Below are 144,179 nucleotides of genomic sequence, written 5' to 3' on the forward strand. Positions count from 1 at the left end.
TTTCCAACACTCCTCAGGCATCCCTCATGTGAATACGATCAGTAAAAAAAACATACATTGATATTAGAAGATTGCAACTTCCTTTGCACCTTAAACGCAACACTCTCTTTTGCCCAACACTCCACATCCAACCAATTTACACTTCCTAATGCGAGGCTGCTCCAAGTCTTGACAGAGTCACCCTGGAAAATGCACACAGTCATTTATCTTCATTCTGTATTGTCAGGAAAGTGGAAAAAAAAGAATCCATTCTCTTATAGGTAAATCTCACCTCATATTCTGCAATCAGGCAAAATGAGCATCTCCCACAATTTTGTGACCCTTCAGCAAAGTACTTTGTTAGTTTAGCTTTGTTAATTTAGAATCAACACTTGGAGAACCGAGGCAGTGAATTCATAACCGGTTTGAGATTTCAATCCAGGACTCTCAAAAACTGGACCAGAATCTTGTTTTTTAATTATCACGAATTAATTGTATTACTAATTAATGAAGGGACGCGGTGGCGCTGCGGGTTAAACCGCTGAGCTGTCGATCGGAAGGTCGGCGGTTCGAAACCGCGCGGCGGGGTGAGCTCCCGCTGCTCGTCCCAGCTCCTGCACACCAAGCAGTTCGAAAACATGCAAATGTGAGTAGATTAATTGGTACCGCTTCGGCGGGAAGGTAACGGCGTTCCGTGAGTCATGCTGGCCACATGACCCGGAAGTGTCTATGACAACGCCGGCTCCAAGGCTTTGAAACGGAGATGAGCACCGCCCCCTAGAGTCGGACACGACTGGACTTTACGTCAAGGGAAACCTTTACCTTTACCTTAATTAATGAATAATGAGCAGCCTCTGTGGCATAGAGTGGTAGGCAGCAGTATTGCAACCGAAATTCTCCCCACGACCCAAGTTCAATCCCAGCGGAAGCTGGATTCTCTCTCAGGTAGCCGGCTCAGGTCAACTCAGCCTTCCATCCTTCTGAGGTCGGTAAAATGAGCACCCAGCATGCTGGGGAAGGTGACGACTGGGGAAGGCAATGGCGAACCACCTTGCTATAGTCTGCCAAGAAAATGTTACGAAAGTGGCATCCCCCCAAAGGGTCAGACATGACTCAGTGGTTGCACAGGGGACCTTTCACCTTTCACACAATTAATGAATAGGAAAATTTGTCTTTCCCTATAAGACACCAGCTCTCAAGAATTATTAGTGGCAGAATGTTGCAAAATGGGACAAAGAATCATAAAGAATCAGGAACATTGGTCTGAGGGACAGTAAGAGCCAAGCCTATTAAAAGGATGTTCTTTTAATCTACAGATAGTCCTTGTTTAGTGACCACAATGGGGACCAGCAATTTGGTCATTAAGCAGTCACTAAGTGAAACGGTGACTGTGCTTATGATCTTACTTCAGCTTTCCTTTGCTTTACAAACCTGTGAAGGTTGTAAATGTGAGGATTGGTTGCAAAGTTACTTTTTCTTCACTATCATGACTACGAATGGTCGCTGTACGTGGCAGTCACTAAAGAAGGACTACCTGTAGTTACAACATGTGCACAAGGACTGTTTTGCCTATGAAAATGACCATGTAGGAAAAACTGCCTTCCAGAAGATGATGAAAGTGGTCAGAAAAAAATAATCTTAAAGTGTATCAGGCAGTTATAAAATGTTTCTAGCTGCATTGTTCCACTAGAACTAAAAATATTTGATTAGGATCAATTCAAAGCTACAAAATAGTTAGCAAGTTATAGGTTAAATACTATATTAAGCAACCAAGAGTACATAAATCACTTGGATTTTTTAATATTTTATATGTATATTTATTGATATTATTCTGATTTTACTGTATTTTATACTGTTTTATTGTGAACCGCCCAGGGTCCCCTGAGTGGGGGAGATGGGCAGTAATAAAAACATGACAAACAAACAAATAAATAAATAAATAAAATTGATGAGCAAGTTTCAGGGTTTTACAGAAAAGCCCCTATGTGGGCCACGGTGCAATTTCAGAAACATAGAACATATAATTTTTCAATTAAAGAAGAAACTTTTCTTTCATTACTTTCATTAGTCATATGATTCTATGTAGGCAAACAGCCAAAATGACTAGCTTGACTGGGTACTTCAAAAATAAAGCTAAGGCCATTTGCTGGGTTACACATTTCCATTTCTTTTGCAAACAGCATATATCCTTCTACACAATCATACAAATCATTACCCCTGAAACCAATCAACCAGAGGCATTAAAGAAGTATAGGAGAATCATGAATTCTCTTCACCTCCAGGCTTTTACTATCTTTTCTGGTTTTCCAGGAAAAGTATAACTGCCTAGACCATCTCTGTGGGAAGAACAAGCCTCTAAGCTAAGGGGAATAGAAGAAACAAAGAAAAAAATGGAAATTACTCACAAGTCATTAAACTATTTCCCCCCCAATGATTATGGATAATAGAAATCATCTAATTGTTTCTGAACTTTGATTATGTTTCTTGTAGGGGTCCTCTGGAACAGGTCATTTTAATTCTTAGCATAATGAATCTCCTCTTTGAATTTGAATTAATTTTCGCAATTCAGCAATGCAACATTGCTATAATATTCTTCCTCACCCCAATTTTTAATTTTAAAAAACAAAATTCTCTAGCCATGAAATGTTAATTATTATACTGACTTAGTTCTGCTTTGTAATGCTGGCGACTTCTGGGGGAGGTATGGCGAACTGAAGATAGCTCTGTGAAAGCAGAGTTGACATCTGCAGCAAAGAACCAAGGAACCAGTGAGTAGACCAGTACCTTGGAACCTCTCTGGCTAAGGAAAGGACAGGAGATTGCCTACATGTGCTCTGGACAGCTGCTCCCCACAAGGAGACCACAGGACAGTGGCCTTCCATGGGTTTGAGTGCCAGGAGATGACGGGATTAGCCATCTTGCTCAAAACAGTGGCAGAGACTTTTAAAGGACACTAAGTATGCAAACCTCACTTTCTAATCACTTTCAGAAATTGCTCATTAACTACTTCTAAGCTATTAGAAACCTTCAGAACAACAAGTCTGAAAATGCCGGGTGAGTTTGCCTTCAATCCTGAATAAAAGAAAAAATTAATCATAAGCTTAAGAATTTAAAGAACCTGAAATAAACATCCAGATAAAATTGGAATATTGAAACTTTTACAATAAGATTGTGGAATTAATTGTAAAGTACAAACAAAACCGGACTCTAGAGGGGACAAGATTTTAGGTAAAGGATATATTACTATTTTAGTATCTTGGTTGTTAACTCTGTAATTTTATATGTTGATGCTTTTAAAAGGATAATTTTATTGTAAACCACCCACAATCCCCCTTTTTGGGGGGAGATGGGCAGTGATAGAAATTTGAATAATAAATAAATAAATATACAGGCCTGCAAGATGGTTATGACGATAAAAATACTGAAGGAGACTTTTGAAGAATGGAATCAGAAAAGAGTAGCCACAATATCAACAATGGCAGTAATGATGTCTGCTTCTATGGATCGACTATATCCAAAAGATGTTATTGAAGAAATGACAGATATAGAACAAATTTTATCTGCTCTGTAATACCAAGAATTACACAATTCTACTTGATTAATATACAGGTAGTCCTCACTTAAAAAACAGAGAGCCAGTTTGGTCTAGTGGTTAAGGTTCTGGGCTAGAAACCAGGAGTCTGTGAGTTCTAGTCCCGCCTTAGGCGTGAAAGCCAGCTGGGTGACCTTGGGCCAGTCACTTTCTCTCAGCCCAACTCAGTGCAACTCAGACTAGCCTCCTTGTGGTGCACCCCAGGCAACATGACTTGTCACGGCTAAATAGTCTACGCATCTGGCTGCTGGACCTCACAAGGATTTCCCAGCAAGAAAAAAGCAGCATGAACACCGAACTGCTATGCCATACAATTAAAAAAAAAACACTTAAAAACCATTCGTTTAGTGACAGTTCGGACTTAAGACAGTACTGAAAAAGCTGACTTATGACCAGTCCTCACACTTGCAACCATCACAGAGTCCCCACCGTCACATGATCATGATTTGGGCGCTTGGTAACCGGTTTGCATTTATGACTGTCATAGCATCACATGGTCACGTAATCACCATTTTTTACCTTCCCAGACAGCTTCTGACAAGCAAAATCAGTGGGGAACCATGAGATTCGTTTAACAACCAGTTGGTTCATTTAATGCCCATGGTGATTCACTTAACAACTCCCACAAAAAAGGTCATAAAATGGGGTCAGATTCACTTAATGACCACTTTGCTTAGCAACTGAAATTCCAGTCCCAATTGTGATTGTAAAATGAGGACTACCTGTATCAGGCCTACATTTCTTCAGTTTGCTTGTAGCGGCACTGAAGAAACGTGCCAACATCTTTCTTCAATGGAGTGAAAACATCACACATCACATATGCAGTTATCTTTTTTTCCTTAAATTATTCCTCTGCAGCACTGATACCCCTTTTGTCACAAGGCTATATATTCTTTTCTTATTTATACAACCTATATGCTGAATATATATTAAGAGAAATTTGGAAGAAAATAAGCCTGTTTGTAAAATTGGAGGAAGAAACATCAATAACCTGCACTGTGCTGATGACACTGCTTTGATAACTGAAAATACAAACGACCTGAAAGTTCTGGTAACAAAAGCCAAGGAGCACAGGGAAAAAATGGGACTTAAATTAAATATAAAGAACCAATGACATTAACCTTAGAATTAAGAATGAAGATATTGAAATAGTATATAGCTGCTGCCTTTTAGGATGTTGTGATGTGTCTATATCTGCAAAAATCAGAACAGTGCAATAATGGTATTCCCTGTGACACTCTATGGAAGTGCAAGTTGGACTTTGAAGGAACAGGATACAAAGAGTATTGATGCTTTTGAACTCTGGTGTTGGAGAAGACTCCTGAGAATACTGTGGACAGCCAAGAAAACAAATAAATGAACCATTGAAAAAAAACAAACAGAGTTCTCACTTGAGGCACAAATGATCAGACTCAAATTATTCTACTTTGGACACATTATGCAAACGTCTAGCTCTCTGGAGAAGGCTCTAATGCTTGGGACAGATCATTGTGGAGAAAATCTATCTATGTGGTTGCTAAGAGTTAACATCAACTTGATGGCACATCAGAACATCAGAAGTTCTTTTAAGAATGGTGAGAGATCCAACTTCGTCCACTATCTTCTGCACTTCCTGAAACTTCTGGAGTCTAAACTACATCTAAGGCAGATGGAACATTATCAGAGTATCAGTAATTACTGACAGATTATTGCTTTGCAAGGAAGATCACAGGTGACACTCTCCAACTAACACTAATGGACAAGCACTCCTTAAAAGTCACCAAGACCTCTAAGAACAGTTCCACACCAATGCCATTCCACTCTCTAATAGCTTCAAAGTAATCAAAGCTGACCATTTTCATCTGGGCTGAGGGATGCTGAGATTCCCTGAGATCCTGCAAGGAAGACCAAGAACCAATCAATGCTCACCTCCAGTTGATCAATAAGACAATTAAAAAATCAATAAGACAATTAAAAAAGATCATTCTGCCTCTTAAGTTACAGCATTTAAGATTATTAAAATTTACAGCATTTAAATTACAGATTACACAGCAACAGAAGTCCCCTTGCCCCCACTCCATACAAAAAGAAAATATAATACATTATCAGCTCCTCTCTTTTAATTCATGTTATGCATATATGTCTACTCATTTACAAAAAGCCTAAATTGTTGCTATGAGGAAAAGCATTCTGACTGCAGATCTGTCTTTCCTCCTATATTTAAAAGCTTCTTGCAAGCTATGTTGGTCTTTTTTGCAACCAGGTGCTTCTACAACCATGGTTGTAGCCTGCTATGGGGACCAGTATGGGAGAAATGGGGAGATGCAGTCTAAATAATGTCTAAGGACAGGCACTTAGAATAGGACACTGAAGATCAGAGCCAGGAGATGGTGAGGCGATGGAAAACCTGCCCACAAACTGCAGCAGTGCAAAATGAAAGATCGGCTTTTCTCTGATTTCAGGTAACTCATTCATAACCAGAATGGTGGGGAAGGCTCAACTCTTGAACATGGATGTTGTCATGGGAACAGTGGGGAGCTGATTCTTCAGAGAAGTATCTGATGTTCGTATCTGCCCTAAATTATCCCTCCCCAGGGAGTACAATTTCTTTCAGAAGTGGCTGATTACCATCTAACTGAACTAGCAAACCATTTTTAGCTTGAACTCAGATCCTGGTTGAGTGTTTCCACCACTTCAAACAATGGTATTGTTTCTTTAAGGCATTTGTGTGTAATTGTGACTTGGTAACCACAAGACTTTAAATTAATATCCTGGGTTTTTGCCAGCTGTGTTCACAGCTTACCTGTTCTTATTTGTTTATGGCTTTCAGACCCTGACAATAAGCATTTCTTTTTAGATTTGTATGTTTCAGGACCTGTTTATGTTTCAGTAAGCAATGTGCATCACATGCTGTTGGAAGTTAATTTGCATACTTCCTTCCCAGGACTAAAAATGCTGAGAACTTTATTTTCCATTTGTATTTGGCTGTAATGAAGGAGGAAACTGTTTTTAAAAATAGACAAGTAGCTATCTTGTTATGTCTTGTGGCCTACATGATACTGAAGGGACTTTTTTGAGGTTCAGGCAGTTGTGTACTTTGTGGCATTATATTTGAGTGTTACTACTTTGGAATATATGCAAATTCATGGAAACATTATAGAAGAATTTGTAGTGGAATTCCAAATTCAAGTTAGCAACTATGAATTTTTGAGTAGATTTATATTTAGCCTTTTGTCCAGTAGCTCAGAGCAGCGTACACAAGGCTCTGAAGTAGGTTACGCTGAAAATGGCTGGCCCAAAGTCACCATGAGCTTCTATGGTTGAAAATGGACTTGAACTTGAATGTTGCTGGTCCTAGTCCAATACTGTCATCTCTACAGTATGCTGGCTGTCATATATAGCATTTACTGATGATACATTAAGGGATAAAACAGTATTCAGCCTGAATATTCTAATTTTTGAAGGTGTCTGATCTCCATCTAGAATAAAGTTGATATATGCCATGTAGCTGAAGTTACAAGAACTTCAGTGACCATTGCAATTTCAATAGTGCTTTGCAAAGAGTTGCGTGCACTAAAAAGGAACATGCAAGGGTTTCTTTAAGGGTGTCAAAGTCTGATGAAATTACAATTTAATGCACTCCATGTGGTGTCAAGGGACAACCACCTGTTTAAATCTTTACCACAAGAATTATTAGCTTTATATTCAGTTTTTTTATCTCGGATTTGAAGGACCTCAAATCATAACTAATCCAGTGATACTTTCTTGTGATACATTCCTATCAACATTTTTTTAAAATCAGACAGTCCTTCTGATTTTAACAGGACTTTCCAATAAGAATATTCAGAAAAATATTGACAACAGCCAATTATTGTCAATTGAAACCAACATTCCCTGCTGAGATGCAACTGACCATTTTCTACAGTGTTTTTGATTGGTAACTTGAGCCTCTGATGCTCTGATTGTTCACGGTGTTTAAAATTTTGAAACATTAAGCATGGCCACAAATGTGCTTATCAGGAATAATCTTCATAATGTATTGTCATTATTTTGATAATTGTACTACATCAGGAGCTCAGTTGATTTGAGAATTATTCTATGGCATATTTAGTAAAATGGTTTGTTCTAGCCTGCTGTTAAAATTGTTCATTGTGTCTTGCTTCGCAAACAAAAAGCAATTTTCTCACAATGAATAATTTCCCACGTTGCTTCTCCCCAGGTGCGGGGAAAAAAACCCCTCCAAACTATCCTAGTTCCTTCTGCATTTTAATTCTAGTTCTGAACTAGCTCAGAAGCATGGAGAACTATTTTTCTTTTCATGTTCAGTTTACAAATATTTATGCTGCCCAGTGGTGGAATTTTTAAAAAGCTATCTTATTTGGAAAAAAAAGGCTGAATATATTGCTTCATGTTTTCATGACTAAATGTATTTACATTTTATGGACTGTATATAAAGATTTCCATGTGAGGTACAGGTCAGTCCCAGGCCAAATTTTTTGGAGGAAAGGTAGGAAAAGAAACCAAGAGAAAAAAAGTGTCAGGCAGTATATCTGCTCAAGTCACTTAATTCAGTGCAAAAGTTTACTTCTTTTTGTAAAGAGAAACATTTCCATTAGATTTATGTTTTAGAATTTAAGACTGTAAAGAAATACTTCTTCACAAAATGTGGAATACACTGCAGCAGATGTGGTGTTGCCCGAGATTTTAGATGGCTTAAAAAAGGGACTAGACAAATTCCTAACGGTCAGTTCTATCACTGGCTATTGACCCTGATGATTGGGTACAGTCTCCAGCCATGGGAACAGTTCACCTCTACATAAGAGGTTCATGGGTACAGCAAGGGAAACAAGGACCACCTTGATCTCCTATTTGTGGACTGATGGGCCAGTGTGTGAGACAATACTGGCTAGATGGGCCTAGGCCTGATTCTCATGCTCTCATAAACATTGTACGTGAAGATGAGCAGGGCCAGAGACAAACATAGTTATGGTTACCTGCTTTTTCCTTCTCTTATTCAATCTCCTTTCTTGCACCCTGTGACAATTAAGTTATTGCTTACAGGTTTATGCAAGGATTGAGTCTGTTCTGAAGCAAATATAGTGATTTTTGTACATTCCTTCCACTGAGGTGGGTGGTTGACCAATGCTTGTGTAGCAACAAAGCCACTAAAAGTGGTTTTAAAACATACTAGCTGGGGAATTCTGGGAGTTGAAGTCCACACATCTCCAAGGTGCCAAGTTTGAAAAACACTGTTCTAGAATATACAGAAGGAAAATGTGGTAATATAGAAGCAATCAGTAAAAAGAAACGGAGGTGGATGCTTTAGCCTGCCTTTGCATAAAACAAGAGACTGGAATCACTTGGTGAGGAATGTTTCCTTCCTTCCTGCAGGCCACATTTGAAGGGAATCACAAATTTGTAAGGCTGAGGTAGCCTTCCTTGGGATTTTGAAGGGGTATGAATAAAGTGCAGCCCTGGCTAGTCACAGAATCTGTTTATCAGATCAAAACTTACCAGACAGTGAACTGGCACCTCTAACCCTGGTGGGAACATTGTGTCGCCCATGGAGATTTGAAAAATAGTAATTTTTTTAAAAGGTTATGGTGCTAGAGCAGTGTCAACCTTGGCAACTTGAAGAGATGTGGAGTAGAAGTCCACACCTCTTCAAGTTGCCATGGTTGTGAGACAGTGTGTTAGAGGTTGGCAATCTGCAGCATGCCAGTGATTTATTTTTATTAAAAGAATCTTTAAAACAATTCAGCCAAGACAGTGAACCTGGTACTTGCCAAGGGAATGCTGCTTACTGTTCTTCACGGCTTGTTGTCCAGTCAAAAGCTGGGATTCGGTTAGCAGAAAAGAGCGCAAACAGAATGAAGCAGAGACAGCCCAGCACCTGGAATACAACAGTTTCCAGTAGTTTCCAAGCCTTTTAAGAATAACCAGGCTCTGGGTCACATGACCAGGAAGAGGTGGGCTTAAGGTTCCTGAGCTTCTGAAGACTTTGTAACATTCCATCAGGTTGGAAAGAGAAAGGAGATGGGACAGTGAGCCAAGTGGGGCTTCCGAAATTCTTTCCAAACCCTTGATCAGCAGTGGCTTTCTTCTGTAATGTGTTGGGAGTGCATTTCATGGTTGGATTGTATGTTTCTCCTTTCTCCCAAGGCTGCACCGTCCCTGCGTTTCTCTTCTCCCCTCGTTGCTACAGTGACCCTATGTCCTTTATTATAAAGGATAGTTCTTTCAGAAAGCTGTCCTTTATATTTATTTTTCAAAACCTCACTTCTGTCTTTAATTTTGGTCATTTAATTTTTACCTTACAAATGGTAACACTTGATGCACGGTCTTTCACATTCATGGAAAAATAAGGAAATTGAGTGGTCATTTTAAAAGAAATTCACATACGCTGTTTGATTTTAGATATTTTTATTAGAATATGTGTTTTTGTAGTTTTTCTTGGTTTTGCTCTTGAATTTTCCTCCGTAAAGCAGTTAAACATAATTTTTTTAATGAACCTCTCAGATTTGCCCCTTTTCCAGGTTTGCCTTTACTTTTTCCAAGTAAATATGGTCACCGCACTCACTGTACTCCACATGGGTGCATTTCTGCTCTCTCCATGTGTTGCATCTGTTTATCTGTAGGTGTGCACCTTCTCCCCAGGGCATAATCAGGATGTGTGGCTACGTGTTGCCCCTGTGTGTTTCTGCTCTTCCATCATGTTACATCTCTGTATTGTGCGCGTGGACTGGGAAACACAGCTGTATATGGTAACAGCTCCATCTTGGGCCACATGACCAGGAGGAAGGCAGCTTACAAATGGAGCTGTTATCAAGGGCTGGAAGATGCCATTTTCTACAGGCTGTCCACATTGAGAGTTCAGGAGAAATTTTTTTCTGAAATGTTTTGCTCTGCAACTCTAAGCCACACCTATCCCATTTTCAAACTTGTTTTTCCTTTGCCAGCTTCTCGTGACACATCCATTTTGATTTCATTCTGCCTGTTTTCACAAAGTCATCTCACTGATGGAAGGACAAAGTCCAGAACCTCTTTACATAATTTCTTACCAAATTTCCATTGGATGAAAAGGAATAAAATAAAGCATTAGCACTGTTGTGTCATCTCTTACATGGATTCGAATGGAAGACTTCTAACAGTGCAGTGACAAACATACATCTGGACTTCCAGTTCAAGAAACAGAGATGAAGAGAAGTGCTCCTATTCATACAAGTAAGTTTTAAACCACTGCCTATACAAAAGCACTGCAAAGTGGTTAGCAAAATACAAAGTTTAAAAAAAGTCAAAAACAATCAGAGGGGAAACACTAAAGCAATGCCAGACCAATTAATCAACATTCATAAAGAGGTCTTCAACTGACAGTGAAAAGATGTTAACAGTGGCCACCTCCCATGCTTAGGACAGAGAGCAATCTAGAACATAGGCACCACTAGAAAAAGTTGGGCTTATGGTTCTCCACAAGCAAGGCTGGACCGTTACAGACTGTATCTGTAGTGAGGAAGTGGTCAGGTAACTTGGTCTGAATTGTCTAGTGCCTTATCCATCATAAGCAGAATTTTGAACCACCAAACCCCTTTCCATGCTGAGGTGTGGTCCGTGGCTCTTCAGAAACAGGCCTTTTCAGGGGTGAGCCCAACGCTGCAATACCCACTCAGTGAAATGGTTGTTGTTGTCTTTTCAGCACCAAAGTTGTTCTCTCTCCCAGGATTTCAATCAATGAATATATAGATTTTGAAATGTAATGCTGTTTAGAAGTGTATTTGGGTCATTGTTTTTATTATGTTCTTTTAGTTCTGCATGCATTAATTGCTTTAGCATTTCATTGTGCGCCTTAAGTATGTAAGCTACCATGGGAAAAACTGGCTTGGAGGGGCAGCATATATAACAACTGGCTGAGCAGGTGCAACGTGTACATGGCTGGAATATCCACTTGGTGGCTGCATTCGCCACCAAGTAGCTCCACAGAAAGCACATTTCAATAATTTAAGCACCAACATTTTAAGTTTATGGACAAATGTAATTACGTTGTCCCCGTGCCAGAAAAGGCAGCAGTGCATATTCTGAAGAGTCATCAAACACATGGAAAAAGAATCTGGATTTGCCATTGTTTTTCCCACAGATCTTTTCTCCAGATTGGAAAAGTTGTTTTGGACCCAGACCTTTGAATCTAAGATCAAGTAGCTCAGCATGAACCCAGACCATTTACTTGAAGGGCAGGCCCATAGGTATAAACATGATTACGCATAAACTTAAGACAGTGCAACAACATTGGGATAAAAGATAAAATCTTTTTGTTTTATTTGACTTTCCATGTTGGATGTAAATTCAAGATGTTAATTATATTCCAAGTGAACCCAAACATTTGATACAGCTAGATAATTTGTATATGCAATCTTTAGGCTTTTTAATCTTCCATTTCTCATTTGCTAAGGATTGTAATAATTGGCCCAGGCCCTACAATCCAACCTCTCTTAATAAATACACCATTGTGCCATGGCAGCACACTGTCAGGGATGGCCTTCTCTATATTGTGGCGGCCATTTTTTTTAGTCCTCCTCATTCTATAAAGATGGGAAGCTGTACGTCTTGTCTTGACCTTTTTCTTTCCCCTGTTCTGGGTGGCTGCTAGAAAGAGTGAAAACCAAAAGAGCCATAGAGACAAATCTTTGTCTTGATCTTTGGAAGGCTGTATGTCAGTTAAGGCCAGGCTGATGTAAGAGGGTTAGTGTAACCTATCCATTACTGCGTCTGTTTAGGAATCAATCTAATCTCCAGGGGATATTAACTTCTGTCAATGACACAATTATCCAACTGCCCCAGTGAAGTGCATCATTGGAAGAGGGCAAGTCTGCCCTTTCCCCCTTAATTAGTGATAAAAATACATTGCCTGTGCTCTGCCTTTCTGCTGCCTGTGTTTTTAATTTACCTGCAATGTAAAATTTTATGTCTGTGCAAAGCATTCTAAAAGGCACTTTGTAAAGTTCAATGACTTGAGAAAAACATCTCTTCTTGAATGCAGAGGCAACCAATCCCCTGCAAGGCTCATCCTGGCTGCCTCAGCAGGTCTGTGCACACACAGCCACTTAAGTGTTCTCAGTCCCGGTGGGAGTGTATTCTGCCTATGCACGTGGACGTACAAAACCCCAAAGGAGCCCATCTGAGTTCTCCAGATATGGCTACTTCAACAAGGGATGTGCTTCGTGAAGCACCTCTTCACACATTTGCAATGTAACAGTCCATGATTTAAAAAGTCCATTCAGAGTAACAAAGCAAAAGAACTGTGAGAAATATTTTCCCTCTACTTCTGGATTATAAGCAAGTTAGTAAATGTAGGTTTTGATCCTTTCTTAGGAGAATTCTTAGTATCAACAAACAACAGTAAGAGAGTCTAAGCAACAGGCACGGTTTTTACTTTGAATGCTATTACAAAACGCTTCCCTGGCGAGTATGTAAAAACAACTGTTTCTGTAGTGGGGTAAACAAAATCAATGACAAATAGTTCACGTTCAGTTATGTGGTGTTTTTTAATTTAAGCAATGACTACCTTAAGCTATACATGGATTAGCTCATCTTCTCCATCATTATGCCCAACAAAACAATAAAACATTGTTCTTGAAAATTATTCTGAACTTTTAAAAATAGCTGAATTTACAAATTAACGTCCTGAACAGTTGGATAAATTATACATCTCTCTCACTCAATCTGCACGTGCTACAGCATTTTTAAAATTCCCTCAGGAACCCAGTTAAGAGAGTCTCTCTTTATAACCCACATATTTACACAGCATTTGTTGACACCGTTGGTACAATTCTTTCAGGTATCTTTCAAGGTTCACAGACATACTTAAAACGCACTTAGCAGCATTATCAAATTAGATTAAAAGAAAGGAAATCTTGTTTGTTTTTAAATAAAGTAGAACATGAGATTAGAAGCACTCTATATGAAAAAAAAAAGATTCAGGTGTTTCTCTGTGAATACTGTGGTAGGCAAAAGCCCTAATAAAATGTTAATTCAACAGCATTTTAGTTTTTAGTCCCGAGCACAGAATAGACTGAGCTGCACTGCTTTGGTCAATAAAAGTATAGGGTTAAGTGACATTCCTTGTTAGCAGAATATAGGGTGCTTCCAGGGTTTTACTGTGCAATTATCCTGCCTCAATGATGCCGTTTTACCAAGATGAAATCCAGACACTAGATTCACAGATTTTGAATTTCCAATCTTTCCATATTTTCTCATGATGACTGCCATCTTTTTCTTTTAATGGAAAAAAAAGCTAAGAAAGATTGATTAGTTGCATGATATCTTTTGATTTGTAATGTCAGGAGCCCTCAGTCTGGAAACAGCAACAGTCAAGGGCAGTAATCTCTCCCACTTTATTGACACTCCAGTCTTAATATTTCATACAGCAGCAAAATTCAAGTAAACTTTTTAGGACCCCTCCAGTTCTCTTCTATTAAAGGCCTTGGAAATGAGATTAAAATATACCAGTATATTTTGGATAACTGAAGTTTCATTCCGCAGAAGGGTCACTGTGAGGTACATAGGGCAGCTTCATATTCTAGATTACAGTTCTCAGACCATTCAAGATCACACATGTCCAGTTCAATATGCAAAGTCTTATTTATGCACACAAATGAAGCCATTATATGTGAGAACAAGCATTCACACACACCCACACACAGACATATATAAAACCAACAAACAAACGTTTTGAATGCAGTACATAAGGCAGCTCTTAAGGGCAGCAGTTTTTAGCAGAATACAAACGCCTAACAGTAGAACAATTAACAGTTCTTTCAGGTGCTACCATTTGCTTATAAACGCAGAGCAACTTCAGTGAGAGCAAAGTTTATCACCAGAGCTTGAGAAGTCTAGCAGTGCAAACTCCTATTTAGTTACTGGCAATATCTTCACTTGTATCACCTGGATCAGAGATCTGTCCATCTAGACTGCTGGGAACTTTCCAGATTTTCACAGTTCGATCACTGTAAAACATTTTTAAGTGCGTGAAAAAGAAATAATTAAATGGTCAATTAAATTAATCTGATCATTGATTGAAAGAGATTACTGTTATTTATAAAATAAATACCCATGCAGCATTAAAAAGTCTTTTCCACTGGAATAATTTGCCTTAAGGAGGTGGTTTTTAAAAGGGAAGGGACCATATATGTTATTCACTGGCAATTTCACCACAAATCTGTAGAACCTGTAGCACGCTGAGTAGTATTATGCAGAGAGGGCATGCTGCAGACCCCTGTCAGTAAGAGAATTGTGTCTGGTGGGGTCCAGGAGGCGGGCCTTCCCTGCAGTAGCTCCCGCCCTCTGGAACGTCTTACCCCCATCGCTCCTGCCCTTCCGGAGGAACCTGAACACGTGGGGCAGGGAGGGGAGTAGTTATGCTTGGGGATGGCTAGTGCCCTCAAATGCTCCTCCAATGCAAGGAATTGGATCATAGCCATCTGGACTTTATTTTTAGCCATATTTATTAGTTATAGTTGTATTTTATATAGAGTATTTTTATATATTGTTATTTTATGGTACAGTATGTTTATTGTTTTAGGGACGCGGTGGCGCTGCGGGTTAAACCGCTGAGCTGTCGATCGGAAGGTCGGCGGTTTGAAACCGCGCGGCGGGGTGAGCTCCCGTTGCTTGTCCCAGCTTCTGCACACCAAGCAGTTCGAAAACATGCAAACGTGAGTAGATTAATTGGTACCGCTTCGGCGGGAAGGTAACGGCGTTCCGTGAGTCATGCTGGCCACATGACCCGGAAGTGTCCTATGGACAACGCCGGCTCCAAGGCTTTGAAACGGAGATGAGCACCGCCCCCTAGAGTCGGACACGACTGGACTTTACGTCAAGGGAAACCTTTACCTTTTTATGTTTATTGTTTTACTGACCATTTTGTTGTAAACCACCCAGAGTCCCTCTACTGGGAGGAGATGGGCGGTGACAAATTAGATAAATAAAATAAATAAAAATAAAATTATGACGGAGGCTTATCTAATTACAAAACTATCAGTTTAGTCTAGCCCTCCCCAAAGGGAAACCCCTTAGATGTGATGGGACTCCTTGCAGGATTTTCAGACAGTATGGCCAAGTAATATTTTCTTACACAAAAAATGAACCCCAAAACTGGCAATGCAGCAGTCATGGGTCATCCATCAGTCCCTGAAACTACACACGCAGCACCCCCAATAAATTAAAACATTAACAAAATTTTGAGACTGTCAAATTTTGCAAGATTTCAGTGGTATAGCAGCTTTGCCCTGTGAAATTTTAGAGGATATATTTAGGGGAGAGCAGCATTCTAAGAGGTTGCTGACCCCAAAAGAGCTTACAATCCATAAATATGATGAATGAGAAACATCCATAGTAACCTTCAAATGCAAGTGAACTCCAGCTCCCATTAACTTTAGCCAGCATGGCCAAAGCTCCTTGAGGGCACACACTGCAAGCCTCTGTTTAAACCAGTGTTTCTCAACCTTGGCAGCTTGAAGATGTGTGGACTTCAACTCCCAGAATTCCCCAGCCAGCATGACTGGCTGGGGAATTCTGGGAGTTGGAAGTCCACACATCTTCAAGCTGCCAAGGTTGAGAAACACTGGTTTAAACGAACAGAATAAGTGCAACTAAATACCTTTATTAGGACCAATTAAATATAAACTTTAAAGTACATCAAATTTTTCTGAAAAAAATAATTTGGGTAAACCCAAAAGCTCGCTTGGAGATGTGATTAAAAAAGTAATAGCAGTAGCCCTTCTTTATCTTGGCAAGTGTCAATTTATAAATGGGCACAGATGGGAGTTAATAGCGTTTGGCCTCCATGGTTTATATTCCAAATGTATGGGAGAATTAACTTATATTAGGGGCCATCAGATACGCAGACCATTAAAACTCTTTTTCTTTTTTGTATTTAATCAAAAGCTGTAAGGCCCATTCTGAATAAGTAGGTTTATATTTTGCATAACTATTTGTATTGTCATTTCACAGAGGAGTGTATACAGGCATTCTTCACTTAATGACCATTTGTTTAGTGATAATTCAGACTTACAATGGTGCTGAAAAAACCAACTTACAACCAGTGCTCACACTTACAACCACTGCAGTGTCCCTGCGGTCACGTGATCACAATTTGGGCACTTGGCAACTGGTTCTCATTTATGACCGTCACAGCATCCCGTGGTCACGTGATCGCCATTTTCAACTTTCCCAGTTGGCTTCTGGCAAGCAAAATCAATGGGGAACCGTGTGATTCACTTAACAACCACATGGTTCGCTTAATGACTATGGTGATTCACTTAATGACTGCTGCAAAAAGGTGATTCACTTAATGACTTGGGTCAGATTCACTTAATGGCCAGTTCGCTTAGCAACCAAAATGCCGGTCTCAATTGTGGTCATTAAGCGAGGACTACTTGTATAATCAGGAATCTTGGGCAATTTATTTATGTTTATGATTCTAATTATTTGTTAAAATATATTTAGTAAAGAAGGTAAGTGCTTCAAGTGAATGAGAATGCCCTAAATTAATTCCAGAAATAAAGTGTAAGTTCAGAACATAAAAATAACTCACTCAGATGCAGTAAAAATCTGGCTGGAATTGGAGCAGATGGCATTAATGGGACTATCATGTCCTTTTAGTTCACCGATTGGTGCAAAAGTGTCTCCACTCCAGAGCTTCAGAATGCCTCCTCGGCAGCCGCTTAGTAGCACAGAGGAATCAGGAACGACACCAAGAGCGCAAACCCAATCCTTATGAGCATTAGGAACTTGCTGAAAAGAAATCACAAGTTCAGGCAGAAAAATGGCCACATCTAAAATTAGGGATAGACAAAACTCTTTCAGAAAATATCAGCTGGAACATAACTAGGTGTATAAAGCAAAATAATGTGCAGGCTATTAGCTGTTTCAAGAGTTTTCACTTTTTCAAATAGCAATCCCCCCAAATGGAGTATTGTACCCAAGTAACCTGTGAGAGATTGTGAAGAGGCTGAGAAAGAAACAGGAGGAGCTCAAGAGGCAAACAGTCAACAGAGGGGACAGTTCATCAATGACTTATCTAGAACATGGCAGCTCAGTCAAGATTGCAGGAAATCCAAGAAGAGATTCAAAACTTTAAAAAGACTCTTCCTTTTTTTTTTGGTGCCTTCGAGTCAGTGTTGACTCCTGGCAATGGCCTGGACAAGTCCCTGCAATTTTCTTGGCAGGCTTTTCAGAAGTGGTTTGCCATTGCCTGCTTCGAGGGCAGAGAGAGTGACTGGCCCAAGGCCCCCAGCTGGCTTCATGCCTAAGGTGGGACTAGAACTCACGGTCTCCTGGTTTCTAGCCCGTTGCCTTAACCACTACACCAACCTGGCTCTCCTGCCTTATCAGTAATAAAAGAGGGCTAGAGTTTCCTACCACAGTTTCCAAGGTTCTGTACCTTATTCCTATTTCTTGCATTAAAACCTCCTATTGAAGTCTGTGTTATTCTTGCTCCCTTGACTGTGCCCTATTGTAAGTGGCTCAAATATCCTTTAACAAATCTGTGGTTTGTTTTCTTCAGAGTATTCCAAATATTAATACAAGCAGGAGGTGTCTGTGTATATTATCCGGGTTTGTCTTGAATTTCTAGTCTCTGTTCTGTAAAAATAAAAATCATATACTATATATTTTCTGTAATTCTGAGGATCAGTTAAGAAAGCCATTGGGAATCTTTCAGAATTCTAGAAGGAATGTGAAGGTTATAGAAAAGTGCATGAATGTAATTTATAAAATCTGAATAATGAATATTGCCTATATATTAGTCTAGATGGTCATTTCTCCATGAGTTTAGCATGTTTTAACATCTTTGGTTGTGAAAATGCAGATTTTGAATATTTGAAAAAAAAAATGATTTTGACAACAGTTCATTAATATCCTAATGCCTTCTGTTGTTTTAACATTACCTGAATTAGGTCTTTTTGGGCCAAGTCCCATTTTTTAATTCCATTATCTCTGGATCCACTGAAAAGGTGGTCACCCATAATAGTAAGTGCTTCAATGCCATCATAATGAGGAGGTTCAAAGTTATGTGTCGGGCTCACAGTCCCAAGAGCCCCTTCGGTTATATCAAACATCTGGAATGGGATAATACACTTTTATATCTGCAGAACTGCTTTGGCTAGCAATTAACCAATCATGGATGAGGAACTGCACCCATTATTCTTAATGAACACACAACAGTCCTACAACAATCCCCTGAAACTTTGGGATGGTGACTTAGTAGAAATGATTTTAAATCTTTGTGAGTTCAAAACAACACGGGCAGTCAGTAATCACAAATGCATAATTCATTTGTTTTATTTATATTCTCTTTGCATCTCAAAACGAAATTGTTTTTCGAAGTCTCGTTACTAAAATTACCTCACTACCATTGTATCTCCAGGAATGGACTTCAGATTATCACGTAAAACAAAACAAGGTGGTCTTCAGTTTTCCTAGAACTACCAATCACAGCCTTATGTGGGAGACTCTTAAAGAATACTTAGTCCAGGAATTTCTTTGGAACACAACGGAATTGAACTCTTAATCTTTCAACACAAAATTCCATTTTTAGTTAAATCTACACTTTTTTTCATTTGAGCAGTGTTGTTGTTACCATATTAAGCCTATTAGGAGTTTTAAAAAAAACTGCTCTACTTAAATTCATTGAAATATTCCAGTAGAAGATTAAAACATGGTTTGCTGTTGCTTGTCCATGTACTAATTATGCAATATATCAGGGGTAACATTTTAAGATATTTCCAAATAGCAGCAATTATTGGGTTTTGAGTTGTGATCTTATACACATTTACCAGTGCATAAGATCATTAATTTATGGGGCTTTACATCTGAGTATGTGGAGAGAAAAGATTGTTTCCATTAAAAACTGGTAACACCAAACTACTTATTTTATTCTCCAACAACAAAACAAAATCCATGAAAAGTGGCCAGCAGGAGTGGAATATTGAGAGTCCATCAGCCCAGGAGGGTCCTCTGGAGGGACCCAGGAAGAGAACCTCTTCTGCCATAGAAGCCACCCTGTGGAACATCATCCCACCCCCCACCCCAAATCCAGAGATAAGATTGGCCCTGATCCTGCTGGCTTTTCACAAGGCTCTGAAGACATAGTTTTGCCAAGGGACATGGGAATCCGGCAGTGTGGTAGAGCCGGTGCAGTGGCAGTACTGATTGTTTTGATGAATGGGATTACCTCAGCTGTGAGTTTTATGTATTTTATGATGGTGTTTTTTAAATATGCTTTTGTATTTTTTTCTTGTTTTTAAATTGTTGTATTGTTCTTTTTCGTTCTTTTTATACCACCTAGAGTCAGATATATGAGATGGGTGGCTATATAAATTTGAAGAAAGAATGAATGAATGAATGAATGAATCTGCCTGAAGACCTTTCAATGCAAATAGGGAATTCCTATTTTCATACATAAATGTACTCAGAAAATGGCAGCCTGACAAGCCTTTCAACCGTAAAAAACAGATTAATAATGCACTCCACTGAATTCCATGAAACTGATTTTTAAGTAGTTGCATACGAGACTGAAATATGTCTCCAAATTTTGTACGGAGAGAAACAGAGAGAAAGTTCATTCTTGAAGCCTACTTTAATATGACTGTTTAAAAGATGCATGAGAGGTTTACCTTTATATAATGGTCCTTTGAGCCAGTAATTATGAGATCTTGTCCATTGGAAATACGATCTACTGTGAGGCACATAACTGGGCCCAAGTGACCAGTTAGCTTTCCTGTAGACTGAAATCTAGAAGAATAGCAAAAGGTAGAACTTTTGAGATGTACCTAAAAGAACTTGGTAATTTCAAAACCAAACAAACCACCTCAACTAATTCTTTTTCAAAACTGTGCTGATATTAGGTCTGTGCAAATCATCTAACAAGTGAAACATCCCTCTGGACCTACTTGTTGAAGATGTGAGTCAGCCACTGCTGTACATCTCTCTGTCTGCTTTGAGGAGACCCTGGCCTTCCCCTGAGTGTGTATCTGCAGGCACTGAAGTTATTTCCACAAGAATAGCTGGTAAAGCTTTTAGTATGTTTACTCAGAGATCAGCAGATAGCACCCCCATATGGGGAAGCAGTGCTTCACATTGAATTTGTTTTAATAAAAGTAAAGTTGGTGGACTCAGCCTGCACCTCTGCAGATATTTTTTAATATCATTATGGAGGAACAGTGGCTTTGGCAGAAAGATCTGGAGTGCTACTCATATATACAGTGACCATACGTCCTTTATTATAAAGGATAGTTCTTTATTTCAGAAAGCTGTCCTTTAGATTTATTTTTCAAAAACTCACTTCTGTCCTTAATTTTGGTCATTTAATTTTTACTGTACAAATGGTACCTCTTAATGCACGGTCTTTTGCATTCATGTTGAAAATATGGAAACTGAATTGTCTTTTTAAAATAAATGTACATATACCGTTTGATTTTAGATATTTTTATTAGAATATGCATTTTTGCAAAAATTTTCTTGGTTTTGCTCTTGAATATTCCTTTGTGAAGCAAAGTTATAAACATAAGGAATTAAAAAATTTTATCCTTATGAAACTCTTTCAGGTTTGTCCTTTATTTTTTCCAAGAAAATATGGTCACCGTACTCATAAAGCATTTGCAATTCCACACTTTTGCCATGGGAAGAAATGAGGATATATCAGCTTTCCCGCTACAAATATATAATGAAAAGGGACTCAAAGCTGTCACTGACTAGTCCTTGCTAGTTTCCAAACTGGAGAAATCTAGTGCCAAGTCTGGTGCCAAATTCGTTTTGGCACCAGGAAACACAGTGCCCTAGCATGCTCAGTAAATAATTTGGAAAGATTACCTCTTCAAGTCCCACATTCTGACCACATTTCCTGCAGCTGCATAGAGAAAAGTGCCCGTTGGATTTAAGGCAATCTGATTTATCTGGTTCTCGCCAGCTGGAATTGTAACTGTTCTATTGGAATTTGCAGAACAAGCATCCCCTGGCATCACCTGGCCTGAAGATCTTCATTTTCCAAAGGAAAAGAACAAAATGAAACAAGATTAGATTAGATTAGATTAGATTAGATAAAAAAAGGAATGCGATAATTTCATCTGTCCCTTGCTGAATGTAATAGGATGATGGACATTGTGTACCTCGTTTTAAATGGAAAGCTGTGAAACTACTTACTTACTTACTTAACTTACTTACTTACTTACTTACTTACTTAACACATTTATATAGCCACTCATCTCACTAAATGTGACTCTGGGTGGTATACAACCAATAGTTAAAACGATATCACAACTATTAAAACACTTGTAAAAAATAAATACAAGCAAGATAAATAAAAAAAGATTGTGGGAAAACACTTATCTAAACAAAATACAACCATCATACCATGGGATCCCCAAAGTTGCTGGAAGAACCACATTTTCAGAGCCTTCCGAAAGGCTAATAGTCCCCCTCACCTGGGGGCGGGGGATGATGTTCCAGAGGGCGGGAGCCACAGCAGAAAAGGCATGCTGTCTGGATCCCATCAGATAAAGCCTTTTAGCAGACAGGACCTGCAACATACCCCTCTTGCTGGACCTGATGGGATGGGTAGATGTAATCTGGAAGAGGCAGTCCCACAAATAACTTGGACATATGCCATTGAAAATGTTTGCTTTGGGGTTCAATTCAAGGTGCTGCTTTAAGGCATGAGGCCAAGTTATCTGACAGACTGCCTCTCCCTGACTACATCTACCTGCCCCATCAGGACCGACAGGAGGGGCATGTTAGATTCCGTCTGCTCAAGACTTCCAGCTGGTGGGACCCAGGAGATGAGCCTTTTCTGCTGCAGCCCCCACCCTTTGGAACATCATTCCCCTGAAGGTGAGATTAGCCCCAACCGTATTGTCATTCCAGAAATCTCTTAAAAAAATTTTTTTTTCTTTTTCCCAGCAGGCTTGGGGATCCCATGATAATAGGTGTATGTGAGATTTTGGTGCATTCTCCCCTGATCTTATTTCTACTTTTTGTTAATGTTTCAATGGTTATTTAAGATTTGCTTTGTTTTATTGTATGCTGCCCAGAGTCGTGCCAGTGAGAGGGGCAGCTATATAAATTTGATAAATAAATAAATATGAAAAATTATTTATGTTTATCACACAACTTGCCAACAATTAAGTATTCTGATCAGGTGCCAACAGATGGTGAGCTGTTCAGGAGAATTCAAATGTCCCCATCTGATTGATATGTATCTACTGGTACTGTGAACTGATTCTCTCTTCCCTTTGAGGAAGAAGAGCCTTACTCCATGATGTGTGATGCCCTGGTATCTCTCTGGTTAAAAAGATGAGAAATACTTTAGACAGAAGAAAACCCACCTGCCCTGGCTTTGATAAGGCTTATAAAGTGTACCTCGATTCACAGTCTGATGCATTATAAGGAAAATCAGGAGGGGAATTACAGGCTTCTCTTTCTACAGCATAGATCAACTCATCCCCTTTGTTTACAGTGTTTAACTTAGAGCTCCTCAACAGCAGAAGCGCACAGTTTCCTTGTCTCTTTTCTCATACTGCATCACGTGGGCCTTATTTTTCTTTAGAACGCATATCTTACAAGTAATTTTTCAATTTGTATATTTATTTTTCAAATTTCTATCACCGCCCATCTCTCCCGAAAAGGAGACTCTTTATAAATAAATAAATAAAACAAATAAAATAAATTTTTCAATTTGCCAGCTCAGTAAGCTCTACACAAAAGTTAAAGAAAACAAAGTAGCTGCTTTTGAGCCTGGATATTCTGCATGATTATAATTGTCTCAGCACTTACTGCAAAATCTATTAATAATGTTATAAGATTACATTTTTGCTTTTTAGAGTTCCAACTTACGTTAGTGTTCGGATACATCTAGCAGAGTCTCGGATGTCCCACACCTTAATATAAGATGTTGAGACTGTGAACACCAAACTAGTATAATTACAGTATTTTACAGATACAACATTGTTGGGATGGCCACTCAGAGACATGATTTCCTGTCCAGTAACCAAATTCCATACTTTACAAGTCCGATCTAAAAAGAAAAAAATTACAACAAATAAAAAATGCCACATTATTCTGCACAATACAGGCATTCATTCCTTCGATTTATTTGTTGTTTCATAATGAATTGCTATTTTGACAAATTACATAAATACAGATTAAAAAGTACAAATCAATTATCTATTATCTTTAAAAGTTACTCAAAAAGTCAACTAACACTAGCAAAGGCACAAACACATTGACAGCAAAAATTCTATACAGGAAACATTAAAATACAAACCAGACAATAGTATTTTCAATTAAAAAAACAGAAAGAGTTTTAAAAAATCTTTGGCTCTATGTCAAAAGGAGAATTTAAGTGTAACATCCTCCATCCACTGTATTTTACAGCAACTGAAGCTTCTGGGTTATTTCAAAGGCAATTCCACTTGCACCACACTGCAATAACCTAACAGTAAGTCATCAGGCATGGAATACAGACCCTCTTTGCTGGAGTATCACTCTAAACTAAAAAGAGTATCCTATAGAAGAAGCACTCAATTGTACCAGGTAACAAAAATAAATGCCTGTAAGCATCTGTTAGGGGAAATGCAACCCTTCCAGCAAAACACGTGCCCTAGGGATTACATCCCAAGCTATTCTACCAGAAGGAATTACAGATTGTGGCTAGCTCTCAAGAGAGATCGAGGCTGAATGCAGAAGTTAGAAAACTGCAAAGTAGGGGAGATAGGAACCCAGAACCTCCTTCTCAAGAATGGGAATCAGTCAACAAACACACGCTCTTATTGCCCATGACCTGGACATTCTCCAACTATTAATCTGGGTCCATATGATTATTTATAATGAGCATTTCCACCTCTCTGGCAGTAAATGGGATGAAACATTACAAACAATTTGGCCAAGCCAAGTGCAAGTTTCAATAATCAATGTATACTGGCTCCATTTCAGAGCGCATAACAGCTCTGGAGAACTTTAACAATTTTACTTTCTTGATAACTATAATTTTACTGTAAACTGCCCAGAGTCGCTCTTTGAGTGAGATGGGTGGTGACAAAAACATATAGTGGTTAAGGCAACCAGCTAGAAACCAGGAGTCTGTGAATTCTAGTCCTGCCTTAGGCATGAAAGCCGGCTGGGTGACCTTGGGCCAGTCACTCTCCCTCAGCCCAACCCACCTCACGGGGTGGTTGTTGTGGGGAAAATAGGAGGAGGAAAGAGTATTAGGTATGTTCGCTGCCTTGAGTTATTTATAAAAATAATAAAGGCGGGATAGAAAATAAATAAATTAAAAATTAAAAATGCAGTCAAATGAAAAGGTTAATTCATTGACAAAATACTTCTGATGTTAATGGAGATAAAAAGGATTGTGAGTGACTTCTTAAAATTGGCAAATTAGATCTGCACAACAGAAGCCTGGGAATCTGAACTGCAAGATGATTCTTTTTCAAGCTCTACAGGAATAGCATAACTAGGAAATATAAAGCACCCCAGCTAAATGAGGTACCTGCTGTCAGTAGTGGTTTTATATCTATCTATCTATCTATCTATCTATCTATCTATCTATCTATCTATCTATCTATCTATCTATCTATCTACCTACCTATCTACCTATCTATCTACCTATCTATCTATCTATCTATCTATCTATCTATCTATCTAATTTATCACCACCCATCTCCCCCCCAAAGGAGGGACTCTGGGCAGTTTACAACAAAAGCAAAGTTTAAAATTCAATACCATTATAAATACAATAAATATGAATATAAATAGACAATAAAAATATAAAATGTGATAAAATCCAGATGGCTAAAGATTGTATCTCGGTCCGTGAGTATAAACGGCCATTCTAGGGCGCTAGCTATCCCAAGGAATGACTATTCCCCTTCCTACTCCAGGCATGCTGGCAGAACCAGGTTTTTAATTTTTTACGGAAGTCCAGGAGAGAGAGGGCTTGTCTCACCCTCCAGGGGGAGAATGTTCCAGAGGGTGGGAGCTACTGCAGATAAGACCCGTTTCCTGGACCCCGCCATATGGAATTCTCTTACAGATGGGGTCTGTAACATGCCCTCCCTGCATGACTGGGTGGGACAGGTCGATGTGATGGGGATGAGACGCTCCCTCAGGTAGCCTGGCCCCAAGCCATGTAGGGCTTTAAAGGTGATAACCAACACCTTGAATTGGACCTGGAAGCAAACTGGAAGCCAGTGCAGCTCACATAGCAAAGTTGTTACATGTGCCGACCTTGGGGCACCTAAAATTGCCCACACAGCTGCGTTCTGAACCATTGTAGCTTCCAGATATTCTTCAAGGGTAGCCCCATGTAGAGCGCATTACAGTAGTCTATATGGGAGATGACCAGGGCATATATGTTGGTTTATCAGTATTCTGTGATTTACAACACTCATTGTGCCCTACCATGTTTATTTTAGAAGTGCTAACTGCAGTCAAGAAACCATCTTTTATCTTTATATATTGTATATGTTTAACATTATGTGGTGGTGGGATTTTGTTATTTGTTCTTATGCTGTACACCACCCAGAGTCATGTTGTTTAAGTTGGGCAGCCTTATAAATCTAATAAATAAATAAATATTTTCTAATGAAGTAAATTTAATTAAGGCTGCTAGATCCTCACACCCATCAACCTTGAGATTAAAAACAATCTTTTCTTCTTTTCTCACTTGGCTTAACATCCAAACAAATCAAGAGGGATGCAACATTGGAAAGCTTGTTAATTATTTCGGGATAGTTTATTTGGTAATTGGACTTCCCTTCCATTGTCTGGCTTCTTTTTTAGTAGCTATCTTTTTTAATGAACTGTGAAGCTGGGTGGGGGTACAGGGTGGGGATGTGGACAGCGAAGAAAATTAGGAGTGAAGTAGGAAGTTAAATAGCAAAGAAATGAAGAAAAGTAGACAGAAACTGTTTTTGTGGTAGAGCTTCTTCCTGTATGACAAATGTAACAGAGTGATACAAAGCTTAAATTCAATGAGATTTCTACCAATTTGCCCCATCAAAAAACAAATCCATGATTCAAAGGGATCTGCTCTGAAGCAACAAATTCAACCAAGTGACTACGAAGTGCTTAGGTAAAGGTTTCCCTTGACATTAAGTCCAGTCGTCTCCGACTCTAGGGGGTGGTGCTCATCTCCGTTTCAAAGCCGAAGAGCCGGCGTTTGTCCGAAGACACTTCCGCGGTCATGTGGCCAGCATGACTACACGGAACGCGGTTACCTGCCCGCCGAAGCGGTACCTATTAATCTACTCACATTGGCATGTTTTCAAACTGCTAGGTTGGCAGGAGCTGGGACTAGCAACAGGAGCTCATCCCATCACGCGGATTCGAACCGCTGACCTTCCAATCGGCCAGCTCAGCAGCTCAGCGGTTTAACCCGCAGCGCCGCTGCGTCAAAGTGGTTTGCTGCTTTGATGGCTTTTCTCTAGTTATTCCATATTTATTGCATAGTGACATTGTTGTAACCATAGTTCTGGAGTTATTATAGGTAATATATGATGTGGCAGCTTTATTTCCACATACAGGAAGTTTCTAGCTCAGGCAAGCCAACCTTAGGCAAAGGGTGCAAAAGTGTGGTCACCACTGTGGCATGTGTGTGACAAAAATCTGATATATGGAAAAAATGACATGCAAGGGTTCCTGGAATAGAACACTTGTGTAATCCAGAGAATATGCAGAATGGGGAAGGCAGAAGAAGATAAAATTGGAGCCATGGGCTCTCTGACACGTAAGTTGCCAGCCAATTAATTTAATCACCTCATCAAATTCTTGGTCTTGAGTTCTTTTGGGGAGTTAAGGCTAACATTGCTTTGGGTTTCAATTACTGCTTCAAAGTCTTTAATGCAGCCAACCACAAACCTTAACTTTGATCTCTCTTGTGTTAATAGAATGTTATGCTTTTGTGCTGCTCTTTTCAACACAGCTGGGAATTCAGTTCTGTTCTCAGCACTTTGAATATGAACTCAAGGGACTCCAATATTCACTCTTGGGTCAAACTTTTAATTTCTGCACCATTATGGCCGATGTAAGTCTCTCAACAATGAGCAACTAAGTGCTAGGCTAATACATCTAGACAATGGCCCAAACATTTACCGTTTTTAAGAACAGTGGTTAACTAGGCTACAAATTGCCTATATTTAGTGCCAGATCCTTTCTCTGTGGCTTATCTATCTCTCTGACAATGTATCTCACTGTGCCAACTTGTTTCAGTTTCCTTTGCTAATTATGTCAATCACCCAGAAGATACAACCAGGTTCTGCTACTGGTGAAGGGGTACTTCCCAAGAAAAGACAAGCTGATCAGCATGCTCGTACAATGTTCCTGCCTCCCCTCCAAAACCAGGATCAGAGGCAGAAAAACTGTGCTACCCTACAAGACTAAGTCCATAGTAATTCTTTCCAAAACAGCCAGGTTTCTCCAATGTTCCTACTCTGGCCTAGTATAGCCAGTCCTCCCTTCCTTCCTAAGAGCAGCCAAGTTTGCCAAACAGCTATGCCAACTCTCTTGGCATTCCAGAAAGCCAATGATCAGTAGCAACAAAAACCCACCTCATCTACCATGCCAAGTTAATGGTCTTTCTTCAGTGTTATGCTAGGCCTGGCACCTTAGAAAAACAAATGGAAGAGAGCTTTTTACACTGTTTTTGAAAAATTTACTTTTAAGTCCAAGTAGGACACTTTGTGTATTGAATCATCTGAACCAACCTTTTTACAAGCAATTTGGAGGTTTCAGTGCTGTTAATTCCTCATCCCTGCTACTATTATTGTGAATATCTTGAAGGTGTACAGCTGACCCCTGGCAGACCTACAGTCCTCTAAATGGTCTATTATCCCTGCTACTGTCATCTTGTCCTGCCAAAAAATAAGCTAATGCTGGTACTTTGATGCTTCCCTGTTATAGTCTGCAGATTTTTTTCCCTGTCAAATCTCAAATTGGTCCAAATTGCATCAGTTTGCCCTTGAATCTTGAATTGCAAATTTATATGCCTCCTGGATTTGATTCTCAAATCTCCAATTCAAATCAAATCAATGGAGTCACACAGGCTTGAAATGTAACATGTAGGTATTTTCTAAGAACATTTTATTATCTTTTGGTAACCCCATCAATAAGCTACATACAGTAAACTCAATGGAAACCCATCAAACCTTTTGATCCAGTGAAGAGAAGATCATCAGTAGAATCAACACAAAGCACAGCCTTCGTATGACCTTCAGCAATATAGGTACACTGAATTGGAAAAGGTCGGGCACATTTTGAAGAAACTGGATTGATTATGCCTCTAAATGGGAAAAAGAACCATACAGTAGTCATTGAATCAGGTCATTTTTAACCAGATTTTACTATTCCAGCCACCTTGCCCTGCATTATTGGAAGTCTTTCATGAAGCTATAGATTAAGAAAGGAAATCTCTTGACAGAATATCTATGAATGTATGCTCTGCTGTGGCTATATAACAGGACATACACCTGCTCTTTGATCAAGTGAATTTTTCCCAACCTATGTTTGTCGGCCAAGAGAGTAGCAGTGGAAAAGTTTAGCTTGATCATGGACCAAACAGTCTTGAGCAGCACACAAATTTACAGATACTATCTTCCATCACAGTGGACATCTCAGCCACTGGTTGCAATGCTATAGGCAGTTCCAATTACTCTACTTGGCTAATTACTGTTGCTTTGTAAGGAGAGAGAGAGAAAAGGCTTTCTATGGCCAAATCAGAGTCAGTGGGATTGTACCAAACCAGGGCAATATGTTTCCTACATCCAGTCTATTTACTTATCCAAATCCACATTCTATGCTAAGGAAAATCAAATATTCCAAAAGTAGAATGGGAGAGAAAAAAAAGTATTTCCTGATGCCCTTTACCTAACCATAGCCTACATTATGTGTATGTACACACATGCTCACACATACATACACATACTTTGCCAGCTTCATTCATGATTTTATGACATTCATTGTGCACACATATACAACTCTACTAGTGGCAATGCTATTAATAAAATAACCTGCAAAGCCACTGAATTATCTTTGGATGATTTCCCAAATGATTTATGAAAGATTTTAATTTCTTCCATTGTGTTAAGTTGCTAGACAGAAGGCTCTTTAACAGAGCAAACCTGTCTCAAAGACAGAGATGATTCTTCAACTTCCTATGGCCTTACAACCACCCAAATCTGCTCTAGAAATCTACAGAACAGCAATTGAGGGAGGGAGTGCAGCAGGGAAATTTTGAGAAAAATTGCTCTATTCTCTATCAAAGAACTTTTTTCAGCAGAGAGACACCATATCTGGAGATCATCCATTGCATGATCTCATAAAAAATTAAGCATGGTTAGATTTGGTTAGTACTTGGACTGGAGATTCTGAGGAAATCCCAGGGCTCTAGACTAGAATGAAAAGCTGAAAAAAACATTTCAGAAAAAGCCAATGGCAAACCACTTCTCCACCGTCACCAAGAAAATATCATGGACTTTTCCAGGTAATCAACTTTGGCTCAAGGAAATATTTATGTTTACAAACCTCTGTAAACAAGGAGAGAACATTTAAAGCTTGGATTCAGAAAAATGGGAAAGTCTTAATGCTGTACCATAGTTCTAATCTCATAACCAACAGCAAAACATTATGCTGGAGATTATATTAAAGTAGAGCCAATTGAATGGTATATTTTCAAGATCTGAAATCTGAACTATAAAGCCAAGAAGAAGTACAGAAGTCAATATTATGTACTCTACAGACTCATTTTGAATATATCTATATCAGATCTGAAGGGCCCTTGTTATGTATTAAGATGCTAATGTATTCTATTAGTGATATGAATAATAAAAGAATATGTACATTAAATCAAAGCCTAGGAGATATGGAAAACCTTTCTACTCTTTAAATTATAGATTAGAAAAGTGAAATATAATTGAAGCATGTATAGTTTTACATCTGCTTAAGGGATGCAACTGAAATTATTCTGCCAAGAAAAAGATATAAAGTGCATATAGTTAGGAAAACCATAGGAAGAAGTTAGTGTCATGAGTACTGATGGCGAGCAGGAGGGGGCCTCTATCCAGGGGGGAAAACGCATGCGTAGTACTGAGGAATTAAGCAGCCATTCAGAGAGAGACAGATCAGACCTGCCTTAACTTTGGGGTTTATCTGTCTGGGTTTTTCCCACGCTTCTTCAGTTTGTTAGGATTTTCTGTCTTATGTAGCAGCAATAAACACTAGAGACCTATTCCTCGTCTCAGCATGATTCCTGACTGTTAGGACAGTTAGTCATAATAAACTGATATATCTATCAAGAAAAAATGAACCTGTCATTCCTAACAAATATGGTTGTTTAAATAGTTAATGAATTAGACTCTCCATATCTTTCAAATATAGGTGCTTTGTATGCAAACAAAAAATAAAAACACGTCATACAGAACTTTTTTTAAGAAAGCTAGAATGTGAAGAGTGAAAACAGGCAATAAAGACAGAATGAAGAAAACCAATAAAAGCCTTGATAGGGGAACAAAGAAGAAAGAAATAATTCAAGAAAAATCTTGTATGTTGGATAAGAAATTTCCAATAAAATGAAACAAGCTCAATTGATATTCATTCCATTCCAAAAGAGGAATTAAATGTGCCAGGACTTTGTACATATGGGCCACAGATACATAGCAGAGGCCTATGCACCAAGAGATGGACCCTCTCAGTAACAATGAACCAAGAAACTATTACAGGCAGAGAGCTCTAAATATCCAACAGTACTCTACTACCTGAAAAATATTATGTATTTTATTCTGTACATATCTAAATGAAAGCATAATTTAAATACAGGGCAGCTGAAATACAGTACATTCTTCTAAATCTTTCTTATTTGCAACATGTTGATTTACAAACTCTGTTCAACTATTTAGTTACACCCTAGTTTCATGTATGTATTGGGAATCGGTTGCGGGGGGGTTGTTCTATGCTTAAGATTTAAGAATGATACATGCTCTGTGTAATTATTGATAATTTCTATTTCAATGACACAAATTTCCCTTACAGATCTGCTGCTATTAGCATCTTTACGATTCAAGAACCGTTGTGAATATATGTGAATGTAAAATGAAAACATGTCTTTCCTACACAGTTCATTATAGACTATCACTTTCAACAAAGCAAAGTGAGAATGTCTGCCATGAGTTTATTAAAAGATTAAAAGAGAGAGAAAGAAATAAGTAAAAACAGGCACACCACCAGGGATGATTTCCAGAGAGAAATTAGTGCACATGCTGGAGATACTTTTTTTAAATCAAACAGAACAGGAATGCTTCAGAAAAAAAAATTAAAAATGATCCAAGAGACACAGAAATGCTTTGAGGAGCACAGAGTTAAAAAAAAAAAAAATCATGCAAAAAAGTTTAGTTAGTTAAGTTAGGAACTGCAAGTAAAAATATTAAGTGTAACATTAAGAGTCCAGAAGATGAAAAGGACGAAGACCAAGTACCTGTGTACCTCCGACAGAGAAGAATCACTTTCATCAGACCTACAATAAACAGTAGTAAGATTATGGAGAAAGATTACAGATATCATCAGGGTAAAGAAAGAAGAGGAAAAAAAAACAGCACTGCTACTAAAAGGAAGAAAAAACAGTCTGTAAACTATATCCAAACAGGCCTAACCAGGTTTGGTAATGTTGGGAGAATATGCAGAAAACCTATTTCTCTGGGGGGAAGAAATGGAGCTTCTATCAAAGAGACTTTGTACAAGCCATTTCCAGCTTCCTTAATAATTATTTTAAAAAAAATCTGTGGGCAGAGCGCCTTGATAAAATGACTTAATGTAACATGTAGCCTTCTGCTTTTTTGTTCATTTGTACATGCATGGAGGGGAGATCAGTTCTGGAATCATGTTCAAAATCATAATTAAATTGCCTATAAGAGGTTAACCTTTTGTGTTTTCTTCTCTTGAATCAAGACAGAATCATACAATTTCTGCACTTCATTTTGTAATCCTTTAAAAATAGCCCAATTTTAAAGAACACCACATCAGTATTCTTTTAACAGTTAAAGATACTGCATTCCTCACCACAATCAACGAGTTGAACAGTTGAAATCTGAGTAACAATCATGAAAGCTCAAAGCAGACCAACAGTTCTTATATACCATTATGTCCAATTTCAGTAATTAAAATTATAGAATTGTTACTTCTTTTAGCTAGTATAATAGGTCCAAGCATGGGCTAAAACATCTCAGTGGATTGCAAGAACTGTTAGAAACATGTACAGCAACCATAAATTGATTGCAAGGGGGGTGGAGGGAAACTTTAAATCAACACTACAGAAAGACCAGCAAAGCAGAAAAAAAAAAAGGCCTACAACACAACTGCCAAAAACTGAAAGTTAAACACAATATATTAGCACTGAAAGTGCAGCACACTTGAAATAAAGAATCTGGATCAACTCAAATTGCTACCACTTAAAAAGAAATACTGAACAAAGCAAAAAGTACTAAAGTTTCCTGTAGTCAGTATTTCCAGTTCTTTCTTTGCCCTGAAAGTGTGGTTCGGGGCAAATGAGAGTGCAAGTTGCCAGTTAATCCACTTGTGTAGGAATGCCATAATTATATGAATGCTGACACTGCACCACTCAACAGCACAGAAATTCACAGAGGTACTCCCATGCCCCTAAGACTTTGGATGAAAAACTGGCTATTCAGAGGTTACGGGGAATATGATTTTACACAGGCATTAAGGCTTCAGCAGGAAATATAGTTTATGTAATTAGGAATGTCATATTCTAAGGGTGTGGAAGCAACAAATGAATTGTATTTTCAGCTCTAGCATGAGATGGCCACAGCCAAAGCATTCTGAAGCTCTGCTGCAGGCTCATGTGCGCTTTGGGTACCATTGATGCTGTGGGGGTTTGAATCTTTACTTTGTGACTTACTTATCCTTCTGAACTGATGGGTTTCCCTGAGAAACAGTAAGACGGCTAAAAACATTCAGTTCATTACGGGGCCGGCTTGGTGGGGAAGGAGGTGGTGACAGACTAGCCTCTGAGGTTCCAGAATCTGAGCTACAAGAAAAAAATTAAACATTAAAAGCCAATTGTAAATAAAAAATAAAAATAATAAAAAGCAAATGAAATAGAGAGGTTAAAATTAACAAAGTAGGCTTTGGACTAGCCCACCGATGCCTGCTTGATTAATTTAGAAGTGTTTATTGCAAGCTCCTCTGGTAGAACATGAAGATAATAAAATATACCACCACAAGATGGCAGTATGATAACTTAAAACAAATTAAGGGCTATGGAAGAAGGAAAATGTAAATATGAGAGCTGTACAATGGAAAACGCATTGTTCCAAGATTGAGAGCCCTCAATAATAAATAATTAGTCAATATTAATGACGCTTACACACTGCTTTTAAGTGTACCACTAAGTGAGATGCAGAAGCAGGGTTACAAAGGCATCTTCTTCAACAAAGCAAAATCACTTTCAACTTTTATTTATAGGACACAATAAATAAAATCAATGTTATTTAAAGTGAAGCATCTTACTGTTTTTGTTCTTTTGACTTCGGCTTATCTACAGATTTCTCATAGCTTTTTCTCTTTGATACAGGTGAAGATTCTGGCATTTTTTTGTCTGTCGGAGATGATGCCTGTTTGGACCTGTGACAACAGAAAAAGAATACTTGGGTTGATGGTCTTCATTTGATGAAGTGAGTTTGTAGTGCATCCCCAGATTTTTAAAAATATTTTAAGTAATTGCAAGTTACAGATTTTTTCATATATTACCGTAAGCCACCCAGAATCACTTGGATAGGTAGCGTAATGCCAACTGTAAATAACTAAGTATGGGCAAACATTTTCCAAGGGAGAATGCACATGAATGGAAAAGCATACGATATCCATAAAGTATCACATCAAGATATTACTGGGACATTTGGAAGAAAGACTGCTAATAAGGGAAAAAGAAAGGAGAATGAATACATTAAAGCATACCCTTCCTGTCCTTTTGTGATTAATTCTTCCTTTCTTCCTATCTACTTATGTGACTTTCGTTTTAGAGATAAATACTATTTTTTTAATACCATGGAAGGTTTTTTGTTTAAAAAAACACTAGAAGAGTGCTTCATTTTTTACTGGCAAACCAACATAAAGGGATGGTGTAGTTTAACCCTAGTTTCCCAGGTATGCTCAAGATGAAAATACCTGCTCCCAGGTACAGTACAATGTTTCATACTGGAGGCAAGCTCCCCTTGATGCCAATGGTTTTTTTAATCCTGATATTAACTGCCACATAGGGGCAATACTTTGTTGGGAATTATGCTGAGAAAGGAAGGAGAAATTATAGTTTCACTGAACATCAGAGGGCCTTCCACTCCTACATTAGTAATGTAATTCCAGTGAATGTGCAATTGCTGCTCAAAATTTCATCTATTTTTTCATTTAACTTCTGGACACCAAATGGTGATTCAAGAAAGCTATGCCAAGTCCATTTTGATTCTAAAGCCATATAAGGGTACCCTGCCTGGACTTCAACTCCTTCCACTTAAGAAACCCCGAGTCAATGACTGGTGGCTCTTTTAATGTCAATGACTCATGGCTATTACATAAGCTTCTTCAATGACATGGGTTCCTCCTACCCAAAAGCCTGAAATTTCATGGGTTTTAAGATCTTAGCTTTGAAATCTTATTGCTGATTTTTATTTATGGAGAGTTTAGAAGTATTTAAAAGGCAAAATAGGTGGGTTAAGGGGCTTAGTTTATTAGTATTTGTTGCCCCCTCCATTTAAAAGGAGAAAATTGCACTACCAAAGATCTACTTAATTTCAGTAACTTAATCTAGGGGTTCTCCTGGAGCTGTTAGATGGGGGTTGGGGGTTGCACGTGGCCTATACGTTGTTCATGCATTAGTTAGTTATGTCTTTAAAGACATTTCAAAAGCATCCCTTTTTATAGAGAGGATATTCTCTATACAACAAAAACAAAACAGATATCCTTTACCTTTATGTAATGATTGCCTATTCCAATAAAAGGAGTCTCATCAGTAGTTACTAGAGAAAACTAATTTATTGAATGAATAGTATGCAAAGTACGAAGAAAGCTGAGAATGAGCAAAAGCGTGCCAATTACAAACTTAAAAAGCCTTGCTCCTGTTGCAAACCCTCCCCTCAGGCTAGCATAGCAACCACCCACCCCAGACGCTAGCAACTGTTAGAATCGGCCTGAGAAAGTAGCCTTGAACAGCAGAGATAACCCAAACATACATTCCAGAAGATCACAAGTCAGCACAAAGGAAATTTACCAGCGTGGCCAGGCAGGCACGCAACTGCAGATATGACATGTGAAACGTTACGAGGAATCATAAACATCGGAACGGGAACATGACATTACCAATATTGTTAACTACTGTTGGATTTAATATATCTAAATATAATAAATAAAAATAAAATATTCTTTTACTATTTTTAGATAGAGTTCAGGGTTTCTTTTTTTTAATCGTACAGCATAGCAGTTCGGTGTTCATGCTGCTTTTTCTTGCTGGGAAATCCTTGTGATGTCCAGCAGCCAGATGTGCAGACTATTCAGCCGTGACAAGTCACGTTGCCTGGGGTGCACCACAAGGAGGCTAGTCTGAGTTGCACTGAGTTGGGCTGAGAGAAAGTGACTGGCCCAAGGTCACCCAGCTGGCTTTCACGCCTAAGGCAGGACTAGAACTCACAGACTCCTGGTTTCTAGCCCAGAACCTTAACCACTGGACCAAACTGGCTCTCAGTTCAGGTTTATAGCGCATGAATCTGCTAAGAGTATCTATGCAGAAGTATTTAGTACTAGACTACTATGACAATTGCACTGGGGACATTGCGAATTCCTTTAAACGGAAAGCTGATCTCCAGATATCCTGAAGCCAAATGAAATGCGGCCAGACGTGTGTTAAGGAGCCAAGAGGAAGTCAGTCCCCTGTACAAATCTTACATGCTGACAGCCTTAGGAGGCAAAGGTGACTGCAATAGAAGGGCCTCTCTGTCCCCAGCAGAAGGTTCTTTCATGTCAGAATCCACTCCACTTTCTTGAGCTTCTGCAACAGATGCAAGAGGACTAGACACAACTGAGTCTCCTGCACTGACATCTGATGTTAAATCGCTGCTATCAGCATAAAGCAATTCCATCTGGGTTGTTGTCCTACGGCGTGCCTGAAATAGATTGGAAAAGGAAGAACAATACAGTAACACGTCCTAAATTTTCAGTCCTTACAGAATAGTCTGAAATGTAGATAGACCAGTCCCCTTGACTGCAAAATAAAATTATTCCTCATTATCTGTGCTGAAAAAGGCAGCTATTGCCTGAAGGTAACTAGTTTCATTCGTGGATTGTGGATTGCTAGTAGCATATGGGCTACACCACTGCACAGGTAAGCTTATTCTTATGTTCTTCTGTCCCCCTTGTCAAAATAGAAAGCACAAAGACAGAAGGACTGTGAATAAGAAAACTCCCTTATTTTCTTCCAGGTTCTATCAGTCAATTAAATCATAAAAAGACTAGAACAGCCTGGAAGAAAGATATGGGCGTAGAAGGGAGATTATCACTCCCCTTCTAGCATTCTGAATCTGGGCAGTTTCAAAGAGTGCAAATGAATTGGATTGGACCAATGATGACACTGCTATATAAAATGCTGCCATACTATTGACCACAGGAGGTGGCAGCAGCTAATTGATCTTGATGGAACTCAAAAAATGCTGAGCAAAGTTGAACTTGGATGTGAGTACTTGGATGTGAGAAGATCAGGAAACCCCAGAGCATAGCCTAGACTGGAAAGCCTCCTGGAAGAAGACAGTGTCAAGCCACTCCTATATTGTTCCCAAAACCCAACAAGGATGTCTCCACACAGTCATTACAAGTTTAATTCAATATGAGTTGAATTATCAAATTTACCTTTACTCATAGCTTACCTTACTTTTAGGCTTGACTTCACTACAAAGTTTCATAAGATCTGAAGATAAGGAACTGCAAACAAAATCATACGTTTAGTGGGAAGACCTCACAGAAACAAGGCACCCCTCCTCCCGCCATTCTTAGGCAGCTAGTTCTGCTAGCAGTTGCACCAACCAACCTATTTCTATCAAAGAAACTGTAGGGGTGTGTGATTATATCAATATAAACAATTTAGAAGACTTATATGGCCACCCATCTTATGTGCCACTCTGGGTGGCTCACATCAATAGCAATAAAAACATAGAAGAAACAATAAAAACCAGCATTCAAAAAACAATTCCTAGTGCCCTAAAATAACACTCCAATACATCAACAATCACAATCACTGGGCTCCAGCCTCACCCCATCCCAATGCTTGGGGGAAAAGCCCACTTTTAAAACCTCCTGGAAGGCTAAAAGGGTGGAGGCCTGTCAGGTCTCAGGGTTGACACATACATGCTCATCCTTTGATCATCATCATCCAAATGTAGTTTTCTTCACATTACTTTTTTTTGACAGGATATACAAGTGTTCAACACATGAAAGGCTCCCCCAAAGTAATGGCTGAATGAATATATATGTATTATGATTCCAGATATTGTATTTATCTACATGTTCTTCAAAAGGACTAAAACAAACAAGGAGCATGATGGGCCCTAAGAGCCTGTGGGACGGACAGGTTTATAATTTGTTTTTATCCAGATGTCTGAGAGACCCAGCTGTATCCAGACTTCATATTTATCAAGATACATACATACATACATAAAAGCAGATCCTCAAGAACTCAAACTAAACCATGTTATTCATAGTTAAAGAAAAAGTTCATTAGACACATATATGTTAACTGTCTGCAACAACAGCTTATCTCCTTTGCTTACCTCTATTTTCCTTAGAAGGAAAGTACTGAGAGAAGCTATATTGAAAATTTAACGACTATAATCTGCACTGATCTCACCTTCCTTCAGCCACAGGACTATTCAAAGGAGCATCTTCATCAGTACTGTCTTCCACATTTTCTAGAAAATTTTCAAAATCATTGTTTGTTAGCCAATTTCAAATCAACAAAAAATACATCTATTGTACGGACTTTTCAAACTAACTAAAGATTGAAGGGAGATTAATCAGTATTGCATAGTTTTAATAACACTTTTTACTTAAAATAGTATTTAATTGAACTGACCTAGTTTCCATAATACCCATAAACTGAATCCTTTACATTTAACTCAATTGTGCTTTTTAAAGATTTCTGCATCAGAAGGAACAACTTACATTTTCTCATTATCTACTATCCATACAGAGAAGAATATTGTAAAGACACCACAAAGAAAGTCCAGATCATACATAACAATGACATAGCATCCCAGCACTTATTCCACCATATACTTACTGCTCAAGGTAATTATTCTGACTTGCCTTAATAAAGCATAAATTCAGGAAATTATTACTATAACAATTTGCTTAAGAGAAACACTTGCTTGAAGTGAATGAAAGCCTAATAGGGCTCCAGTTCTACTGCTGAGTTTAAATTAACCATTAATATTAACAAAAATATTAGTAGCTAGAAGAAAACCATTTCAAGACATTGAAACACTAATTTCTGCCATCAAATATTAATTCCCATCTAGCACCAGCTGAAGCTGGTCAAAACCTTCTGAAGACCACTATGTGAATCAAGGGTCAAAAGATAACTTTAAAAACTTTAATAGTGGTGGTTGCTTTGGTTCAAATATACACGTGGATATCAAGTAGAGGTTGAAAAATATTTTGTGGTCAATGTGTTTTAATCCCAAAATGCCCATTCTGACCTCATTGGAAGCATTCAAAAGCTGGAAGAGATCTATCTGAAACCTCCATTTCACAGTTGGAATAGCCTGTTTTGAAGGAGGACCACTTCCTGTAGTTTAGAAATGGCCTGTTCCAAAATCAGAAGTAAAGTTCTAAAATTGTGCCAATGGTGCCAGCTTCAATCTCCCTTGAGAGTTAGCAAACACACTCTTTAGTTTAACCAAAAGGACAAAGACATAATATGGGGTGAAATAAAATTTGCTAGAAAGGCTCACTCTCAAGTAAGAACACACAGGCTTACTTAAAGATGTTGCAGTTTGTTGACTAAGAAAAAAAAGTATAGCTTTGTAGTAAAGGAAAGAAAATCAGCAAAAGAGCTGTTGGATACTAGCTTCTATCTTATACTTCTGAAGGGAATGTTAGTGGTATGTGCATTGTCTGTTGTAGCTCCATTCTCTCTGATGTGACGGAGGCAAATGAGGGCTAGAGAAAGGCATATGAAGTCCAATTTGATCATGTGCATAATTTCAGGGACCAAGAAACATATAATATATGTAAAACATATAACCGCCCAGAGTCCCCCGATGGGAGGAGAGGGGCGGGGACAAATTGAATAAATAAATTAATAAATTTTAAAAAAAACATCCTTGATTTAACAGACTAATGGGGGAAGGACTGTTCATTAAAACGAAATGTTAAATCTAAGATTTGACATATGCATATTCTACACACATATAAAATGGAAATGGAATTTTACTATGCTATTTTTCATATTTTATGCATATGTAGAATGGCAAATGGGATTTTATGCACACATAGAAGCACATGGTATAAACAGATCTGCTCTGTGCATCTGAAGTCTGCTAAACAAGATCCCTTTAACTGAACCTGATGACCCTGGAAGGAGAGGTCACTGTAATTCACACGACACAGGGTTAAGTATCAATGGTTACGAACCCTTCATCTTTTCCATGCAAATAGCTTGAAAGTCTGTAAACAATGGCATTTGTATGGAGGAGCATTTCACATTTGATCCTTTAAGTCAACGCAAGCAAATTGGCTGCTTTCATATGTTCTGAACCACAATACACACAACTTTTTGCCATGGGCTATTCTGACAAAGACTGATGGCAGCTGAAATCCAAAGTATCTGGAGTACAGCAGGTCGACTACCCTGCAATAGGAGTTTTGGGCCAGAAAAAAACTGATATTATTATTATTATTATTATTATTATTATTATTATTATTATTATTTGGTGCCTTCAAGTCAGTTTTTGACTCCTGGCGACTACCTGGACAAGTCCCTGCAGTTTTCTTGGCAAGATTTCAGAAGTGGTTTGCCATTACCTGCTTCCTAGGGCTAAGAAAGAGTGGCTGGCCCAAGGTCACCCAGCTGGCTTTGTGCCTAAGGCAGGGCTAGAACTCATGGTCTCTTGGCTTCTAGCCTGGTACCTTAACCACTACACAAAACTGGTTCTCTATACTGAATATAACAGCTAATATAATTCAGTTATAATGGCTAGTGACTGGGCAATAGCTTTCTAGTATTCTAGTAGGTTGAAAAAAAGCACATACTTATATGGAATTGACACCACAAATATAAGTTTCTCATTTGAACTCTAATTCATTCTTGGCATTATCAAATTCATTAACAAAATGGCATGTACCACCACTGAATATCTGTGCCAAGCTGTGCAATGCACACTTTAACACCCATCATATTTATTACAAATCATTTTAAGTTAAACATTCAATTCCCCATAAAATAGAGAAAGGAGCTACTAAAAATGTGTTAAAATTATGTTTTTAACTAAAAAAATGTTGTATGTGTTACAGTAAGGACACAACTGTGTCAGGGAGAGCCTAGTAGCAACAGCATCCAAATGAACAAAAATGTAAGCTTTTAAGTACATTCACAATGGTTGCATTCATGCCTGTTGCAGTTATCATCCAACTAGTAATTTTTGGTAACGAAAGAAACCCCTAAATAAAAACAACTCTGTAAGCATATAATAAGAAGCATATTTGCATGGGTGTCTGCAAGAGGGGAGCAAGGGGGAACAAATAAATTGTCATTTGGTTTATTTGTGTGATGAGATCATGATGCCAATGTACCTTTCCCAAATAGTACATGCAAACTTCATGGCCATTCACATTCGACAATGCGCCAGTTAGTATACACAGATAATTATTAGTATCTCATGCAGCTGTGCAGTACACAAAAAGCTATACATACTTACCCAATGGTATGCTATCTAGGTCTGTGTAAGACAACAGCAAGGAGGAAACAAAAATCAACACTCCAATCAAAACCAATAAATTAGCAGAGTGGGAAATCAAAGAGCCCTACATTACATTATAAATGGATTAAGACTATCAGAACTACCAGAATAGATGCCATAGACTACACAAAACTAGCTGTTCTGTAATTCCACTGAGAAACTAAATTTAAATACTGAGCATTTTATTTTAAATACTCCAATTTGTAGAACCTTTAATTCTGTAGATAAATTACCTGGTAATTGAGTTCATGCTGTAAGACCAATTAACTACATAATTTTTTTCCTTGCATTTCCTTGGTGCAGAACAGGTTATTTGCAACAAGAACCAAACCGCTTCGCATGCACAAACTTTGAGTCATATTTTATCATATAATTTAAGTACAGCATCTATTCATAAATCACTAATGGAAACACATTCCGTACACCATGCTTCATAAGCAAACCAAGCGGGCAGTGTGATTCCATTTTGTAGAACGTTCAAGTTACCTTGTAACGCATGGCCCAGGAGAGCATCTAGTTCAGGATTTAATTCTGCTTTCTCTTTCAACATGTGAAATAAGAGTTGGTTTTGGGTAGCACTGGTGATTTCCGTTTGCTTAAGGCGTCCTTCAAGAACTTTGATTTGTGCCTCTTTTTGAGCTGCTTGGAGACCCTGTTGAAGATGCAAAATTGCCTTATTTTACTTCCTTTGAGAAGCCAAGATAGGCAGCTACTGTACATGCACAAAGGCATACAATTTTTGTTATGTATGGGTGCTCACCTAAAAGTCAATGGTTATTTTGTAATCACTGAATACTCTGAAAAAAAAATGCTCTGCCTCTTAGTCAAACAATGGTTTCAACTGTTGTTGTTTATTCGTTCAGTCACTTCCGACTCGTGACTTCATGGACCAGCCCACGCCAGAGCTTCCTGTCAGTCGTCACCACCCCCAGCTCCCCTAATTCCAGTAAAAAACCCCTCACTCTGCTGATTACCTTATTAATGCCCATGGTAAGGAAATGGTCAAGTAAATAACGAGCCTCAGTGAGAGTGCAGGCGTTAATAACAGCTGTGACATCTAAAGTTTCTCCTTCCTCCTGTACAAACAAGAGAAAACAGCCAGAAATTCATCTGCATGCTATGTAGGGGTTACTGTATTAGACCTAAATTAAGAACTTTTGAAATTGGCACTTTATTAATTAAAAAAATTATCAGACAAAAACTTTTTGTAAAGTTGAATCTGTATTATTAAAACGACAGTTTTAATACACTAAAATTAGCCGTAATTTCAACACAAGCAATTATGTATCTTTTTTGCACAAGAGATCAGAATACACAGAATTGAATATATCATACAAAAAAATATTGAAGAACGATTTAATATCAAATAAAGGAAAATTCCAACTATGGCCTCGAAGCTCTCACAGATGAAAAATGTTCCTCAAAGAGAGATAGAAAAAAAATGTTACCAGTGCAGCAGAACTGATAGTTCTACCTGCATACAAAATATAAATCAAATCAAATATTTATTTCAGTCATTGACCAGTATAAATTACAACCAGGAAAAATTGCACCCATTTCAATACAAACGGTGAACAACAGAATGCATGAAACCAGTTTTTTTTTTCTTTACTGGATTTATATAACCACTCATGGTAAAACCAAAGTAATTAAAAATCAATTAAGGTTGGTGAAAGTGATGTGTCTTTATCCTTTTGCTAATGCTGGCAGAATGTAAGCCAAATGAGCTTCAGAAAAAACATTCCAAGGTTGGTGGCCACTGTGATGTCTTCCTCCCACATACCAGTGGACAAAAGGCCTGGCAAAGGGGGCATCTTCCACAGAGCTTGTCTTGTTAATCTAAGTTACAGGACCAGTTGATAATTGGAGATATAGCCATATATCCATATAGCCTCAGACAATCAGATCTTAAGCCCTTTAAGGCTGTAAAGGTCAACACCAATATCTTAAATTGTCTCCACCAATCCAGATGGTTCAGTTCAGTCATCAACGATCCTTGTACCTTGTGCTGGTGGCAGCTTAGACACAATATTTTCAAAGGCACTCCTACATAAAGTTAATTTCATAGGAAGTAAAAGGCCCAAAGATAATTTCATTACCTATTTAAACTTAATAGTTTAAACCTACCTTTGCTTCTTCCATTTGCATGATATTTGCTTGGCAGTCAGAAATACTGTCATTGATGTAATCTATATTGGCCATTAGTGACTCTATCTCTTCGTTGATATTATGGATGTTTTTATCTACATCTGGGCCACCCTCTTTGATTATTCTCTCCCTTCTTCTGGAAAGCTTTTCTTTCCTTTTGGTAAGTTCTTCACGTTGCTAAAATTCAAAAGTGTACATAAGAATCAGCTGGGAAATGCAACCACCCCAATATTTTATAGTGGAAAAAGAAGTATATTAAATCTATTATGTTCACTGTACTTTTGTGGGAAAGAAACAAGTGTACAGTATCTATAATGCAAAAACAGTTGGTCTTTAAACGTTTTAGCATCTGCATCATATACACATGTATATCACTTTGGAGGTAATGCAAAATTTTCACCAAAGGCAATACCATGTTTTTCACCTAATGCAAAAATGACAATTTTTAAATGCCATAACATTTAACAGGGTATCTGCAAAATGCTGTACCTTCAATAATCTATTCATATCAGTTTCCATATTAGATATAGTCATCTTCTGCATAATAATTTCCGTTAATCTCCGTTCAAGTAACTGCCATTTCATTCTTGCACTCTTGGAAGTATAAACTCTTGAAGTCATTGCTTTTCTTTGATACTTACTCCTGAAAACAATTCAGAGATGTATGGCATTCAAATGACATAGCATAACATTTAGAGCCACCAACAATAGGAGAAACACCAGCCTTAATGCTTAAAACCTTTGGCAGGGAGAGTAGTAGTACTGATTTTCAGAAAATCTAAATGTTGCTTCCAGATACGTGTTCAATACTATTGCAAACTTCTCTTGATAGCTATTTTGTTTTTAAGCATGCATGTTCGAACATTTAAATCCAATAGTTCCCAAAAGTAATGTTTCATTTATCGTCTCTGGCATCATATCCCTAGCAGAAATGTAAAATCATCAAATGTGAAACCTGGAGATGTTCAATAATGTTCAATAATTTGGAGAGACCCTTCTTAAAAACAAAAACAAAAAAACAAAAAAAAGATGTTAGGCTTTTTCCCATTTACATCTATATGTAAGCAATAAATATGCCAATTTTAGCTATTTTCTTAAAGTGTGAAAAAGATGGTCAGAACTGATGTGTGATACATGTGTATAAAAATAATTATGCGTGTGTCTATATTTAAAATAAACTATGCTGACATGTAAAAATAAATTATGAAACCTCAATAAATGTTGTGGCTTCTAATGCCTACAGTTACAATAAAAAGCCCACTCAAAAGACCACTGCTGGTTTTCACTGCACTTCTATTTCTAATTCATCTGCTATTTACAAACAGTGTTAAGGGAAGAAAATGAAGAATTTGCAGGGCATGATTTCTAACAGGGAGAAGGGTGCTCAATAAAAGGGACACATGCTCAGTAAAAAGGACACAGAAGGTCCAAGGTCCAATCTCAGGCTTCTCCCAGCAGAAACAGAACTCTTGTCTGTTATCCTGGAGAACTATTGGCCACACTGAAGACAATATGGAGTTGGAGAAGCAGCAATCCTGTTGCAGGTTCCTGCCTCCTCCATTATAATCCCCCAAATTGCCCAGAGGAGGAAGAAAATGAAATCGTAACAGATCTACCACTGTTATAATTCATCCCCATAGTTTGGGTGTCTGGGAAAGGAGTGAGAGGAATAAGGGCCCTTCGGATCCTCAGCCGGTTCAAGATTGTCTTTCAAAAAGCCCCCTTCACCTTTTCTCAATATCAGTTTCTGATGCTGGGATCAATAAGCTTCTGAGGCCGTAGCACTGGGAAGAGAAGAATCTGGGGGATTTAACTTGGAAGAGGGTCTGAGTATAGTCCCTAGAACACTGTCCAACCAGCCACAGAATTGCAGTCTAAGGTAATGTTCTTATGAAATTGTGCTGATCATCTGCCAGGCTAAACTAGTAGAGTATTTATTCATTTTAATATACACAAAATAGTATTTGTGAAGCATTACTTGGTTCCATTTGATGCAGGTAATGCTTGGACCCTCGCTATGGGTATTCTCATCTTCTGTTGGGAGACCGCTCTTGATCCATCACTGTCTACTGAGGACCCAGCTTCTTGATTTGAGTGCTCAGGTAAACTCAGCTTCCGACTCACCCTCCCAGACACTTTATCAGACATAGGTCTGGCTTGTCTGCGAAGCGCTGTAACCTAAAATAGGGAACTATTTTAATAACCGAAAAGCTTAAAAATTAGATTATATATAATAATTTGCACACAGATGGCAGAACTGAAATAGTCTGGTACCTCTTCAGTTCTGCGGCGTAGAATAACTTCCTGGTTCCTCTTTTGAGCCTCCACAAGTTTTAGCTGATGCTGTAAAGAAAAATAATCATATTAAGCCAATTCCTAAGTTTATATTGTTAGTATTATACTTAAAAGCTCAATATGTTTTAGAGTTGGGAATGTACTTTTAAGTTACTGTATCTATCAAAAACTCAATATCACAGTTACATGGAGAATTATGGATTGAGAGACCAAGAGGACAGCATGAAATGTTGGAAAAACAGCGCACATCCAGATTTACAAAGTTGGACTACCATGTTTGATAGATGAGTTGCCTATAAATTTAACAGGAAGACCAAATACATGATCAAGACTTAATGAGCTGCTCAAAAACAAGGCCTAATGATTCCTTACATGCAATATCCCCCCCCCTTTAAAAGTAAGGGAGATATTGGATATTGGATTTTCATCTTATTGTTTGCATGGCTGGCTGGGGAATTCTGGGAGTTGAAGTCCACACACCTTAAAGTTGCCACAGTTGAGAAACATTGCTCTCTAGTTTGCTGACAGGGAAAATAGTCAGTTACATTTCTGTTATACTCATTTGCTAGATCTATGTTCTACTTTAAAATCAAGTATTTCAACTCCTCCATCACTGGCCAGAGGCCTCTCCAAATGTCTGGCATATTTTTTTTTCTTACACCTTTCTGGCCTTATCAGTTATTATGGCACATTCTTTGCCTAATTCCACATAATCTCTATTTAGACAATCAAAGCATCTTCATCCTTACTCTCAAGACATAATGCATTCCAAACTAAATTCCCCACAGTTATGATACCAAATCCCAATACTTTGGCTCCATTTCAACTTAAGCTTTAAATATATTTACTTTTATCTCACATAAATGCAACAGATAGATTTTGCCAATCTACTAATCACCTCTCGTTTTCGCTGTTCTTTTTTAAGCTGTGCAATCTCTTTGTTTCTTCTAGATTCATTCATTCTTGCTTTCTCTTGTTCTTCTTTCATTTGTTTCATTAAACGAACCTGTACAAAAGTTATTTAGCCATCTTTAAAATATAAATTCTCTCTTCACGAAACACAGTGACACTCCTTTACATTAAGCCTTTTTGCTATAGGTAAACTACATATCATTCATGGCACTAGATTACCTATAATAATCTCTCTCCTGGCTATTTTTGTTCATTACCATAGGCAGGTCAATCAATTACTGAGCAGAAATCAATTCAATTACTGTTTATCACATTGTAACTTACTGAAGTGGGTGCCAAAAGCCATTGGTAGCTTCAGTTCTTATGCTAAGAGCAACACAACGTTTGCACCCAAGAAGAAATATACAAGGGGACAGTTGTGAAAACTCCCACATGTGAGTGGAGATGGAGGTTACAAACATTATTGGTAAGTGGCCATTTCTGTTTATGAACAATGGGTGTACCTGCAGTCTTGCCAAGCCATTCAACTGATTCCAAGCACCAGAAAGAAACACAAAGTATCTGGAAACACAGCTGATCATTCAGGTGGATGCACAGTATACTAGAGTTTGTGAAGTGAGGTGGGGTACCTTGGTTTTCTTCATTTCTGTCACATCCTGTTGCAATTTTTTCAGTTGCTTTTCATACTGAGACTGATTTTTAAGTAATCGTGCGTGTTCTTTCTGGGCTGCCTGAAGCCTCTGTAGTTCTTTATTCATGGACTGGAGCTTCTTCTCATATTCAGTTTTAATCTTTTTTGCTTTTTCTTCTGAGCAGGACTCCACTGAGCCTAACAACGATAATGGATTTCTCAGCCCCCTGAATTATGATCACACGCATTCTAGGCTTAAATTGTGCCACCAAGCTAAGTCGTGTCATCTTTCAGTTTTTGTTAGAAAATTATGCCCCTACATACTTTCCCTTTTGCCAGATATTTTTTACAAGGGGAGGAAAAGAAAATCTGCTTCTTCGGGGGTTTGTACATCTCGTAGCACGGTCTCCCTTCTGATGTGCCAGCTGGCTGCCACGGACGCAGGAGAAGACCACAAGAACTTTCTCCTCATCTGTCCCTAGTCTAATGCTTATCAGGGCAACATGGCCTTTAGCTGGAGCTCACGTGAAGAATCTTTACATTAGTAACCATCATTCAGCTAGCCAAATAATAGGAGCCCCACACAATGTAAGAGAAAGCACAACATTCACCACACTCTGAAAAGCAAGTCTTGATCCAATACACATTTAACAAATTTAAAGGGGCATCACATCACACCTAAGCCACAAGCGAGAAGCGGTCCACAGCTTTACCATTGCTGCTATTCACAAAGATAAATTGGATTTGAGAGAGCTGACGTTGCCACCAAAAAAGGAAAAATACCCTTTTGCAAAATCCTGGTAAAATGTTTGAGATGCACAGCAATAGTGATTGCACGAAGAACTGGCTAGAGGAAATCATGCAAGGTAGGGGGAAGGAACTGGTTTTCAGCACTGGGTGCCTTTTTAAACTATTCCAAATTTCTGCCTTCCCATGAGGACTTGGGGAGGTAATGATAGATCATATTGGGGCCAAAACCCAAATGCTGCTTGTTGTTTGTCTGTTTGTTACAGACCTGTAAGACAGAAGGGAGTTACTGGACCTCCAGCACACTATATACTAATTATGACTATAATTGTTTCGAATTATTTAGGTTGTTGGTTTTTTATTTTACTTCATGTTACCCTCCTAGAGTCACAATAGCAAGATGGGTGGCCTATAAATTGTTGAAATAATAAACAAACTTCAAGCTTTTGCCACAGGTTCAACATAATTCCTCCCTAATATGGAATGTGTCTTGTTGCTCAGATCTGCAGAAGTAGGTGGTAGTTCCTCACGATGACTGCAATAGACCGTGAATATGTTATTCCACTCCTGTAGAGGAGTGCAGAAATGGCCTTGAATTAGGTATTACATAAGCACTAACTAATCTCGGGAAAAGAGGAGGGAGTGACAAAGAAACCCAAGACTGACTCACCTCAATTCTCTCTGGTATAAGAATGGAAGGGAGTCTCTATAGCAGGCTTTCAAGGCTCTGTTAGTAACAACAAAGTCAGTTCTAGTAGTTCTTGGAATGTCTGTTTCATGACCTGGCCTCCTCAAAGATCTGACAACCCCACTGGATATTTTTATGTAGACCTATTAAATTACTGTTTTTATCAATAATAAATTTTTAAAAATTAAAGTCTCCTAATCCAATTATCTACTTTGGTTCTCATTTTGTTTAATTACTGCATAATGTTTTAAAAAAAATTCTTGGTGTACTTTATAAAAGTGAGTGACAACTGTCTTACCCAGGTTCTGAAGCACCTGATCTCTTTCAAGCTGAGTGTCTCGAATCTTATGCTGTAGCATCATTAGCTTTTCCTCATACTGCCTTTTCAAAGTCTGAAGCCTTCGTTGGCTATTCTCTAGTTCATCAATCAGCTTCTGTTTTATGGCAATTTCACATGTAATGTTTGCTAAATCTGCCTGATAATTCGCTATAATTGAGGAAATTAAAAGCAATAGAAAGATTTTAATGCATTGCGGCACTCAAAAACTTAAAACTAAGAAAGACCATTTAATACAAGTGTGTGAAATCAATCAAACTTAACATTACAGGATGAATGTAAGGTGAATATTTTTAAGCCAACTCAATATCCTCAAAGCGTTTGAATACAGCTAGTCCTTGGTTAACAACCACACATTCAGCAACCATTCGAAGTTGTGCTGGTGCTGAACGAGTGGTCAGCAAAGTTCTGGCTGTTCCAGCACCCCCGCGGTCACATGATCACAATCTGGGCATTTGACAACCAGCTCACACTTACAAAGATTGCTGCATCTTGTGGTCATGTGATCACAATTTGCGCCTTCCCTGCCGGCTTCCCACAAACAAAGTCAATGGAGAAGCTGGCAGGGAAGGTCGCAAGTTATTCGGGTATGTCTCCCCCACCCACTCACTCTCCCCCAGTCCCTCTATATTTGTACTGTGCCTCAACGGCCACCCACACCCTCCCCAAGCCTTGCTGCACTCATTTCATGCCTCCCTGGTCACTCACGCACCCGCACATGTCCTCCCCCGGGCAGAAGCCACTCCAAGCCCCACTGCACTCGCACCTCCCCTACCACCTGAGCACCCTCCCCAAGACTTGCTGCACTTGTACTGCCCCTCCCCAACCACTTGCGTACCCTCCTTGGCCACGCAGCACCCTCCCCCACCTGGCAGCAGCCACCTCAAGCCTCACAGAGCTTGCACCACGCCTCCCTGGCCACCCGCAGACAGCCTCACTCCCTCTCCCACCCAGCAGCAGCCACGTACCTGCCAGCCATTCTGCTTGCGAGCTGCCTGTGACTTGCAACTTCCTGCCAGCTTCCCCACTTGACTGGTTTCTGGAAGCCGGCAGGAAGTTGCAACAAGGTGCTCGCTTAACAACCCACGATCCTCGCTTGACGACGGCAATGGGGACTGCAGGGATTGCTGTAGCTAAGTGATGCAGTCACATGACATGGCAGTTTACAACCGCATCGCGTAGCAATGGAAATTCCAGTCCCAATTGCCGTCATAACTCGAGGATTACCTGTATTAAAAAAACAATAGAATCTAGATGAGGAAATTCCAGATTGGATAGGTGCCCCAAATTTTTTGCACATCCATATTAAACATTTCCAATATATTTATATTACCATTCTTTTCCTAGATAAAGACTATCTATATTATAGTCCTTTAAATAGGAAAAACTGATGGCATCTGCATTAAAGTCTGATTTCAGTTAACAGTTCTTTTTACTTGTTCATCACTAAATCTTATTTTTAGCATATGCTTTTAACAATAACGCTGCAATTAAAGGACATGCTTACAACTAAGAAATCTTAATCTGAGATGCATGATTTATGAATGACCTATTGCCTAAAAAACAAGCATACCATTTTAAAGCTGTATGTTCATTCTTATCAAAGTAGATTTAACTTTTATATTTGTATTATAAATCTGAAAGCCAAAAGTAAACTGAGCATTAACTTAAAAGCAGAAAAGCTACTAAAAAAAATCCTCTAACGTCTCATTTATAACCATAGAGATTTACTGATCTTGCTATGTCATCTAATCATGAGCTGCTTCATGAAACAGATATTAAATGTAGTCTCCAGACTGTCTGTCTTAATCTTAAAATACCTATTTAGGTCAAAGGAGAAAAAGGTAACAGGTTAAGCCTGTCTGTCTATCTGTCTATGTCTGCCTATCTAGCTTACCTTTTTCATCAGAGTCAGAATCGGATTCATCTGAACTTTCAACCACCTCCAGATCTTCATCTTCATCATCTTCTTCCTCCTCATCCTCATGATCGCTGGGCTCATGTCCATCTTCCTACAAGAATAAAAAAAGAACCAAAAACAGGAACTCCCCCACTGTTTATTTTTAAGCAACATTTTAATTTGATCCTAAAACAAATTATATGCACAGCCTCTAAATATTAAGCTGAATTATGAAGAAAATAATGCTTCTCACAGTCATTTATTTATATGTATTATGTCCTCTCTATTTTTGTTAAAAACATGACTACCAGACAGAAATTATATTTTCTCTGTCTGCTTTAATCAAGGTTCCCAGAAAAAACAAGTGTCATTATTAATAAATGACAAGGTCTATTACCACAATACTTACTGCTTCCAGCTCATTATTTTCTCTTTCAGAAATGCCCTTTTCATCCTTTTTCTCCTGCTCATTATCTGTGTTTTCTTCTTTAATAGCACTATGAGAATAAAAAACGGGGAACATTTAACCATAGGAAGGATAATTTGCCCTCTCTTAAGTCGGACAACTTTGCTAAACAATCAAAACCAAATGTTGCACAGGCTCCTCACAAGATAAAAAGTCATGAAGATTCAATGCCAGCCTCAACCCTGCATTCCATGCACAACATTGCATTCTGGGGATTCAGAAGGAAAATTAGGACAGTAAGCCAGAAATGAGAGATGGGACTGCACTGCCAAACATTTACCGAAATATAGACAGATTCACTAGAAAGACTGCAGAGTGAGTCTGTCTACTTCATGCCAGAGCAGTGTAAGGTAAGCTGGGTGTAAAGATGACCTAGAACCACAGAAAAAAACCCAGAAAAAAAATCCCAAAATTACATTTTTTGTACATATAATAATTATGTGCAATCATAAAGCTAGTACTTTAAAAGGCAGGAGAAAAGATGCACAGAAATCTGAAACTTCATATCCACTGCCCCCAAGGCCAACCTAATCTTTTAAGAAAGAAATTGCAATGTTGAAATAATTGAAAATCATAAAAGTAAAAGGTGCAGGGATTATAGTTACTGCAATAACATCTTAGTAAATCCCACTCTGTTAAATGAAGCTCAACTCCTAGAAATGGACTTTAGAACTGCAGCCTTAATATCCCTCAATAATGGACCTGGACTGAAAAAAAAACACAACTATATTTTAGAAAAGCTGCCCAAAATACATTCCCTGTTAAGATTTTCCTTCTACTTCTCTGAAACTGAATTAGCGTTCCTTGAAATTTGAATGACTATAATAAAGCATGATTACCCATGGATTTAAATTTCAATATATACTTGATACAGCTGTGCAAAATTTCATTTTAGTAATCTGTTTCAAAATCAGTTTGATTGAATCTCCAACTAAATAGACTTTCCATCTGAAATCATATGCCTCCAATTTGATTTGATGATTCGATAGGGCTTTTTGTGCCATGCAAAATCCTTTTTTAAAATCAGTCTCAAAAATCCATCAATCCAATCAGACATTAGATTTTAGATTTTCCAAATAGAATTGAACAGATAGACAAAATCAATTCTGCACATTTTAAGCTAAGCTACTTAACATAGCATACAGTTGGATATGAAATCTTTATCCTGTGTTTGATTGCAAAATAACTTATTAATCTAAAAGGATGACTATTTCATTTATTTCAACCTTTATCCTATTTTAACAAATAGTTCCAGCAGTTATTCTGAAATGTACTATTTTTACCAACCATTTCAAATGAACATAATTCATCTGGATTCAAGACTTTGGGATGGATAACAATTATCCTTCCCTACTCACTCTTCCTCTTTCTGGCCACTGAAACCAGATTTTGTTAAATCCTAACACAAAAATGACTAAGTTGAAGAGATAAATATGGCTTTTTAATTTTAATCAGCAGAATAAGGAAAATTATAATGAAGGTACACTATTGCTTGACCACAGTCAATTTTAAAATTAAATTACTACTAAAACCCAAGCTTTCTCAGCTAATCTTTTTGAAGAATGGAATATTCCAAATATGTCTATAATCGAATCAAGCTGGAGGCATCTGATTTCAGATGGAAAGTCTATTTGATGGAGATTCAATCAAATTGATTTTGAAACAGATTGTTAAAATGAAATTAGCATGTACAACAGTAAACTAGCTTGCAAAGTAGTCTCTATATTGGAAATCCTAATTGCAAGTTGGGGTAAGTGTCTTTGGCAATACTTGTGATATACTGGACAAGGTATGACAAAACTGACTAGTACGGTCCAGGATACCATGATCAATGATATTAAAAGCTGCTGAGACACCGAGGAGGGTCATGATGGATCTACCACCCTGAAACGGAGTCTGTTAAATGTTATCAGCAAGAACAATCAATGCTGTTTCAGTGCTATAACTGGGGCTGAATCTCAACAGAAAAAGATCCAGATAATCCGGAACTGGGGCTGTAGGCTAAACACTTTTTCAACAGCCTTCCCCAAAAAGGAAAGGTTAGAGACTGGATGAAAGTTGTCCAACGCCGCTGAGTCCAGTGATGGTCTCTTCAGGAAGGGGCTGATGACCACATTCTTCAAAGCAGGCAGCACCACCATGTCCCACAGGAGGCATTAACCATTGCATGGACCCAACCATATGTCACCTCCTAGGAGGCCTTAACCAACCATGAGGGACAAGAATCTAAAACACAGGTGGCTGAACTCACAGCTCCAAGGGCCCTGTCAAATTAATCAGGACCAACAAGTTCAGTCTCTTTCCAGATAACCAGGTGAGCCCATGCCTCAGGCAACTCCACAGGACTTATACAACTAGAATCCAAATCCAAGCAACTTTATTCAGCAGATATTTAGAATAATTCTCACAGAGGTCCTATAAATGTTCCCACGGACCTTCCTGACCTGTAAGAAGGGGATGCATGAAAGTATAACTGGTGACATGCTGGTTGTTTTCTACGAGATGGGCGGTAGAGAAATTAAATAAATAAATAAGAATATGAAATAAGAATCCATATGCTGGTAGAAGCTGCATGTTACACTCCAATGAATGGTGACAATGAAAGAACTAGGGTTTGGGGGAAAATTGTGCAACATTCTGAACAAATGCAATCCAGGGGAAAACTTATTCTGTTGGATGTCATGAATGGATGTGTAGAAAAAAAACGAATACAGAAAAATGTGATTGGGCTATTTAGAGACCCAAGATTGAATGAGAATGGGGCTTGGTAGCATCTGTCTAGAAAGAAGTATTTAAACAAAACTCTATTCATATGTACACATGTAAATGAATCAAAGAGCATGACTTGATTTGATAGCTTATGTCATGAGTAAGGATGGCGAGCAGGGGGCTCCCATCCAGACTGTCAAGCGCATGCGTAGCACTGAGGAACTGTTCAGCCATTCAAAGAGACACAGATCGGGACCGCCTTAACCCTTGGGGGTTATATGTCTGGGTTTTTCCCACGCTTCTTCAGTTTGTTAGGATTCTTGTTAAGTACTAGTAATAAATATTAGAGACCAGTTCATTGTCTCAGTGTGTTTCCTGGTAGTTAGGACAGCTTATGATGAAAGATTAAGAGAATTGGTAATAGCTACAAGCAGGATTAAGAGGCTTTGAATAGGGGAAAAACCATTATTTGATAGTGTCAACAGTAATCTTGGGAAAATTGGATATGGGAGAAAAGAATATATGTGAAAGAAACTACAGCAAAAGTAGAATGATTGCAGGATGTTAGAGTAGGAGTCCGGTATTATAAAAATTAATTAAATGAGGGTTGGTTGGGGATGTTGTATTAATTTGTTGGCGGAAAACCTGAATTATTGTAGCCAACAGGAGAAAGACTGTATGACGAATGAGTTTGGTCTGACCATTCATGTATCAAAGACCAAGGTAATTGTGTTTTACAGGGAAAAAAGAGTGAATTATTATGTTTTACACAAATAATGAAAAACTAAAGCAAATGGATTAATTTGTAAACCTTGGTAGAATGTTTACTAAAGATGGGAAAAGGGATATACCAATTTCAACACATGCAAATGCTGCTAGAACAACAGTGAATAGTATGTGATCTGTTGCAAGGAATTAATGTTTGTGGAGAGAAGAAAAATATTGTGTATAAGAATCTGCATAAGCAGTATGAAAGATCTATGCTGAGATGGTTTGGTCCGACAGAATTCTCTGCTATTGGAGATACAGAATAAACGGGAACTCAATCACAAAATATGTGAAGAAAGAGTGAATGGGTCAAGAGGAAGGAGAAGACTGAGAAAGTCATGAGCATGTGGCATTCAAATCAAATTTAAAAAATTATTTACGGTCCAAGACCTAATATGGGAGTTGATGAGGTCCTAAAAACGAGAGGTGAGAAGTTTAAAGCATAATAGGCAATGTATGAAGCAGTGTATGGATATGGGGGAAAGATGGTTTACAAGTTTTAAAAAAAAGGTACGGAAAGGTATAGTGAATGGTGCTGGTGTAAACTAGATCTAGCTATATTCCCTTTTCCTTACCTCATAGCTTAATTTTTTGGGCTATTTCTTACTCCTTGTCTCTGCTTTGTATAATATTACTCATAGATATGTATATGTAACTTGAGCGCTTAAAGATAAGGTACTATTGTTTTATTAGATTTTCACTGCAAGCTGATGTATGTTAAACACTGCAAATCTTAAAAGTTCTAAGTATGAGGAAGTGTCTTATGAAACTGCTTATTAAATATGATCATACTATATTTAACAAAGTAATGAAAACTAAAATTAGCAAGTTTGGTTCTGAAAAAGAATTATTTTTGAGAATTTAGGAATGTCAAAGAAAATGCTACTCAAAGAATTTTTTTAAATATTCTGTAATTATGAATTATACATTTGAAGCGATTTTTTATATTCAAATGTACATCACTTAAAAATTAAGATACTTTGTACCACTATTTATGGGCTCAAAATCAAAATGGCTACAATCGTTTTTAGCTTTTAAAATTTCTATCAAGAATTATAGAACTCAATTTAGAAGATTTCAGATTCTGATTTGAATTTTAGCAGATTTTTGATGCAATATTTCATGCTTCTGCAGATACATAAATCCTATTCATCATTTTATACATGCATAAATGTATAAAAAGCATAATATATGGATGTATAAAATCCACTCGCCATTTTAGTAAATAGATACCCTTGAATAGATCACCTTCATCCCCACTACTTTGTATAAATCTTGTTGTACCTAAACTGTAACAAATAATGCGGTATGGTAATTTAATGTATCCTGAATAATATTTGTTACTTTTTTCAGTTTTTCCCCCCCCCACTATACCACCAGTTAGGAAAACACAGGTCCCAGTGTCTTAAATGAGCCCAGAAGCACATTGCTAATCAACCCAACAGCTAAATCATATCGAAACTTAGTATGAAACTTAGACCTGTTATGCATGGACTTTCCAATATGCTAATTTGGAAGATAAAATCTTCTCACCAATACAGAGATGTAATCTGTGCTTTTTGCTATATTTTTTTCCCTTTTTTCTTCCAAGTTTTTATGCTTTTATACCTAGGTAACTGGCAGAAATTAATTACCACTTGAAGTCTCTGGTGGTCTCTGAGCCTTGTTGTTTTCTTGTAGACGTTTCATTGCCAAGCAGGACAAGCCATGGTATATAAACAGAGAACAAGGCCCACTCCCTTTTCGCACTGAATATGTTGCCTAGTCTGGCAATGAAACATCTGCAAGAAAACAACAAGGCTCAGAGATCACCAGGGACTCCACAGTTCAACCCTGAGCTACAAATATTCGCTTTGATTGGTAATTGCCACTTGCCACAAGTTTCTGGCCTCAAAAAGTAGCAAGCACCAATTGATCCCTGCTGTTCTACAATGGTAGAACAGGAGTAAGTTGATACAATACTGAAATTGTTCTTTGTAGGATTTCTTCCTGGTTCCCAGTTTATTACAAAAGCAACAGAAAATAAGCACAAACCACGGATGGGGCAAAAAAATTGTGACAAGATGCTTCCACCCTACAATCCAAATCCCACGATCATCTGAAGACTCTTGCCCTCAAGAGCGGACTGGTAAGGAAACAGGGGGCTGCAATGAGGGAGAGGTCACATCCTGTTGTGTGACTACAGTTCAACCTGTTCTATTCTGGATCCAAACGAATACTGTTGTATGTTGTAGTACAGAAAGTGAAGTTCTCATGTAGATTAAAAAAAATACCACTTCAGCTTAATCTAGACCAGACTGAAAATGGTTATTTGCTGAGGAAGTTAAATATTTATGAATGAGTACTTTTTAAAATTGATTTTAAGTTCAGGATTCATTTGTTGTAAATGCTCAAGAAGAAATCTGTTAAAGACAGCCAGCCACACTGCTATTATAGCATTATGTTTGTACCCTGCCCTATCTATCACTTTGAAATGGATTTTAGTTTACACCCAGCCTCCTTTAAACTGCTCTGGTTAACTTCAATCCCAGATCTATGCTCTATTTTTGGTAGGAATTTAATAACAAGGAAAGGGATTAGTCCCGGAAAAAATGAAAAAAAAATCACACGATGAAGTTCCTTTGCTAGATTTATGTTTACATGTGACCCGATCATTAGTATTCAAATGATAGCTTAATCAAAAACCTGGGAAACATTCCAACCTTCTTTCTTCTTGACTGCTTTCCTCAAGTTTCTGCAGCCTTCAAAAGCACGAGGTACAGTATTGGAAGACCAAGCCAATGAAGAACAAACCAGACAGTGAAAACGAGATCAAAAAGAAGGTGGAAAAAAAAATGACATATGAGCTTATGGATTTCAAAATATTTTTTAAAAAAGATGATTAAAAAAACCACAAATAGTAGAAAGGCAATTCATTCATTAGAAAACATGCATAGCCATGCTGGGGGTACTGGGAATTCCACTTCAACACATTAGGAGGATACCCAGCTGGGGAAGAACATCCATCCTGGGAAGATTGCCCAACACATCTAACACTGCAATGAAGAGAAGCTGCAAAGAAAAGCTTACTAAGGGTGCTGGCTCCACTGCGGAAGGATAAACCTATCAAATTCAGTTCAGCCATCTTTAATTTATTCAAGGATAAATTAATTCCAGCTCATTTCCATATAAATTTGTAGATTTTTTTTCAAAATAAAAAGTCCATTGCACTCATTTTCTGAGAGCATATTTTTACAAGTAGTTTTACCTAGGTTATGTCTTTTAATTTTACTTTGATATTCTGGTGTGTACTTTCTTGTTGGATATTTTTGCAAGTTTTTTTTTCTAATCAAAGAGCATACATTCCAATTCCTGAACTGGATCAGAAATGCAAATTGAGAAGATCAATTAATTTTCCTCCTGTTCCTAGCCTTTCTATTTGTTTTCCACAGGTCAGCAAATAATTTTAACAAGTTCTTGAGTTCTTTTTTTTTTAAATCCTCCTTATCATCAGGCTGTTTGGGCGTATCACTAAATCATGGTATACCATTTTTAGCAGTACAAGAACAACCCTATGAAGTATTTATAGAAGAAAGGTTTTAAAAGAAAAGCTGTAAACTCTTTGAAATTTATTTTCAATGATTTCTGAATGCCACGTTTCCTTTTGCTCCTGGCTTACTAAATGATAATTCATTACAACAGTATAAAAGAAACAAAAGTGTCTTATCTAGGAGAAAGTCTTCAGAAAATTTTGAGCCCCTAGCTGAAGAACAACATATTTATATATATATATATATATATATATATATATATATATATATATTCCATGTTGAAAAAACCGAGAAATTCAACTCTTTATATTTTGCAAAACTAAAATTACACTTCAGAATTCAATATGCCAATTATTCCTTGTTAGAAAGAAAAACGTCAGAAGCAAAAGAGAGAATGAAAGGAAGCGTATACATTTAATGAGGGATGCTTAAAAATGGTTGCAGAATGTGAATATGATTTATGCTGAAATATGGCACTGAAACTGTGGGCTGAGATGGAGAAGCTAATGCAATACATAGTAGGTAAAGGCAACTGCAAAATTATTTTATAATTTAAGTTAGCTGAATAAAGGGATGTGGCTATGTTTGAAGATCTTACCAAGTCCAACAAATCTTACACATTTAATATGTAAGACTGTTTTACTGAAGAAACATAAAACCCTCATTTTATATTTAAAATATTGCGTAAAGGCCTATAGTAGATAACAGCACCTAGTCCACCTCGGCTGATCTTAAAAAGCTATGAAGATTGTATGTGGTTAGGTCTTGGATGGGAAATCATCCAGAAATTCCAGAGCTGTTGGCTTGATTAGGTAATTGAAATCTGGAAAAAAGGAATGGTGAATAACTTCCATGGTGCTGTCTAAAAAACTATATGGACATGTCCCTAAAGTCACTGAGAGTCATGTTTGATTCATAGGAGACTTGATCTTTCATCACACATGATCAATGAACTAGGGAATTTCAGAAAATTTTCTCCACTACTTTCCATATTGGTATTTCCTATTATTTTGACAATTCAGACAACCTCAAAAACAGAGAGGTGAAGCAGGAAGTGATTTGAACTCAGTTACAGGGAAATTGATTGCAAGCTGCAACCTCTCTCCCTTTCATTACATTAAGAAGGAAACCTTTGCTAAAGTACCAAATGAAAACTATGATTTTTCAATTACATAATTGTAAGGTTCTTGTGCAAAGTCAAGCACAATGAAAATTACATTTACTGGAAAAGCAAGGATGACCATCTACATATAAGAACAGAGGAAAAATAACTGAGACCCTAAAGCACCATATGCCCTTGGATGCGTCCTCCAGAATTGTCCAAAACTTGCTATCAAAATTGGGAATATTAAATATATAATTGGACAGTAGGGATGCACAAAACTAAACATTCCAGGAAATACAAGACATCCCTCAGAACAACCAGACTGCATAGTGTGGTAAAAGAACAGAATATCCCCTTTTGGAAACAGCTGGTTTTATATAACAGTGCTGGATGGTAATCCTATTAAGTTATTATTACAGCTGCATTCAGCTATGGCTTCCTTTTGGCTATCTGCATATCCATGCAGAATCCCAAACAAATGCTTTGGGCTTGTTTTGTTGATAAGGAGAAGCTGGAAGTGAAGCACACTTTAGTTTCTCACAGGAAGTGTTCCCCATAGGAGAGAAGAAGGGATAGCTGCAGATGCTGGGATGGCACTGGAGGCAGTCTTAAATTACCAGAGGAACTATGGGAATGAGAATTGGGAGAGAGTTGTGTCAGAGGTGTAATGGTTGGGATCAAAGATTGTTCTAGACAGCTTTGACTACTGAAGACTTATGGTTTTAATAAATAATGGTGTGAGCTGATAAACCTGAGTTGGATTGGGCACTGCTTACTCTACTGAAGGTTTGTCAGTTTGAGGGCAAATCTGGAGGAGATTGCTGAAGAATTTTGGGGCATGGTCCAGAGAAGGGTTCTGAAGATTCAAAGAGGATGATGAATCAAGGGATGTAGTCTACACTGTGCAGATGATTCCCCAGGGAATGAAGAGGATGGAAGATTAAAGGTTTTATCTACCCAGAGATAAGTCAGGCACCAGCCTGACTGACAGAAGGAAAATTGCCATCAATATTTGCAAGCACTTTTAAAACTCTAAATTAGGAAGTAGATCGAATCTAGATATAGAGCAATGCATATATGCATTAAGCTAACATTATAGAGTGCATACATATATAGGTAGAAAACACTTAGGCTACAAAATATTAATCAGCAAAAAAAAAAACCCATTATTCTGCTGTGATTCAAAATGGAGAGAAGGTGGTGACAGACCTCAGCATCTCTACAGATAACCTTACTAACTCTTGTTAACATGTCTGGTTGTTTGAATAAAAAGGAAAAAAACTGAAATGGTGTTTTGGGTTGAGCTTCCATCAAATCCTGAAAATCCAGAGAAAGTCCTAGTCACCTTTAATTAACTATGAGTGTAAATGAAATGAAATCAAGTTTAGTGTTTGCCCTGGGCCCCCTTTTGCAAAAAGCAGCCCCTTAAACACTATTCAAAAGCTAAGCATGGCTCTCAGTTTACAAAAAAATAACATACTCTTGAAGAAGAGGTATTACGTATAATTCCTCTTGGATCCTTGATTATATATTAATTCAATATATTTTTTAAGATGGTATTGAATGGAATGGAAAAATAATACAAACTCAAAATAATATGAAATGAAGTGATACAGCAAGGCAGGCATAAGCTGAATATGAAAAAAATCAAAATATGCCACTCTCAGCATCAAAGGAAACTCTAATAACTACCAAAATCATCTTGTAAATTATAGCTGTGGTTGCACATGACACATTACTCCATGGTGTACTTAACCACTGTTAACTGAAGTAGCCCAACTGTCTGGGTTCACAGGACTGAACCATAAACTAGCCACACTGGATGGGTTCCCATGATGCACTTCACCACAAACTAGGTAATCATACTTGAGCCTAGCATCCTGTGCAAATTAAGCCTAGGCAGTGTTAATGTATTTTATCTTCCAACTTAAATTCAAAGCAGCTGTCCTGACTTAAATGTAGCTTCAAGAATGTTGTTCACAATTGTCTGATAAATAAGAAATGTGCACAAGACTCACTGTATCACTGATAGTAAAGCAAATCACTTGCTTGTTTGCAAGGTGGATGGCAGGATCCATACAGACAATTGCCCAATAAAACATATCAGCTTTCTAGTTAAGAGAACACTCTGTGCAAATGCAAAGTTTAACTGCTACCTCTTTTTCTTCTTCTTTTCCTTTTTCTTCAGTTTTTCTAAGTCTTTTTTAGCTATATCCAGGATTTCAATTGTCTCCTTATCCGAGGGAAGCATTGAGGCAGAAAATGCTGAGGGCCCACCAAAGTATGTTGACCTGGTTGAAGCTCTTGACAAATTGCGCCGAAGGTTTTCATTCACTGCTTCGCTTTCCAGTAGTTTTGCTCTTGAGAAAGAAATGTATACAGAAAACAAAGCAGCAGAAGAAAACGTCAAATATAAAACTAACAAGAACAGAACAGCATATTCAAAATTCTAAGCAATTATTTCACATAAATGTATTTGCAAAAAGTGGGTCCTAGAATTGCATGAATATGAAGACAGGCAAACAAGAGTCACATAATATGTTCATCATAAAACAGAATTTTTAACAACGCACACAGTTGTCTCTTTCATACCAAATTCTTCTGCACTGTTTAAAAAAAAAAATAGGGACAGGCCAGTATGTACACAGCCAGCACTAATGTGTTTTTAAGATTTTTTGCTCATCAGGATGGGAAAATAAGGTTGGTTTTTCCCAACTTCATGCCCTCCAGATGTGGAAGAAACCACGCTGGCTGTGTAATTTGGAATTTGTCATCTGGCACCTGGAGTGCATTGAGGATACTGTCTCAAAAATAAAAATTTAGCTACAATCTTCTAGATTCTAAGCATATATAACCAAGCCAAAATTATAACAATATCAGAGTACTACCTGAGATCCTCAATTTCCTTGATATAGTTATGAATCATATTACTGATTACTTCATTACCCTCTCCTGTAAGAAGAAGAACAAAATTCTAAGTTGGGTGTTAAATGGACACAAAGTACATATTTTTAAAGGTACTGGACTCGCACAAGGTATCACAACATTTAAATAAACCAGTCTGAAGGGTTCATGATAATACAGATGAAATACCTGAGGGGTGAATGAGAATATATTTTCTACACACGCCCATACAGACACGCATTGGAAAGGCTACTGAATGGATTTATAATTTACTCCAAGAATAACTAGATAACCATCAATTATGAGAAATTTTAAGTTTTAATCTTCTCAAATTAAGAAATGGGGCTAAATATGAAACACACTTAACCAAAGTTTGTCCCTGTTCTAAAGCCATTCTTTAATTACTCCTTTCTCAGTTCTTTCCCAGAATCCCAATGCAGATCCTTGGCATTTATTTGTCTTTCAATAAGTTTCAAGCATAAGTTTGGCATATGATCCAAGCTTTTTGACTATGCTCATTTTTTGGCCCAAGTCAAGTCATTTCTTCAAAGAATGCTCTACTTAAAAAAACCTCACTCTTTTTACCTTGATCTGATACTAAGCAAGATTTATAAAGATCTCAAGGTAATAGGTAGAATTGTTAGACATGTCCACTCATTCCTATTTGCCACTGTTTTCACTTTGAATTTTCCAAAGTCTGGAAATGGGACTTATCAGAATTTCCTAAGAATGTCAAAATATGGAAGAACCTTTTCAGTGGCATGCTTTATCTGAAATACTGGAAATTTCTTTTAAACATATTCCATTATGTTTGCAAAGAAACTAGGGAAAGAATACAGCAATCTTTGCTAATAGGATTTACAGGTCATTCTGAGGCATGGCATTTAGTTAGCTACTTAGGTTGCTAGATCAAACTGAGCAGACAAGTTTTTAAATGTGGCCATCAATACAAGACCACCGATGGTAGTTCTGCATTAATACCTTACTTATAGCAGCTCATTTTGTACAGTTGTCTGATTAATAAACACTGATTGTCAGATTCTGCCATGAAAAATTGATGTATCTGTAGTTACATAATGCAGGACTGAGACTCATCAGCAGGACAAGCAAGATGGATAAAAAAATATGCACTTAATGTTTAGAGTTAATATTTTATATTAATCCATTTAAAATGGCAAAAGGCAAATTAAATGCTAAGAAAACATAGGCATTTGAATAAGAGTTATTGAACATGTATAAGAATGAATGAATTTGTTGAATATATGAAAAAATTCCTAGTTTGTCCAAATGCTTTGTTAAGGTCTAAGTAACTTTAGTGTGAGAATGATAAAATTGTGAAATGAAGCGAACTAGTGGTATCAGTTGTGAACCCAAGCACAAATGATCACACATTAAAGAATGTCTTAGACTTGGCTTTATGTAGGAGAATTAAGAGTTTTTAGCCACTGAATGCTCCAGTTAAATTATGATCATATAAGAGCAAAGCTGAGAGGTGCTATGCTGTAATTCTGTACCTGTATCAGCCATACTCAACCTGTGTGATGAGGTAAGTGAACTACTACTCCCATGGAGTAAAGGATAAAATATCACCCATCTTCCGCAGAATCCTAGTTTTGGCTCTCCATCCCATGTTAGCTATTTACTTTAAAAACAACATTCACATAATTGCTAACTGCATGGAAAGCTAAGCTCTAATTTTCCTTTTTCTAGCAAACAACTAGCACTTCTTACAGACCTTAATTCATATTGCAATTTAAGCAATAAAAGTAGACATTACCTGCTCTGGCAAGGACCTGGTTGGCCTGATCACTTGCAAGCTGTGTGGTTCGAGCTCTCAGAGCATCTATAGTCTCTTGCATTGCCTTTATCCTGACCCGCAGATTGTTGTTCTCTGTTTGCAGCATGGCATTTTCATGAAACATGTCATTAATACTCTCCACACCTTCCTCATCAATAATTCTTTTACCCTAAATAAATATATATACACATACATATTTCTCAAACTTGCCAAGGGCTAATATTAACAAGATTTCTTCTGAAAAACAGGAAACCTGTCAATGTAGCATCTTATCTAGTTCTGAACACCAAACTATAGTTTCTTGGGAATGCAGAGAAAATTAAAATATGCTTCATACACAGGGCCGCAACTAGGGTCTGTGTCACACGGGGCAAACATGGATTCCGCGCCCATTTTGGTGCCCCCCCAGCACTCATTTTGGCGCCCCCCAGCACTCATTTTGGCGCCCCGCCAGCATGGCGCCCAGGGCACTTGCCACAGTTGCCCCCCCCCCCAGTTGCAGCCCCGTTCATATAGCTATGAAGTCTTCTATTTTACAATTAAAAAGTAGAAAAGAGATATGCTTTAAATATCCCTAGTCCTGCTCAACTCCACTGTGGTTTCTATGAAGCTAGTCAGAAAACTTCACACTCTTTTACAGATTTCTGATGTTATATAACATTAGAGAACTTCTTTGAAGGATCTCATGCCTGAAGTGTTTTGAGAAAGTATCATTTTCAAATACAGAAGTATAATTTGTAGATTTTTAGTATTAGTTATGGGACTGTCTCCTAAGAGAAATACAGGTTGCCTCCATGATGGTTTTATTTAAACAATAACTGAAGTTGTGCTTGTTCACTTGGACATTTGCAAATCAACACCTACTTCACATCATCATTTAGGCCCCTTTTAAATTACCTTTGTTTTACTTTTTTTTTTTTTTTTTGTGCCTTTGAGTCAGAGTTGACTGCTGGTGACTGCCTGGACTAGTCCCTGCAGTTTTCTTGGCAAGGTTTTTCAGAAGTAGTTTGCCATTGTCTCCTTCCTAGGGCTGAGAGAGTGTGACTGGCCCAAGGTCACCAAGCTGGCTTTGTACCTAAGGCAGGACTAGAACTCAATCTCTGGTTTCTAGCCCGGTGCCTTAACCAAACTGGCTCTCTCGTTTTACTTGCTGTATTCTTATTGCTTGCATTGCCTTATGAAGACAGCATTTTATTGATGTACAACTATATCACTTTGGGTACCATTATGAAAAAGAACAGTATAAAAATCAATAAAATAGTCATCTTAGAAGTTGTTACTATTGTAACTCTTACAAAATTCCAAAGCACTGTTCTTCTTTAAGCTCATTCGGTATATATTATACAGAAATCTCCATTGTTTTCTCACTGATCGTGTTTTGCTCAAGTACTCTTACATGACACGATATAGGCAGTCCTTGTTTAATGACAGTAATTCGGACCAGAACGTCCATCGCTAAGTGATGCGGTCATAAAATGCATCTTTCTAATACTTTCTTCCTTCCCAGACTCAGCTGATGTTCTGTTAACCGCCATCATGTTCTTTCTCCAATGTCATCTTGGTGGTTCTCTACCTCTGTGCAATTTGTAAATAGTATGTCTTTTAAAGCAATGTTTATCAAAGTACCTGTTTCACCATCAGGAATGTGTTAAGTTTGCATCTATGTTGGATGCCCAGAACTGCCTTCAAAAAGTGTGAGAGAGCTTTTGTGGCTTGCATGAGAGGTTTTGCAGCCACAGCAATTCTTAAACTTGCAATCATGTTTGAATCAGACTACATCATGCAATAAACTCATGATAAGAATTTGGAACACACCGGTAGTCCTCATTTAGCGATGAAAATTGGGATTGGCAACTTGGTCATTAAGCAAAGCGGCCACTAAGTGAAACTATGACTGTGCTTAGGAACTTACTTCAGCTTTTCTTTGCTTTACAGACCTGTGAAGGTCATTCATTCATTCATTCATTCATTTATTAATCAAATTTTGCCACCGCCCATCTCCCACCGAGAGACGGACTCTGGGCAGTTTATAATAAATCTAAAAAAGTAAAATACAATAAAGTATATGCAAGACTTGGTTGTAAAGTTATTTTTTCATCACCTCATAACTGCAAATGGTCACTAAAGGAGGCAGTCGCTAAACGAAAACCTGTATTTTTGTTTCTGCTAGCTCTGAATGTAGGTATTGTAAACTTTCTTTCCTTCATTGCAACTTGGGCCTTTTAACAGACAGGAACATGCATAAATTAGGATTATGCAGAAGTTTGGATTCAAAGATAAAAGTGCCTTGGCGGGCACTGGGTAAGCATGTAATACCTGTCTGCCGCTCTTTAGGCAACTCACTGTACCACTTGAGGTAGGAAGGGACAAACGTGGAATTTCAAAGTGTAATTATTTACATTATATTAAAGCAAAGATAATCAATTTGCTTTAAAAAGGGGGGGGGGAAACATCCCAACAAATGTTACCGTTTTATATTCCATGAGTTCCAACTGCAATCGAGTAATCTCACTTCGCAGAGCACTGATCTGCTGACTAGCCCTGTCCTGATTAACCATCACCTTATTCTTGATATTTCTTGCCCGGTTTGCATACTTTAGAGTGTTCAGCGTTTCCATGAAATCTCTGTCGGAAGGGCTTACGCATGCTATCATGACTGTTTGGCTGCAGGTAAGAAAGAATTGCTATTCATCATTTGAGGGAAAAAAAACTTTTAAAATAAGCAAGAACAGTGTTGTTTGTCAGAATTAATAAATGAAAGCTTGATTACCAGACCTTGATAGAACAGACTAAATCTTGACAGAAATCTGTATCATTTTGTAACCATGCTACCATGCAAGTAATGTAAATTACCACAACAACATATTCTCAGATTTGATGGACAATCAGGGATAACACAAACACAATTTCTCTGCAATTGGTCCATTAAATTTAGGTTTCATATATAAACAAAATGCATAAATGCATTTGCTCAACAAATGTAAAAGGTATTTGAGTGAGTGCCAAAGGCCACTTTGACTGAAAAGTGTAGAATTTCTGGATAATTTCCCCTCTCCAGAAAATTTTTATTCATTGGCATTTTAAATAGTGTTTTAAAAAGACAGAATAGTCAACCAAGATGCACACACCACAGACAGACACTCATAAAAACACAATGGCAGCTAGATCATTCAGTACTACACTTGCTCAGGTATTTCAAAGATAATATTCTTTGCAAGAAACTTCTAGCAGCAGAAGAAATGCTATCATCCTAAAATCAAGTAACAGAAGCGTGAGATGATTTTGCACATGACAACCCATAATTATTAAATTATCTCAACTGAAATGCAGACTACTAAGAGTGACAATGATGATCCATAATTAGACATGAAAATAACATTTTGTGAATTTAGTCACCGCAATAGGCCTCAAGCTCCTTTGATTTTTGCAGCTTACATTTCCTCTTGTTTTTATAATGTTAAACAAATACAATTAGGGGGAATGGTCAGAAGGGATTCCAAGGGCTGGAAAAAAGGAAGTGATGAACCCTGAGACTAGTAATGGAAAACAAGGTGTTGAAGGAGAATGAGACAGACAAATCTCAATGTCTTTCTGGTGCTACTTTAGTTTACTAGTATAATGGAATTAGACATTTGTTATCTGCACATTATCTACCTTTGTCCATCTTAAATAATAATGTTGAAAGTCATCCAGTCATCCAGTAAATCTAGGTGGCCTTCTTCATCTGGATTCCTTTCCTTCTTCAAAGGAAAAAAGCCACTTTAACCTTAAACTGAACCTAATCGTATTATTTTGTCTCAATGGGAGATGCAATCCTTTTTTTTAAAGGAAGTATTTATTTGTACAGTATTAAAAGCAGTTCTCATTTTATTTCTGCTTGCACTATATTTCTTAAAAAATAAATGGCTATTTCTTCTGTATCATTTACAAGGTCGTAAAAAAGAATTGTGCCATTTAAAGTTTTGTATTTCACTAAAGTAGAAAAAAGTTATTTAACTGCAGTTATACCAAATCCATCCATTGATCCTTATTAGTCACAGCAACAGCAAGTCAATCAAAGTTTTTTTTCATCCTCCCTTTCAAACATGATTTATTTAATGAAATACTTGCCCATACCTATTCCCTCCAAGCGAATCTTGCAATAGTCGTGTTAATTTTGAGTCTCTGTATGGTACATGAGTCACCTTCTTACTCTTATCTCCCAGGGCACTTATTACGTTGCCCAATGCCAGCTGAAAATATAAAAATCTCATTGGTGAAAAAAAATTCACAAACATACACAAGCATCAATCAAATGAAAACATCACTGCCAAAGCTCAGATACAGAGAAATGGTAATTATGTGTGTGTGAGAGCAACATGCTTTGCACAATTGTTTTTTTCTTTTTCCACTGCAGTTATTTTCACTTCCAGAGGAAAAAAAGCTTTTAAAAAATGGCTTGCCTATTTAGAACCCTTCCTCTCAAGGCCTTTGCACTGCTCCAGAACCAGACCTCTATGTTCTCACCCAATCGTGTGTTGGGCAAGTAGCTCAAGAGCTGCGTAACACAAACTGCGAGAAAAATATCTCTTTCCATGGACAACACTGAAGCTCTGCAAATTTCAGGCAGTCTATTTTTCATGGGCAGGAAGCCTTCCATCCTTCAGTCGAGGGCCTTGGTTTCAGCTGACACTGCATTCTGTTTACAGACCTTCAAAGGAGAAAGGTGGCATGACAAATGGACCAGACCCTTCACTGAAACCACTTCAAGTTTTTTGCAGTATGATCACGTAAACACCTATTGTCCTCCAAAGCAACTTTAAAACTCATCTGGGCTGTCTGGACTATTTGTAATTCCTTACATGTAGAGCCACCTAGGCAAAAGGAACAGACTTGAATTACAATAGTTTTGTTTGTTTACCCCTTATTTCTGGAAGGGGGGGCAACCAGCATGCAAAGCACCAGGGTACTTGGGTTTTTTCCAGCTACTGTCTTGTGAAATGGGGGGGGGGTATTTTTTCCTTTCTCTCTGTTTTGTATGGAGGAGAGAGGCACTAAGGGTTTTGCATCTTCCCACTTGAAAGGCAACCCTCAGCATCCTATTCCATATCACTGTTTGCAGCAGTGTTTCTCAACCGTGGCAACTTTCAGATAGGTGGATTTCAACTCCCAGAATTCCAAAGCCAGCTGTGTTGGCTGGGGAACTCTGGGAGTTGAAGTCCACCTATCTGGAAGTTGCCACAGTTGAGAAACACTTGTCTGCAGACATTGTTTTGAATTAGACTCTTCCTCTCCTTCACTGCAACCATAATTAGAACTGTTAAGAAAAGTCCTTGGTTGTAAAAACTGCCAGTGTAGGTTTCACCAAACAAGAGATTTTTCACCACAACAGAAGGATGATAGCTTGTCTTCTTTGCAGTTACTCCTTCATAGAAACTTTATTCTTAATGACTAGATAATATACATCAGAGGGTTTGCTAGCAATTCATCTTGTGTCTGTTTACACATGGAGTTAGGCGTAAGGAGATGATTATTATTATTATTTTGAATGGGGCACTAAGGAATAATTGTTTTGCTCTCCTCTTGGTGTGCTAGAGTGCGAGCACTAACTGGCTCAAGGCGTTCCCTACCACTTCTGAGTCTCAGGTCAACGGAAGACAGGATGGTCACAGTTAGATTTGTTAGGGATCAGGGCTGTGTAGAAGTCACGAGGAGTCATGAAAATAAAACTTCAATTGCACAATGTTTTCTTGTACATGAATGGGTTTCTCTGAATATTGGTCAAGGCAATTTTACAAAAGTCACTTTTAGTTTAGAACTCTAGAATGAATGTCAGGCTTGCAAGCATAAAAACCCTCTTTTAAGAATCATTTCAGGCCAGCATGCTTGCTGTCATGCCAGACAACTCAGAAAATCAAAAATTGAGAATGTGGCAATGTAACACATACAGCAATTATATGAAGAGTCCTAAGTAAATTTGCAGTTTCACTGATTTTCACAGTCTACCTCAAAAGGGTTTCTAAAAAAATGATTAAAGGCTATAAGAAGCCAGTTTGCTGCAGTGGGGAAGATGCTGGCCCAGAAACCAGGAGACTGAGTCTGCCTTGAATTAATCTAGTAAGAACAGGTGTAACTTTGGAGAATGACATTTCATGACACCACTTATTTTTATAATTTTCAGTACTGTATTTTAGTCATAATTTATTTTTTTTATTTGCATCTTCTTTTTAACATTTAACACATTTCTATAAACCACCTAGAATTGGACTGGTTTCAGGTGGCTAGATAAAGTTTACAAAAAATTAACGAACTCACTTAAAAGAATACATAAAACAATACTGCTAACCCTGAGTATACATGGGAGAGTCAGAAAAAAATTGTGAACTCCATTTATAGCATAATTTGAAATAAAAATGTCTCAAGAATATGCTATCACTTCTCTGTTACAACAAGCTTCTGTATCGAGTAAGGGCCATCCTCTGTATTATAGATTTCTGCATCCCCTTGAGTGAGTGTGATTATTGATAAGATAGCACAGGAATTTAAACTTACGAGTCCACAATTGATAGATATGCCTTCTTTTGCTCGCTCTCCAGTTGCCCCGGTACGTTTTAATCGTTCAGATCCTGCCAGATCCACAAAGTGAAACTTAGCAGTAAGAGTTTCAAACTCATTTAGCTCAGATGACTCCATTATTATTCTGTTGTCTGTCATGTTGTCCTGCGATAAGCAAGAGACAAAAGCATCTTATATTGGGGGGGAAAAGAACCGTACCAGATTCTATTAAAACCACTCCGCACAAATTACCAACAGGGATCACTTAAGTAAGCGTTATTTTTATCACAGATCATTACATTTCTGCCTTCGCCTTCCTTGTTATGACCTTGAAGAGAATGCAAGACAAAAAGCAGCTGAAAAACTGCTTGAACTATTTGGAATACCTCAAATTACCCCCACGCGGGCCTTGTTTCCTTCCAGACAGGAAAGAGAAATCGACGTTATATCCAGAAAGGCTGTAAGTGCCACATCAGCACATCTTTCTGAGCAGACCCAATTATACCACCTGCATTCTTACTAAATCCAGCTACTGAAGTGCTGATCCATCAAAGCCCTCCCATCTCCCTGAATAGATGTAACAACGTCTTTCTCCTGGGGTACCAATGGGCTACAAGTCAGCAAAGGTTTGACACTGGCAGCCTAGCTTTGCGCCTTGCAAAGCAATCATTTTCTCAACTTTTAAGAAACTGTTACAGTTCTTTAAAATCCTGTAATTATTTAGTAGTGTTTTCACAGTATTATACAAGAAAAAGATCTAAGCTGCATTTTTAAGACCATCCAGCATTACAAAGTGGAAGAGGAGCAAGACGGATCAACAGAGATAGAGATTATAGCTGTTTCCCCCTGCTTCTTTCTAAAAAGAAAAAAGAAAACAGGCATTTGCCAGTGGCAAAATAGAAAAATGAACCAATTACTTCTTCAACCAGAGATCCAAGCTTTTATTTCTGTTTTGTATAACCTTCAAGTCTTCCAAAAATTTGACAATTTTTTTTCATTTTTTTCCCATTTTTTGATTTATTTCTCACCTTAAAACCAAATGTGACTGTCTAGGATTTCTCTGGCCATTTCTATTTTGAAAAATTGGTATTGCCTTTATCATTGTCCTGTTCCCAGCTGGTGCTGCTTTTTCTCTTACAACTATAAACCATTCTGAAAGCATTTGCCAACTGGACAACGTATTACCTAATTAAATATACAATCAAATTTTTCCAGTCCATTCAGCAACATTTTGCACACGGATCTTGAATGACACTTAACGTTACAAGAGAGTCAGAAGATTAATTTTCTGACAAACTTTAAAAGCTTATCAGGAAGAAAATCACTCATATTTTGTACATTTGTTACATCACTTCTATTATGCAGGCTTTTACATTTTTGAAATACCTACTAAATCTACTAACAAAAGCAACAGTATGAACAAGTCAAGCATCTCTGAAACCTCTGGCTAAGCAATCTGGCTCCAACATTAGGAAGATGTGGAACTGCAGTGTCATCAGCCAGCAAAGAATGCAGAGTCACTTTCAGATCAAGATCAAGACTAGAGACAAACAGATATATAACAGTAACCTTTTCTACTTAACTATTAATCATTTTTCAAATCCAGAGACGTATGTCCCCAATCCCAGGGCCACATTAAGATCCTTCTAGGCCCTAGGCATATTTATCTTCATAGGCCAGTAAAAATATAAAAATATATAAAAATTGAATAAATAAATAAATCTGGACACTTAGGGTTACAGAATATTCCCTGGACCTATATTCTTCAGTAAGTCGTAGAGAATAAGTTGCAGTTTAATGGGAAGAGAGGACTCACTGGAAAAGAACCTGATGCTAGGAAAGACTGAAGGCAAAAGGAGAAGGGGACGGCAGAGGATGAGATGGCTAGATAGCATCACCGATGCAATGAACATGAATTTGAGTAAACTCCAGGAAACAATGGAGGACAGGAAGGCCTGGCATGCTGTGGTCCATGGGGTCACGAAGAGTCAGACACGACTTAACGATTGAACAACTATGTGCATAATAAAGCAGTAATGATATCTCAAATGTATTTAATTTTAGGATATTTATTTATTATTTAAATTTATATCACTGCCCATCTCCCCCAACAAGGGACTCTGGACAGTTTACAATAAAAGTAATAATATACAATGGTGCTTAAAAGTTTGTGAACTCTTTTGAATGTAGTTGCTGTTATTATTGCCCGGTTACTGAAAGCAAAGCTTCACAACCTTTTGCCACTTACAAACATGTACCTTTGGATCATTTTCTTCAGTAAACCAATGAACAAGTATAATGCTTTTGACTCATTTAATTGGGTTCTCTGTAGCTAGTTTTAGGACTTGTGTGGAGAACAGATCACGATTAGAGCCTGGGATTAAAGCCTGGGATTATATAGTTGGATGGATATAGTTTTAGAAAATTCAAAAGGGTTCACAATCTTTTAAGCACCGCTGTATTTATTTTGATTTAACAATAATTTTTCATATTCTCAGATTTTTTTTTAATGTACAACATTTCTGTAGGCCCCCAAACTTTCGGAGGCCTAAGGCCTTTTCCACAGCAACCCCTACCCTGTAGAACCCCCTTCCCCTTGAGATCCTGCAGGCCTCCGCCCTCCTAATTTCCAGAAAACTGTAAAGAGCTATCTTTTCCCCCAGGCACCAGAGTAGCAAGATTAGAGCCTGGGAAACTGTATAATTGGATGGATACAGTTGTTGGATTGAGCGCCTAACTTTTCATATGTTTTTACTGTTGTGTTTCATTACTGAAGTTAGCTGCCCAGAGGTGTATCTCACAATATGGGTGGCCATATAAATATATTTTAAATAAACAAAGCACTGTGCCTATTGTACCTAATATGGGCATGCCAAATCCCCAAGAGCTTTTCACCTGATTTCCAGTCCTTCTGCAATCACTGAATTATTTGTAAATTGCCAAAAAAAATAAAATAAAATCCCCTTGTACTGGCAGAGAACCATTCTCTTACAGTAACTGGACAGATGCACAGAAGCGAGAATCTTATGGACTCTCAGATGGGTTCCTTCTTACCTGTGTTATGAAGAGACCAGACACACACCCTTCCATAAGATAAACAATATGGAGAACCAACTGGAGGTCAACAGGATGCCACATAACAGCAGAACCTAGATTTCAGTGTGACTCTGAGTGGCAGCGAAACGTTTAACCCCTCTCAGCTTCTTTCAGGCACAGCATAATGAGTTACCATCAGTACTCCTTTTGAATAGATACTCCAAAATCCCCTAGTCTAAATAAATCTGCCTTTCTGGTTTGGAAGAGCTTGAAACCTTTGCCCATGTACTGCTGTGCTGTAATCTGTATAATGACATATGAAATTCTCCTATTTTACCTCTTCAGCAACAGCTGCCAGGATGAACAGACCTTTAATATGCCAAGTTCCTACTTTCTGCCTACAGTGGTAGCCCTACCAGCGTTGTGGCTAAATTCTGTGTAGCTTGGTTAGAATACACCATCACATAACGAATCCCTATTTGTATATGGTTTTACATTTTTATCAGGAATAATAATAATAATAATAATAATAATAATAATTCTAAATGTACAACTTCCAACAGGACAAAGAAATACAACATCCTGGGCTCTGAACTCAATGAACATGCTATAGGATTTATACAGCTGAAAGATATTCCCAGTATACTGAGTTCATATAATGACCCTGGAGGGACAAGCTCTATTATTTGTTAACTTTGGATGCATACAGGAAAGATATTCCCAGAATGAAAAAAAGACCCCTCCACTCCCTTAGATACATACAGCATCAAGTGGAGGACAAACTCTAGTCTGGCTTAAGTGGACCGTGAAGATGGCATGTGAACGTGAGCTCTGGACATTCATCTGAGTGCTGGCTGTAGTTCGAGATAAAGCGCCCAGCTTCAAGCATTGCATCATCTGTGCAAACAGGCAGGAAAAGAGTAACTGATTAACACTTTTAAAAGTATATGTACCCATCAGAACCATTTAAGTTTAGCAATATAGAAGTTTCATAAATACACTATTTTATATTTTTTTCTGATTCCTTGTGAACAAAAAATATACTTTATGTCATGTGTATTCTTCCAAACAACTGATATCCACCATAGTCTGCTCAGCAAATCTTAGAAAACTCTTTGAAATGGCTTCTACAGAAACTGTTGTGACCAAATCACCTGCTTCCACCCCACTCCAAACTTTCAGAAAGTACGTGCCAACGGAGTGAGAAGTAACGTACTGCAAACTTTCCTATGTTCTCAGCAGATATCTACAGAACCATATAATTGTTAATGTTTTCTACTACAGATTAAGGTTACTATGGTAACTAATCATTTTGGCCAGGTGAAGAGGTTGAATTCAACTGTCCCCTTTTCAAATGTTAATTTTTGCACCTGGGGGAAAGAACTTGCCTGGACTTGTTTTAGTTTCAGTTTCCCTTCTGTGTAGGCATGTAGAGAGTCAAGCTGCTCTCACTGAGAGCCTGTAAAAATGCAGAAGCTTTTAAATATGTTTTGCTTTCTGTAAATAAAATTATTTTTATAGAAATGCCTGGTGGGTGACTTTTCTGATCTCTCCTGGGCCAAAGGCTTTCCCAGCAATCTGCCCACAATAATTACCTATCGGGGATATATAAAGGAGAAATTTTTTCCCTGATGTATCACATAACATACTGGATTCAGTTAAATCTCAGAAGTGCAGAAATAGACCAGTTTCCAGTGAATAGAAGGCTACCTTAGGTTACAGTGACAGAAAGCATGCTAACAATGTCCCCTTGTAATGCCTTTCCTTCTGTTCCCTGTAACTGTGCTCTGAATATTTAATATAACTTCAGTAACAGCCTGAGAAACAGGGAACCAGAAAAGAGCTAAAGCAAATAAGGATAAAATCTGCTACTGTTCTATTATGCTCAGAAGAGACTATCACAGCAAGCTGTATGATATGATATCTTACTGTATTCTGCGTTCCTCCCTAGCAGCAGAAATGACAACAATTGTAATTTAGTAATTCTGGAGCAAAGTAGGGGAAAGCTAATTAAGATACCCAAAACAGATGAGAGTAGATACTTGAAGAAAACAGTATTACTGAGGCTGTTTTGGGGGGCAAACCAGTATAATGTAATGACTAAAGTGTTGGACTAGGGCTAAAAATTATGCAGCTCCCTTGGTGACTTAAGCCAATTATAACTTCTCACTCTAAAGTTAGTACACAAAGATAAAAATGATGACAGCAACCATGTGCACGGCCTTAGGAGAAGGAAGGAGTATGAGGTATGTTAGGTATTAGGTATGTTTTTATCCCCCCATAAAGGCAGCATAAAAATCAAATAAATAAATAATTTCCTGGAAGGAAAAAGTGAAATATAAATCATTAAATATCTTGGTTGTTTTCAAGGAAGTGTTATTTTGAACAATGGCACCTCTGCTTCTGCATTCACAGTCCGTGTTGTGACCCCCACTGTATATATTCCTCCTGCTGAATCTTCATGGATTTTGATATTCGACTTTTTGTTCTTTGAATCAATATCACGTGTTGAATCAAATAGATCAAGTACTTCTTCGTTGTAAAGCTAAATTAAAAGGGGACAAAATGATGTTATTAAGGGTAAAAAGCTGTTCAACAGAATTCAACATATAACTAACAAAATGTAGTTGGCTTAATAAGGATATTGCTTTTTATATCTAATCTGAAGTGATTCAAAATGTCAGTAAAACCAAAAAAAGTTATAGAAGATTGAGAAGGATTTAGAAAAAAGCTTTGAAAATTCGAAGACAAGAGTTTTTGTATCACTGTATCTAATCTAATCATCAAAGTCAGCCTTCACACTTCTTTTGTTTAATTTCTATTCTATGAAGACAGACAACAAGATTACAAAAAACCTAATAACTCTTCAAACTAGGAAAACTATACTATTAGGACTTGGGGTGGTGCCTTCGAGTCAGTGCTGACTCCTGGCAACTGCCTGGACAAGTCCCTGCAGTTTTCTTGGCAAGGTTTTTCAGAAGTAATTTGCCATTGCCTCCTTCCTAGGGCTGAGAGACAATGACTGGCCCAAGGTCTCCCAGCTGGTTTGTGCCTAAGGCGGGACTAGAACTCATGGTCTCCTGGTTTCTAGCCTGGTGCCTTTAACCACTACACCAAACTGGCTCTCGTGATAGACATAAAAATATTAATAAAAATGCTTATGTGTAAGAGGGCAGAAGATTCTAATTAAGTTATTCAGCTCCCTCACCTAGATGTATTTTTTCCCAGATATTAGCCCAAGGTTACAAATTCTGTTCAACACCTGTCGGAAATGAGGCAGGAATAATTTCCATTATTAGTTTCATGCACTGAGCAAATATTTATACCCGACTATTCTCAGAAGTTCAATTTAATGCAGTTTTCTTCTAGCCTTTTGGAGACTGGGAATATCATTTTTATTTTGAAACTGTTCGTTTTTATTTTTTAAGTTTTAGGTTCAATATTGTAATAAACAATCAATCTTTTTACTGTGGATTTAAGAATAGTCACTGCTGTTTAGAGGAAGTAATAAAATCAGAAAACCACTAAGAAAAAACAAACAAACAAAAAACCTGCCGGGGTTGGCAGATTAGACATTATTCATCTATCCGTAAAAGAAAATAATCTAATCTATGATAGGACTTTCTCTTTGTTCACATCATCCATGATGTCATATAAAATTAGCAGCTATATTTGCCAATCTGTTTATTTAGTGGTATGAATTTAATGTATTTTTGTTTAGTATAGTTTTCTGCACCATCATTTTTATTTAAAAATCTCACTTATTTTTAGTCTTTCTGTTAATTTCATGATGCTGAAAATGAATGGAATTTTATTTTTCTAAAAACATTTAAGGATGTACAGCCTATTTTTTCTATGATTTTAAATATTTCCAAATGTTATTTATACATTCCAGACACTATTCTAATAATTAAAAACAATTTTTCAATTACAAACTGCAAATCTATTTAAAAATCTAAAGGGAATGCAATAAAATGTTTTTATTTTGCTTATAGCCTATATAATTATAACCAGTTTTTCTACAAAATATGTAGCAACAATTTAAGTCTCAAAGCATTTATAAACCAAAATCAGAGTCAAAAGGCCTATCCATTAAACTGCGCATTTGCATTTCCCTAGAAAAATATTAGCCAGAAAGCTTCAATCCAATGCTTTCAGTTAAGAGCATCAGGTATGCACTAACTTTTTTTTTTAATCCGTTCAATTGTGTCCAATTCTCAGCGACTGCCTGGACTTAGTCCGTGCAGTCTTCTTAGCAAGATTTCAGAAGTAATTTGCTATTGCTTCCTTCCTAGGGCTGAGAGAGAGTGACTGGCCCAAGGTCACCCAACTGGTTTTGTGCCTAAGGCAGGACAAGAACTCACTGACTGCCGGTTACTAGCCTGATGCCTTGACCACTACACCAAACTGGCTCTCATGCACTAACTTACCCAACTATTATTCAATTAGACTGACATGTACTTCTCAATCTTAACCACAGGTACTGCATTAAAGTTCTCTATGTGTTTTCTTCTCAAGAGCAAAATATATGCTTGTGTGTTCTCTTTCTCTCTCTCTCTCTCAAATCCAATTACTACTTTGACCAAAAGAAAAAAAACCCCAGTAAGAATCCTATGTCAGAAGCTATATAAGTTTAGGCAACTGTAATTTGAACATTCTGCGTATCAATTCTGAACCCTATATTTAGAAGCATTTAAAAAGGAAACTCCCTTAAAAATTGTACATGTGCAAGACCGAACAAATCTCACCATCGGCATTCTATTTTTTTGGCGTATAAAGACAGAGGGGACATCTTATTACTAGAAAACATTTTCTTGGCTTTTTATGCTTTACTAATATTCTGTGCTTTATCGGAATGGGAAGTTTGGATTCTGCATAGCTTGTGTTTTCAAGAGTATAATTTTAGAATGTTCCATGATGCAGAGGTTTCCCATATGAACTAAAATTTCAATGTTCTTCCTATTTCCCCAACTAAAACAAATAAAAATATTAGTCTAATTTATTTCCTCACACTCAAGGCAACAGGGAGCTCTGAGATAACGATTACAAAGCAAATATTTACTTTACAATTGAACACAATAAGCAAGTACCCAAATATCCACAGTAGTACAAAGGCTTACCTCTAAGAACTGAGCATTCACTTTAAATTCTGGAGGAGGAAGCCCTTGTTTCATAGCTGCATGCTTTTTTTCTTCAATACATTTGTACAGATGTTTTACAGCTCGTGGTATAATACCCTGCTCTTCTTCCATTATATTAACATCAAATCCAGTGCCCATTGTATAGGTTTTACCAGCTCCTGTCTAAATTGAAAAGACTAAACATCACAATCATGCAACGAAAATGTAATTGTGTTCAATATCAAAGAACATAAATGCTATTAAAAATTCTGTTTTTAAAAAAAGTTTTACTATAGCAACTTACAACTGATATATTTTCTAAATGTGTGAACTTTGAGACACTTTTTTTTTTTTTTAAGATATCAGAAATACAGACTAAATAGCTATGGATTTCCCAAGAGCAAAAAAATGACAGATGTGAGTTCAGCCTTTCCCAGTCTTGTTTTCCCTGTTGATATTAGACTATAACTCCATCATTACCAGCATTCAAAATTCAGGAACAATAGAAATAATAAGACAAAGGCATCTAGATATACATGATTAGGAAAGGCTGGATAAATTGTAACACTATTAGATAAAGCAGAATTCACTTGTTGATAGCCACAAAGCGTCTTTGCCAGTGACAACTGACTTCAGACTAATTGGCTGCAGAATCCACTCCCTATAACTGAAACTTATGGAGAAGATCACTAAACTTGACTATCTGGTTGAAGTTTATCAAGCTCAATTTCAAGCAAGGTTGAAAAAATCTTTTATAAAGTCCTATAATTCCCAGAAGGAATAGACATCAAAAATGTAATTGGCCACTAGAAGTAATATGTTCTCAAGTCTTTATTGGAGCCTTCTTTCTGCAACTTCCTCCCTCAGAGTGAAGTATTTTTATATGGAGGAAAAAAATGGAAGGCAAAAGGTGAGGTCAAATCTATCCTCAGGAGGATCTACAAAAAAGTAGATTGTGAACATATCAGATTGGAACCATTCTAATTCAAGCAGAGGAGCTTGCATAGTTGGGTAGATCTCTTTCAAAATAACTGCCTCAATCCTGCTCACTGGTGCATTACTATTTAATTATCCATGTATATTTATAGAGGCCTTGTTAATTTCTTACATGATGAAATCTATTATTCTTACCTCTAGCAAATTCTGAATCTGTGTTTGAATGAACCCAAATTTTCCCTTTTAAAAGAATTCATCAGAAAAGATGCACAATACTTACCTGACCATAAGCAAATACAGTAGCATTATATCCTTCAAGGCAGCCTTCAATCAATTTTTCTATGCATTGTAAGTAGATTTCCTCTTGCTGGGATTCAATATCAAACACATAATCAAAAGTGAAGGCCTTATCTTTTCCTAGGAACACCTGAGGTTCACCAGGTGTGACTGATGTGCAGATATGGCATCCTTCAATCTTCTCTTTGGCTAACTGAGGTCTGATTCTGTTTTTTGAGAGGAAAGGCAAAAACAAAAAAGATATTTGCTTTAAGGCATGGAAGAAAGCCCTTTTACAACAGCTTGCCAACAAGTTAAAATGTTAGACTTGGTAGGAAAAGCATAAATATTCACTGCTTCTTTGCAGCAAGTAAGACTCACCCATGCTTAATATTGATCATCGTTGCTTTTTAGAAACTTATTTGGACTGATCCAGGGAAACCAGAAGATATCAAAACCAAAGTCAGCTATCCTTCTGCAACCTTACAGAAGTGCATTCAAGTTTCCAACACTCTTATTTTCCTTTCAACATGCTGGAGCTAATACCTTATTACATTTCTCCGGGAGTATATTCTACTGAATTCAGTGGGATCTGATTCTGAATTAAGAAGCATTGTTTAAAGTGACTCTCCACTGGTTTACCAAAATACAGTATCCAAGGTCACTAATCCTGGAACAGATGCATTCTGCCATATTGTAAGAAATCTATAATGAAATAAGCTTGTCTTGAGAGATTTTGAATTGCTAATAGTAGTTTAATTATAAAAATAATTTTTAATTACATGTCATGTGCATGTAAGTGGTTTGAATAAAAAATATCTCAGGAAGGTGCAATTTTTGAAGATAATATGAACTGAAAGCATTCTTAAATCCCCTACTAGCCATTTTTTCGCCCTGAAAGCTGTTTTTCCTTCTGGGATGTTCCAACTCAGTATTTACATTTTGCAGGAGGGATGGAAATAAAGCAGTGCTATGTAGTATAATGTTAAACACACTGAGTGTACAAGAGCAGTCATTCTGATCTTTATGAAAATCTTGCTTAAAAAGCAACAAAATACTTATTAAGGAGTCTAATTTATCTTCTTGTCAAGCAACACTGAAACTCCATTCATTCTCATCAAAATTCCACTTGCAATGTTCTGGTACCATACATGCAGATGGTACAGCTGTAGGGCATGAATTATTACTATTATTTACTATGCATCTTTTGTGCCTGGTAGCAAAAGACCAAAATTTTAGTCTTTGAGATTTTACAATTATTTCAAACTTCTGGAAGTATTCTTACGCTTCATAGTAAAAAACGGTAAGTACACTAGAATTGCCCACCCTACTGTAACTTGAAGAAAGCCAGGTGACTCAAAGTTACAAACTTCTCAATGGCAAAAAAAATCTTACACTGCCCTACACAACAGACCAAACAATACTTCAAGTGAATTTATAATCTTACTGACAATTAATCCCTTTTAGGATGACTCAAGCAAAGCAGAAGTTTGCACATGTCCCAAACATAACCCACAATACATGATGAAACTGGAAAAGCATTTATGTCAATTCTTAAGGAACAATTATTTAAAATCATAAAACACACAACCTGCCCACTAGAAAAACAAATTATATTATGGAAGTCAACCTTGCCAATATAAACATGAGTATAATCTTAAATTGCAAGTGATGTCTCTACAGTATTCTACAAATCTCTGCTGCAAAACATGAGTTATGATTTATACTACTGGTAACTTGGAAGTGAATGTTTTCTAAATAAACTGTTCTAAGAAAAATCCCATATCCTATTACATGGCTACAGGTTTGGTGTGGTAGACACTAGTCATGTCGACAACAAAGTAGTGCTTCTGGAAGCAGAAGCTGTCTTTATTACACACCTGCTGTCAGGCCAAAGGTAAATATATGCTGACTTCTGACATCCCTCCATTGCTTTGAATAACAACTTATTCTGGCTATGAATAGCTACCACCACATTTAAGAGAGTTAATCCAGTCAAACACCCTTCTAGAACCAATCTAGTCCTGTCTCCAACAAGCAGAGATGTTAAAACATGGATTGCTGGAATTACAGTCAGTAGGGGAACAACAGCCAAACACATCCTTCAGAAGGAAGGTGAGAGATGCAATTTGTAATACGGGATGCTGGAGAGAGGAAATAAAAATACAGACTTCTCAAAGATGTAGGAAACCTATTATAGTGTGAATAATACCCAAATAAGCTGCTGAGCAAATGTACTCCACAGAATTTCTCAGTTCATTAGAAGCAAGGGGACTGCCTCCACATCAAGTCAATTTTTTAAAAGGTGTAATGATTCCAAAGACTCGAATAATATATGGAATAATAAGATTGTAGAGAATTCAATTTCAGGAAAAGCATCAGAAACTGAAGTACTACTCCTAATACTTTTTTATTTATAGAAGTTAAATTGTTGCTCACTTTTCAACATTAAACATGATCCCAAGGTTTAATTCCTTATTGACTATTCTAAAGCCTTTGACTGTGTGGACCATAACAAATTGTGGCAAGTTCTTAGTGGTATGGGGATACCAAGTCATCTTGTATGCCTCCTGAAGAATCTGTATAACGACCAAGTAGCAACAGTAAGAACAGACCACGGAACAACGGACTGGTTTAAGATTGGGAAAGGAGTATGGCAGGGCTGTATACTCTCACCCTACCTATTCAACTTGTACTCAGAATACATCATGCGACATGCTGGGCTTGAGGAATCCAAGGCTGGAGTTAAAATCGCTGGAAGAAACATTAACAATCTCAGATATGCAGATGATACCACTTTGATGGCTGAAAGTGAAGAGAAACTGAGGAGCCTTATGATGAAGGTGAAAGAAGAAAGTGCAAAAGCTGGCTTGCAGCTAAACTTCAAAAAAACCAAGATTATGGCAACCAGCTTGACTGAGAACTGGCAAATAGAGGGAGAAAATGTAGAAGCAGTGAAAGACTTTGTATTCCTAGGTGCAAAGATTACTGCAGATGCTGACTGCAGTCAGGAAATCAGAAGACGTTTAATCCTTGGGAGAAGAGCAATGACAAATCCCGATAAAATAGTTAAGAGCAGAGACATCACACTGACAACAAAGGCCCGCATAGTTAAAGCAATGGTGTTCCCCGTAGTAACATATGGCTGCGAGAGCTGGACCCTAAGGAAGGCTGAGAGAAGGAAGATAGATGCTTTGGAACTGTGGTGTTGGAGGAAAATTCTGAGAGTGCCTTGGACTGCCAGAAGATCCAACCAGTCCATCCTCCAGGAAATAAAGCCAGACTGCTCACTTGAGGGAATGATATTAAAGGCAAAACTGAAATACTTTGGCCACATAATGAGAAGACAGGACACCCTGGAGAAGATGCTGATACTAGGGAGAGTGGAAGGCAAAAGGAAGAGGGGCCGACCAAGGGCGAGGTGGATGGATGATATTCTAGAGGTGACGGACTCGTCCCTGGGGGAGCTGGGGGTGTTGACGACCGACAGGAAGCTCTGGCGTGGGCTGGTCCATGAAGTCACGAAGAGTCGGAAGTGACTAAACGAATGAACAACAACAAGGTTTAATTCCTAGACATTTAATTTCTTTCAAATAACAAAGATGACAGAAACCAACTACCATGTATATTCACAGTTAAACTGAGAATTTTAGGTGCCAAAAAACACCCCAAAAATTGGGTTCAGCTTATCCACGAGTATATACAGTACTAAATAATGAGATACTAAATCTGGAAGAATCAATGTTTAAAGACAGACATTTTTATGTTGAAATATCAAGGGCCAGATTATTTGAAACTTATACTTAAAAAAACCAAAATTCCTGGTGGAAATAAAAAGTGTGTATTTCAAGAATCAGAATTTGGGGTTTACAAATCAGAGCACCGAATTAACACACGTTCTTAAATGCTAATACAATTCTTGTCACTTTTTCCATTTTTCCATTTAAAACACCTCCATATTCCTCCATTAGTCAAGACTTACAAGTATTTCAGCATTCTCTCTTCATGTTCCATTTCTTCTGCATCAATAGAACACAAGATTTGCATTCTTACTTATTATTGCTGAGCTCCACTTGTAGCTCCTAACGATCATTATTTAACTAATTATACATGTTATGTCCATACCTTTATGATATATAATAAATGCACTCAAAATAAGTGATCAGTCTTAAAGCTAGTTGCTCTAGATATCAAAAGCCTGTGCAGCCAAGTACATTTCACAAATAGTACAGGTAAAAAAAAAAGGAAAAAAGACAAAACCCACAAATATTAACATATAAATTTAGGGATGGTTTTTCAATTTAACAGTTGTTGGAAGTATTTCGGATTCTTATCATTTGTATTTGGCTGAATTCAAGAGCAACCAGATTTATTACAGTATTTCTCTTGTCTTCCGCACCCTTAAAAAACCCGCTTTTCAAGAATATTATGAGATGGGATGGAAAGGACACCACCCAGTGTCATATGAAATGTGTAACATTTTTAATCCAGCCAGCTGCACACATCTGTAAGACTGCACTGTATGTCCTGTGTTCCACTGTGTGGAAAGAGGAAGCCTGTGTATTACAAACACACAGAGAACCACAGTATAGTGATTAAGGTGCTGGATTAGAAATGGGAGACCCAGGTTCAAGTTTTCCCTTAGGCATGGAAGCCAGCTGAGTGGTTTTGGCCAGTCATTCTCTCTTCCCTAGAATGGGAAGTCAAAAACCATCTAACTAGCAACCTGCACTGGACCACTGTAGTAGGTTAGAGTCTGACCTTCAGTGAAGAAGCTTCATCCTTCAGTGGATTTATTTGGGCTGATTATATATAAGATGATAAAATGGTCTGACTAGTTCACAGTAAAGCCACTAATTCCAGTAATTTAACCAATTGCTAGGCCATCTGTTATACAACTGTTACTTAAACAAAAACGGGGGGGGGGGCTATTTAAGGGACTAAATTAAGAAAATGAAAACTTATAACCTAACCCTTCTAACTGGCAAACAAGAGACAGATAAATAATAATGGGAATGTAATTTAATTAAGAGAAAAATATGGCTGTGCAGTAATTGGATTTGTCTGGCAAGAAGAGTCACTTATGTTACTCTGATGGCTTTGGCTTAACAAGGTTTATTTTCTTTACTTATCTTTTTCTGGACCTCTAATTCGGACAGGCTTTTCTACCCATTAACTGAATTCATAAGGTTCATATTTATTCTACTGCACCATGGTTTTCTAGATGAATGTATTATTTCCCTTCTATAGTTTTGAGTTCATTTTCTTGGATTTCTGATTTTCATCACTAGGCAGTTGCCAACATTAATTGAAAAATAGTGAAACTGCCCTTTTATTTCTATTGTGGTTTCCCAAACAATTGACCATTTTATCCCAGTCCACCAGTCCCAGTCAGCTCAATACAGATGGCATCCACTCAAGTTTGACAAAGTCTTTTGTTTGCTTGCCGGGGGGGGGGGGGAACGGCGAAACTATGTGGCTTGGCTTTCAACTAAATGGACCTCTTTTTCTAAAAAGGTACCCAACATATTTTTGGAAACCACAAAACACATTACATGCAAAACCTGTTTAGTGTTTCTAGCTGAACAACTTCATTTTTTCCAATGGCTATGACAAAGTATGTTTTAATATACTGTCATAATAAATTTATTATGCTATAGAAACAATAGACAAACAGCCCTTCCTCAAGGAAATGAATTTTTGATCTACTACCTAGTAGGAGCGGGGACGCGGTGGCGCTGCGGGTTAAACCGCTGAGCTGTCGATCGGAAGGTCGGCGGTTCGAAACCGCGCGGCGGGGTGAGCTCCCGTTGCTCGTCCCAGCTTCTGCACACCAAGCAGTTCGAAAACATGCAAATGTGAGTAGATTAATTGGTACCGCTTCGGCGGGAAGGTAACGGCGTTCCGTGAGTCATGCTGGCCACATGACCCGGAAGTGTCCTATGGACAATGCCGGCTCCAAGGCTTTGAAACGGAGATGAGCACCGCCCCCTAGAGTCAGACACGACTGGACTTTACGTCAAGGGAAACCTTTACCTTTACCTACCTAGTAGGAATTTGAATTTAACAGCCAGTGGAACAAAGCGTAAGAATTCTATCCTGGTCCTCCACTTTCATACAACAATGTACATGGAGCCTTTCACCTACACAGATGTGTACATCTGATTCAGAATGAACTTTTTATCCAAGCACTGACCAATCCCAGACTTATTTAACGGCAGCAAGATGCTGCATTCTGTGCACTTCAACAATGCCCAGAGTCAATACCAAGACGACAGCTATAAATCATCTGCTGGAATTTCAAATGCGTTCACAACCATCTATTTAATGAACTGATCAAGGCCCAGGGTTTTGTGTTATATTCCATTACAACCTAGGGTTCTAATTAGAATATTGATGTTGGCAACAAAGAGAATGACATATAGAAGAGGAGGAGGAGGAAAGAAACAGATACTGCTTACATTCATTCATTCATTTCCCCACCTTTATTATTTTTATAAATAACTCAAGGCAGGGAACATCCCTATTGCTCCTTCCTCCTCCTATTTTCCCCACAACAACAACCCTGTGAGGTGGGTTGGGCTGAGAGAGAGTGACTGGCCCAAGGTCACCCAGCCGGCTTTCATGCCTCAGGCGAGACTAGAACTCTGTCTCCTGGTTTCTAGCCTGTCGCCTTAACCACTAGACCAAACTGGTGGTCACAACTCAACCCTCTATTTAATGAACTGACCAAGGCCCAGGGTTTTGTACTTACTCAGTGTCATGAGCACTGATGGTGAGGAGGAGGGGGCCCCTATCCAGGGGGGAAAACGCATGCGTAGTACTGAGGAGTTGAGCAGCCATTGAAAGAGCCACAGATCAGACCCGCCTTAACTCTTGGGGTTTATCTGTCTGGGTTTTTCCCACGCTTCTTCAGTTTGTTAGGATTTTCTGTCTAATGTAGCAGTAACAAACACTAGAGACCTATTCCTTGTCTCAGTGTGGTTCCTGGCTGTTAGGACACTCAGCTAACATTACATATTGTGTGGTGTGACTTACATGTATTTCATATGGATAGAAATTTCCACAAAAATATTTTAGACTACTATTTCTCAACCTCAGCAACTTTAAGATGTGTGGACTTCAACTTCCAGAATTCCCCAGCCAGCCATGTATTAGACTAATATTACTAACAGTTTTAGACTAATAGTACTAACAGTACAGAAATGGGAACAGTACAACTAAACCAGCGAAGGGGGAAAGGATGCTCTTTCATGCTCTGAATTCAGCACCAAATTTGATTTTCTTTCTTTTGAATGTAAAGTAATACAGTAACTTCTAGCATTTGATTCAATTCTTTCTCTTGGGTATACCTATGTAGGACTGTATTCAGCTTTTATATAGTGCCATTTATTAAATATTCCTTTCATAAAAATTCCAAACCAAACTTCAGGAGGAAATATTTCCTACATGTTTATTGTTGACTATTTCAAGTGAACAGTAGCTGCTCTGTTTTAAAAACAGAAGGTAGGCTGTTTCTGTGAGGACTGAATTGCACCAAGCTGCTAACATTTAACTATGCAACTGGAGAAAAAGCATGTCACTTCATTTCAAGATCACAAAATAAATTAGACAGAAAACTGTACGCTTATCCGTTCTGTATTTGAGAGTCAATTTTTTTTAAAAAATTCTTGAATAGTAGTTACATTTGGCTTTAATTCAGTACACATTTTTATCTCTGCAAGGGTTGGAAGCAGGGCACTCACTTAGCTGGAAAACAGGATAAGACCATATTCAATCTACTGTAATTTCTACTGGCAGAAGTTAACAGTCACTTGATATTAACTCTAAGCAATCCTTTGATTCTTACCACTTTTGCCAAAAAATGAAGAAGTCACTTGCTGGAAAAAAAACACATTAAGACTCTATTATTTTTGTTTACATGAACACATTTTAATAATATTAACATAATGCACAGTTCTGTGTGTTTTTGCTCATACAGCACATTTTATTTTAATTCCTTTTTGGGTATCTCAGTCTGGCCAACAACAACTCACATCACTCAATCCTTGCCTCTAGATTTCATCGGACATTAAGTATGGTACTTCACTTCGACACAACATACTGAGGATTTTTTTTCAGTTTGTAGGCAGTGTTTTTTAAACTTAAAAACTGGTGTTTAACATGCAGTCTTAGATCAGGAATGGGAAACTACAGCCATCCAGTTTCCGGAATTCAACCTCCCAGCATCCATCACCATTAGTCAGTCATCCTGGTGGGAGTTACAGTGCAAGATCAGGTTGGCCTTCTGACCCTTGTCCTAGCTTATCCTACCAAAAGAAATTATCCACCCTTGCTGCAGGGTTCCCGTTTCATAACTGGATGAGTATGAGTCACTTGAAAAACCTGTATTAATACTTCAGTGTAAGGAACATTGGGACACTCCAGTTAATATTCACGTCCGTGTATCAATCGATAAAGCTGACATCTTATTTTGGAAATCTAATTTGGTCTCAATAGGTGCCACAAATTCTTTCAAGTTAGAACAGAAGCCAACAATTCCTGTTCCATTAGAGTATCACCAGAAGAACAAAGGGCAATTTTTACCCTGCTCCTTCTTGCTTTTTCAATTGCTTACCAAAAATGAAGACCAGAAATTAGTTTCAAGTAAATCATGCAAAAAAAGGTAAACCTGTTGTTGTTTTAAAGGTAATCTTACCATAAACATTCTGAAAACTTTTATCTGAATTCTGAAAACCTGGTTTCTTCCCCAGGCCTTGAGTTAAGAGTGGGTGGTAGATACTGCATGCTTGATTGTCTTTTAATAGTTGTTATTTGGGCATTTGAGTGGGTTTTTAAAAATTGTATATTGTTGTTACTCTACACTGCCCAGAGTCATCATATAGTTGGGCGGCCTTTTAAAAAAAAACAAAAAAAACTTGTTAACACATATCAACAGAATAGCTGAATTCTAACCTATTTAACACCCCTTCGCCAAAATACACAAATCAGCTGCAAACACCTTTTAAATGTTTGCATTCAATCTTTTAAAACCAAGCAACTTTTATATACAGGAGAAAAAAGGTGAGAGGGGAAATACAGTTTATGACAAGCAAAAATAAACATGCTTCTAACAGATCTGATCACTTACTCCCCTTTTCGGCTTGTTTCTCTATCCGACCTTCTGGCAGAGGGAGCAAGTTGTGTCAGCCTGTATCCCTGCCAAATCGTGTCAGAGCAAGCCAAAACCAAGGTGGTCACTCTATGATGTTTTACGTCATCTTACGCTAACCTTCTGCGACTGATCACCAATCCAAACCTACCCTGATAAGAACTCTAGGAAAACTTTCCTCAGCTGACTCAGTGTTTCTTCACCACAGTCGTGTTTCTATCAGTAATTAATGTGTTGTCTGAAGTCGACTTTCAAAAAACTCTCCTGTTGGGCCTTTTTCGTAGCTCTAGATAGTTTGATTGCAAAACTTGTGAATTTCTAGCATATGAAGATAATCAAATTACAGAAGAGATTAGTATTGAAAATCATGGGCTAAGCAAAAAGCAACTTAATGCCACTAGATTTACCTGAAAAATTGCAGCAAGTCTTTCCAAACTTATGCCTTCTGATTAATTGGGACTACAGGTAGTCCTCACTTACCGACTCCCTCGTTCAGTGACCGAAGGTACAACGGTGCTGAAAATGTAGGTTTACAACCGATCCTCAAACTTGCAGCCATTGCAGCGTGCCCGCTGTCACGTAATCACAATTCATGCAATTGGCAACCGGTGCACATTTATGACAGTTGCAGAGTCCCGCAGTCACTTGATCACCATTTGTGACCTTCACGGCCAGCTTCTGACAGACAAAGTCAATGGGGAAGCAGGCAGGAAGTCACAACTTGTGGTCATGTGATGTCATGCTTAATGACTTACAGTGATTCCCTTAACAAGCACAGTGGAACTGACATCGTATGTTGGGCGCGGTCATGAGATTTTGTATTTACGACCGCATTGCTTAGTGACAGAGTTGCCAGTCCCAACCGCGGTCAGTAAGTGAGGACTACCTGTATAACGTTTAGAAATCCTTGAAAGCAGGCTGGTTGGTTAATGCTTCATTTTATATTACAGTCCCAATTTACCTAGCAAGTAGTAGGTTCAAAAATGTTGCCTGAATGCACAGATTAGTATCCTGGATGCTGGCTTGTTTCTGTGATAAAGATATCAGAAATGCCCTTTTTGGGCTACCAATTCTAATCTGCAAAAATCTACACATCTATGTTCAAACTGTGCTGTCCCATCAAGCAGATAAAGATATTGTATAAAAGATATTGGTTATTCTATTTCATGCTACTAAGCAATTATTTTTGCATAATTTCTGGAACAATTCTTTCTTTATGCACACAGCTGCAGCAATTCAGTGCTCTACCAGTCTCACTCCACTCCAGTTCATCATTCAAAGTGGTAATACTGGTCTCATCTATCCGTTTAATGTTTTACTACTGCTGCTTGGGGACAGTGAAAAGTCTATTCCAGACTAATACTATTAACATCAAAAAGAATTTTATTTGGTCAAAATTAAGTCAGCTTCTACAACTTTTAGAAAGAGAGAGAGAATGGTTCTAAATTAAGTCTTTCACAGTTGCCACCAGAAAACTATTAGATGCAAATTACTTCTGGTCAGCTACATGTTAATCTCCAGAGAAGTAAAGAAGTGGGAAAGAAAGAACGCCATCTAAAAGGCAAACTGCCTTTCTGGTTTACATGTATATTTTCAAAAAGAAGAGTGTTTAAAAAACAAAAAGCAATCCTCGCATAAAAATTGAAAAAATTGTAATGAAAAAGTGTAAGCATTACCACCCTTTTAAATTGTTGGTTCAAGGTACGATGGAAACATAGAAAGAGATTTGGATTTATTTATTTAGAGATGTAGAGTACTCTACTCTTTTACTTAGATAATACTCCTCTGTGATGAGTTACTGTGGCTTAATGTCCTTCCTAAGATTCTTTGTGACTTTTCATCTTTTTTTCTATCAAGCTATCTATTTTCCCATAAGCTATCAGTTTTGGCTCCTTGGGAGCCAAACGTAACTTATATGAGATCTAATACTGAATGACTAGATAAACTTCTGTGCTTTCCTTTGATGGTTTCTTTTCAAAAGTGTCCTAACTTTTCCAATATTTGTTATGCTCTGTTTTGTTTGCAAGAACATGAGGAATCTGAACATCAAAGGGAAAAATCTAAAATGTGAAAAGTAACTGAGGACCAGAAATCTAAGTTATTTATTACATACTGGTCACTCCATAACTGTTCAGATCACATTTTTGAATTTCCCCATACAAGCAGTCCATTTTGTTGCTCAAATCATCCTTCCTTTTCCACTCCACTCATCCCCAAAGTGATCCACATTTTCTGTCATTTTGACACCTTTCTATACCAGTTGGCTGGCTGTGCAGTGTTTCCACTGAATTGTTTCCTAGAATGATTTGTTGGAGAAGTCGAAACAGGGAGAATGGCAGTGATAGCTATTCAAGATACTTTGCACCCACAAAATTGATAATTCTATCACAAAACTAAACAGCAAAATTTTATGACACTTTAGAGCAGTGTTTCTCAACCTTGGCAACTTTAAGATGTCTGGACTTCAACTCCCAGAATTCCCTAGCCAGCTACAGCTTAAAGTTGCTAAGGTTGAGAAACACCGTCTTAGAGTGTATTTGGTATACTTTGGCCCATACTGGGGATTTTTCAAGCCAAAATACTTTAGATAAAAATGGAAAGATTTCACTATACTGCAGAACGTGTTTGATAGATTTTTGTTTCTGACCAAGATTTCTTTTCCTTTACTTCAACACAAAGAGCTGGATAGGTTGCTGTCATGTTCACTGTTTCAATGTGCACTGTACATCATAACCTTTCACATGCCATGGTGCTGACACGCGTTTCTGTTGGGAGGGAGCTGCTGTGAAACCTTGTGCCAAGCTCTGTATCTATGTTCATTTCAATGGAATGTGTTTGGGTTATGTGCTCTGCTCAAGGACTTTTCCCGCAGACCATCAGGAGCCGTTAGGAGCACCTGAGATTGTGAGCCTGGGAAGATTCTACGGGGGAGGGATCTCGTTTGTACCAAGGGTTTTTTAGTTTGTATTTGGCGCGCTTCTTCCATTCTCAGCTTTCTTTGTGATCCTGCATACTATTCTTTAATAAATCAGATATCTTTATGAACATGTTCATGAGTCTGATGGTGTTTTAGGATAGGCAATCATTACATAAAGAATAAAGATACTGCACATATTTAAGAATTTATCTTGGACACTATTTTCTGTGTAAATGTTTATTCTATATATCTTACTTCTACTACATGATGTTTCTAAAACACCACTTTGTATTAAACATCTGTAATAAGATGGGTCACCCACATATAATCCACAAACATGTATCATTAAGTCTTCATTTACTAGCAGTAAAAGGCCATCATGTGCAATACACCAAATTTCCAGGATGTTTTATATCATGTGTGCAATGATATCATTATGCAAGCGACATAAATCACTGAAATGACATACTGTCCAATTTAATGAGTAATCAGAAATAACAGACATCCCTTCCCACAACTGGTGTCCCTTGTACATACGTTTAACTTCCCAGTGCTTTCGAACTCTCATTTGTAATTGTTACAGGAAGAAAGTTCAGTTTGCTTCCTGCACAGCTTTCTTTTATAATTTATTGGGGGGGGGGGAATTATAGGCATAGGGAAATTATTCAAATCCTTCCCAAAAAAATGAGCAGTATAATGAATTACAAATTTTCAAGTCCTTTTTCTTCAAACAAAAAGATCACTGATCTCAGATTGATCCTGGTTTGCCTAACAGTAAAAACTAGTGTTACGCTTGGAACACTACAATTTTAAAAGCTGAAGAACAAAGTTATTCAAAAGGTCAAGAGATGCACAGCCCAATAACATTTGTAGCATTTAAACTGTTTCGTTCAGTTTAGTTCTTTACATTGTTATATTTGAACCTGGGGGACCAAATACAATAGGCTCACTCAGCAATGACACTGAGAAAACTGTGTATTGTTGCACTCTCTTAGCTTCACCAATTTCACCGGATTGTGAAGGAGTGAAGGGTGGGGTGGATGGTGTCAGTTTTTTGAGGTATACCAGGTCAAGAAACAGACACAAGAAATACTAGAACTCTATTGATATTCAGATAGTCCTCGCTTAATGACAATTGAGATCGGAATTTTGGTTGCTAAGCAAAGCAGTCATTAAGTGGATCCGACCCAAATTTATGACCTTTTTTGCAGCAGCCATTAAGCAAATCACATGGTCATTAAGTGAATCACACAGTTCCCCGTTGATTTTGCTTGCCAGAAGCCGGCTGGGAAGGTCAAATATGGCAATCACATGACCACGGGATGCTGCGACAGTCACAAATGCTAACCAGTTGCCAAGCGCCCAAATCATGATCACATGAACACGGCAACACTTCAACAGTTCTAAGTATGAGCACCGTTTGTAAGTCTTTTCCAGCACCATCGTTAAGTCTGAACTTTCACTAAGCAAATGGTCATTAAGTGAGGACTACATGTAGGCTATAACAACAGAACCTTGAAAACCTGATAGTGTTTCCCTCCTTCTTATACTGAAGAGAGTCACGTGGGGCAGTCTTGAGTTTCTTGAAGAGAATCATCTGCAATTCCTTGAGCTCCTTGTATGAAAAGTGGGATATAAATATAATACTAAGTGAAGCTCCTGATATGAACTGATAGCTGATATTAACAAACTATTTATTCCAGACTACTTGTGACTCACGAAGAAGTCCTGATACATTACTGTTACTGGTGTAACCCAGAGTCTCTCTGCAATAGAACCACCTTCCAATCTGGTACCTTTCAGATGTTTAGATTACCCTGTTCTTCAACCACAAAGCACAGAGTTTTAACTTCTTTTTTTACCCTAAGGGAACTCCAAAATATCATCTGACTTCCCAAATATGCATTGTATTACTGACCAATGGTCTATATATCCTTAACTTTGTTAAATCAGTTCTGCTATGCAGCCATTTTACTTCTGTAATACATTTGACTAAGAGAGAACGACATATTACTGTTTTTATTTTATCAATTAAATCAACTGAGTTTAACTCTAATCTGTTGTCCTCATATTTCAGTCACTTCACCACTACTACTAACAACACATACATGCTTTTTTAGTCTTGTTCTGACTACGTTGGTTGAGTATACTTTCAACTCAATGATCTTTAGCTTACTTTATTGTGTGGCCTGTGTATGGATAAGCTTAGAGGAAAAAAGGGAAGGAAAAAAAGAGGAAAAGGTGAAGGAAAAGTTGCAAGACCCTGAAATATTAATTTATTTAAATTAAAAATAAAAAGAGGGTGGTGGTAAGACTCTCTGATATATGATCAAATATTAATGCTATATAATAGGAAAAAAACAATTAGTTTTCCTGGCATTTTGAAATACAAAAAACTCTTTAGCATTGGGACTCTACAAAGCTGCTTTACGCTATTGATTTACTCTATGGTCATCCTGTCTGGTTAGCACTAACTTTAATTATAAAATGTTTAGACTGTTTATCAAAACACAACCCAAATTGGGTTACAAACTAAAAAGCCATATATAATGATCAATTATGAAACAATATACTCTGCAATGCAGAAACTCAAATTCAACTGAAAGCCTAGTTAGCAGAACTTCTGTTGAAAAGATAACAAGACTGAATGTCAAATATGACCTATGGTTCTTTAGAAGCTATCTATCCATCACCACTCTTAGCCATTACAGGCATGGCATTTTAGCAACAACTTTAGAGTGACATATATTGCCCAGGCATACAACTATATTTTAACTGCAGATTACAGGAACTATATTTCAGACATTGTATGTATGCTTTAACCTAGGCTATTTATCTGTATTAATATTAAAAAGCTGTTGGATATAACATCAAGGCAGTTTATCAAAAATTCATGGAATATGCAGTGATAGTAATTAATGTAAATATAAATCATCTGACTAAAAATTCCATGCTTCTGAGTTTCTTCTGAGGACAAAAAAATAGATGGATCTTAATTAAGAGCCCTAATGGGTAAAATTAATTTAATTTAATTAACATGGATATTAGCCATGCCCACATTTCATATTAACTCTTTTTTTTTTCCAATTTGATGCCTTCCAAATGGGGTGAACTTCAATTAATATATTCCTCTACTGAGTAGGCATGATGGAAGTAAGTAGGAATATGCACACTGCCTGTTTTCCTCATTTCTCTGCATAAGCAGGAATAAGAATATAGAACCTACTAATAACACAGGAATCATATTTAGGTTTGCTTTAGCAACCCAAGACCAAAAGCCAGAAATTAAACTTAACTGGCTTTAAACTGATTGTATTTACTATCACAGACTGTCACCACAGATTACATAACAAATTAAAGTCAATGAAAAGTAAAAGATAACAGTGAAAGAACAAAAAACAGATACTGAAGTTCAGAATGCCTTATCTGCTTCTAGCTTTAGTTCAAATTGTTCTGTTGCACATATTCCTTTTTGGTACACAGGACATGGAGGTTCTGTCTTAAAAACCCCATTTCTATTACCAGGAGGGCCTTTGCTCAACTTTGTGTTTTGTGCACCAGTTACGCCCCTTCCTTGATCAGGAGGCCATCCAGTCAGTCACTCAAGCCCTAGTCATCTCCCATATAGACTACAGCAATGCGCTCTACATGGGGCTACCCTTGAAGAGCATCCGGAAGCTACAGCTGGTTCAAAATGTAGCCACGCGAGCAATTTTGGGTGCACCAAGGATGGCACATGTAACACCTTTGCTGTGGGAGCTGCACTGGATGCCAGTTTGCTTCCAGATCCAATTGAAGGTGTTGGTTATTACTTTTAAAGCCCTACATGGCATGGGTCCAGGTTACCTGAGGGACTGTCTCATCCCCATTACATCAACCCATGCTCCCCGGTCAGGCAGAGAAGTCACGTTGCAGGCCTTGTCCATGAAAGAATGTTGACTGACATTCTCTGCCATTGCCCTGGCCCTATGGAACATTCTTCCCCCAGAGGTGAGGCGGGCACCCACTCTCACGGCCTTCCATAAAGGAGTGCAGACCTGGCTCTGCCAACTTGTGCGGGGCATGATGAGGGGTAACCAACCCTGGGCGTGGTTAGCACCATGAAGACACTCCCGTAGATTAAGAATTTTTAATTAACATCTATGCCTTGGGATATATTATTTTTCAGAACATTGTTTTACTGTACTGTACTGTACTGTATTGTAACACCCAGAGTTGCTCTTTGAGTGAGATGGGCAGTGACTAAATTTGAAATATAATAAAATTTCTCCCAGATTTGTGAAGGACAGAAATGGGGTAGTTTTACCAATTATATCCTGTGTCCGAGCTTCATTAGGCTTACAGAAATTCAAGCTTGATCATTTTTCAGAATTTGGGAAGTTGATTTGATTAGATGTGCAAACATTTATAAGCCTTTACACTAAGATTGGGGGGGGGGGTTGAGGGGGAAGACCTTTTCCCTCACCTGTTTTTTTCTATCATCATGAACTTTTAGCAAAAGACAAGGCAAAAACCTTCATGTATATTGCAAAGATTTGCAAATTGTTGGTTATCCAAAGTGCTATGCAGAATGTGAAAAACAAGGTAAGAAGCTTGTTGCATTCCTATCCCTCAGACAGTATTTTCTCACAATATATAACTAGGAACAGCTGGTCTTCATTCAGGAAATAATTTAACTTAGGAACCTAAGGATTCATACCAAATATGAAATTTACAGTTGAACAATCATAGTTTAGAAATGTTGAAGGCATTTGGTAATGGCATCATAAGGAGCTTCTACAAAACAACTCTACAGATCTAACAAAGGTTCTGTACATAGATGCATCAAATCTTCCACTGACAATTTTGAACATAATTTCTATTACTTATATGTCATCGAAATTAGTTCTCCAGAGCTGTGAACATAAATTACACTAGTACTACCTTCACCGACTACAGACTTCCACAAATATCAGCTAAAAATCTTTTTCTTTTTCAGCTATTTGTAGAAACTGATATATAGCAGAAAAACCACTGACAACATGAGATAAAAAATTGTGTGTATTAACACAAAAGGAAAGCTTAACTAGCAGATCTTTAAAGAACAGCCAAATGCCCAGAAATCATTTACAATTTAGAACTGAGAAAAACACACAACCAAAAACACCCTAATTTTCAGCTAAGCATTACTCTTAATGCTTAAATGCTTGCTTAAATGATAAAAGCTTAGTCCTCAATTATTTTACTTCTATTTTAATGTAAATTTTAAGAGTTTAGTGAACATCAATTCACTTTAACTGATATACCCATCAGACAGTGGAAACCAAAAGTGTCAATGACTCACAAGTTTCCAGACTGAGGCTGACATATATGCAAATGATATCCCACCCAGCATGAATAGATAGCTCATCCCCTCTTTCTCCACACAATTGCACAATTAAATTTTTTTTTAAAAATCTTCTTGCTCAGTTTTCTCTGCATCCAAAGGTATCACAGGGGACATAAAGCAACTGGAGCGCCTACCTTTTTTTAGTTCCAAACAAATATTCAAAACTATTTTACCTCTTATTATGTGGCATAATTACATGCAGCACCCAGTTTTATAATAGATGCTTCTCCACCTCCATGTCAATTTCAAATATATCCAGGAAGTAATCTTTAGGAAGGGCTGCACCATGCATAATGAATTTAGAGTGTGTCCTGAACAAAGATCATTCTCTCCACTGCTCTTAGAGTTTTGTTTTGTTTTTTTAAATATTGAATATGTTTTCCAAGGATCCATTTTGGAATATTAGCATTTAACAAATATAAAATCATACACTTCAGATATTACAGGTTAAACAATTCATAGGACATCATTCCTCTTTCTAGGGGTCATTGGTATTTTTAGTGGAGACTATAGCATGTGTGAAATAAGAAACCTGTAATCTTCTACAGCACGTAATTAACCTCGGACAATCTTAGAGAAGTAGGTAACGCTAAGCAGAGTCATACCTAGTTCTACCTAAATGGGGGACCACCAGGAAATACAAGAGCTGTAACATTCCAGAAAGAGGTAATGGCAAACTTCCATTCTTTTGACAATATAATCTCAAGGACATGACTGTGAATGTCATGAGTACTGATGGTGAGCAGGAGGGGGCCCCTATCCAGGGGGGAAAATGCATGCATAGTACTGAGGAGTTAAGCAGCCATTCAAAGAGACACAGAACAGACCCGCCTTGACTTTGGGGTTTATCTGTCTGGGTTTTTCCCACGCTTCTTCAGTTTGTTAGGATTTTCTGTCTAATGTAGCAGTAATAAAACACTAGAGACCTATTCCTTGTCTCAGCGTGGTTCCTGGCTGTTAGGACAGTGAAGTTACACAGAGTCAAAATGAACTCTATGGAGACTTATTTAATCTTCCATTTGCTTGCATGCAGGACAGAAACTATGAAACATTCAAAATCAGACAATGTGCTCTCCCTTCAGAGAAGAATGGATAGAACGTGGCAACTGTACTGAGAAATTAATGTATGGCATACAAGTTGAAGATGATTAAAAGGTTGATGAAATGGGAAGGAATTTTCATTATTCCAAATTCTAGCCCAACATCTTACATTACAGAGTTAGACCATCTGTGTAGAGTACATGGAACATATAAGTTGATGTTTTTAAGATCGATGTGCTATAAAGCCATTAATGGCCTTCCATATTAACACCACATTCTTATTTAATTTTCTTATTTGACTAACCCTCAGAAATGGGTTAATAAGCTTATAACAATACTGTTTATCATTTAGAGACTACTGTAATAATATTGTTTACAACTGAACTCCTGCATTTACCAACAAGGTATTATAATCTCAGTCTCTTGCAGTTGTTTACAATGACAGTGAAACCTGGCCAAGAATGTTAAGACATGTGTAGTTCTATTAAATCAATACCAACAGCATATCATTGAATCAAAGTGCCACAGGCATTTGAGAATATTGAAAAGATTAAGCCAGGACAAGGCACAACAAGTGAATTAGGAAGAAGTTTCTTTTCCAGTTCTTAAGCACACTGTAAATAAGTTCTGTTCCTCATCTTTTAGACTCCACAAGCCAGAGGTCCTCCCTCATAGCACCTGCACTCTGGAACAACGTTCTCTCAGAATGCTTTTCTTTAAACAGGCTTTGAAGACCTGGCTTTTTCCTCAATTTCTAGGCTCGGATGGAGTGTGGGCTCTCTACGGGAGAGGTCTGATAGGTTTTTAATGGATGTTCGTTGCACCAGGATGACCAATTTTTTCTTTTTCTATTTGTGCTTGTTGCTTGTGTTTTTAATGTTGTGCAACATTAAAAACACAAGTAACAAGCACAAATAGAAAAACTGACCAGTTGTTAACAAGTTGGGTGGCCTTACAAATGTGCAAAACAAACAAATGAACAAATAAGCAAGCAAGCCACTTTTTAAAGCTGTGGATATAGTTTAATTGTTGAGAAAGTGGTATGGGCCCTCTGAGGGATGTGCCAATTTACCAAATGACTGCCACCAGGAATATATCCAAAAACCAAGTATTCTGATAAATGTGTACAATCTGCTCCCTCTCTAATCCCTCCTCCTTTGTGGTATTTCCTACTATTCCTGCTTATCTTTATCCTTTTTGTGGACAGATGGCATACTGTACTTCTAATTATATCTCTCGGCTTTCTAAAGAATCATTCCTGAAAATAAGTTAATGCCAGAGGATGGCACTTTGCTTTACTGAAGCCAGCTTCCCTTTAAAAAAATTTTTTTTTTAATAAAAATGTTTATGAAAATTGTAACCCAATATAGTGTTGGGACCCCAGCCTGGGGAAGACTGAAATTATGTTTTGTCTGATCAGTTCCAGCCCAAGAATTCTTACATGATTTCATGTTTAGATATGAAACAGTACAAAAAATGTTGCTTAAGTCTTCTGTCAAAAATAGTGCTCATTCTTTTTTTTTTCACTTTATTTATAAAGGACTAATAATGATAAGCAATAAAAAAGAATTATATATTAATGTCCTCACACAAAAACTAATTTAAGTGCATATAAACAACGTTAATGGCAGTAAGTAATTGACAAAGCACTGTGTGAAAATCTTCAACATTCATAAATAGAATCCATATTGAAATTTATTTTATTTAACTGCTTAGAGTCACTGGGAGCCGGGCGGCATATAAATGTAATAAATTATTACCATTATTATCGCTATTATTTTAAAAGATATCATTGCTAACATTATCTGTAATATAATAGCTTGTTGTAGTAAATATTTAATGTGAACTCAGTTTAACTTTCTAATCACTAAAACATATACTTCCAATCATTACTGAACTTCACTAGTCATATCTGTCCTAATTGTAGAAATCAAACCCATACTGAGTGCTCATATTCAGCAACTTCTACTAAACTTGCAAGGACAAAAGGGGCTGACACATTCAATGTAAAATATGGATAAACTGGATTCAGTTTCTTGCTAAGAAAAACATGAAACACAGAGACAGCAGAGGTATTTTGCCACAAAAATTTTCAAAGCTAAAATCCTGCCATCCCTATAGAACTGTGAAATATTTGAGAAGCTCTTTCATTTACCAACATTTATAAACTAGAGTCCTGCTTGCAAACTTCCATACGTTCAGGCTTCACTTGTTTAATGTCATTGCCATGGTGACATTCTTGAAATCTAATTCCGCGGTCATTCATGTAATGGTAACTCGGTTTCATTCAACAGATCTGTATCAATGCCTGGAAGAAGACTAAAGACCAAGGATCAATCGCAGTTGTTGTTGTGGTGGTAAGTACCTGATTTAAGAAGGACATGTTCTAATAGAAGTATTAAAAGGGAGGGCAAAACTGAAGACAGGGAGGGCAAAGGAGGATCTTTTAATTATACATTAGACTATTTAAAAAGAATCCTATAGTTCTAGTTATGGATAGGAGGATGAACCCCAGCTTCAGTATTAAACAATGAGATTCACTAATGAAGTAACTTCAAAGAGCAAAGGTGTGTCTGTGAAACATTTGAACCAAAAAAATACTGGGAAGTACTGTATGAAACAGCTAAGGCAGAGTTTTCTCCAATTATCCTACCTTCATTTTTTTACATGTTTCTGGGAAAATGACAAGATTTCTAATGCAGACAGAAGTTTCCACTAGTCAGCTGATTCTTCATAGAGATACATGGCAAGAATATTCTGAATTTGTGCTCTGGTAACAGAAATTGTTTAGTGTGCCTTTCAACCCAACAACAAATGAATGCACCACAGACACACCTTGACAGATTAGCCACACTATCTAAAGATGCTAATCCAAATCAGGAGTGGAATTCTTAAATCAAGAAGCTCTGCAGTGCTTTGGATTAGAAAGCAAAAAGGTCTTTCAGAGGATGTGGGGGTGATAACGCATTACCCAAAGATATCTTTCTCTGGGATCATGCACAAGCCTGTGAAATATTCAATCTGTTCCCCTTTGGGTAAGCAACATTATGCAAAGCATAGGAAGACCATGAAAGTAAATAGCAGATTAAAGAATATGTAATCTAACTTAATGTAGTTTACACCAATACTTACAGCATCCATTCATTCTTGACTATCTTTTACTACACACACTAATACCCCATTCCCATTGCATTAACCTACTTTTATGTTTCATGTGACATGCCCAACTCTCACCTCTATGTAACAACATGGGCAGAAACCTGCTCTAGTAAATGCTCATTTTCAGTTCTTTCAACAAACATTCACAACAGACAACATAATACCTCTAGTTTTCAACCAGCACTTACATGTCTTGAAATCTGTCCATTTTCCTTTCTTTATAACCACTCTACCAAGAAACAAATATTCTACTTGCTCTAATTTTTCCACATATATGTTTACCTTGCAATTGTTCATTCCCATTTACCATCAAACTACCATAGTCTTTGATAAATTTTCAGATCCATATTCCATGTTGCATCATATAAGCTATCATCCATGGAAACCATTCATATTCTCAGCCAGCAAGTATCAACTACATAGAAAAGTACACAAACATATACAACATCAACCAACACACTTCTAATGTCACTCTATATGTTCCTTATATATGTATCCATAACTACATTCTACATACAACGGGGCATCACATTTCCTTGTTACACTTCCTGTGTGATGTTGAACCACTTGCTAAGCTTTCTACTTCTTTACATGCACGCTTTGTAGACAGGTTTCCCTACAAATCTGGGACTACTAATATTCCTGGGAAAAGGCACAGTTGCTTTAAGGAATTGATGACAGTTCATGCCCCGTGCCCTCCAAGCATGTTTTGCCTTTGAAGTGCAGCACAGACCTATTACCTACTTAACTACTGCAGTACATGCAAGAAATAAGTTTCCTTTTTATTCATGGAGACACTCCTAAAATAGTCTTTTCCTAATTATTCTGTTTAGCCAACTCAAGTTAAGAGTTAGGATGCTTCTACCCCTGAATGGCAGGCCAGTCCTTTGCCTGCCACAGTACCAGAGTTGTTTCCACTGCTGCACACTTACAGATACCCCTTGCTTACCGACTGCCTCGTGCAGTGACCATTTGAAGTTACGATGGTTAAAAAAAAATGACTTTGCAAACAATCCTTGCATTTATGGCCATCACAATATCCCACAGTCATGTGATCACTATTTGCATGCTTCACAACCAGTCTGCAACAGTGTTAATGGAGAAGGCAGAGATAAAATCACAAGTCGTGGTCACGTGATTTTTTTGCTTAGCGACCCTGCTGCTTCGCTTAATGACTGAAGGGGAAATAAGGTCGTAAACCCATTTGTGATCGTGTGATTTTCTGCTGAACTGCGCCGTGTAGCGACTGAGTTGCCGGTCCCAATTGTGGTCACTAAGCAAGGACTACTTGTATACTTTTTTATGACACTATTTGCCTCAGGACTGGTTTGCACCTTGATTGTTCACACTCAAGCAATTCTTTTCTGTGAGGAGACATTCCCTAATCTTGTCAGGAAAAGGAAAGGCAATGAAACTTCCATGGTTCTTGAGACAAATATAAAGGAGAAGAAAAGAAGAGAAACTGCAGCAAAGAGCTTCTACTCTGGATCATAATTAGAGTGCTCTTCCAATGTTAAATTACTGAGTCATTCAATTTCTACTGAAGAAAGTTGTAGCCATGTCTTGCAATGGGTTACATTGACATTTTCATTCTCTACTAATAGCTTGGTTTGTTGTGTGTGTGGGGGGGTCTAAATAATTGTGGAAGTTTAAATTCATAACTTTTATGAATGAAGCAGTAACAATAACCTACTATTCTGTATACTTCAATACACTGATCTGCTGAAATTGAAAAATGCTCAGTGTGTGTCACATAAAAATACCCTTCAAGGTGTTCACAGATACAAGACAACAAAGTTAAAGACTGAAGTGCTAGACAATTTGTTTTCTAATTACTATACCCATGTTTGCTTGCACAGTATTAAAAACTAGAATGAGACAACCCAAATTAAGATTCTGTGTCTTAAAGCCAAAAACTATTAGTAAATGCAATGAAGTACCCTTCCTTTGTGTATTAAAATACAAGGAGTATTACAAAGATTTTAAAACTGTTTCATTAAGACTTTGAAATGCAAGCCAAAAATCATATCCAGATCTCAAAACGAACACAGGTTAAACAATAATTACTGAAACTCCAAACATGACTTTAAGTTCCACCCTAAGACCATCAGGTGGACTTATTCTCAAATAACATATATTTCTTCTTAAACTAAACGTTTCATGCTGATATCAAACTAGCAACTTTTCACTCATGTTTCTGATATTCAAGCAATCCTTGTTACCAGCGAGTGTCTAAACCTTTGTTGTGGCATTGACAGCATATTGTTGGGTGACTGAAGCTGGAATCCTATGCAAAGTTACTAAGAAGTCATCTATCTATCTATCTATCTATCAATCAATCAGACTTGTCTAGATACTAACATCTGCACTAATATTTACAGAAGGTGACTGAAGAATTGCGGAATATGTGCCACCTGCTTATAACTGCAATATATAAAAAGCAAAATCAATTTCTAAAGTTAATTAATTATGAAGTTGAGGGAGATCAGTATCAATTAGAAATTGAACTTAAAATTTAACAAAGAAATTTAGTGCAAACTAGAGGATAAGTATAGGAAGCAGGTACAATAATAACAGAAAAAGGAAGTACTGTGTGAATGCTATGGTAAGACAAATAAATACAGTCATTTCTTGTACAAATGGATACAAATGGGATTAATACAGTCAGAAAGATGGGCAGTGAAAGTCTTCCAAAACAAATTGCATATTTAAGCTGAAGAAAACTGAAAACAATTACAATGTTAACAAAAGGCTCTTTTGTTATGTAATGGACACATGATCCCAGATGTAGCTTTTTTGTCACCAAAATTACAAAGAGACCTTGTCTATAATTTTTGAATTGAGAAGAATAAAATGTTTTGATATACAGGATTGCGATGCTCTAAAGCTAGATATTTTATCTTATAGTTATTCAGCATGCAGAATTTCCCCTTCCAAAGATCTTTCTTCATTAGACAAGAGATGCAGCCATTAACAAAGCATTTCATTGGTTCGTTGATAAAAATTTTGTTCTTAAACTATATTAGTAAAGGGGGACACAACTATGTGGAAGGAATATCAACAGTACCTTTGAGCTTGATTGCAATTCTATTTATGTTTCTCTGTAAATTTGCACAGAATTTAAATGTCAGTAAATATTTTCCTAAAACACTACATGCAACACTTGTTATGCTACCTTGGCATGATGAAGCATCAAGAAAAATGTTCCAGCTTTTCCAATTATTGCAACCCTGAAGCTATCATCTTGCACACCTAATTATTCCAGAATATTGTACGTAATGATGGGGTAATGTACCAGATATTCCTGTTGAGTGAATTGTGAAGGCTCAGAGAGCCTTTAGCAAATAATCGGAGCACCTAATGTACAAATAACAGAAATTGACTTGTCATTCCATAATGTAAGAAAGAAATCTAAAATTATGACTTGATGTCAGTTTCTGCTGCTTTAATGTTTCCTCTCTTTGATGATATATTAGTTTCAGGTGCTGTTTTCAGTTAGCTTTCGTAGAGAAGTTATTATTCTGGTATAATAACTTAGTTTGAGGTCATATACAAAAGAGAAAATTTAAAAGATCATTATAAAATAGTAGGTTGCAGGGTCCATTTTTTAAAAATAAAATGAATGGTATGCCTCCTTCCCTTTTATTTATACACAAAGCAACTACTTTTCATGGTAACACGAGCACACACGTCTGATATGTGAATCAATGCTGAAACTTCTTAGGCAACTGCACTGAACTCCCTCACTTGTTCATCATCATCCTTCACTCCCTTAAAAATGAAGTTGCAGAGTTTCAAAACCATACTGTAATACAAATAGTCCTCGCTTAACAATCACACCACCAGAATTTTGGTTGCTAAGCAAAGCAGTCATTAAGCAAATCCGACCCAATTTTATGACTTTTTTGTGGTGGCTGTTAAGTGAATCACTGCAGGCATTAAACAAATCATGCAGTTCCCCATTGATTTTGCTTGCCAGAAGCCGGCCAGAAAGGTCAAAAATGGTGACCACGGGACAGTGACAGTCATAAATGCGAACCAGTTGCCAAGCACCAAAATCATGATCATGTGACTGTGGGGGACGCTGTGACAGTCATAAGTCAGTTTTTTCAGCACCATCATATGTCCAAACCATCACTAAATGAATGGTTGTTAAGTGAGGACTACCTGTGAAGTCAAGAAGCCTCTTTTTAAAAATTGTTATTACTTTCCACATGCAAGGAGTCAGATATATCCAGTGGATTTCTATGGGATCACAGCCCAGATATACTGCTCCAATGCTAGCAGCAACAGAGACAGAAAGGTCATTAAAAGTATCTTGTGTCATGGACCTAGCACAGTTACCCTATCACAGTCACATCTTGTTGGTTTATATTAAGAATGCTGGATTGTGCTGCATTCTGAAATGAAAACTGCAATAAAGGTTTTCATATTTCAAGGATGCTGGATTATTATTTTGGTCTTATTTCTTACAATAGTTATGTGCATCAGACAACAGTCCTACAACAGAATTATCTAAGTACATTGTAGAAAAAAATCTAAGTACACTGTAGAACCCAAACCTTCTTAAATCAAAAGGCACTAGTTGTCACATCAGCCATATTTTAATTCTTAAAAAAAAAAAATTCTCTGCCCTCTGCATGAGGTTCCCAGAAATTCATTGCCAGGATAAACGTGACACCACCACATCACTTTGGGAAAAAATAAATGCTTACTGTCTCACTGAGTTTCATCTCACTGTTCACTGGGCGTTGCCCTTTCATGCTCGAGAAATGCTGCCAAACTCCCTTGCAATAAAAGCATTATCAAAAGCCAGTGGCCTCATCATGGTAATTCTTCAAGGTTCATCATACCCAGCACTTGGGCAATACCATGTATGTTTGTATATGATACCACAATGAAAATTAAATCTGTGTCTTGCAGCAGGATGACACTATTGTGGTAACAAGTCCACCCCAACAAGTCATTTTAACTCATGTTTTTAGTATTGTTTCACATGATAAAAATATAGATAGGAGGGTTGTGTCTTGTGAACAAGTTATTATTTCTACTCAGGTAACACAAAAATGCCAAGTAGTTAAGATGTATATAATGTAGCAACAGAATGAATCAGGCCAGGAAATGCTATGCAAGCATTTGGGAACAACATGGTGGCTATAAAGCTGACATGACACCACAAAGGTCTTGATAAAAGTGTTTGCTGCAATGCCCCGAAAGCCTTTTATGGATCCGAGCAATACATGTACTCTGCTCTCAGCTCATTTATTTGCCCTTTTCAACCAAGATCTTCATATATAGGATGAAGCAGAATTATAATGTTTGGGGTAGCTATCTGTCTCAAATCTTGCAAGTGTGAAATTAAAAATTGTGTAATACATACACCTCTCTTCCGAAATAAGCCACCCAAGTTGAATGGGCTTGACTGCCATCAAGGAAGGGAGTAAGCCTGAAGCTCTGTTGTGTCATACTGAACTTCCTAACAGGTACCAGCCAAAGCACTATACCCAGATGTAACTGAAGAATCTACACTTAAATATTCTAGTTTCATTTGTTGAAAATCTACAATGAAATATTACCAAGACAAAAAAAAATCCTTTTAGTTTTGGACAGAAACTAGGTAAGGCAGGAAATTGTTGGCAGAAGCCTACTTGATGTGCAAGCTCTACTATAAATATGTCATTAATTTTTAGTGCAGAAGAATGATGTTGCAATTTTCCATCATGAATAAAACTACTCATATGCAATTTGGTATTTTCTGGTATTTTTGCAATTTCAACTACCCAATCCAGTTAATGCCAATTTGCTAGCACAGGCCTGTAACAACAGTAGCATCAACAGATCTTCAAAGTCCCTTGACTGCCATTCAGCACAGTGTACACAGCAGAGTAACATGGAATGTAACAGTGAGTGTAAAATAGGAATATACTATTCCTCTGTTTGCATTTCTACAGACAAGGCTCAACGTTTAGCTCCTCCCTTTTTCCCAGTGATGCAAACCTGCCGGTGGAGCACACCCAAAGTACCCCTCCCCAAATTTCTCCGGCACAACAAATACACCTTCTAACACTAAATGCACAACGTATAAAGGAAACCAAATTCCTCTGTTTAACAATAATGCTACCAGATCTGGACTGCAAATATCCGGACGATCACTAGAAGGCAGCAGAAAAAAAAAAAGACTCAAATTCTCTACCGTCCTCTAAAAGCCGTCCGGATTTCTTAACAGCCCTTACGCCACCTGCAAGCAAAGCGACAATCTGAGCAAACGGAGCAGCTTCAATTGATACAGAAGCCCTTCCTTGCAGCATCCCAGTACTCAGTATTTACGGAGGTGCGCGAAACGGAGCTACTTCGACCTCGGTTTCGAGCGAAACTTTTTTTCAATTCTCCTCCTTCGCCAAAGGGTTCTTGCAAGACGGCCTCTTCTCATACCAACCCTCCCCTGCAGGCCGTTAGGTAGCAATGGAGCGTCGCGCCGCACAAAGGTAGCTCCGCCACGAGAATCAGCAGCGGAAAGGTCAACCCCAGACCTGCGAGTTATTTCTCCGTCTCCCTCGCAGGCCTGCCTCCAAAAGACCCCGACCCAAGACTCCCCCCGGGCCCAAGTCAGGCGTTCTCCCCCCCCGTCAAAAAACCCCTTATTTTGCAACCTCCCGCTGCTAAGACCCCGCAGGTCAATCCGGGAGCGAGCAGCGCTCTGGAGCCGAAGCTTACGCGCGCCTCACCTGACGGCGACTCGGACGGAGCTCTCATCTTGGCCGGTCGACATGGTTCAAAGGCTGGAGCAAGCCCCAGCTCGGGGACAAGAACAGACCCTGGAGTAGGAGAGGCTTTGAAAAAGACCCGCAAAGCCAAACGGGGAGAGCAAGGGGGGGTCTCTCAGCGCCCCCAAAACACCGCCCTGCGCGCCGCGAAGGAGAAGAGCGCGGAGCGTTTTAAGTGGGCGGCTGCTGCGGCGGTGGCAGCTTCAGCTTCTCCTCCACCACCACCACCTTCGGCTGGCTCCAGCCATTTTAGGTGACTGCCTGAATGAATAGGTAGCGGCAGCCGCGACGGCGAGTTTCCCACTCCGCCCACTCCGGCTCTCGGGCGCGCGGACTAGCCGAGGGGCCGGGCGTCTGCCCCGGGATTTCTGCAAGCCGCCGCTGCGCACCAGCAAGCTGCAAGCGGCCGGCGGCTCTCGCCCAGCGGCAGCTCCAGCTTCTCTCCAGCCGCAATGCGAAACCAAGCCCCTCCTCTCGCCGCTGCCTCGGTCTGCTCGCTTTGCGGCGCCCCGGCGAACGCGGCCATCGCCGCCGCCGCTCCTGGCAGGGCGGAGTCACGCGCTCGCCTTTCCGCGCTGGCGCCGCGGGCGGAGACGCCGAGCTCGCAGGTTCAGCCGGAGCTGCTCCGATTTTGGGGGCGAGCGAGGGCGTGTTGATACCCGGAGCGGCCTTGTCTGTTTGGAGGGGAAGAGGCTGCTCTCGATTTTTAGCCTCCCCCCCGTTCCCATTGGAAATTGCGGCCTTATTCTCCGTGGTCTATAAACTACTGTACTAGTAGTTCTTGCAACAGTTGGCAGCAGCTAACTGACCTTGGCTGATCTCGGCGTAGGGGATTGGGGAGCTAAGCTGGGCCAGACCTGGCTAAGAGTAGAAGGAGAGATCACAGGAAAATCACAGGGAGTCAGCAATATCCTGGAAGAACAGAACAAGTGATTTCTCAAACGCTGCCAAGAAAGCTGCATGGGTGCACCATGGATAGGATTGCCGGATATCCAGCGAAGGAGGACGAGTCCTCCCTTTTCTCCTCATGTCCTTTGTCTGGCAGGCATAGCCTTAAAATCGAATACTGTCTGGCTTTTAGAGTGTTTTGGTTTTTTTAATTTTGGACTGTGATCACAACATTCAAACTTCCATGTACCCTGACCTTGTAAATTGTCTGCTGCTTGCTTTCCCTCCTCAACACCCTTGACTGCGCCTAGATTTACGTTTTTTATTTGCTGTTTCCAGCCATCAGCTTTAATCCAGCCTCTTCAAATCTACGATCGCTATAGATCAATGACTTATCATATGTTTGTATGGAGAAATTTGAAAAGTGCATCATCAATTCTGTGTTATCGCTAGCATATGTTCTTCTAAATAAAGGCTTGTTGGAACAATACTGCAACTGAAAAACCAGTCTGTCTGACCCTAGAAAAAATAATTTCATATATGTTTAGGCCTAAGTACACTTTTATGTAGTTTGTTGCTGTAGTTTTTGTCCCAGATGCAAGAAAGTTAAACAGTGTGTCATCTTTTCCCCCCCTATTTGTCCTCCTTTCCAACTGTCCGTGTAGTCCTCTGCTTGTTCAGATACCTTGTAACCCTAACCATGAAGTCACCAAAACCTTTCAAGTAATCTCTTTTATCACATGGATTTGTCTTCTGCTTCTATTTCCCTTGACCATGGCAAGCATAGTCCTTTTTTCCGGTCTCACCCGCTCAAAAAATTGATAGGGGATTCAGAGTGCTCAGAACATCAAGATGTGTCCAGTGGCTTAAGTGTACTTCAACCAAAAGGTTCACACACACACAACACAAACAAAAACACATGAAAACAATGAATTTTTCTGTAAATACTTGAAGAGGGAGATGAAGAGTTCCAAATATAAAGAACAGATAAAGCTGGACCTGTGCTTAGTATACAGTGAGTCTGAGCAATTTATTTTTATCTACTTTCTTAGCAAAACCCTATGAAGCCTGGGGGGTCATAATGTATAACAAATATACTGTGACATAATGTGCAAGGTTTATGATATTCAGCTGTTTGGATAGCAGTAGTTCTGGCATATTCAAAAGCAATTCCTGTTAGGATCAGTGTATGTCCCCAATAAATACCCAGAGATGATTCTCCCAAAAGATTAAGGACCTCTCATAACTTAATGTACCTGAGGATCTATAACCTATATTTTTCCATTTGGTCAATTTTATTTCTTTTCAGATTCTCCCGTTACTCAGGTTAGCATCTTCAATTTCAGAGGGTATAGGAAGATGTACAGTAGATTTTCCTCATCAGATTTGACAGGTCAATGATAGCAGTTCGAAAACATGCAAATGTGAGTAGATTAATAGGTACCGCTTCGGCGGGCAGGTAATGGCGTTCCATTTAGTCACGCTGGCCACATGACCACGGAAGTGTCTACGGACAAACGCCGGCTCTTCGGCTTTGAAACAGAGATGAGCACCGCCCCCTAGAGTCGGACACGGCTGGACTTAATGTCAAGGGAAACCTTTACCTTTACCAAAACATTAAAAGTGTAGGCCAGCCGGATCTTGGGGGAAGGATGCAGTTTCTAAGGGCAGGCACGTAATAAGATATTTTTAAAATATAACTGTTCATAAGGAATATAAAATTTGAGAAGGACAAAATGAAATTTAGACTTCATTTTTAAGAACTTTTCTTTCACTGTGAAAATAACTATTTAATTTTCTTACTTTATACTGCCATCATCAGGAACTATTTCTGATGGTTTAGAACAAAACTATCAGATAATTTTAGAAAATACAACAATGAAACACATAGACATGCAAGCATAAAAAAATAAACAACATTGGAATAAAACATAAAAGAGAACAAGATAGATGCCAACCCTAACCAATTACACCAACACTAATCCTTGGACTCCCTACATTCTAATATAATGACTTTGCATGAAGAGGCCAAGTGACATGACACAATTTAAGATGGCAAATTAATTATTGGAGGTTTCATTTTTTTCCCATTCAATCACATCCATTGCCCCAATCCTCTACCCCAGTTTTCTTGGCAAGGTTTTTTGGAAATGGTTTACCATTGCCTCCTTGGTAGGGCTGAGAGAGAATGACTGACCCAAGGTTACCCATCTGGCTTTGTGCCTAAGGCGGGATTAGAACTCACAGTCTCTCAGTTCCTAGCCCAGTGCCTTAACCACTACACCAAAATGGCTCTCTAGTAATTTTCATAAGGCGATCTAAATCTGTGTATTTGACTTTCGGAAGTGTAAGACTTCCCATGCCATTTTTAGAATTAAAATCTTCTTAAAATTTGTTTTTAGGAAGAGCCACATGAAAAATTCCAGTTGCCTTGTTTGTTGTTGTTTTGCCAGATAGGGTATATGTCTATTTTGTAATGGTTGTTCCTTCCTGTAAAATGCTGGTCCCTGTTTTATCCAGATATAGATGCCGCATCATAATATGTAGTTAAAGAATGAGCTTTTAGAAGCATATGTTAGAGGGGTTGTTATGTCAGTCTGTTGCTGCAAAAATGAGCTTTTTTTTCAATACTGTAACTCATTTATATTTGGATTTTTGGATGATGGTTCAAAAATAGAAGCCGATGGTTTGAGATTTTTTATTAAGCATATTTGGCAGTGCAGTTATTACATTTTATACTGATAAATACATCCAGGTCCTGCATTTGTTCCATATTTTTTCACAGTGTGAAGAATGTGAGAGAGCACGTATATTACTAATATGCACATCCTATTAATTTGGGAGGTGTACAGCCATTGCACAACAAATGCTAATCAATCAGTATGTGTGTTTTAACAAATTGCTAGAAGTTTGTTCTTGGACTGTGTTTTAATGCCTTCTCCTTCATTTACCAGTTGTTAATTCACAATGTCTTACATAATAGCACATATTATTTCAAAATACATTATAATTTTCTTAAGAAAACTCTTAAGTTTCAACATGCATTAAGTCAGTTTGGTTTTGCTGTAACAGGAACATTTAGGACTATAGCCAAGCTACTGAATATCCTCAGCTTCACAGGACTTATGTAACACTGTTTAAATATCTCAGGGAGCTCAACAAATACTTAAGCCTCCCCTTTTTTACACACTCTGTAAAAGTTTTTAGATTTATGGGTTACAGCTCCATTTTTTTTTAGTATGGATTTCATTAACTGAAAAGAACCAGATATGGTTCCTTCTGTGTTCTTATCATGGTTTGTCCCTTTATCAAATAAAGCTATTGCAGTCACTTTCTTTAAATGTCAAGAAAAACTGACCTTGAAACTTGGTAACCTGAATATTAATGATGCAGATTAGCTTTTTAGATAAACATGCCTCAGATCCTGAGGTGATTTCAATAGAAGCCTACAAAGTGCAAATAAAGCATAGCAATAATATAAATAAGTTTCTGGATTCGTAACCAGTATGAAATTTTGGTATCCACTATGATTTCCAAATCAGTAAATCTGAGGAATACAGCCAGAAAAAAAAATTACCTTCAAACCTCTTAATATTTATACCAGTATTTAATAATAAAAGTTTTAGTTTGTAGCGTTCTACCAATCAACTTCATCAACTGTCTCTTTTTAAATACAAATAATTAATAATATCTTCATTTCTGAACAGTTCCAGTTATCAGCTATTCATTAAATGCTTGGATGTGCAAAGAGAGGGAAGTACAATGCAAGAAAAGATCATTGGGACCAAGTGCTGTTGCAGTAGGAAGATTTGATTAAATCCATAATCTTGCTTTCAGACTCTGCACATTTATTTGGAAGTCTGTTTATTTCATGAGACCTAATGGTTTTCTGTTAGTTCATACCTACAAGTAAGAGGAGAACCACTATATGAGAGTGTTTTCAATTCATGGAGATGGTCCAGGAAAATATGATGGCTGATAGAATCAAAATACATTGAAATGTAAAGCAGGAACAATAATGTCACACTCATTCTGCCTCCCTATACTGATGTTATAGAGAGAGCCAGTTTGGTCTAGTGGTTAAGGCAATGGGCTAGAAACCAGGAGTCTGTGAATTCTAGTCCTGCCTTAGGCGTGAAAGCCAGCTGGGTGACCTTGGGCCAGTTACTTTCTCTCAGCCCAACTTGGTGCAACGTAGACTAGCCTCCTCATGGTGCACCCCGGGCAACGTGACTTGTCACAGCTAAATAGTCTGCGCATCTGGCTGCTGGACCTCACAAGGATTTCCCAGCAAGAAAAAGCAGCACGAACACCAAACTGCTATGCCATACAATTAAAAAAAAAAAAAAAAAGTGGGACGGTGATTTTGTCTCCAAACCAGGCCGGAACACAGATTATTGCCTAAAAATGTACCTTCTTCAAGAATGGAAAGACCACTGCCTCTTTTAAGATTGATGGCAATGCTCCCTCATGCAAAGATACATTCATCATTCTGCAGATCCACTCAGGCAACTCCCTTTTGACTAACTCAAATAACTCAGTATGGGCAAGGATCAAAAGAGCATGCAGCAGGCTGAATAGCTACAAGCATGCCCAGCTTCCCAGCTCTCAAAAACAGAAAATGATCCCATACAAATAGACTACACAGTGCAATGGATAAGAAAAAAAACAAATGTTGTCATAAAGATAAGTAATTTTATCATCAATGTTTCTCAAAAGTGAGTCAAAGCAGATCTTTTATGGGGCTAATAATGCTTTTTCTGAGGAAGATAGCAAGAAGTTGTTGACTATTCTAAATAGCTGTCCTAGACAGCTACTTGAGGATGTAAGCAACTCACCAGCAGAGCCATTTCAAATAATAGCCATTACGTCTTTCTTTGTGGTCTCCTTGCCACACATTGTCCAATTAGCTTCATAGTGAGACTTACATCACTTGTGCTCTAGCTTATTTCTTTGCCTGGAGTTCCACAGAGAGGCAGCTAAAAGCCCAGGCTTCACCATAGCAGATAAGGTGCTTAGGGGCCGTTGTGTTAATTTGACAATTAATGTATATATGTAAACCTAATTATACCATGTATGATGTGATTAAATTAAACCGATTTTTAAAATGTATAAACTGGATGAAAACATAAATTGTGTGTGGAAAAGATGATATTTTATCCAACACTATATAAATAATTGCATGGAAGTATTTCAGATAAACCCTCATTAATGATGCACTCAGCTACAAATGCATACAACTTTTCCAATTTCACTATTCTGACTTTGCTAATTTGCTACACACTTTAAATATTGTAAGCTCTTAGAGCCAATCATGGTTTTGTGGTGTTCAGGTCTAAAAGGATTACACTGAGTCACTGAATTATGGTTAGTATGACTAATTTATATAGTATAAATAAAGCTGTTTGGTAGCTAATAAACAGATGGATATGCTTCTTTGGTTTCTTTGTTGTTTTAATTCTCTTCTGTTCTTTCACTGTGATAAATCCACATCAGTTCCCAAAGATTCCCTCAAACTGAATATATTCCAGAGGATCCTCCTGACAAAGTGATTTTAAATGTTCTTGCAATTTGAACTGGAGAGTCCATCTACCACAGCCTCATTGTAACCTTATAAACAGATGTTCACAAGTAGCATTTATGAGAATACATTATGGAATAGCTTACACCAATCCTACTGAATTTGGTTCCCTCCGGATGTTTTGGAATTGCAACTCCCAGGTTCATGAATATAGTTCTATATTACTACATGTTAAAAGGAAGCATAAATTCATTTGCATCTGGAAAAGGAAGCATAAATTCATTTGCATCTGGAAAGGTGGCACCAGCTTAAATTTGCAAACTGGTTTGAAAATCAATTTTTGCGCTTTTTAAAAATCAGGCGTTATAATAAAATGCCAGTGCCTCAATCCTTCCTGCTGAAGTGTTAGAAACCATTAAGATAACTTGAAAGGCACTCAAGAAGAAGTGAGGCTTTTCTCCACGCCCAGAAAGATACCATGCCGGATCATACCAAAATGGCATGATTTCCTGCTTCCTTTTCCCAACAGCAATGTGTTGATTTCCTTGAGCAATTCCACTAGCAGGAAACGTTGGCAAGAACTTCTGACCCTCCTCTCCCCCTGAATTTGCAGGTATTCTGCTTTTGTGCGTGAAGTCCTAGTTCTTATATCTAAGAGCAAGAATTGGCATGGGGTCAAATAAAGGCCACGTAGATGCCTCTTAGAACCACGCCAGCCAGTCACACAGTCGATACAGTGAGTCATAGAGTTGGTAGTCGCTTTCAGTCTTTACTCTCACCAGCATCTCACCCTTGGAGATCTGCTATTTCTGTCCAAGGAAGTTCAGCTGAGCTAGACTTACATTCCCTCTTCCTTTAAAGGTCCAAGGCAGCCGTCCTGTATGTTTCCACCATCAGGGCTGCAAGATAGGTGCCTGGTTAGTTACTGATGGACTAATAGATAACCCCCTCCTCAGCTTCAAGAACGTATTTCATTTCCTTCTCCTTTGGGAGACGTGGGAGTATCCGGCCTCAGGTGCGTTGCTTTTTCTATAGGTAGAGCTTTGGTCTTTACCTTTTGGGTCTCTTTTAGTCACAGCCGTCCATTCAGGATTCTGTCAACAGCCACCTCCCCACACTTTCTGCCTTCCAGCAATGCCAGGCCAATGCCTTTGGGAAGATATAAAGCGAATTGGGAAAGCTGCAGGTTTCCTGTCTTCTTGCCCAAGAGGCCTAGCTCTTCCCATGTAGACTGCCCCTTAGTACAGAAGCTCTGTTAAGCTACCACTTGGGCAAGACTCATTATGGCAGCCCTCTGCCAGATGTTAGCCAGGCAGTGTCCCTCTAGCCCCATGTCAAGGCTCAGCTCCATCGGTTCCTTCTGCTTGGATGAAGACACCCCACTTTTTCTTCTGCGCACTGAAGTTCCATCTGAGAGAGAGGGAGAGAAGAAGGGAATCTCCCTCCCCTTAAAACATCTTAAGATCAGCACCACTTTCTCTCTCTTCCTCTTCAGCTGGTTGGCTGAAGTCCAAGCCTGCTGCTCCTGCCCCATCCCTTGCCTGCTGAGCCGACGGCTGCAAAGTCTTCCTCTCTGTTCCCCCGCGCAATAAAAATCTTCCTCCGAAACACACCGAAGCATCCATAGATTTGATCTCTCGTGTTGAAAAAGAAGTTACCCAACTTAAACTTTTGTTCTTAGCATTCCTACAAAATCAAGGGATCAAAAGGGAAACCCCAACTGACTGTCTTATTCGGACTATCCGTTCTTGCCCCTTATTCCCGTTATTTCCCTCCCTGGGTTGCCCCCCACCCCTTTAGGCCCCCCGTGAACCGCATTCACAGGGGATTCGTGAGACCCTCTATCCGGTCCAGTTTCAGGGAGTGCTGCATTCCGCTCTCGCTCCTCCCTTCCCGGCTCGCCTTGTCTTTGGATTTAGCTTGAAAGGAGCCCCCATTTATATCTTATTTCTCTTCAGTAGTTCTTCCATCAGAGGTCTGAAGGCCTTTCTACTTCATGTCGTGGCAGGACTGATATGTTGAAAAGAGGAACACTTTCTTGACTCATGAAAAAGCTCTGGGCTTCAGGAAAAGCCTGAGCCTGAGAAAAAAACCCGTGTTGTCAGATCTGTCCACGGAGCTCGTGAACGAGGCTGTTCAGTCGCCATGTTCCCCACTGGAAGCCCTGAAAGTTTCCAGTCTCAAGCTCCCTTTTTCACAGCAACATCATATGCTTGGCTAGCGGTCTGGGCAGGCTCCAGAACTGGACAAGTCAAGCCTTTTATTGGCTTATTAACTTGTGCAAATGTATTTGCCAAGTCCTTTCGAATCCAAGTGGCTCATTTATCCCACTCCTCCTTTGACTCTTGTTTAAGCCGTTTCATCTGATTTCTTATCGAGTCAACCTCGAGGCTTTTTCTTCAGGCCACACTCAGCTTTCCCGCCCTCTGGCGATGAGGCGTTTTCTCCTTCGCTGCCGGTGTCCTGCATCCATCCCTCTAGGCCTTAATCCCTCTGCCATTTCAAAGATTAGGCTTTTTTAGACATTGTGTTTCTTGTTAGCCTCGCCAATGAGCTGCGTATTAGTTAAAGGTAAGCGGCAAATGTCTGCAGAAAACCTGGGTCAGGAGGGAGCAATGGGCTCAGCAGGCCAAGGTCCCAGGAAGGCCAGTTGCTGTCCACTTTCTCATCCTCCTTTTTCCAATTTCCTAATCTGGCTCCTGTGGTCTTCATTAGCCTATTAGTCCAAACCCTTGAAATGAAAATTCAGTATTACTAAAATAACGCTATGTTTTAAAAAGATACTATACTGTTTTGCAGGTAATTGTGTTGTCCATGCACTAAAGGATGTAATCAATTGTGATATGAAAATCAGACCCATATCATATCACATCATATCAATCTCACATCAAATAATGCTCACTACTTTTAAACATAGAATGAAGCTATTCCCAAGGAGAGCACAAAAGCATGTCTATTTAGAAGGCATGACATTCCTAATTTTTCCATAAATATGACTATGGGAAAAATCATTGCAGAGATGCTGACCATCTGATCGCCACCATAAGTTTCCATTACATACAAAGGATTCTGCAGAAGTGTGAAAATCTTATATAAGATCTTGCACAAAATTGTAACGTAACCATGAGATCAAAATAGCACAAGCTGTCCTAACAGTCAGGAATCATGCTGAGACGAGGAGTAGGTCTCTAGTGTTTATTACTGCTACGTAAACAGAATCCTAACAAACTGAAGAAGCGTGGGAAAAACCCAGACAGATAAACCCCCAAAGTCAAGGCGGGTCTGATCTGTGTCTCTTTGAATGGCTGCTTAATTCCTCACTACCACGCATGCGTTTTCCCCCCTGGATAGAGGCCCCTTCCAGCTCGCCATCAGTACTCATGACACAAGCTAACTAAAATCTGTCCATTCCCTGACATTTCAGCTCTTTGTGTCTGTGTGTGTGTGTGTGTGCGTGTAATTTTCCTACATAGTTTTTGGGGACAGGAGATGCCCTGGATGGATCCAATGCAGAGTTTTCTATAAAATAGAGACTTATACTGTAAATTTATTTATGCTTGGAGATCAGATAACCAAACAAAGACAGATTTCAAAAACTGAGGAAGTATAGAGAAGCAGCACAGGGTCCTTTGGAAAACAACTCCAGATTGAAGAATTCATTTCAGATGGCAGAGAGAGTGAGCGCTCCGGAGCCGCTGTCCTCGTGCTCGGATGGATGTGGGATGCTGTGCCTGGCTGGAGGGCGGTGTCTGGACTGGCGTTCACCTGAATGGAAGTGGGACCGTCGGTCTGCTCAGCCCATTGGGACGATTTTGGCGGGAGGCCTGGGTCGGAGGTACCTTGATGGCACTGAGAGCTGGTAAAGGTAAAGTGCCTCAGAGTGCTGCTTCCCCTCCCGGGGATGGCTGGTGAGGACAGTGGGTGCTTCCTGGTCTTGGGCACCAAGCGACTTGGATATGGAGATGGGGCAGCCATTGCGGGGATGGGGGCAGGGCAAAGTAGTATGCTGGTGACAGGCATGGGGACATATGGTGGGAGACAGGGAGCCAGCCATTCCCGGGGAACTCGGGGCCGTTTTGTGATTCCGGTCTCGCCTTCCGGCTCCTCGGTCTCAGCTCCAGTACCCTGCTAGCAGACCGTTGGAGGCCCTGGCTTCCGGCTGCTGCTTCTTAATGCCACGTTGCTCTGTAATAAGGCTGCCTTCATCAGTGATTTAATCATTAATGAGAGGGATGACCTGGCGTGTATCACCGAGACCTGGCTGGATCCGGAAGGGGGGTTGCCCTTTCGGAGTTATGTCCAGTTGGTCTTCGGGCGCGGTATCAGCCAAGATCCTGGGGCAGGGGTAGAGGTATGGTGAAAGCCCTAAGGGTTTCCTGGATGACAATCGCCACACCCCCAGCCCTGCCCTGGAGCCTCGGCTGATGACACATTTGAAACCCGGCTGGGCATATTTCCAAAAGGGCAACCCCGGTTTCTGGACCCCGCCAGGTCTCGGTGATACACGCCACGTTGGCCTTCTCATCAAGGCTTAAATCATGAAAACTCTACTATCGTTGGAAACCGTTATCTCAGTTAGAAAGCTATGGAATGGAATGTCTAATAAAAAAAAGATTCGATGCCTTTTCCCATGTGAAATTGACTTTAAGAGGGAAACCCAACATTAAAAATTGGGGAAAAGATGGGGATATGGAAAAATTGGATGGAAGCGGGCATGTTGCCTTTGGATCAATTGATAAGAGGATGAAGATGAATTTTTTATGTATCCTGTGTTAAGAGGAAAATACCATCTACTAGAGGTAACTCAATGGCAACATTTACCATGACAACATGTGTTAACAACATTATTTGGACCAGCAGCATTTTCAGCTTCTGAGACACCTGAGAGATTAGAACTTGTGAAATCCTTTAAAAGTGAAAAACCTACTATTCGTTTTTAAAGATATTTTTTATCAATAAATCAATCTGATATGCAGATGCTAAGACGTGAATGGAATAGAGAATTAGAGGTGCCTATATTGCCTAGACAAAGGGAGAACGGTTTAACTTCTAGAAGAAGGGTGTCGGTGGACCTAAAACTACGACTTAACAACAACAAATAATATTTAGAATTTATTGGACTCCATTGTGTTTTTATAGAAAGGACTGTCTAAGACAACACGGTGTTAGAGATGTAATAAGGACCATGCTTCCTTAAAAGATATGTTCTTACAATCTGCTATGCTTACTAAATTCTGGGAGAAAGGGGTGGATCATATTAATGCGGCTGTGTGACAAAAGCTAAAACTTTCAGAGGACAATATTCTTCTGAATTGCAAACGTAGTCCATGGAATTTGACAACTGGACAACATAAATGGATTCTCCATGCCCTTCCTATGGCCAAAAGACTGATGTTGCAACACTGGAAAGGTGAAAGTCTGGCCCCATTTCCTCAATGGACTGAAGACCTGATTACACTTGCCGCCCATGAGAGAATTGCCTATAGATGTAGACTTTGTATGGATAAGTGCAAAGTACAGTGAAATATGGGACTCGTTTATACAAAATATAGTAATTTAGGGGAAAGGCTGATTGTTATATAATGCTATTAGAATGTACCCTTGCATCATATTTACATTAGATGAATATAGAAAGAATTTTAATTTATAGTTGTAATGACATATTATATTTCATGTTTTTATTTTATTTTATTTTACATTTCTCTTATATTCTTATTTTTTAAGCACCTGTTACGTACTTTTTTATATAACATCTTTGTCTATTTTTAAACTTTTTTCCCTTTTTCTGTTATTATTTTAGAAAGTAATAATAAATAACTTAAAAAAGGGTTAAATCACGGGTGAGGGAGGCCTTATTGCAAACCGTCCTGGCGTTCAGTAGCAGCAGGCAGAGGCCAGGACCGCTGAAGGTCTGCTTACAGGGCATCGGGGCTGGGATCAAGGAGTTGGAATGCAGAGCTCCTATAAGACAATGGCTCAGAGTTCCCAGAAGGCAGCCCGCTCCCCGTCGCCCGCCATATCTCCCCATGCCACCTGCCACCATGATAATGTGGCCCACCACCAGCTCCCCAGTGGCAGCCCCTTCCCCACATCCGAGCTCCTCAAAATCCGGGACCAGAAACCTCCCAGTGTCCGCATCACCCGTCCCTAGGAGGGGAAGCTGGGCACCCAGAGGCACTTTAGCTTCACCAACTCTCAGCGCCAACGGGGTACCCAGTTGCCACCTCCCCATACACTATACACACACTCTCTCATCCAGGGGAAGGGGAAAGGAGGAAACGGTCAATTCACAAAGGCACAAAAAAACAACAACAACCAGACGGAGTCACCTTACTCCTTACTTCCTGCCTTCTCAGGACTACCCAGAGGGCAGGCCAGGGGGCCTATGTGGGGGAAGGGGGTCCACAGGAGCCTGCCACCCTACTCTCGCCTCCCACCCGGCCACCGCCCACACCTCCAAAGTCCCAGTGTCCCACAGAAGAATAAAGTCCATAGTGCAGAAGGAAACAGGCAGTGGCAAAGGCGTCCAGCAGCAGAATCTCCAAGAAAAGCACCAGGAGAAACAGCAGCAAAGAGCGTCCAGCAGCAGCAACCCGCATCGGCCCGCCTCTCAGCCCGCCCGTAGCATCCAGCAGCAATCCGGTTATGCAGCTGCAGTCCGGCCCTCCAAAAGACCAGTCCGAAGTGCCCGCCAGTCCAGAAAAACTGCTGTTCAACCTGCAACAGGAACGTCACAGCGCAACCAGCCCAAAGTGGCTCAGCAGGCGCGGCTAGCGAAACGCCGCAAAAACGCCACCACACGTGGGGAAACGAACACAGCAAAACGACAAATACTGCTTTCCTCTGGCATGCCGCTCTCCGGTCCAGTCCGACCCGCCCATGAACCTCCAGCCAGAAGTGCTGGATATGACGACAGTCCAAACACGGAGCCCTCTCTGTCTGCCATCTTAATTAATCTTCAGTACTGCCGAGAAGCGCCAAAGCATGACTCCTGAGACGAGTGCATTTCGTACTGTGCAAATTGTGCAGGAAGTTCCATCTCCCAAGGGCCTGAAAGATGGGCTTCTGGAAATAGGACTGTTTTTATCGGTTGAGGTTGAATAGCTGAAGTTCCATAGCAGAGAGGTCCATTCATCACGTGATTGAGAATGGTCCAAAGATCTAAAAGCACAAATACCAGTGTGCAACAGAACAAATACAGCAATTATTTGCAACAGTTGAGAGGCATAAATGGAACAAACCGAGGGCCTTTCCCTGAGACGGAGTGGAAGTCCCTTTCATCCATCCTTCAGCAACTCTACTGGGGTGAATATTACTGTCCCCATTGACGATACACATCATCACTGAATGCTGAGGGGGCATCTTGTGTTTGGTGCCACAGACTTTCTTGACTTTGGTGGAGGCTTTGAGAATCTTGAGACCACCATCTCAGGCCTTCTAATACAATAGAACGTATTCAAGTTTCAATGTCCCCTTTAATGTGACTTCTTTCCATATGTCAGCTGACCTGTTTTTTGAGAGCTACACAGCAGGCGGTAAGCTGTGTTTCTTTCTATTCTTTTGTATATCTGTTGGAGATTTAAAATCCTAAGTGCGCATCCTGGGTCTTTCACAAGATGGATCCTAGGGGGAGAAGCTTGCCATTCTCTCAGATCTCCATCGTATTGGTCATGACCAGTGAAAAACAAACAATCACCTTGAACAAATGAGCAAACGGATGATCTGGCTTCCTAATCTCCATGTTGAGCTAGCTTCCCCAAGCCTAGCTTGTTATATGGAGTGGGTGGGGGGGAGTTCACAGCTCCCCTACTGCTAGGTCATCTGCATGGAAAAGAAAAGATGAGAAATAGATAAGGAAGTAGGGAAGCTGGCAAATGCTATGGAGCCCTCCTGGACCCACCAGTGGAACAGATGCGCCTGGACATCTTTGTCTCCCTGCGGATGGGCTCTATCAACAACGTGAGAACAATGGAATGACAAAGAGATGTTGAAATGTAATCATTTGGGTACATAGCTGCAAAAGATATACCTCATTTGGGATACATGGGATTTGCCGGCCTGCCTTCCTTTCCTTCCTTCCTTCCTTCCTTCCTTCCTTCCTTCCTTCCTTCCTTCCTTCCTTCCTTCCTTCCTTCCATGTGCTGATATCCTCACCCTTTCCCTGAACGTTCTGAATAAAATAACCTTCATTAATGAAGCCATACTGTTTTCCAGCATCCCAGACATCCGCAGGGACTTTTGGAAATGCCTGCTGGACTTCAGTGAGCTGGAAGAGAGAGAGAGAAGTGAATCACACTGATGCCAAGGTGTCTTGGAGAGCAGTTCCCCTTCTTCTCTTGGCCCATCAACACAGATATTAAGCAGCTATTACCCAGCAAGGGATCCATTCCAGGGTATCACACTGTTGCCAAGGTGTCTTAGAGAGCAGTTCCCTTTCTTCCCTTGGCCCATCTAAACAAATATTACCCAGCAAGGGATCCATTCCAGGGATTCCCGAGTCCACCATCAGGTGGAATGAAGACAAAAAGAAACCCTCCCTGCCCTTTTCTCCCAAGAGAGAGGTTAAATGAGGATGGGTTCCCAAGAGCAGCAGGGGACCCACAGCCTACAATCCATGGTATTATAGGTTTGCGACATACATTGATCCTGGGATGATGGTTCCCACAGCAGAGAAGCTGCTTCAAGACTGAGGAGAAACATCTCCAGCCATGTGGCTCAAAGTACTGTGGATTTGAAGAAGGGAGGACACCTTTGCTCATTTCCCAGAACCAAGGACCTCATTGCCAATGGGCACATGTGCAGTTCATGGTACATTCTCCTCCAGGCCTCTGGAGCCATCCTCTCCCTCGAACATTGCCCCAGCCTTCCTAACTCCCAGCCTCTTTGGAAGGAGGAAGCTTTGGGATGGCATTTCCCAGCAAAGAACTCAAGGCCACTATAAACACTTTTTTCTCTCATCTGCAATTCTCGCCTTGGAACATAACAGCTGAAGACGCTTGATCACAAAGAGATCCCTGCATGCAGAAAAACAGCTCTTGTGACAAGCCACTGTTCTTGTGGTACTGGATGTCTGTCCTCAAAAACAATCCCCCAGCTGTTGTTCAGAGTGGGACATTGAACAGGAGTTTCCACACTTGATTCTCTGAATGTTTGCACTGGCCAAGTGTTCCTTCAGGCTCCTCCTGGGACTTCTATGCCCTTTCCTTCAGAATGACAATGAAGTGTTGTCAGAGCCTCCTGAAGAAGACCTCTGAGCATGAGGCCCGGGGCCTCCTCCAGCAACTTCTTCTCAACCTGAAAGGAAACACAGAGAGGGTGACATGCACTTTCCCACCATGTCTTCACAGCCATGTGAACACCACAGTTGAAGGCCTATATTTAAAGTAAATTATCAGGTATTGGTCACAGAAATATCAGCACTCTCATCAACAGCCAAAGGGTGGAATTTAAGAAATTCCAATGGATAGTATTTACTTCTCTGGCTTTTTGGTATGCTTATACATTTTGCCACATGTTCATTAATAGCTGTAACAGAAATCATTGAAGCTTTCTCCCTTCAGTGCCCCTCACTGGTGCAGGTAAGCTGAGGAGGACAGCATCTACAGGACTCCTCGTCAGTCATGACCCTGGAGTTTTATGCTGACTCAGTTTATTATTATTATTTGATCTTAATTTTTTGTCTGCCTGACTCTTTACCATGTGCCTGAGTTTCACGAGTAGGGTGCACGCCCACAAACACACACACACACAGACACACACACACACAGCCCTTAGAGGGAACATAGGTGGCCTCCAGTCAAGTCAAAAGAACTTGAGAAACAAAGAAGAGAGGTGAATTCAGGCAGTCGTTTGTTTCCCAAGGATGGCAAACGATGAGCTATAAGCGGTTTCCTCAGTTTCCATGTTTACATCAGGACCTTAATGAAGAAGAACATCTCTTAGAATTACAGTACCAAAGCGCTATAATTCTTAGCCCTTCTTCTGAAGAAAGAGAACTGGAAACAGAGGAACCTGTTTCCCCATATTCTGGGTTTGGACTTTCAAAGAGCATCTATCTGGCGAGCCACGGAGGGAGCAGAATGCTGGACCACAGAGTTGATCAACCTGGTGCAGCTGACCTGTTTTTCCAGAGATACACAGCAGGCACTGTGTTGTGTTTGTTCCTACACTTCCTCTAATCTGGAGGGAATTTAAAATCCTAGGTGCACACCCCGAGTCCTTCACAAGATGGATCCTAGGAGGAGAAGCTCACCGTTCTCTCCAACCTCCATCCCATTGGTCACAGAGAGTGAAAAGCCAATATTCACCTCGAACGGATCAGCAAACTGTTGATCTGGCTCCCTGTTCTCCACGTTGATCTAGATTCCCGCAGCTTAGCTTGTCAAATAGTGAGGGAAGGTCACAGCTCCTCTACTGTTATGTCATCTGCATGGAAAAGGGAAGATGAGAAAAAGATAAGAAAGGAGGGAAGTTGGCAAATGGTAGGGAACCCTACACCTGACAACAAAGTGAGAACAATTGAGCGACCCAGAGACGTTGAAATGTAATCAGCTGGGTAAATAGCTGGAAAAGATATACCCCATTTGGGAGAGGAAATGTGGATTTTGCCTGCCTGCCTGCCTGCCTTTCATATGCCGATATCCTCACCCTTTCCCCTTGACGTTCTGAATGAAATTACCTTCATTAATGAAGCCATACTGTTTTCCAGCATCCCAGACTTCCGCAGGGACTTCTGGAAACGCCTGCTGGACTTCAGTGAGCTGGAAGAGGCAGAAAGAAGTGCATCACACAGATGCCAAGGTGTCTTGGAGAGTAGTTCCCTTTCTTCCCTTGGCCCATCTAAACAAGTATTACCCAGCAAGGGATCCATTCCAGGGATTCCCTAGTCCACCATCAGGTGGAATGAAGGCAAAAAGAAACCCTCCCTGCCCTTTTCTCCCAAGAGAGAGGTTAAATGAGGATGGGTTCCCAAGAGCAGCAGGGGACCCACAGCCTACAATCCATGGTATTATAGGTTTGCGACGTACATTGATCCTGGGATGATGGTTCCCACAGCAGAGAAGCTGCTTCAAGACTGAGGAGAAACATCTCCAGCCATGTGGCTCAAAGTGCTGTGGATTTGAAGAAGAGAGGACACCTTTGCTCATTTCCCAGAACCAAGGACCTCATTGCCAATGGGCACATGTGCAGTTCATGGTACATTCTCCTCCAGGCCTCTGGAGCCATCCTCTCCCTCGAACATTGCCCCAGCCTTCCTAACTCCCAGCCTCTTTGGAAGGAGGAAGCTTTGGGATGGCATTTCCCAGCAAAGAACTCAAGGCCACTATAAACACTTTTTTCTCTCATCTACAATTCTCGCCTTGGAACATAACAGCTGAAGACGCTTGATCACAAAGAGATCCCTGCATGCAGAAAAACAGCTCTTGTGACAAGCCACTGTTCTTGTGGTACTGGATGTCTGTCCTCAAAAACAATCCCCCAGCTGTTGTTCAGAGTGGGACATTGAACAGGAGTTTCCACACTTGATTCTCTGAATGTTTGCGCTGGCCAAGTGTTCCTTCAAGTTCCTCCTGGGACTTCTACGCCCTTACCTTCAGAATGAAAATGAAATGCCGTGTTGTCGGAGCCTGCCGAAGAAGACCTCTGAGCACGAGGCCCAAGGCCTCCTCCAGCAACTTCTTCTCGACCTGAAAGGAAACACAGCGAGGGTGACATACCCTTTCCCAGAATGTCTTCCCAGCCATGCCAACGTTGGAATGGAAATCCCGGAAATGTTGGTGAAGGTGGTACCTCAGGAATATCCTCATCTGTTATCTCCATGGAGCCCATCCACAGGAAGACAAAGAGGTCCAGGAGCATGGATTCCAAAGGTGAGTCCATGGCTGGTGGAACCTTGCTGTAGAGGCCAAAGAAGGAAGAGACATCGGTCAATCGTCTTAGTCAACAGCCCTCCACTTCATTTTTCCCAAGAGAATAGGAGAAGCTGAGCCAACCACTGGGAGAGGTGGGGAGGTCAATCTACCCTCTCCACCTCACAAGGAAAAGGTTTCCTTTGATTTTGTTTCCCCAGCTGGAAGTGTCCAAAAGTTGGGCAATGGACCAACTGAAGCTTCTGGGTGGTCTTCAAGAGCAGCCCTCTGTGGAGTATGTTGCAGTAGTCAAGCCACAAGGCGACCAGGGCATGAGTGACTTTCTGAAAGGCCTCCTGATGTAGGAAGGGGCACAGCTGGTGTACCAGATGAAGCTGTGCTTTTACTTTTTTGTCTGTTTTTGTTTCTCTCCCTTCTTATTCTCTGAGTAGTGCAAACAGATTTTCCTTACACACTAGAAAAGAAACAAGAGATTGACCTGATCTCATAGACCGCAAGAAGTGCAGCTAGTCCTGCAGAGAAGCTGCTTAAATTGTTGTCTTCCAACAGAGCCTGGAGGGAAACAAGAGCGGAGAGAAGCAGAGAACCCAAAGTCAACCAGGCTGCTCTAGCCCACGCCTTCCTCTTTCTCCCAGCCCCTTTTGACCTGCTCTTCTGCTTCAGCTTGTCTTTCAGCCCAGAGGGCAATGTCCCCCCTCCCTCCCTCCCTCCCTCCCCCCCACTTACTTACCACCACAGCTAGACTATACAGGTTCTTGTTCCGGGGAACCTGGACTTTCAATCCCCCGCTCTGCTTCAGCTGAAACAGAGCAGCGATGGAACTGAGGCACTGAACGATGTTTTGGTCCTGCTGCAATAGAAAAGAGTCAAGCTATAAGTCAGGGAGGCTGTGGGGCGTCTTGCCCCCAGTGGTCCCCATAGTCTCCTTTTGAGAGGGGAAGCTGGAAACCCTTCTGAGACTCTCTCCATCCTGTGGAATCACTTGCACCACACTGAGATTGGGCAAAAGAATCTGGGATTCAAAGCCGGAACAAAGCCCAGCCATGGGACCCCCTGTGTCCAAGGGGTACCTACGTGTTGGGCTGCCTTGCCGTTCCTCTCATAGACCTCTTGCCAGAGATTCTGGCTGGTCCGCAGGTCTGTTCTGACACAGGCAGCCTCGCGTTGGGCCTTACGTGCCTTGCGGGGATCTTCCTTTGTGAAGAGGAGCTTCGTTTTCCTTCGGCTGTCCTGTTTGGGGAAATCTGGGAAAGAAGAGACAGGGCTGTGATCCTCAGCAAAGTTTTGGGTCTCCTACATGTGAAGAAAACACACCAAAGGCAGCCCTGTCCTGCAGCGCCCTTCCCACTGAGACCCAATTCCATCCATTCAAAAGCTTTTTTGGTTCACAGAGCTGGCAAGTCTCCTGGCCATTAGAGAAGTCTCATGGAGTCCTTGGGCAAATCCCACTCTCTGTATTCCCCCTCCCCATTTGCCAGTATGTAGACAAGTGTCACTGAACAATCCTGAAGGTGCCCAGAAGAGTCCCGTAGAAGCCAAAGAACTTGTGGGAAGTCAGTGTGGACTCAGGAGGTCCAGCAGGAGGGGTGCTTTGTGGGTCAGGAACAGTTTGGGCTCTGCCCTGTCCCTGGGTGCAGCCTTGAATCAGGAAAGACGCAGAAGCGGCTCCTGTTTATGCCTCTATGGAGGAGTCCACTCCTGAAGGAACACCCTCCCTTTCCCTCTCAATGCCCCATCCCAACCCAAAGCATCTACTCACCAAGCCGCTCCTCTTTTCGGGGCTCTGGATCAATAACAAATTTTAGGGTTTTTTCCCTAGGAGACTTTGCAGGATCCTCCCGTTTGCCTGTTGCTCCTGGAGAACTTTGGGTACCAGCTCCTGGATCACTGGCTTTCCTACCCTTTCTTTTTTTTCTCCCAAAACAGGAAAACCAGTTGAGAAATCCCCTAGAACAGAGAGGAAGGAAGCTGCGGAAAGGAATGGACTGAAGCCTGTTTTCTAGAATCACTGCATTTCAACTGAACAGACTTCGAGCCTGCAACACTATCCCTATGATGGAGATCAGCCAAAGAGGAAAAATAGTACTTCTTGGTTGACGTGATTACTCTCAGCAGTAAAACAGCCAATTTCCCATCTAAGATCTCTGGCGAAAAATTGAAAGGTAACTGAGAAGGCTCCCATGGGAGGCAGAAAGTCTTATGAGAAGGCCAGGCAGTCAGAGGAGGTTCAGTAGGAAGGGTGCCTAATGAATCAGGAAAGTTTGTCCTGTGCTCTCCCTCTGGGAAACCTTACATTTGGGAAAAGAGAGAAGTTTCTTCGGTAGAAATCTCTGTGATGGAGCCCAGCCCTGAAGACAAGCCTTGCCTACTTTTCCCCTCTCTGTTCCCCCATCCCAGGGCAAAGGTCTTCTTACCAAAATGCTCCACAATGCTTTTTGCATCCCGATATCACTAATTTATTTTTTTCTCCTTTGCTGTACCTAATGACTGGTATCCTGCACTTGTGACACTTAGTGACGTAATAAGTGACACTTAGATCCCCTAACAACTTCCCTGTGGTTCACAGGTGCCCAAGTGGAAAAGGTATGGTTCCAGATTGGGTTGACCTGCGTAATTTTAACCTCGTTTTGCTTTTGGGTGATCTACTGTCTTCTTTGGCCACTCTAGCTTTTTCTTCAACTTTTCTTCAAAGTTCAAGAAAACGTGGCTAATTCAGGAAGCAAGGTAAAGGGAGCGTATGATCTCAGTTGGTTAAAAAGGATCAGCTGAAGAATTAAAACTAGCAGGGAAAGCAGCTGGGTGTGCCCCGGAGCCCATCTTCTCCCTGCTTCCCTTTCCTAAGAAGAGGCCAAATGGGCCTTTTCACCCTTGGAATTCCCCTCTGAGAAGTTGGCTACAAAAAGAGGGAAGGTTCCCCAGAGTCCAGCAGCCCTCCTGAAGTCCAGCTTACATCCTGGAAGACATTTTCAGTCTGTGAACAGTCAGTACCTGCCAGTTTAACCTGGATGGGTGAAGTCATACAGCCATTGGAGTTACCAAGGAGATCTCAGGCCTCCTTTGGGATCCTACCAAAGGTCACTGCTCCACCTTTTCTACATACACCAATGCCAGGCCAAGGTCTCTAGGAAGCCACCAAACAAATCACAAAAGCTGCATATTTCTCATCTTTTTTCACAGAAGGGTTAGTTCTTTGGAAGTAGATGGCCTCCCAAACACTTTGTCCTTAATTTCTGGGCCACCATTTAAGCGAGTGAGGCTTTTCTCCATGCCCAGAAAGATACCATGCCGGATCATACCAAAATGGCATGATTTCCTGCTTCCTTTTCCCAACAGCAATGTGTTGATTTCCTTGAGCAATTCCACTAGCAGGAAATGTTGGCAAGAACTTCTGACCCTCCTCTCCCCCTGAATTTGCAGGTATTCTGCTTTTGTGCGTGAAGTCCTAGTTCTTATATCTAAGAGCAAGAATTGGCATGGGGTCAAATAAAGGCCACGTAGATGCCTCTTAGAACCACGCCAGCCAGTGACACAGTCGATACAGTGAGTCATAGAGTTGGTAGTCGCTTTCAGTCTTTACTCTCACCAGCATCTCACCCTTGGAGATCTGCTATTTCTGTCCAAGGAAGTTCAGCTGAGCTAGACTTACATTCCCTCTGCCTTTAAAGGTCCAAGGCAGCCGTCCTGTATGTTTCCACCATCAGGACTGCAAGATAGGTGCCTGGTTAGTTACTGATGGACTAATAGATAACCCTCTCCTCAGCTTCAAGAACGTATTTCATTTCCTTCTCCTTTGGGAGACGTGGGAGTATCCGGCCCCAGGTGCGTTGCTCCTTCTGTAGGTAGAGCTTTGGTCTTTACCTTTTGGGTCTCTTTTAGTCACAGCCGTCCATTCAGGATTCTATCAACAGCCTCCTCCCCACCGTTTCTGCCTTCCAGCAATGCCAGGCCAATGCCTTTGGGAAGATATAAAATGCATCGGGAAAGCTGCAGGTTTCCTGTCTTCTTGCCCAAGAGGCCTAGCTCTTCCCATGTAGACTGCCCCTTAGTACAGAAGCTCTGTTAAGCTACCACTTGGGCAAGACTCATTATGGCAGCTCTCTGCCAGATGTTGGCCAGGCAGTGTCCCTATAGCCCCACGTCAAGGCTCAGCTCCATCTGTTCCTTCTGCTTGGATGAAGACACCCCCCTTTTTCTTCTGCACACTGAAGTTCCATCTGAGAGAGAGGGAGAGAAGGGGGGAATCTCCCTCCCCTTAAAACATCTTAAGGTCAGGACCACTTTCTCTCTCTTCCTCTTCAGCTGGTTGGCTGAAGTCCAAGCCTGCTGCTCCTGCCCCATCCCTTGCCTGCTGAGCCGACGGCTGCAAAGTCTTCCTCTCTGTTCCCCCGCGCAATACAAATCTTCCTCCGAAACACACCGAAGCATCCATAGATTTGATCTCTCGTGTTGAAAAAGAAGTTACCCAACTTAAACTTTTGTTCTTAGCATTCCTACAAAATCAAGGGATCAAAAGGGAAACCCCAACTGACTGTCTTATTCGGACTATCCGTTCTTGCCCCTTATTCCCGTTATTTCCCTCCCTGGGTTGCCCCCCACCCCTTTAGGCCCCCCGTGAACCGCATTCACAGGGGATTCGTGAGACCCTCTATCCGGTCCAGTTTCGGGGAGTGCTGCATTCCGCTCTAGCTCCTCCCTTCCCGGCTCGCCTTGTCTTTGGATTTAGCTTGAAAGGAGCCCCCATTTATATCTTATTTCTCTTCAGTAATTCTTCCACCAGAGGTCTGAAGGCCTTTCTACTTCATGTCGTGGCAGGACTGATATGTTGAAAAGAGGAACACTTTCTTGACTCATGAAAAAGCTCTGAGCTTCAGGTAAAAGCCTGAGCCTGAGAAAAAAACCCGTGTTGTCAGATCTGTCCACGGAGCTCGTGAACGAGGCTGTTCAGTCGCCATGTTCCCCACTGGAAGCCCTGAAAGTTTCCAGTCTCAAGCTCCCTTTTTCACAGCAACATCATATGCTTGGCTAGTGGTCTGGGCAGGCTCCAGAACTGGACAAGTCAAGCCTTTTATTGGCTTATTAACTTGTGCAAACGCATTTGCCAAGTCCTTTCGAATCCAAGTGGCTCATTTATCCCACTCCTCCTTTGACTCTTGTTTAAGCCGTTTCATCTGATTTCTTATCGAGTCAACCTCGAGGCTCTTTCTTCAGGCCGGGCTCAGCTTTCCCGCCCTCTGGCGATGAGGCATTTTCTCCTTCACTGCTGGCGTCCTGCATCCATCCATCTAGGCCTTAATCCCTCTGCCATTTCAAAGATTAGCCTTTTTTAGACATTGTGTTTCTTGTTAACCTCGCCAGTGAGCTGCGTATTAGTTAAAGGTAAACGGCAAATGTCTGCAGAAAACCTGGGTCAGGAGGGAGCAATGGGCTCAGCAGGCCAAGGTCCCAGGGAGGCCAGTTGCTGTCCACTTTCTCATCCTCCTTTTTCCAATTTCCTAATCTGGCTCCTGTGGTCTTCATTAGCCTATTAGTCCAAACCCTTGAAATGAAAATTCAGTATTACTAAAATAGCGCTATGTTTTAAAAAGATACTATACTGTTTTGCAGGTAAATGTGTTGTCCATGCACTAAAGGATGTAATCAATTGTGATATGAAAATCAGACCCATATCATATCACATCATATCAATCTCACATCAAATAATGCTCACTACTTTTAAACATAGAATGAAGCTATTCCCAAGGAGAGCACAAAAGCATGTCTATTTAGAAGGCATGACATTCCTAATTTTTCCATAAATATGACTATGGGAAAAATCATTGCAGAGATGCTGACCATCTGATCGCCACCATAAGTTTCCATTGCATACAAAGGATTCTGCCGAAGGGTGAAAATCTTATATAAGATCTTGCACAAAATTGTAACGTAACCATGAGATCAAAATAGCACAAGCTGTCCTAACAGTCAGGAATCACGCTGAGACGAGGAGTAGGTCTCTAGTGTTTATTACTGCTACATAAACAGAATCCTAACAAACTGAAGAAGCGTGGGAAAAACCCAGACAGATAAACCCCCAAAGTCAAGGCGGGTCTGATCTGTGTCTCTTTGAATGGCTGCTTAATTCCTCACTACCACGCATGCGTTTTCCCCCCTGGATAGAGGCCCCTTCCAGCTCGCCATCAGTACTCATGACACAAGCTAACTAAAATCTGTCCATTCCCTGACATTTCAGCTCTTTGTGTCTGTGTGTGTGTGTGTGTGTGTGTGTGTAATTTTCCTACATAGTTTTTGGGGACAGGAGATGCCCTGGATGGATCCAATGCAGAGTTTTCTATAAAATAGAGACTTATACTGTAAATTTATTTATGCTTGGAGATCAGATAACCAAACAAAGACAGATTTCAAAAACTGAGGAAGTATAGAGAAGCAGCACAGGGTCCTTGGGAAAACAACTCCAGATTGAAGAATTCATTTCAGATGGCAGAGAGAGTGAGCGCTCCGGAGCCGCTGTCCTCGTGCTCGGATGGATGTGGGATGCTGTGCCTGGCTGGAGGGCGGTGTCTGGACTGGCGTTCACCTGAATGGAAGTGGGACCGTCGGTCTGCTCAGCCCATTGGGACGATTTTGGCGGGAGGCCTGGGTCGGAGGTACCTTGATGGCACTGAGAGCTGGTAAAGGTAAAGTGCCTCAGAATGCTGCTTCCCCTCCCGGGGATGGCTGGTGAGGACAGTGGGTGCTTCCTGGTCTTGGGCACCAAGCGACTTGGATATGGAGATGGGGCAGCCATTGCGGGGATGGGGGCAGGGCAAAGTAGTATGCTGGTGACAGGCATGGGGACATATGGTGGGAGACAGGGAGCCAGCCATTCCCGGGGAACTCGGGGCCGTTTTGTGATTCCGGTCTCGCCTTCCGGCTCCTCGGTCTCAGCTCCAGTACCCTGCTAGCAGACCGTTGGAGGCCCTGGCTTCTGGCTGCTGCCTCTTAATGCCACGTTGCTCTGTAATAAGGCTGCCTTCATCAGTGATTTAATCATTAATGAGAGGGATGACCTGGCGTGTATCACCGAGACCTGGCTGGATCCGGAAGGGGGGTTGCCCTTTCGGAGTTATGTCCAGTTGGTCTTCGGGGGCGGTATCAGCCAAGATCCTGGGGCAGGGGTAGAGGTATGGTGAAAGCCCTAAGGGTTTCCTGGATGACAATCGCCACACCCCCAGCCCTGCCCTGGAGCCTCGGCTGATGACACATTTGAAACCCGGCTGGGCATATTTCCAAAAGGGCAACCCCGGTTTCTGGACCCCGCCAGGTCTCGGTGATACACGCCACGTTGGCCTTCTCATCAAGGCTTAAATCATGAAAACTCTACTATCGTTGGAAACCGTTATCTCAGTTAGAAAGCTATGGAATGGAATGTCTAATAAAAAAAAGATTCGATGCCTTTTCCCATGTGAAATTGACTTTAAGAGGGAAACCCAACATTAAAAATTGGGGAAAAGATGGGGATATGGAAAAATTGGATGGAAGCGGGCATGTTGCCTTTGGATCAATTGATAAGAGGATGAAGATGAATTTTTTATGTATCCTGTGTTAAGAGGAAAATACCATCTACTAGAGGTAACTCAATGGCAACATTTACCATGACAACATGTGTTAACAGCATTATTTGGACCAGCAGCATTTTCAGCTTCTGAGACACCTGAGAGATTAGAACAACTTGTGAAATCCTTTAAAAGTGAAAAACCTACTATTCGTTTTTAAAGATATTTTTTATCAATAAATCAATCTGATATGCAGATGCTAAGACGTGAATGGAATAGAGAATTAGAGGTGCCTATATTGCCTAGACAAAGGGAGAACGGTTTAACTTCTAGAAGAAGGGTGTCGGTGGACCTAAAACTACGACTTAACAACAAAAATAATATTTAGAATTTATTGGACTCCATTATGTTTTTATAGAAAGGACTGTCTAAGACAACACGGTGTTAGAGATGTAATAAGGACCATGCTTCCTTAAAAGATATGTTCTTACAATCTGCTATGCTTACTAAATTCTGGGAGAAAGGGGTGGATCATATTAATGCGGCTGTGTGACAAAAGCTAAAACTTTCAGAGGACAATATTCTTCTGAATTGCAAACGTAGTCCATGGAATTTGACAACTGGACAACATAAATGGATTCTCCATGCCCTTCCTATGGCCAAAAGACTGATGTTGCAACACTGGAAAGGTGAAAGTCTGGCCCCATTTCCTCAATGGACTGAAGACCTGATTACACTTGCCGCCCATGAGAGGATTGCCTATAGATGTAGACTTTGTATGGATAAGTGCAAAGTACAGTGAAATATGGGACTCGTTTATACAAAATATAGTAATTTAGGGGAAAGGCTGATTGTTATATAATGGTATTAGAATGTACCCTTGCATCATATTTACATTAGATGAAGATAGAAAGAATTTTAATCTATAGTTGTAATGACATATTATATTTCATGTTTTTATTTTATTTTATTTTACATTTCTCTTATATTCTTATTTTTTAAGCACCTGTTACGTACTTTTTTATATAACATCTTTGTCTATTTTTAAACTTTTTCCCTTTTTCTGTTATTATTTTAGAAAGTAATAATAAATAACGTAAAAAAGGGTTAAATCACGGGTGAGGGAGGCCTTATTGCAAACCGTCCTGGCATTCAGTAGCAGCAGGCGGAGGCCAGGACCGCTGAAGGTCTGCTTACAGGGCATCGGGGCTGGGATCAAGGAGTTGGAATGCAGAGCTCCTATAAGACAATGGCTCAGAGTTCCCAGAAGGCAGCCCGCTCCCCGTCGCCCGCCATATCTCCCCATGCCACCCGCCACCATGATACTGTGGCCCACCACCAGCTCCCCAGTGGCAGCCCCTTCCCCACATCCGAGCCCCTCAAAATCCGGGACCAGAAACCTCCCAGTGTCCGCATCACCCGTCCCTAGGAGGGGAAGCTGGGCACCCAGAGGCACTTTAGCTTCACCAACTCTCAGCGCCAACGGGGTACCCAGTTGCCACCTCCCCATACACTATACACACACTCTCTCATCCAGGGGAAGGGGAAAGGAGGAAACGGTCAATTCACAAAGGCACAAAAAAACAACAACAACCAGACGGAGTCACCTTACTCCTTACTTCCTGCCTTCTCAGGACTACCCAGAGGGCAGGCCAGGGGGCCTATGTGGGGGAAGGGGGTCCACAGGAGCCTGCCACTCTACTCTCGCCTCCCACCCGGCCACCGCCCACACCTCCAAAGTCCCAGTGTCCCACAGAAGAATAAAGTCCATAGTGCAGAAGGAAACAGGCAGTGGCAAAGGCGTCCAGCAGCAGAATCTCCAAGAAAAGCACCAGGAGAAACAGCAGCAAAGAGCGTCCAGCAGCAGCAACCCGCATCGGCCCGCCTCTCAGCCCGCCCGTAGCATCCAGCAGCAATCCGGTTATCCAGCTGCAGTCTGGTCCTCCAAAAGACCAGTCCGAAGTGCCCGCCAGTCCAGAAAAACTGCTGTTGAACCTGCAACAGGAACGTCACAGCGCAACCAGCCCAAAGTGGCTCAGCAGGCGCGGCTAGCGAAACGCCGCAAAAACGCCACCACACGTGGGGAAACGAACACAGCAAAACGACAAATACTGCTTTCCTCTGGCATGCCGCTCTCCGGTCCAGTCCGACCCGCCCATGAACCTCCAGCCAGAAGTGCTGGATATGACGACAGTCCAAACACGGAGCCCTCTCTGTCTGCCATCTTAATTAATCTTCAGTACTGCCGAGAAGCGCCAAAGCATGACTCCTGAGACGAGTGCATTTCGTACTGTGCAAATCGTGCAGGAAGTTCCATCTCCCAAGGGCCTGAAAGATGGGCTTCTGGAAATAGGACTGTTTTTATCGGTTGAGGTTGAATAGCTGAAGTTCCATAGCAGAGAGGTCCATTCATCACGTGATTGAGAATGGTCCAAAGATCTAAAAGCACAAATACCAGGGTTATTATAAGGTCAGAAGTGTGCAACAGAACAAATACAGCAATTATTTGCAACAGTTGAGAGGCATAAATGGAACAAACCGAGGGCCTTTCCCTGAGACGGAGTGGAAGTCCCTTTCATCCATCCTTCAGCAACTCTACTGGGGTGAATATTACTGTCCCCATTGACGATACACATCATCACTGAATGCTGAGGGGGCATCTTGTGTTTGGTGCCACAGACTTTCTTGACTTTGGTGGAGGCTTTGAGAATCTTGAGACCACCATCTCAGGCCTTCTAATACAATAGAACGTATTCAAGTTTCAATGTCCCCTTTAATGTGACTTCTTTCCATATGTCAGCTGACCTGTTTTTTGAGAGCTACACAGCAGGCGGTAAGCTGTGTTTCTTTCTATTCTTTTGTATATCTGTTGGAGATTTAAAATCCTAAGTGCGCATCCTGGGTCTTTCACAAGATGGATCCTAGGGGGAGAAGCTTGCCATTCTCTCAGATCTCCATCGTATTGGTCATGACCAGTGAAAAACAAACAATCACCTTGAACAAATGAGCAAACGGATGATCTGGCTTCCTAATCTCCATGTTGAGCTAGCTTCCCCAAGCCTAGCTTGTTATATGGAGTGGATGGGGGGGAGTTCACAGCTCCCCTACTGCTAGGTCATCTGCATGGAAAAGAAAAGATGAGAAATAGATAAGGAAGTAGGGAAGCTGGCAAATGCTATGGAGCCCTCCTGGACCCACCAGTGGAACAGATGCGCCTGGACATCTTTGTCTCCCTGCGGATGGGCTCTATCAACAACGTGAGAACAATGGAATGACAAAGAGATGTTGAAATGTAATCATTTGGGTACATAGCTGCAAAAGATATACCTCATTTGGGATACATGGGATTTGCCGGCCTGCCTTCCTTTCCTTCCTTCCTTCCTTCCTTCCTTCCTTCCTTCCTTCCTTCCTTCCTTCCTTCCTTCCTTCCTTCCATGTGCTGATATCCTCACCCTTTCCCTGAACGTTCTGAATAAAATAACCTTCATTAATGAAGCCATACTGTTTTCCAGCATCCCAGACATCCGCAGGGACTTTTGGAAATGCCTGCTGGACTTCAGTGAGCTGGAAGAGAGAGAGAGAAGTGAATCACACTGATGCCAAGGTGTCTTGGAGAGCAGTTCCCCTTCTTCTCTTGGCCCATCAACACAGATATTAAGCAGCTATTACCCAGCAAGGGATCCATTCCAGAGTATCACACTGTTGCCAAGGTGTCTTAGAGAGCAGTTCCCTTTCTTCCCTTGGCCCATCTAAACAAATATTACCCAGCAAGGGATCCATTCCAGGGATTCCCGAGTCCACCATCAGGTGGAATGAAGACAAAAAGAAACCCTCCCTGCCCTTTTCTCCCAAGAGAGAGGTTAAATGAGGATGGGTTCCCAAGAGCAGCAGGGGACCCACAGCCTACAATCCATGGTATTATAGGTTTGCGACGTACATTGACCCTGGGATGATGGTTCCCACAGCAGAGAAGCTGCTTCAAGACTGAGGAGAAACATCTCCAGCCATGTGGCTCAAAGTGCTGTGGATTTGAAGAAGGGAGGGCACCTTTGCTCATTTCCCAGAACCAAGGACCTCATTGCCAATGGGCACATGTGCAGTTCATGGTACATTCTCCTCCAGGCCTCTGGAGCCATCCTCTCCCTCGAACATTGCCCCAGCCTTCCTAACTCCCAGCCTCTTTGGAAGGAGGAAGCTTTGGGATGGCATTTCCCAGCAAAGAACTCAAGGCCACTATAAACACTTTTTTCTCTCATCTGCAATTCTCGCCTTGGAACATAACAGCTGAAGACGCTTGATCACAAAGAGATCCCTGCATGCAGAAAAACAGCTCTTGTGACAAGCCACTGTTCTTGTGGTACTGGATGTCTGTCCTCAAAAACAATCCCCCAGCTGTTGTTCAGAGTGGGACATTGAACAGGAGTTTCCACACTTGATTCTCTGAATGTTTGCACTGGCCAAGTGTTCCTTCAGGCTCCTCCTGGGACTTCTATGCCCTTTCCTTCAGAATGACAATGAAGTGTTGTCAGAGCCTCCTGAAGAAGACCTCTGAGCATGAGGCCCAGGGCCTCCTCCAGCAACTTCTTCTCAACCTGAAAGGAAACACAGAGAGGGTGACATGCACTTTCCCACCATGTCTTCACAGCCATGTGAACACCACAGTTGAAGGCCTATATTTAAAGTAAATTATCAGGTATTGGTCACAGAAATATCAGCACTCTCATCAACAGCCAAAGGGTGGAATTTAAGAAATTCCAATGGATAGTATTTACTTCTCTGGCTTTTTGGTATGCTTATACATTTTGCCACATGTTCATTAATAGCTGTAACAGAAATCATTGAAGCTTTCTCCCTTCAGTGCCCCTCACTGGTGCAGGTAAGCTGAGGAGGACAGCATCTACAGGACTCCTCGTCAGTCGTGACCCTGGAGTTTTATGCTGACTCAGTTTATTATTATTATTTGATCTTAATTTTTTGTCTGCCTGACTCTTTACCATGTGCCTGAGTTTCACGAGTAGGGTGCACGCCCACAAACACACACACACACAGACACACACACACACAGCCCTTAGAGGGAACATAGGTGGCCTCCAGTCAAGTCAAAAGAACTTGAGAAACAAAGAAGAGAGGTGAATTCAGGCAGTCGTTTGTTTCCCAAGGATGGCAAACGATGAGCTATAAGCGGTTTCCTCAGTTTCCATGTTTACATCAGGACCTTAATGAAGAAGAACATCTCTTAGAATTACAGTACCAAAGCGCTATAATTCTTAGCCCTTCTTCTGAAGAAAGAGAACTGGAAACAGAGGAACCTGTTTCCCCATATTCTGGGTTTGGACTTTCAAAGAGCATCTATCTGGCGAGCCACGGAGGGAGCAGAATGCTGGACCACAGAGTTGATCAACCTGGTGCAGCTGACCTGTTTTTCCAGAGATACACAGCAGGCACTGTGTTGTGTTTGTTCCTACACTTCCTCTAATCTGGAGGGAATTTAAAATCCTAGGTGCACACCCCGAGTCCTTCACAAGATGGATCCTAGGAGGAGAAGCTCACCGTTCTCTCCAACCTCCATCCCATTGGTCACAGAGAGTGAAAAGCCAATATTCACCTCGAACGGATCAGCAAACTGTTGATCTGGCTCCCTGTTCTCCACGTTGATCTAGATTCCCGCAGCTTAGCTTGTCAAATAGTGAGGGAAGGTCACAGCTCCTCTACTATTATGTCATCTGCATGGAAAAGGGAAGATGAGAAAAAGATAAGAAAGGAGGGAAGTTGGCAAATGGTAGGGAACCCTACACCTGACAACAAAGTGAGAACAATTGAGCGACCCAGAGACGTTGAAATGTAATCAGCTGGGTAAATAGCTGGAAAAGATATACCCCATTTGGGAGAGGAAATGTGGATTTTGCCTGCCTGCCTGCCTGCCTTTCATATGCCGATACCCTCACCCTTTCCCCTTGACGTTCTGAATGAAATTACCTTCATTAATGAAGCCATACTGTTTTCCAGCATCCCAGACTTCCGCAGGGACTTCTGGAAACGCCTGCTGGACTTCAGTGAGCTGGAAGAGGCAGAAAGAAGTGCATCACACAGATGCCAAGGTGTCTTGGAGAGTAGTTCCCTTTCTTCCCTTGGCCCATCTAAACAAGTATTACCCAGCAAGGGATCCATTCCAGGGATTCCCTAGTCCACCATCAGGTGGAATGAAGGCAAAAAGAAACCCTCCCTGCCCTTTTCTCCCAAGAGAGAGGTTAAATGAGGATGGGTTCCCAAGAGCAGCAGGGGACCCACAGCCTACAATCCATGGTATTATAGGTTTGCGACGTACATTGATCCTGGGATGATGGTTCCCACAGCAGAGAAGCTGCTTCAAGACTGAGGAGAAACATCTCCAGCCATGTGGCTCAAAGTGCTGTGGATTTGAAGAAGAGAGGACACCTTTGCTCATTTCCCAGAACCAAGGACCTCATTGCCAATGGGCACATGTGCAGTTCATGGTACATTCTCCTCCAGGCCTCTGGAGCCATCCTCTCCCTCGAACATTGCCCCAGCCTTCCTAACTCCCAGCCTCTTTGGAAGGAGGAAGCTTTGGGATGGCATTTCCCAGCAAAGAACTCAAGGCCACTATAAACACTTTTTTCTCTCATCTACAATTCTCGCCTTGGAACATAACAGCTGAAGACGCTTGATCACAAAGAGATCCCTGCATGCAGAAAAACAGCTCTTGTGACAAGCCACTGTTCTTGTGGTACTGGATGTCTGTCCTCAAAAACAATCCCCCAGCTGTTGTTCAGAGTGGGACATTGAACAGGAGTTTCCACACTTGATTCTCTGAATGTTTGCGCTGGCCAAGTGTTCCTTCAAGTTCCTCCTGGGACTTCTACGCCCTTACCTTCAGAATGAAAATGAAATGCCGTGTTGTCGGAGCCTGCCGAAGAAGACCTCTGAGCACGAGGCCCAAGGCCTCCTCCAGCAACTTCTTCTCGACCTGAAAGGAAACACAGCGAGGGTGACATACCCTTTCCCAGAATGTCTTCCCAGCCATGCCAACGTTGGAATGGAAATCCCGGAAATGTTGGTGAAGGTGGTACCTCAGGAATATCCTCATCTGTTATCTCCATGGAGCCCATCCACAGGAAGACAAAGAGGTCCAGGAGCATGGATTCCACAGGTGAGTCCATGGCTGGTGGAACCTTGCTGTAGAGGCCAAAGAAGGAAGAGACATCGGTCAATCGTCTTAGTCAACAGCCCTCCACTTCATTTTTCCCAAGAGAATAGGAGAAGCTGAGCCAACCACTGGGAGAGGTGGGGAGGTCAATCTACCCTCTCCACCTCACAAGGAAAAGGTTTCCTTTGATTTTGTTTCCCCAGCTGGAAGTGTCCAAAAGTTGGGCAATGGACCAACTGAAGCTTCTGGGTGGTCTTCAAGAGCAGCCCTCTGTGGAGTATGTTGCAGTAGTCAAGCCACAAGGCGACCAGGGCATGAGTGACTTTCTGAAAGGCCTCCTGATGTAGGAAGGGGCACAGCTGGTGTACCAGATGAAGCTGTGCTTTTACTTTTTTGTCTGTTTTTGTTTCTCTCCCTTCTTATTCTCTGAGTAGTGCAAACAGATTTTCCTTACACACTAGAAAAGAAACAAGAGATTGACCTGATCTCATAGACCGCAAGAAGTGCAGCTAGTCCTGCAGAGAAGCTGCTTAAATTGTTGTCTTCCAACAGAGCCTGGAGGGAAACAAGAGCGGAGAGAAGCAGAGAACCCAAAGTCAACCAGGCTGCTCTAGCCCACGCCTTCCTCTTTCTCCCAGCCCCTTTTGACCTGCTCTTCTGCTTCAGCTTGTCTTTCAGCCCAGAGGGGAATGTCCCCCCTCCCTCCCTCCCTCCCTCCCCCCCACTTACTTACCACCACAGCTAGACTATACAGGTTCTTGTTCCGGGGAACCTGGACTTTCAATCCCCCGCTCTGCTTCAGCTGAAACAGAGCAGCGATGGAACTGAGGCACTGAACGATGTTTTGGTCCTGCTGCAATAGAAAAGAGTCAAGCTATAAGTCAGGGAGGCTGTGGGGCGTCTTGCCCCCAGTGGTCCCCATAGTCTCCTTTTGAGAGGGGAAGCTGGAAACCCTTCTGAGACTCTCTCCATCCTGTGGAATCACTTGCACCACACTGAGATTGGGCAAAAGAATCTGGGATTCAAAGCCGGAACAAAGCCCAGCCATGGGACCCCCTGTGTCCAAGGGGTACCTACGTGTTGGGCTGCCTTGCCGTTCCTCTCATAGACCTCTTGCCAGAGATTCTGGCTGGTCCGCAGGTCTGTTCTGACACAGGCAGCCTCGCGTTGGGCCTTACGTGCCTTGCGGGGATCTTCCTTTGTGAAGAGGAGCTTCGTTTTCCTTCGGCTGTCCTGTTTGGGGAAATCTGGGAAAGAAGAGACAGGGCTGTGATCCTCAGCAAAGTTTTGGGTCTCCTACATGTGAAGAAAACACACCAAAGGCAGCCCTGTCCTGCAGCGCCCTTCCCACTGAGACCCAATTCCATCCATTCAAAAGCTTTTTTGGTTCACAGAGCTGGCAAGTCTCCTGGCCATTAGAGAAGTCTCATGGAGTCCTTGGGCAAATCCCACTCTCTGTATTCCCCCTCCCCATTTGCCAGTATGTAGACAAGTGTCACTGAACAATCCTGAAGGTGCCCAGAAGAGTCCCGTAGAAGCCAAAGAACTTGTGGGAAGTCAGTGTGGACTCAGGAGGTCCAGCAGGAGGGGTGCTTTGTGGGTCAGGAACAGTTTGGGCTCTGCCCTGTCCCTGGGTGCAGCCTTGAATCAGGAAAGACGCAGAAGCGGCTCCTGTTTATGCCTCTATGGAGGAGTCCACTCCTGAAGGAACACCCTCCCTTTCCCTCTCAATGCCCCATCCCAACCCAAAGCATCTACTCACCAAGCCGCTCCTCTTTTCGGGGCTCTGGATCAATAACAAATTTTAGGGTTTTTTCCCTAGGAGACTTTGCAGGATCCTCCCGTTTGCCTGTTGCTCCTGGAGAACTTTGGGTACCAGCTCCTGGATCACTGGCTTTCCTACCCTTTCTTTTTTTTCTCCCAAAACAGGAAAACCAGTTGAGAAATCCCCTAGAACAGAGAGGAAGGAAGCTGCGGAAAGGAATGGACTGAAGCCTGTTTTCTAGAATCACTGCATTTCAACTGAACAGACTTCGAGCCTGCAACACTATCCCTATGATGGAGATCAGCCAAAGAGGAAAAATAGTACTTCTTGGTTGACGTGATTACTCTCAGCAGTAAAACAGCCAATTTCCCATCTAAGATCTCTGGCGAAAAATTGAAAGGTAACTGAGAAGGCTCCCATGGGAGGCAGAAAGTCTTATGAGAAGGCCAGGCAGTCAGAGGAGGTTCAGTAGGAAGGGTGCCTAATGAATCAGGAAAGTTTGTCCTGTGCTCTCCCTCTGGGAAACCTTACATTTGGGAAAAGAGAGAAGTTTCTTCGGTAGAAATCTCTGTGATGGAGCCCAGCCCTGAAGACAAGCCT

At 39.9% G+C, this 144,179-nt stretch overlaps 1 protein-coding gene across 7 annotated transcripts; it reads right to left on the reverse strand.

Annotated features, from left to right (window-relative positions):
• Positions 1-13,079: 13,079 nt before the first annotated feature.
• Positions 13,080-109,028, reverse strand: KIF21A (kinesin family member 21A). Of its 7 annotated transcripts, XM_063307969.1 has the most exons (37): positions 108,800-109,028; positions 80,443-80,665; positions 79,227-79,409; positions 76,502-76,651; positions 74,869-75,003; positions 71,068-71,235; positions 68,653-68,768; positions 67,005-67,200; positions 64,516-64,705; positions 62,723-62,786; positions 61,991-62,194; positions 57,902-57,940; positions 51,666-51,753; positions 51,254-51,368; positions 49,318-49,506; positions 47,583-47,782; positions 46,940-47,047; positions 46,021-46,089; positions 45,725-45,924; positions 44,236-44,389; positions 43,726-43,923; positions 42,573-42,674; positions 42,085-42,250; positions 41,557-41,577; positions 38,487-38,547; positions 37,510-37,564; positions 36,536-36,753; positions 34,112-34,225; positions 33,501-33,629; positions 32,061-32,099; positions 28,741-28,874; positions 23,432-23,612; positions 21,413-21,577; positions 20,218-20,335; positions 18,490-18,660; positions 17,136-17,335; positions 13,080-14,547 (listed from the first exon to the last, which is right to left on the reverse strand). In XM_063307969.1, the coding sequence occupies exons 1-37, from the start codon at positions 108,841-108,843 to the stop codon at positions 14,454-14,456; spliced, it is 5,001 nt and encodes a 1,666-aa protein (XP_063164039.1). In that variant the 5' UTR covers positions 108,844-109,028; the 3' UTR covers positions 13,080-14,453. The 7 variants fall into 7 exon arrangements, with proteins under 7 accessions (XP_063164039.1, XP_063164040.1, XP_063164042.1 ...); XM_063307970.1 differs by lacking the exon at positions 41,557-41,577; XM_063307972.1 differs by lacking the exon at positions 32,061-32,099.
• Between the last annotated feature and the right edge of the window lie 35,151 nt (positions 109,029-144,179).

The sequence above is a fragment of the Candoia aspera genome, chromosome 7 (genome assembly GCF_035149785.1).
Source record: "Candoia aspera isolate rCanAsp1 chromosome 7, rCanAsp1.hap2, whole genome shotgun sequence".
Classification (NCBI taxonomy): domain Eukaryota; kingdom Metazoa; phylum Chordata; class Lepidosauria; order Squamata; family Boidae; genus Candoia; species Candoia aspera.

Bases quoted from the DNA above. Each gene is read 5' to 3' on its own strand.
- KIF21A (XM_063307969.1), bottom strand. From the start codon at position 108,843: ATGTCGACCGGCCAAGATGAGAGCTCCGTCCGAGTCGCCGTCAG. The intron at 79,410-80,442 runs GTAAGTATTGTG...TTTTCAATTTAG, and splicing joins CTGTATTTGCTTATGGTCAG to ACAGGAGCTGGTAAAACCTA. The intron at 41,578-42,084 runs GTAACTTGAACG...TGTCTTACACAG, and splicing joins CCTGGGCCATGCGTTACAAG to ACCTAGATAGCATACCATTG.